This window comes from Macaca thibetana, chromosome 1 (genome assembly GCF_024542745.1).
Source record: "Macaca thibetana thibetana isolate TM-01 chromosome 1, ASM2454274v1, whole genome shotgun sequence".
NCBI classification, from domain to species: domain Eukaryota; kingdom Metazoa; phylum Chordata; class Mammalia; order Primates; family Cercopithecidae; genus Macaca; species Macaca thibetana.
In genome coordinates this window covers 50421365-50543260 of record NC_065578.1, presented here as the reverse complement: position 1 = coordinate 50543260, position 121896 = coordinate 50421365, and the positions used below count along the sequence as shown (strand labels likewise).

Sequence of the window (121896 nt, the reverse complement as noted above, 5' to 3'; positions counted from 1 at the left end):
AGAAGCCTGGGTGTAAGACCTGATTTCACAAATTGGTTTCAGGAAAGGTTGTTCACCCCTCTGAACCTGTTTCATCAACTGTAAAATGGGGATAAATGAGTATGTAATAAGATGTAGATAAATAAGAATTGGTGTAAACTGCCTGGCTCAGGGCTTGACACATGAGAGAACACCTGGCATGTGAGAACCAGTCACCACTTACTGGACACAAGATTTGTGTTGCACAAGCACCTAGGATACAGACCCAGCTCAGAAGGAAACAAAAATGGGCCTTAACCACCCTGCCCCTGCCCTGTGTTCCGCCCCCCACCTTCTCTGATGAGCTAAGTCTCCAGGGGTCCCTGAATCCATTCTTCACACCAGAGCTGGAGCAGGCCTTCTCAAATGCCTCCTCACATGCCTCCTCACGGTGCTCCCCTACTCTGTGTCCTTAGTTGGGCCTCCCATAAAAGCCCCTGGACTGCATGCCGGGGATCCCCTTGCTCCAGAGCTGATTCTGCTTGGTGGTGGTAATTTTTTTTTTTTTTTTTTTTTTTTTTTTGAGACGGAGTCTTGCTCTGCCGCCCAGGCTGGAGTGCAGTGGCCCGATCTCAGCTCACTGCAAGCTCCGCCTCCCGGGTTCACGCCATTCTCCTGCCTCAGCCTCCCGAGTAGCTGGGACTACAGGCGCCCACCACCTCGCCCGGCTAGTTTTTTGTATATTTTAGTAGAGACGGGGTTTCACCATGTTAGCCAGGATGGTCTCGATCTCCTGACCTCGTGATCCGCCCGTCTCGGCCTCCCAAAGTGCTGGGATTACAGGCTTGAGCCACCGCGCCCGGCCTGTGGTGGTAATTTAAAATAAAAACCAAAAATGTACACGGCCTAAGAGAAAATATGGAGATGGAGCTGTGGCTCATTCTCCTCTGTCCCCCATCCTGTCACGGGGGACTGGACTCAGAAGTCGGTGAAGTGGGTCACTCCAGGGCCTGGCCTGGCCTGCAGCCTCCACCCTCAGGCCCAGACAGCTGCTCTCCACTTCCCTGCCTATCAGTCCCCTGCGGCTGGTGCTCTGTGCCCAGCATTTGACTCAGTCCCGAGCCTCTGACCCCATTCAGGCGAGGCCCTAGAAAAACTGGCTCTGCATGTAGGGGAGGAGGGAACAGGGTCGGTGGTGCTGCTATGTCCCGCAGGGACCCTGGTAAGGCCATCGTGCGGCCCCTTCAGTTTGGAGGCTGGGATCTGGACAGAGTGGGAGACCGGCGGCTGGCCCCCCTGTGACCTTGGACAAAGCCTGGAGCTCCGTTTCTCCCGGTGCCCAGTGAGGGGTTTCGGAGTGTTCGGAGTCCTTTCTAGTCCTGGGTGGGAGTGGGCTTGCCTAGGGACCTCAGGCCCGCTCCAGGGACACCTACGCCCTTCCACTTTGGGGCAGGGAGGCGCCGGTCCAGGGCGGGGAGGAGCCACGGGTCCTGCCCTGCCCGCCCCGTCCAGGTGCTGCCACCGTAGCCGCCACTGCCGCCGCCGCAGCCGCGGGGGGCCGCCCGCACCCGCGTCCGAGCCCATGGCCTTTCTGACCACCTGGAAGGAGGCGGCCTCCCGGAAAAGCGACCGCAGGTACCGGGCAGGGGCGGGGACTCGGCGGAAGGCGCGGACGGGACCAAGGGACCGCCGGAGGACCCAACCGAGGTCGGGGAAACAGCTGAGGGGCACAGCTGGGGAAAGGGTTTGCGGCTGCTGGGCGTGGGGGTCGGCCGGAGGCCCGGGAGGGGCAGCGCCGTGCGCCCCCTGCTCTCTGTCCTCGCCCCCAGCAGGGCGGGGACTGGGGAGGGTAGACGCCGTCCCACCTGAGCGCCGCTCAGTGTCGCAAAACGCGGGCCACCTGCGAAGGCCACTCGGTGAGCGGTACCTCAGGCGGGGCTGGCGGTCAGGTTTGGGCAGCGGTGTCTGCGCTCAGGCCTCCATCCTCTCACCTGGTTCTCCCCAGGTCTGCATGAGCCAAGTGTGGGCACGCTGTGTGCCCGGACAGATGAAGCCAGGGCGCTGTGTCCCTGAGGGGTTGTCCACATCCGAGGAGCAGGTGGGGCAACTCCTGGGTTCCAGTCCCAGTCCAGGGTGAGTTATGTGCACCCCAGCTCCTCCAAGACGAGCCCTGCAGGGTGTGTCAGCCACCTCCCTAGCTGGCCCTGCCGCCGGGATAAGTTAGTGGGCCCCAGTTGTGTTCCTGTGAGAGGAGACGACAGGCCTGACCTCTCTTCTGAGGTTCAGCCCTCCCCTTCATACTTACATCTTTAAAGTTCACCCTGCTGTGCCAGGGAGAGGGGAATGCAACTGTCCTCCCAACACCTCCATCTGACTGTCCTGTGAACACCTCAAACTTGGCAAGCCCCAAACGTGTTCCTCCTCCGGTGTCCCCGTGTCAGTGAATGGTTGCCCAAGCCCAAAACCAGGGCGTCATCCCTGACACCTCCCTACCTTACTCCCACCCCCGTCTACAAGTCCTGTTGATTTTACCTCCCAGTGTCTCTCAAAGCTGTTTATTCTCCTTGGACTATTGCATCAGGCCCCCTTCCCCAGCTCCTCCAGGCTCTCCCTTTCTACACATCCTTTCTAAAGCACAAACCAGACCAAGCCATTTTCTACTTTAAAACCCTTCCATGGGCCAGGCATAGTGGCTCATGCCTGTAATCCAACACTTTGGGAGGCCAAGCGGGAGGATCGCTTGAGCCCAGGAATTTGAGAGCAGCCTAGGACACATAGCAAGACCCTATCTCTATATAAATAAAGGAAAAAACATTAAAGAAAATAAAACCCTTCCATGGCTCTCCACCACCCTTTGGCGGCTGTCATTCAGCCTTTCAGCCACATTGTTGAGCACTGGTGTGCTGGGCCAGCACTGCACTAGGCACTGCAGGTGTGGTGTTACTTCAGACATACAGGTCCTGCTCTGAGCGACCAGGTTCTAGTGGGAGAGAGACATAAACAAGTAGACAAACAAGTAAACATCAGAAATGGATGCTGGGCGAGGAGTACAATAAGATAATGTGATGCACAGTAAAATTGGCGGTGCTGAAGCATTGCAGGCAGGTTAGCTCACATCAAAGCCTGAGCTGTGTCTGAGAAGAAAGGAGGGCGAGTGATGGAAGATCACTGAGACCCAGGAAGCAGGCTAGCCAGAACAAACAGAACCAGGAATTTAGGTTTCACTGTGTGGTGGGAAAACACTAGAGAGCTTTAGCAGGGCATTTACTTATTTAAAGATGACCATGCTGTCCTATGGAGAAAAGATTTTTGTGGACAGACCATTTTAATGCTGGATCACTGTCACCTCTTCCTTTTCTGTTTCTTCACTACTTATGGAAAGGGGACAGGGCTCATTTGTCCCCATGTTCCCAGAGCACAGCACATAATAGGGCTCAGAGTGCATTTCGGTTTTGATGAGGACATGAGGGGATGATTTCTGAGGAGCACGAGATCCCTGGGCCACATGGCTTTCTTGCCTTCCAAGACCTGCCCTGCCTGGGAGAATCCAGCTGTGCATCGTCCTGTGGGCACCTGGGAGCTTTCGGGGTCTCCCGTGTGTGTATGTTACTCACCTCTCAGTGTGCAGGGAGAGCAGAGGGGAGGCTGGCGTGATGGTCCAGGAGAGAGATGCTGAGGTGTGGGTTAGGAGAATGGAGGGAATGGGAGACAGAATTTAAGAAGGAAGAATTGAGAAGCAGTGAATGGACAGGCTGAGGAGAAGGTGTGGGGGTGGTCTCTGGTCAAGCAGAGGCCTCCACATCCCCCAGTGGGCCTGTGTGAGGAAGTGCACTGTGAGCCTGCGCACATGCGCCTTTGTACTTCAGCTGGAACTTGCTGGGCACAAATACCCAGAGAATTTGTGTGGGCAACTCCCGGTGGCCCACACAAGGTCTCACACCCGAGGCTCAAACCTGGGACTCCATTCTCCCAGCTCAGGACCTGTGACCTCTCCACCCTCACCCCTCACCCACCACACCACCCTGTGTCCCACAGCATAGCCAAGGGCAAAGAACTTGGCAGGGGGATGGGGATGTGGAGGGGTGCTCAACCACTGCTCTGCTACTTACTGGCTCTTTGACATTGATTCATTGTCTGATCTGTGTGAGCCTCAATTTCCTCAGCTGTAAAATAATAGCCACTCTCTGAGCTGTGGAAAGATCTATTGAAGTCATTTGTAAAGGACCTAATAGTCACCGGGGCATATTCGGTGTTCACTTCCTTCTCAGTACTGGTATGAGGTAATCTTCCTTCCAGGGTATTTCCATTGAGCAGAGAGGATTCTGAAAGGTTTGGGAGTCAATTGTGGGATTCCAGGCACCAAAATTGGGTAGCTGGGAACTGCTGGGAAAAGGAAAGGGGACCATTCCTAACGCCAATGCATGTTACAGTGGGGACCACCCCCTACTCAGCCTACAAACCAGGCCCTTCTTAGCCATACCATAGCTAAGTCGTGGTAGAAGCGCCCACTCGTGGTAGGAGACAGCATCAAAAATAAAAGGGAGTGTACAGACAGGCAGATTGCTTTGGAGAGAGTAATTGAGTGGCAGATCTGCTGTGGGAGGGAGGGGCCTCCTCAAGAATGGAGGGGCCCGGCCTAGGAGGCTGGAGGCCTGCTAGGACTGCTTTAGTCAGAATTCCTGCTCTTGAGCCTGAGTTCTCCTGAGCTTGAGCTGGAGGAGCTCTCAGATGCTTCTAGGTTGGGAGTTTCTAATTTGGTGGCTGGAATCCTTGGGTGGCTTTGGGGTCTCTTCCTTGGGAATTAATTTGGACTTGAGGCCAGTGCTGAGTTTTGACCTCTATGATTCTCAGATCCTGCAAGTTGAAGCATTTGTGATTCCCAGACTTGTGATTTAAAATTCCAAGTTTTACAGTGTTGAAGCTTTTAATCCCAGGACTCTGCTCTGCCCCCTGTTACTGAGGATGACTGTAAGGGGTAGGAGAGGGCTCTAGTGTGAGAGGCACATTGTGGTCCCTCAGATCCTCAATCCCTGATGACAAGACCTTGAAAGACATTCAAGCAACCTTTGTCCCACTATCAGTTATGGAGGGGTTTAAACTTGGAACATTTAGGTCCTTTTGGGTGTCATTGAGAAACAGATTTGGGTTGCAACTTCAGTTCTGCCAGCATGCCACATTTCCTGTAACCTCTTCAAATCTGTGATCTGAGGTGCTTGATTTGCTTTGTCCTTTCCTGAAGATTTCTGCCTCTCAACGCAGTTTCTCTCTGTGGCCAGCTCCATTCTCTCCTAACACTCACCTGCTTCTCCACTCAGTAGGAGGCATGGCTGCCAGCAACTTCCAAGCTCAAGTCGTGGGATGGTAAATCAAAGCAGTGAGTACTCTGGAGCCACATAAGCTGGTTTTGTTTTTTCAGTGTGTGTGTATTGGGGGGTGGGGGGGTGTTATTTTTTGTGAGACAGAGTTTCACTCTTGTCGCCCAGGCTGGACTGCAATGGTGCGATCTCGGCTCACTGCAACCTCCACCTTCCGGGTTCTCCTGCCTCGGCCTCCGGAGTAGCTGGGATTACAGTCATGCGCCACCTCGCCCACCTAATTTTGTATTTTTAGTAGAGACAGGGTTTCACCATGTTGGCCAGGCTGGTCTCAAACTCCTGACCTCAAGTGATCTGCCCGCCTCAGCCTCCCAAAGTGTTGGGATTACAGGCGTGAGCCACTGTGCCTGGCCTTAGGCTGGTTTTGAAGCCTGACTCTGAGACTTTCTAGCAGTATGACTTTTGACAGGCTGTTTAGCTTCTCGTGCCTCAGTTTCCTCATCTGTAAAATGTGGGTAATGTTAGGACTCGCCTCCCAGGATTGTTTTGAGGATCGGATGAGTTAGTTTATGTAAAGCACTGCCTGGCACACTGCTATATCAGCGCACGTGACGATTATAAGAGGAAGGGCTAGGCCGGGCGCGGTGGCTCACGCCTGTAATCCCAGCACTTTGGGAGGCCGAGGTGGGCAGATGACGAGGTCAGCAGATTGAGACCATCCTGGCTAACACGGTGAAACCCTGTCTGTACAAAAAATACAAAAAATTAGCCGGGCGTGGTGGCGGGCGCCTGTAGTCCCAGCTACTCGGGAGGCTGAGGCAGGAGAATGGCGTGAACCCGGGAGGCGGAGCTTGCAGTGATCCTCGAGCCACTGCACTCCAGCCTGGGAGACAGCAAGACTCCGTTTCAAAAAAAAAAAAAGAAGAAGGGCTTCACCAGTTTTAGTCTGAAAAAGCTCAGGAGACTACTCTGACTGGTGCTTCCTTCAACCAATCACTGTTCCCTGAGAGGTGGGGTCAAGTAGGAGGCGGCTCCTCACTCAGCCAATGGGCTGTAGGAGAGGGGAGGAGAAAGGGGGCGTGATGCGGGAGGAGGGCAGCATTTAGCAAATGTGACCACAGAGCAGACCTTAAAGCTGTAGTTTCATGACATACCCAAATTATGATATATTTGGAGCACCCTGCCCATTCCTCTGAGTCCCTCTGCTGTTTTTGATGCTCTGAGATCTGAAAACCGAAAGGTCCCTCGTGGCCCCTCTGGGGGCCTGTGCCACCCACCACTCTTCTGTGTTGTAGCCTTGCCAAACACAGCCATTCTCTCCCTGACTGCCACCACCACCCTGTCCTAGTGGGGGAATGGTCGCTGAGGCACTTTGCTAGATCACCTTTCTTAATTCGTTCCCATTCAGGCTGCTATAATGAAACAACATAAACTGGGTAGCTCATAAACAGCAGAAATGTATTTCTCACAGTTCTGGAGGATGGGAAGTCCAAGATCAAGGCAGATTCAGTATCTGATGAGGGCCTGCTTTCTGGCTCGTAGATGGTGCTTTCTTGCTGCGTCTTCACATGGAAGAAGGAGCGAGGAGTCTCTCTTGAACTTCTTTTATAAGGGCACCAATCCTGTTCATGAGGGCTAATCACCTCCCAAAGGGCCCACCTCCTAATACCATCATCTTAGGCGTTAGGATTTCCACATATGAATGTTGAGGGGATGCAAACTGTCACTCTACAGCAATCACCCCATGCCACTGGTGGGACAGACCCTTCCCTTAATTCCCCAGCAGCTCGACTGTGGCCAGGCTATACCTTATCTATTTATTTATTAATTTATTTTGGTAGAGATGGGGTTTCACCATGTTGCCCAGTCTGGTCGTGAACTCCCGGCCTCAAGTGATCCTCCCATCTCAGCCTCCCAAAGTGCTGGGATTATAGGCATGAGCCACCATGCCTGTTCAGGCTTTAATTTTTAAAAACACCTTAGGAAGCAAGGAGTGAGGGACAGATGATTTTACGATGTTATGGCCCTCTCCCCTCAGCCATCCTGGAAGGAGCCTTCCTGTAGAACATCCACATCTGGGAGGGCCCAATGTGTCTTCCAACATCTTCTTTCCCAGGAGAAAAGAGGAATTTTTCTCTTAGCCCAAGATCCCCGAGCCTTCCTTTCTTATGCTAAGATTGGCTATAAAATAATAGATCAGTCTTTCCCAGGTGAACAGCAGTGCAGAAATCTACCACTTTCAAGTAAAATCCTTTCCTGCCCTATAAATGGCTGGTCCTTTGCACCATGACCCCCCTGCGAAAAGGACAATTATATTAGGACTAGGTAGGACATCAGAGACCCCATCCACGTGGAACTGGGCTAAGACACTCCATTCCTTTTGGCTCCTTTTCCTCCCATGGGAGTGAAATTTGTTTTGCCTCCTGCAGCCTCAGGTGTTACTCCTTAGCTTCCCTCTTACAGGGTCTGCTCTGACCAGCACCCACACCCTGCAAGAAGCAGCACTGCTGCCACTCAATTAATTTCAAGCTAAGAAACATCCTTCCTCAGATACGTACAGTAGCTAAATCTCAGATTGAAAGAAACTGCTAAGTAAATGAGTATGTGAGCAATTGCTTTACATCTGGGTGGTTGAAAGGCATACCAAAGGGCTGTCCCTGAGCACAGGACAGGCCACTCAAAGGAGGATAAATCAGGTCGGGCATGGTGGCTCACACCTGTAATCCCAGCAGTTTGAGAGGCCAAGGTGGGTGGATCACTTGAGGTCAGCAGTTCAAGACCAGCCTGGCCAACATGGTGAAACCTTGTCTCTACTAAAAATGCAAAAATTAGCCAGGCGTGGTGGTGCATGCCCATAATCTCAGCTACTTGGGAGGCTGAGGTGGGAGGATCACTTGAAACCAGGAGTTGGAGGTTGCAGTGAGCCAAGATCGCACCACTACACTACAGCTTGGACAACAGAGTAAGACTCTGTCTCAAAAAAAAAAAAAAAAAAAAAAAGGAAGATAAATCTCCACTTGACAGTGCTGCACTCGGGTGGGCACCCTTCTCCCCTTCTCTCCTCCTTTGCTTGCCACTGCTCCCTCCAAACCCCAGCTCCTCTCCCCTGGACACCTTCTGAACTTGCCTGCTGCCTCCAGAATGTTCTCTTCCCCTTTCTCTGTGATCTGTAAAGAAAGAGACCTGCCTTTGACTGTGCCCCAACAGCCAGCATGTGACATGCAGCATCATCTGTAATCCACACAACTCTGACCAGGGAAGCCTTGTTTTCTCCACTTTAATAGATGAGGAAAGTTAGGCACAAGGAGGTGAAGAGTGTTGCCCTGGATTATAGTGAAGAAGCCAAAACTCAGATTCAAATATCCTATTCCCTGCACTATATTGTACTACCTCCCCCAGAAATGGCTTCAATACCTCTTCATGCTTCCTAAAATGCATAGATGTCAGGATTTTCCTTTTAATATTAGGTGGATAATTTTGTGTTCTGCTTTCTTCATATTTTTCCATATTCTAGCAAATGTCTTTATGCAGCAAGCCTTTTTATTGAGTCAGGCACTGTTCTAGGCACTGGAAATATATTACAGAACAAAATAGTAATGCAAAAACAAAAAAATTCCTGAAGCTGGGCACAACCACATGTCCCTAGAGTCTCAGCTACTCAGGAGGCTGAGGTGGGAGGATCACTTGAACCCAGGAGTTCAAGACCAGCCTGGGCGATAAAGTGAGACCCCACTCAAAACAAACAAACAAAAACCCTACCTGTGGAACTTAGTTTCATGGGGAGAGGGAGAATAAATGAACAAGCAAAATAAAAAGCTGTCACATGACAACAAGCACTGTGGAAAAATAATGCAGGGCAGAAGAACTGGGAGGATGGGGGCAGGGGTTCAACTTTAAATAGAATGGGGCCGGGCGCCATGGCTCACACCTGTAATCTCAGCACTTTGGGAGGCTGAGGCGGGCAGATCATTTGAGGTCAGGAGTTTGGGACCAGCCTGGCCGACATGGTGAAATCCAGTCTCTATTAAAAATACAAAAATTAGCCAGGCATGGTGGGGGGCACCTATAGTCTCAGCTACTCGGGAGGCTGAGGCAGGAGAATCACTTGAACTCGGGAGGCGGAGGTTACAATGAGCTATGACTGCGCCACTGCACTCCAGCCTGGGCGACAGAGTGAGACTCGGTCTCAAAACAAAAATGTATTAAACAGAATGGTCAGGGAAGGCCTCACAGAGACGGTGATATCTGAGCTGAGACCTGAAGAAGGTGAAGTAGTGAATCGTGTGAGAAGAGCATTCCAGGCAGAGGGAATAGCGAGTCCAAAGGGCCTGAAGTAGGAATGTGCCTGGCATATTTGCAGGTGAGCAAGGAGGCCAGTGTGGCTGAAATAAGAGAGGGAATAAAGGGAAATGATGTCGGGAGATGATGGCAGCATACAGATTGTGCAGGGCCTCATGAGCCATAGACAGACTAGTTTTTGCACTGAGGAACATGGGGAGCCTTTACAGGGCTTTGAGCAGAGTTGTGATGTGATCTGGCCTAAGTGTCAAATGGGCCTGGTGCTGTGTGGATAATAGACAGTAGCAGACTACAGTTGTGTGCCACCATGCCCAGCTAAGTTTTTATTTTTTGTAGAGACAGGGGTTTCACTATGTTGCCAAGGCTGGTCTCCAACTTCTGGCCTCAAGCAATCCTCCTGCTTTGGCCTCTCAAAGTCCTGGGATTACAGGCAGATGGAGCCAATTTCTATTCCCACCTGCAGTGTGTCAGGTAGCTCATCTGCCCTAAAGATATGTAGCTCATTTAATCCTTGCAACAACCTCATCATCCCCATCATCATCATCCCCATTTCAGAAACGAGGTTGTTGGCCCAGGGTGCCAGGTGCAAGCCCTGGCTTTCAAACCTGCTCTCTGAACTACTGTCTAACTGGATGAGTTCCTTGGGACTGCTCAGCTAGGACATAGGGGGCCAGGAGTCCATCCAGATCTTCTTGGCTCTGCATCCCAAGTTCTGACCCCTGAAAGGATGCCACTCAATGCTGGAAACCCCTCATTAGAGCTCTGACCTTTTTTCAGTTAGAGCTGTTCTTGGTCCCTTGTGCTAACCCAGGCTCCTTCCTTAGACCTACCCTCAGCAGCTCCTCGAGACCAGACTTGGGTAGAAGAGCCCAGATCCTAGAACACAGACCCTCAGAGCAGGGAAAGCCCTTGAATTCTTGGCCCAAATTTCTCTCCCCTTTATATCTGGTGGGAAGAGGAACTGCCCCAGAATGAGGCAGTGACTTGCAAAAGGTCACATAGCTAGTCGGGGGCAGAGCCCATGCCTGCCCAAGGAGCAGGAATAAATCCTTCCTTAAAGGCCCTTGCCAGAAAATATTTAAGATCTGTCCCTGTCACAGCCCTCCGAAGGCCCTTTGTTGATGGGCCTGTTCACTTGAGAATTGCTAACGAGCCCAAGCCTGTAACCTGCGAGGGTGGGGCTCACTAGCTTTAAGAAAATCTACTTTATAGTCACTAGTTCAGTGGGAGAGGAAGGGTTCTAGAGTCTGAAGAGGGGGGATCTGGGCTGGCAGAGGCTGCAGGTGTTGGGGAGGGGCACTTCATGCCAGGGAAAGGCCTGGAGGAAGGGGCTGGGATGGATGCTGAGAAGGGGGAAGGAGTCACCCAAATAATGCCCAGTAATCCGCACAGCATCCCTGAGAGTTTGGGATTATTATCCCAGATTTACAGATGGGAAAACTGAGGTTCTGAGAGGTACAGGCAGAGCTGACTTCATGGCTTAAGCTCTTTCTGCAACAATGGCATCATGTGTCACCACTTGCATCCCTCATTTCGATGACCTCTCTCACTTAAAACACCCCTCTTTTCTTCTCTTCTTCCCCTTTTCCCTAGAGAATAAGAAATCAAGACCTGGGTTCAAGCTATGGCTAGATGTTTGTCCAAGCCTCTATTTTCTCATCTGTAGGATGGGAGGTGATGCTATTACAAACTTTCTAGGGCATTCTGAGGTCTCATTTAATAGGTATTTATTAAGGGCCTTCTTCTTTGTTTTTTTTAGACAAGAGTTTCTCTCTGTCACCCAGGCTGGAGTGCAATGGTGTGATCTTGGCTCACTGCAAGCTCCACCTCCTGGGTTCAAGCCTCAGCCTCCCGAGTAGCTGGGATTACAGGTGTCCACCACCACCACTGGCTAATTTTTTTTGTATTTTTAGTAGAGACGGGGTTTCACTATGTTGGCCAGGCTGTTCTTGAACTCTTGACCTCAAGTGATCTGCCCGCCTCAGCCTCCCAAAGTGCTGGGATTACAGGCATGAGCCACTGCGCCTGGCCATATTAAGGGCCTTCTTAAGTTGACAATGGCACAGGTGAAAGCAGTCTGTGAAGGTTCTCAGGGCCATTGAGAGGTGTGGTGACGCTGGTGATTTGTTCTTGCATGTTGGGGAGGAAAGGAGGGAGAAAAGCAGGCCTGGTATCTCCCAGGTGTAACACACCAGGAAACAGGTCTCCTGACAGGAGGAAGGCACCCAGGACTCAGGATGCTCTCCCATCGCCTCAAGGTGGGGACACACAGGTGATCCAAGTAAGGTCACCTGAGTTGGGGAGGCAGAAATGATGATGGTGACTCACAGACCCCACCCTGCGCTGGGGCTGAGCCAGAGCTCCTGGGGGCCGGGAATGGCCTGGGTGGGGCCCTCCTGAGGGGTGGGCCACTCTGATATGCTGACTCACCAGGTGAGTGGCTCCAGCATCACTGTCCCTGTGGTGGTGCAGGGAGAGTTCCAGCTCTAAAGGCAGCTCTTCTGCTTCCCTTACTGAGCTCATTTTTCATCTGTGAAATGGGGAGGAAAGTAGTGTCTAGTGGTACACCACAACCATCACCAGGGCATTTATATAGCACTCTGCTATTTTCTTTTTTTTTTTGAGACAGAGTCTTGCTCTGTTACGCAGGCTGGAGTGCGGTGGCACCATCACGGCTCACTGCAGCCTCAACCTCCTGTGCTCAATTGATCCTCCTGCCTCAGACTCTGGAGTAGCCGGGACTACGTACCCCATGCTGGGCTTTTTTTTTTTTTTTTTTTCTGAGACGGAATTTCACTCTTGTTGCCCAGGCTGGAGTGCAATAGTACGATCTTGACTCACTGCAACCTCCACCTCCCGGGTTCAAGCGATTCTTCTACCTCAGCCTCCCAAGTAGCTGGGATCACAGGCATGCACCACCACACCTGGCTAATTTTGTATTTTTATTAGAGACAGGGTTTCTCCATGTTGGTCAGGCTGGTCTCGAACTCCTGACCTCAGGTGATCCACCCACCTCAGCCTCCCAAACTGCTGGGATTACAGGCATGAGCCACCACACCTGGCCTGGCTTTTTTTTTTTTTTTTTGTAGAGACACGGTCTCACCATGTTGCCCAAGCTGTTCTCAAACTCCTGGGCTCATGCAGTCCGCCTGCTTTGGCCTCCTAAAGTGCTGGGATTACAGGTGTGAGCCACCGTGCTCAGCTTATATATGAATTCTTAATACTCAGAGCAACCTTGGAAGTCGGCAATATTATTTCCATTTTACTGATGAGGAAACTGAGGCTCAGAGAGGTGGTAAAGTGAAAATTAAATAAGATGATCCATGTTAACCCTGAACACCATATGTAGCATGTAAAAAGCCTTTGATGTGTGTCAGTCATTGTTATAATAACCTCAGAGGAAAACTGTAAAGTGCTAGGCCCCGCATTAGTGTCTGGTGACTAGTCAGGTACCTGATGTCAGGCCCTGAGACACAGAGATGAATCAGACCAGGCCCTACCCTCCAGAAGCAGACAGTCACATACAAACCTCACTCCTTGCTCCCCACCACCCCAAACACACATACCACACACAGACAGTGACAGCCCAGGGTGATTAAGGTAGGTCAGAGGGGGTTAGGGCGGTGGGTGCACAGGCAGTCCCTGACCCGTCTATGGAGGGAGGGCTTCCTGGAAGAGGTGACATCTGAACTGAAACCTGCAGGATAAGGAGGAGTTTTGGCATATGGCAAAATGTCAACAAGTGTTGGTCAAATACAGTAAAGGTTTACCTTAGAGCTAATACAGCTTATAGCTTCAGGATTCCTCATTTACCTGGCCCCTTCCAAGGCTCTGGGGGAACCCTCGCAATTTTATACAGGCTGACTATCCCTAACCCAAAATGCTCTGGACCAGAAGTGTTTCAATTTTTGGATTTTTATGGATTTTGGAATTTTTTTTTTTTTTTTTTGAGACGGAGTCCGCTCTGTCGCCCAGGCTGGAGTGCAGTGGCCGGATCTCAGCTCACTGCAAGCTCTGCCTCCCGGGTTTACGCCATTCTCCTGCCTCAGCCTCCCAAGTAGCTGGGACTACAGGCGCCCGCCACCTCGCTCGGCTACTTTTTTGTATTTTTTTAGTAGAGACGGGGTTTCACCATGTTAGGCAGGAGGGTCTCGATCTCCTGACCTCGTGATCCGCCCGTCTCGGCCTCCCAAAGTGCTAGGATTACAGGCTTGAGCCACCGTGCCCGGCCTGAAGATTTTGGAATATTTGCACATGCATAATGAATTATCTTGGGGATGAGATCCAAGCCTAAACATGAAATTCATTTGTTTCATATACACCTTACACACATAACCTAATGGTAATTTTTTTTTTGGCGGGGCGGAGGGGACAGAGTTTTGCTCTTGTTGCCCAGGCAGGAGTACAATGGCGTGATCTCGGCTCACTGTAACCTTCGCATTCTGGGTTCAAGCGATTCTCCTGCCTCAGCTTCCCGAGTAGCTGGGATCAGAGGCATGTGCCACCACACCTGGCTAATTTTGTATTTTTAGTAGAGATGGGTTTCTCCATGTTGGTCAGGCTGGTCTCAAACTCCTGACCTCAGGCGATCCGCCCGTCTCAGCCTCCCAAAGTGCTGGGATTACAGGCGTGAGCCACCGTGTCCGGCCGCCTAAAGGTAATTTTATACAATATTTTTAGTAATTTTGTGCATGAAACAAAGTTTGTGTACACTGAACCATCAGAAAGCAGAAGTGTCACTCTCTCAGCCACCCATGTGGACAACCTGTGATTATTTGGCATCACCATCATTTTTGACTCTGAATTCATGTGCTCCCAATAAGCATTTTTTTTTACCCTTATTCAGACATAAGTACTTAACAATAAAAATATAACATGCCATTAATGCAGTGAAAAAATAAAGTGTTCAGGGTAACTCAGCAGCACATGAGCATCAGTAGAATGGCTGTGGCCGCTGTAACAACAGCACAGCAAACATGGCAGGCCTGCAGTCTCCAACTACAGTGCTGAAAAAGCTTCAAGTTTCAGCCTGGGCGCGGTGGTTTACGCCTGTAATTCCACTGTGGGAGGCCAAGGTAGGCGGATCACTTGAGGTCCAGAGTTTGAGACCAGCCTGGCCAACATGGCAAAACCCTGTCTGTCTCTACTAAAAATACAAAAATCAGCTGGGCATGGTGGCACATCCCTGTAATCTCAGCTACTCGGGAGGCTGTGGGATGAGAATCCCTTGAACCCTGGAGATGGAGGTTGTGGTGAGCCAAGATCAAGAGATCGTGCCACTGCATTCCAGCCTGGGCAACAGAGTGAGACACTGTCTCAAAAAAAAGAGAAAAAAAAAAAAAAGCTTCAAATTTTGGAGCATTCTGGATTTCAGTTTTTCAAATTAGGAATGCTCAACCTGTATTGGTAAATTTGTATTTTTTTTTTTTTGAACAGTGGCCTCCCCATTGTAAGCTTCTGGATCCACTCCTGGTTACACAAACGACTAACAAGTGACAAGGGAGGAAGGTGTGTTCCACACAGAGGGAACAGCATATTTGAATGCCTAGAGATTTGAAAGCACATGGCATGCGATAGGGGCCCCAGCCTCATCACCCTCTTTACACATACTGCTGGTGGCCTCACCATCCTTACCCTTTCCCACCTCCATGCCTTCATCCATGCTGCTCCCGGATCTGGTACACCCTCTCCACGACTTCAGTTTGTTTAAATAATATAAACTTCAAGGCTCAGTTCTGTCACCACCTCTTCCAGGAAGCTCCCCAGGCTCTCCCCTTGTCTGAATTCTTTATAGTTGCTGGTGGATGTCATCATAGCTTGTTTCTAGTAGTTAATTATCTTTTTCGTGCCTGTCTATGAGACTCCCAGAGATGGGATGATTCTGGCAAATGAGCACCTGGCCGCTGCTCACAAATGGGCAGGATGGGACTTCACTGCCTTTCCAGGCAGTCTGCTTAGATTTAAGCAGCTACCACCAAGCCCAAACTGCCTGGCTCCCCTGGGATCTGGTGCAAGTCCTGTCCCCACCATGGTTGCTGCTGCAGGCTGTCCCCTTCTGCTGCTTCTGGCGTCCTGGAGGTCATGGTTGCTCCAGGGGAGCTACAGTCCTTCCTTACTTCTGTCTCTTCCTTTGTGAAGGGACAGCTCTAATGGCAGCCACATGCTCTGATGAGTCATGGTTAAGAGCAGCATCTGGGGCCAGGAGGTGGTGGCTGGTTAACTCTTCATGGGCCAGTGGCTCTCTCTGCCAGAAGATCAGGTCAGGTGGAGACACTCGCCTCAGGGCTCGGTGCACAGTGGACATTTGGGGAGTGTTGTGGGTGACCCCCACACAAGCGCTGGGAATGCTGGGGAGAGGGGGCCAAGAGGGGAAGTGGCCAGAGTGTTGGCTTTGGATTCAGGAGGGATGGATTCCAGTCCTAGCTTGCCATTTACTAGGTGAGTGACCATGTGTGAATCAAATGAACCGCATGCCTCAGTTTTCCCATCTATAAAATAGCAATTATGGGGATCATTTGAGAAGGCAGTGTGAACTGCCAGCTAGCAGTGACTGCTAAACCGCGTTTTTCCCGCCTTCTGGTCTCCTGCAGTCACTCAGTGGGCAAGATGGTGGGATTAAAATCCAGGCCTGGCTCTGGGGGCTGTCTTTGTCTGCACGAATGCCCTAATTAATGCGGGACCATGGTGACAGCTCAGGTGGGGGCCGCTTCGGAGCGGGAGCCGTGGGGAGGGGAAGTGACAGTAAAGTGGACCTCAGGTCCCGGAGAACTTCTAGCACCAAATAGGTGGGGACGTGTGAGGAGGGCGCCAGCTCCCGGCCCGGGCGGTGTCTGCGCAGAGGGCGCCGGGCTCTCACCTGTCGGAGCGGGGGTGGGGGCCGCCCGAACCCCCTGGCGGTGCAGGAGCGCGGGTCGCCGCGGGCGGCCATGGCCCCACGGTGCGGGTGGGGAGACCGAGGCCCGGCCCGGCCCCGCCGCCTTCCCCGCCCCCGCCGCGCCCCTCCCCGGCCGCCGCGTCCGCGACCGCACAGCGCCCGGCTCGGGGTTCCGGCGGCAGCACCTGGGCCGCTGCTGGCGTCCGGCTGGGGCAGCGCAGCCCGCGCCCCTCGGCGATGACCTCGGCTGGCGCCCCGGGAGCCCTGCCCGCGGGGTAAGTGCGCGGCTGGGAGGCCCGGGGGCGCGGGCGGCGCCGGCTGGGGCCGGGGCGGGTGGCGGGCGCCACGCCAGGCCTCCCCCGCGCACCAGCCTGGGGCCGCACTGCGGCTTCCAGCCCCCACCCCGCCAGGCCCCTGGGAGCCGCCGCCGCCGCCAGGAGTGGGGGCGGGGGGCTGCGAGGAGGCGGAGGCGCGGAGACCCCGGGTCGGTCACTCCCCTTCTGGGTCCCAACTTTCTCACGGAGCTATAGTCACAGACACATTCAGAGCAGCCTTCCCCACCTGCCTCGTGGCGTTCACTCCTGTGGGGTGGGCCCTGTTACTCTCATCCCCGTTACAGATGAGGAAACTGAGGCACAGCACTTAAGTGACTTGTCATCGGTCACCCAGGAGGTAAGAGTTGGGGGTGGGATTTGAACTCAGTTCCGTCTGTTGTCAGATCCCCCTACCCCATCATCTTCAGGGACATTAGGGGAATTTAAACGGCTAAGGTATGGGCCAGCCAGGCCCATTGGGTGCAGCAGGAACCTGGATAGTAAAAAGTGAGTGTTGTCACCTTCAGCGTGGCTCTCCTGCCCAACCCTACCCACATCCCACTGAGAAACCCCTGTGGGACCCCTACGTAGATCACCCCCGCCAGTGGCAGACACTACGGTTGGGAGACCTTCAGCAACTCTCTGCTTTTCCTGGGCCCCAGTGGGCAGGGAAGGGGGCAGCTGCTAGGAGCCCTGACTGCTGGGAGGTTGCTGGGCAGAGAGCCGGCCCAGGTGAGCTGGGAGGAGGGCTCACCCTGCCTGGAGCCTCACCACCAGTGACAATATTTGCTAAGGGCCGGAGGCGTGACACGTGAACAGGGAGGTGACGAGGCTGGTGCCAGCTGGCAGCTAGAAGCCTCCACAGGGCTTGCGTGTGTGTGGCTGTATCAGGGCTTGGAAGCTGGGTTGCTGGGGGACACCCTGGCCTGGGAGAGGGTTGCGTGGCGAGTTTCAGCTTGATCATCTTTGTTGTATGACTTTGGCCAGTCCTTTACACTTCCTAGACTTCTGGTCCCTCCTTTGGAAAACACAGAGAAGTGGGACTGGCTGCTCCTTTCCTGCTCTGGGCCCAAGTCTTTGTAAAGCTGGAGGTTGGGTAGGTTCCTTCTGCGCAGCCCTGACTGAGCACCACCACCCTGCTGGGTCCAGAAGAGTGGTTTCCAGGAGAGAAGGAGGGCATGGAGCAAGGTATCTATCAAAGAAGTCTAGACTCCAGGGCTGAAAACCACATTCATCCCACTTCCTTATATGCTTACATCCCTGCCTAAGTGCCCTCTACAACCCCGGGCTCCTCTGGCCCTGCTGCAGGCCTCAGGACAGCAAGCTTGCTCTTCTCACGGGGGTGGGTCTTCCTTATGCGCAACCGTACCTGCCTCTCTGCATGCCTGCCCACTCTTCTTTGAAGCCACCTGTCCATCTGTCACCACCCCTGGTTAGGGTCATCCTAGTGGGGTCTGAGCAGAGGAGGGCCGCACGCAGCAGGACCATTCTCACCTTCACTACAGAGACGCTCACTCAACAGACACTCAGCAAGGCCTGCTCTGGGGCCAGATGGTCATTGGTGAACAAATCAAGCCTTAAATCCCTACCTCTTTAAAAATTATGAAATATTTTAAGTCTTCAGAAAAATATAGCAAATAGTAAGATGAACTCACATACCCTTGCCACCCAACTTTGTCAGATATTAACATTGTGCCCCATTTATTTTATATTCTTTTTAAGAATATAAACCATAGTAGAGACCCTTGAAAGTCTTGTGGAAACCTCTTCCCTCCTTCCCTCTCCAGAATTGATTGCCATCCTGAATTTAGGTTTTATCATTTCCCTGTTTTTATTCTTTTGCTCAATGTGTGTAAATCTTAAAAATATGTAGTTTGTTCTTACTTCAAAGTTTTCTGTGAATGGAGTCCTATAGCATGTGTCATGCTGCAGCTTGTGTTTTCATACTCAACTTCAGGTCTCAGATTTAGCCTTGATCCTGCAGCTGTTGTCCCACTTGCCCTAACGTGTGATACAGCACCCTATGTAGACACCTCCGTTTGTTTATTTATCCTTCTTGATGGATGTCGAGATGTTCCTAGTGTCTTGACAGTGAATATTCTTGTACGATTGTCCTTTGCACATGTGTTTCACGAGGGTGGCCCCTAGTAGTGGAATTACTAGGTTGTTGGATATGTGCACTCGATCTGAAATGAAAGGAAATGAAATGAAATGAAATGAAATAGAGACAGAATCTCACTTTGTTGCCCAGGCTGGTCTCAAACTACTGGGTTAAAGCGATCCTCCTGCCTTGGCCTCCTGAAGTGCTGGGATTACAGGTGTGAGCCACCGTGCCTGGCCCACTCAATCTTTTAAAGTTATTTAGTTTCTTTATAAAGTCAGTGCTACTTGATCAAGAAATGATGGTAAGGCTGCGTGCAGTGGCTCACGCCTATAATCCCAGCACTGTGGGAGGCCCAGGCAGGCGGATCACCTGAGGTCAGGAGTTTGAGACAGCCTGGCCAACATGGTGAAACCCCGTCTCTACTAAAAATACAAAAATTAGCTGGGCATGGTGGCACACACCTGTAATCCCAGCTACTCGGGAGGCTGAGGCAAGAAAATCTCTTGAACCCGGGAGGCAGAGGTTGCAGTGAGCCTCTCTCAAAAAAAAAAAAAAAAAAAAAAAAAAGATGGTAATACATAATTTTAGAAAAAATAATAATTACTCACATTTTCTGAGTACTCTTGTGCTTTCCATAGTTTTAGTTGTTCTTCACAAAAACCGTGGGAAGTAAGTACTGTCATTCCCATTTCCTTGATGAGGAAACAGAGGCTCATAGAGGGCATGGAACATTCCCAAGGTTATCCAGCAAGTAATAGCTGCAGCTTGGGTCTAGGGTTGTCTGCTTTCAGAACTCTTGCAGGCCACACTGCATTAGGTCATGCTACATCACTCCGTGACACATTTATGTGCAGCTAAGGGAGACTTTTTGGAAGGAGAGTCACAATCATTTTTGCCATTTAGAAAGATCACTTCGGAAGCAACAGATCCCCATGGACAGATTATTTTACTCATTGAGCCAAAGTTCCCCTCGGTGCTGGAGCAGGGATTAAAATCCAGCTCTGACTGCAGTTGGTTCCTGAGCGACTGCTGCGCCGCCTCACCCACCCCACACCTACCTCACCCTGACTGGGATGGAGGTAGGAGGATTTTCTGTTCTCAGTGGGAACTGAGGGTCTCCCAGCTCTACCCAGATCTGCCCATTGGCACAGAAGAAGTAGTACAAGCCAACTATAGTAGAGAAGTGGGAGGGGAGGGGAGAGTGGGGGTGGCTCTGGGCTACCTGACACCCCCTCCCACCCCCTAGCTCCCTTCTCATTCGGGCCTCAAGTGTGGGTGGGATCTGAATGAGAGAGCTGCCACCACTGTGCCAGAGCTCTTGGCATTGGTCACCAGTTCTGCTCCATCCAGCCCAGCACCTCTTCTCCCCATCCCTCTCCTCGGTTCCCCAACACACAGTGGAGAGGCCACCATCAGCGCAGGAATAGATAGATGTTACCTGGGCCAGGCAAGGTGTCCTGGGGAAAGAAAGGTCTTGGAGACGAAGGGGCAGCCTGTGGAGAAATGGGGGCCTCAGTCTCAGTCAGGTGAGGGGAAAGGTTTGGCGCTGTTGCTTCCACAGAATGCATTTTTGTCTTCTCCCAGGCTCCTGAGAGGAGCCTGACTGCGTACCTGTCTTCACTGCCTGTCCCTGCCTTATCTGTCAGAGGCAGATAAGGGTGCCTGCTGACAGGACTGAGTGAAATAATGCAGTCATCAATTTAGATAACTTGAAGTGGTAATCTCTTTGTGGCAATGGTGGTTGTTAATGCTATTATTAAGTCAAATGGGGCGTGTGTCTCCAGCCTTCCTGAGCTCTCTAGCCTCCTCAGCCTCACCCCTCCATTTAGCTGGCCTTCCAGAGCCTCTGTCTTCTAAGTCCTTCCAGAACGCTTGTACCTCCTAACTGATGTCATGCCTCCAACCCTGTGTGTGTGCTGTTTCCCCTTCTTAGACTTCTTTCTCCGTCTTGTTCTCAGTTTGATGGCATTTTCCTTGATGCCATCCTCCTTCCATGATGCCATCCTCCTTCCATGATGCCATCCTCCTTCCATGATGCCATCCTCCTTCCATGATGCCATCCTCCTTCCACTCAGCCTCCTCAGTGCCCCAGGCTGAGTTAGAGGTGTCTTCTGGGCCCCTTTGGCCCCCAGTGATTCCCATTATCACAGCCCTGAGCACTGTGGCGGTCGCTGCCCTGTCTGCATCTGTCTCCTGTAGGCTGTGAGCTCCTGAAGAGGCAGCCCTAGATCTGTGTCCACTCTGTGTCCCCAGAGCCCAGTCCTATGCATAGCCTAGAGCATGAGATTCATGGGTGCTTGTGATAGGGAAGGAGGGAGGAAATCAGCCCAGGGCTCAGCTTACCCCTAGTCTGGGGGAGGTCACCGCAGACAGCCTCATCCCAGTTAAGCAGAAGAGGTGCCGGGGCTGCCGAGGGAAGGACTGTGCCCCTCTGCACTGACTGTCCATCCGGCCTGGATCTTTCTCTCCAGGTAGACCAAGCAGATGGGACCTCTCCCTCGGTGGGGGATGGAGGTGATAAGGGGTGCGTGTGCAGAAATGGGAGGCAGGCTCTTGGCTCTGAAATTGTTTAGCGGTTGCCATAAACCACAACAATGGGCTTGACTCCCTGGGGCTGAGCTGATGGGCACTGGCTCAGGCAGAAACTTGGGTTAGAACGCATGCTTGGATGTGTGACCTTAGCGAAGTTACCGGTCCTCTGTGCCTCAGTTTCCCCATCTGCAATGGTATGTAGGTGTGGGGGGTAATAATCCCATTTCACAGGTCATTTTGAGAGCAATTAGAGAGAATGCCAGTTAAACACCCGGGCAGTAGATGCTCACTGCTGCTTCGTCGATTCATCCAACAGAGATGAATGGCTATGCCCTGGGCACACAGACCCCGTCCCAGCCTCTGAAGAGAGGGGCAGGGGCAGCATCAGGTGGGGCCTTTTAGGCCATGGAAAGGAACTTGGCCTTTACCCTAAGAGCAATGTGAAGCCAGGGAAGGATTTTAAGTCCAGAAGTGACATGGTTAGATTTGTTTTTTGTTTTTTTTTTAGATGGAATTTTGCTCTTGCTGGGGCTAGAGTGCAATGGCGCGATCTCTGCTCACCGCAACCTCCACCTCCCAGGCTCAAGCGATTCTCCTGCCTCAGCCTCCTGAGTAGCTGGGATTACAGGCATGTGCCACTACGCCCGGCTAATATTGTATTTTTGGTAGAGACGGGGTTTCTCCGTGTTGGTCAGGCTGGTCTCGAACTCCCGACCTCAGGTGATCCACCTGCCTCGACCTCCAAAAGTGCTGGGATTACAGGTGTGAACCACCGCACCCAGCCAGATTTTGGTTTTAAAGACGTATCTTTGGTGATTATGGGAGAGACAGGTTAGGGGAAATAATGCTCCCAATGTTCTCTCTCAAAGAAACTACCTAGAGGCTGGGATGAGTTACAACAAACATCCTTTAAAGTACATTCCTGGCCAGGTGCAGTGGCTCACGCCTGTGATCCCAGCTCTTTGGGAGGCCAAGGCAGGTGAATTACCCGAGGTCAGGAGTTTGATACCAGCCTGGCCAACATGGTGAAACCTTGTCTCTACTGAAAATACAAAAAATTAGTTGGGCGTGGTCGTGGGTGCCTGTCATCCCAGCTACTTGGGAGGCTGAGGCAGGAGAATAGCTTGAACCTAGGAGGAGGAGATTGCTGTGAGCTGAGATCACACCACTGCTCTCCAGTCTGGGCAACAGAGCGACACCCTGTCCTCAAAAAATAAATAAGTAAAAATAATAATTAAGTACATTCTTGAGCTCTCACAGAAGTAACAGAAACACCCTCCAGCCAAGAGTGAAGAGAGAACTGAAGTCAGGCTGGCAAACAAGATGAAGCCACGGCAACCTTAGGCCGTTTACACATTTCAGAAATCTAAAGCCAGGAGTTTCAATGGCCACTCAACAGATGGGAAAGAAGGTCTTGGGCCTACACAGTTACAGTTTGAGGAGTTGGAACTTGGCATCCCCCGACTCAACACATAAATCTGGGACCCTCCGAGGGCTGCAGCCTCAGTGAATAGGAAGATTGGCTAGAAGAAAGGTCCGGCCCCACCAGCAAAGGGAGACAGCATTTCCGATGGGAAAAAAAGACTCCCTAAAAAATTATAAATACTGGTCTGCCATCACACAAACTTTGGGTTTGATGGCACACCACTACCTTTGTGGTCCTGGAAACCATAAACTTAAAAAAGTAACTTAAATGGTCTCAGGGTGGTAGTTCCCCCGGGAACCTGGCCAAAGTAAATGAAAAATCCTTCCTGGAGCAATCCCACAGTCCCTTTGGATCTCTCAAACGTGAATTTGTAATATGATTGCAAAACACACAGGGAAATAAGCCAGTGTGAGCAGCAGGCTCCAGAAACAAAAAAGAGCAGAATTAGTTTCCCTGGTAGTCTAAAATGCTGGAATTATGAGATATAGAATAAATAATTATGTTTAAAATGTATAAACGAATTAAAGATGGACTTGAGGCAGGGAACATAATACTACCCCAAATAACTAAGATTTGAAAAAGAACCAACTGGAATTTCACAAAATGAAAAATACAATCATTGAAATGAAAAATTCAGTAGACAGGATAAGTAGCAGGGCAGACACACCTAATGATTGAGAGAGCTGGTGAAATGAAAGAAATTACTCAGGATCTAACAGAGGGTCCAAGAGATAGTATGGAAGTTAGTTAAGAGAGGTGAAATATGGAATATAAAGGTCTAACAGAGAAGAGAGAAGAAGGTGGAAAGAATGGAATGGAGAGTGTTCCGACAGACTTGGGTAAAGATGGTGCTGGCCTGGACCAGAAGGTATTGGGCATAGAAGGGGTTGATTGAGAGATGTTAGGAAGTAGTCTGTGGCTTATACCTGTAATCCCAGCACTTTGGGAGGATGAGGTGGGAGGATCACTTGAACCCAGGAGTTCGAGACCAGCCTGGGCAACATATGAGACCCCATCTCTGTAAAAATTCTTAAAAGAAAAAAAAAAAAGTTAAGAAGTAGAATTGATGGGTTTAGTGATGGAGGGGATGCAGAGGCCAGAGAAGGGATGTGGCAAAGATGATTATCAGATTTTTGGCTTGAGGAATTGGGTAGAGGAGTGTTGCTTATTAAAATGGCAGACAGGCATGGTGTCTCACGCATGTAATCCTAACACTTTGGGAGGCTGAGGCAAGAGGATCACTTGAACCCAGGAGTTCATTGAGACTAGCCTGGGCAACATGGTGAGATCCCATATCTACCAAAAAAAAAAAAAAAAAAAAAAGAAAGGCAAAGACTGGGGGAGAACAGATTTGGGAGAATGAACAGGAGTTCAGTTTTGAAAAAGGCATGTTTCAGTTTGCCTGGGAAGATCTGCTGATGCATCTCAGAGCAGGAGACTTTAGAGCTAGGCCTTAAGGTATATGTAGGAGTTACCTGGTGGAAAGGGAATTTCTTTTAACTAACTTTTGGGAAATAGGACTTCCCTTCAGGGAGAGCATCAGGCCCCTTTCTGGAACATTCTTTCACTCAAAGGAGGCCCCTTGAGAAAAGGCATTATCAAAACATCAAATAGACAGGGTTCTGGGATCTCTTAGTTCCATCTCTCATTTTTGTATGGGAAAGCTGAGACCCAGAAAAGTCAGGGATTTGCTTTCCTAGCCTTAGACTCTTCATTCATTCATTCATTCATTCATTCATTCATTCACTTAACAGATATTTATTAAAGGCCATTTTGTCCCGGATACTAGGTGCTGGGGATACAGCAGTTAAAGATTCTTGCTTCCTGGAAGCTTATAGTTTAGTGGAGGGAGACAGACAATAAACACAAAAATAAGAAAAACATATCATGTCAGAGGGCGGTAAAAGCTACAGAGAAACGTAAGGACTGGAAAGGGTTCAGGTATTCTGGAGGAGCCACTGGCAAAGTGAATTTGAAAGTCCCTGGGCCTCTCGTATGGGGCTGCTGACCCTCGAAGCCCATTGTGACAACGTCTGGGATTCTAGAGTCCAGGCCTGGGGGAGGGAGGAGGCCTGGAGAAGGAGGGAAAAAGGGGCTGTGGGATTTAGTGGGTGGGCTGCACCCCCCCGGGGGGCAGCAGAGCCCAATGGGTCAGAAGGGCCACAAAGACTCCCTGTACCCTTGTGGAGGGTAAGATCATTTATTCCTGAGGCGTCTTGGCTCCTTGCCCTTGGCCCCTCCCCCACCTCCATCAGATCTCAGATGACATTCCCTTCTGCTCCCCCTCCCACCCTTGGGAACACCAAGAGGTGGGTCCGAATTGTTCCTGCGTCTCACTACAGAGTGGCAGCCTGGAGGAGCTCGTGACAGGCACCCAAGGCTGGCCAGGGAGACCGAGTAGGCCCTGTGAGGCTCTGTCCCAGTCAGGAGAGGCTGGAGGGCTGGCGGGCCCCTGTGTCATGCCCTGCATCTCTTCCCCCAGGACTCCTGAGAGCAGCCTCCACGAGGCCCTGGACCAGTGCATGACCGCCCTGGACCTTTTCCTCACCAACCAGTTCTCAGAAGCACTCAGCTACCTCAAACCCAGGTGAGGCTCAAGCCCCGGTTGGGGTAGGGGGTGTGCTTGACGGTCAGGGAGAACCAGAGGTCTTGTATGAGAGGAACTCTGTGTAACTAAATGCCTTCGGCTTTCTGGGTCACCAGGACCTCTGACAAGTCCCATAAAAATGGCTCAGGCTCCATTCCACAGCCTGCGTGTATCCAGGCCCTCTCCAAGGTCACTGTGACTTGCTTGTCCTTAGGCTCTTGAGGGTTCTTCACACTTCCTTATGTGTTCCCGCATAAGGATAAGGAGTTTCTTCCTCGCCAGCTCTCACATGACCCTTTGTTTATTTTTCCCCAAAGCACTAAAGACTAGGTTGCCTGCTTTCCTGGGTGTTTTAGGGCAATAAAGAGGGCTGCTCCCTTGACCATTTCCTTGAATGCTCACGGCCATGTTTCTGTAAATACAAATCAATAATGTGTATATACTCCTTTTTCTTTACTTATCACTTTTTCTCAGTTTTAAAAATTGAGATATTATTCAGATACCATAAAACTCACCCTTTCTTACCACTTTAAAACATTTATTGGGCTGGGCGTGGTGGCTCACGCCTATAATCCCAGCAGTTTGGGAGGCCAAGGCGGGCAAATCACTTGAGGTCAGGAGTTGAAGACCAGCCTGGCTAACATGGTGAAACCCCATCTCTACCAAAAATATAAAAAATTAGCTGGGTGTGGTGGTGTGTGTCTGTAGTCCCAGCTACTCAGGAGGCTGAGGCAGGAGAATGGCATGAACCCAGGAGGCGGAGCTTGCAGTGAGCCGAGATCGCGCCACTGCACTCCAGCCTGGACGACAGAGCCAGACTCTGTCTCAAAAAAAAAAAAAAAAAAAAAAGAAAAAAGAAAAGAAAGAAATAAGCAATGTTTACCTTACTATACCTTTTTGATTAATGCTCCTTGCAAAGAAAATCATGTGTGAGACTGTTTCCTTCTAGAGTTAATAATTTTCTTGCTTTTCCCATTTTCCTAATTTGCTAAACATTTATCCTTAAGTCTTTGTAACCACTCCCATCAGATCATCCTATGGTGAGTTTTTCCCAAAATGCTGAAATCTATCAAGTAAGCACTCAGTACCCCCCTCATTTTCCTGGAAACCTATCCTTGGGAGGACAGACATGTCTTCTGGCTCCTCCTGGCTGTTTCCTAGAGCTCCTTTGCGTTTCTCCTGCTTCTTTGATTCCAGGTCTTTTCTCTTGTGTCCCCCTCGTTTGCCAGGGAATGTCCCATAGAAATTTCCTAAGAAAGGCTGGGCGCAGTGGCTCATGCCTGTAATCCCAGCACTTTGGGAGGCTGAAGTGGGTGGATCATTTGAAGTCAGAAGTTCAAGACCAGCCTGGCCAACGTGGTGAAACCTCGTTGCTACTAAAAATACAAAGATTAGCTGGGCATGGCGGTGAGTGCCTGTAATGCCAGCTACTTGGGAGGCTGAGGCAGGAGGATCGCTTGAATTCAGGAGGTGGAGGTTGCAGTGAGCAGAGATTGCTCCATTGCGCTCCAGCCTAGGTGACAGAGTGAGACTCTGTCTGGGGAAAAAAAAAAAAAGAAATTTCCTAAGAAAGGCTGGGTGCAGTGGCTCATGCCTGTAATCCCAGCACTTTGGGAGGCTGAGATGGGTGGATCATTTGAAGTCAGAAGTTCAAGACCAGCCTGGCCAACGTGGTGAAACCTCGTCGCTACTAAAAATACAAAGATTAGCTGGGCATGGCGGTGAGTGCCTGTAATACCAGCTAGTTGGGAGGCTGAGGCAGGAGGATTGCTTGAATTCAGGAGGTGGAGGTTGCAGTGAGCAGAGATTGCTCCATTGTACTCCAGCCTAGGTGACAGAGTGAGACTCTGTCTGGGGGGGGGGGGGGAAAAAAAAAAAAGAAATTTCCTAAGAAAGACTTGTATAAATATATTTTTTTCCCTAAGAATTTTGAATACCTTGCTTCAGTGTTCTAGCATTTACTGTAGCTGTGAGAACCCTAATTCTTCTCACTTACTCTTTCTCCAGAAAGGTTTAGGATTGGCTCTTGTATTTCTGAAAATCTGGAATTTTACTGCGATGTGTGGCAATGAAGTCTTTTTTATTCTGGATTGTTATGCGGGCTCTCAGTTCTGGGCAATGCTCTTGTACGATAGTTCCATCTTATTTCCCTTTCCTGGGCTTTCTTTAACGTGCCTCCTAGGTCAGTCCTCTTCTGAGCCTCTTCTCTCTCCCTCTTGTTTTTCCCATTGCTTTATCTTTTTTTTCCATCTGATTTTTGGAAGATTTCCTCACCCTTCTCATTAATTCCTGCTGTTGACTTCTTTATCTCTGTAATCATATGATTAATTTCCTGGCATTCTTTATTCTCTGAATGTTCTTTTTTCCCTAAAACATCTTCTTCTTGGTTTATGGTGTACTAACTTCTTTATATCTATATTTGGAATATGAGGCCCTTAGGACAGTGCCTGGCATGTATTAAGTATCTAATAAAGTATTTATTGTTATTGTCACAGAATATTATTTCTGTTTAAAATATTTCATTCTTTTCCTGCATAACTTGGCGCTCTCCGTGTTCCTGGAGTCTGTTTAATGGGGGAATTCTCTTCTCATGGGGTGCTTTCTTCAAAAACCCAGCCATCCCCGGCTGTCTGTCTAGTCCTGTTTAAGAATGAGCCCATGCGAAGGCCAGCCGGGAGGTCTGTGCCAAGCTGCCTTGTAGTTGGTGGAGTTGGCTTTGGATGACCTGGCCACCAGATGTCAGCAGCCGGGATGGCTTGGCTTCTCCAGTGAGGAATCCTCCATTTCTCAGCCTGGACAGAGAGCCTTAGCCGCCTAAATTGGGAGACTAGGGGCTGAGGTCTAATCATCTCTGCCACCTACTCCCCCTAGTCCGCCTCTTTTCAGCTCCAACTTGTCCCCTGCACCCAAGCCCCAAGGAAAAGTGAATGCTGAGGCCAGGGGACTGGTTTCCACAAGTCCCCAGGCCTGACCTGTTCAGTTTCTGTAGACATGATGGACCCATCTTTCTCCCTCTAGGGTCAGTGGCCCAGCTTTTGGGGTGGGGTGAGTGTTCCAGGGCATGGGGCAGTGTCCACACCTCACTCCCACCCTCTGAGGGAACCTGGCTTGAGGGGGTCAGGCTGGGTGGGTCAGGGCCTGCAGCAAGAGTGTGGCCATGGCCTGAGGCAGGCCCAGCTGCAGCTTGCTCTGTCTTAGAATGTCCAGGTTCCCCTCTCAGTTTTCTTGGAAGGCTCCCCAGCTCCTGCTTCTCCCCTAGTCATTTCCTGTTGCTCACTCAAGCCTGGACCCCAGACCATAGCCACCCTCCTGCACTGGAAACCAGCTGCCCAGGACACAGCTGCTCAGCCTGTCCCATACCCCAAGCACGGACACTGGCCCTTCTCCTCACCCACTGAACCCCCGATAAGGTCATGCCTCAGCCTACTCTAAACTGTCCTGTAGACTTGGGGCCAACAGAAGGGAGTCAAAACACTGGAGAAAATATTAAAACCAAAGGCTGTGGCTGCGCCTAGGTCCTCGAGCTGTCTCTGCCACAAGGTCCCTGAAAGGGCTTTTCCCTCTATGGCCCCCTCACCTCAGGAGGGCATTTTAACAGGAGTCCTGTAGCTCTCAGGACCCCCAGAGGAAACCCTCGTCCTAACAGAGACACTCCAGGAATCCAGTCTTCCCATGGAGCCACCTGTTACCTCACGTGGGAAGCAGTGCAGCATCTGTTTCTTAGCCCCTGCCTTATTCCAGAAAAGGATCCTTTCTTTCTTTTTTCTTTCTTTTCTTTCCTTCTTTCCTTCTCTCTCTTTCCTTCTTTCCTTCTCTCTTTCTTTCTTTCTTTCTCTTTCTTTCTTTCTTTCTTTCTTTCTTTCTTTCTTTCTTTCTTTCTTTCTTTCTTTCTTTCTTTCTTTCTTTCTTTCTTTCTTTCTTGTTTGTTTTTGAGACAGAGTGTCGCTGTGTCGCTCAGGCTGGAGTGCAGTGGTATGATCTCAGCTCACTGCAACCTCCACCTCCTGGGTTCAAGCGATTCTCCTGCTTCAGCCTCCCTAGTAGCTGGGATTGCAGGTGCATGCCACCATGCCCGGCTAATTTTTTATATTTTTAGTAGAGATGGGGTTTCACAATTTTGGCCAGGCTGGCCTTGAACTCCCGACCTCAGGTGATCCCCCCACCTTGGCCTCCCACAGTGCTGGGATTACAGGCATCAGCCACCACACCAGGCCCTTTCTTTCTTTTTGAGTTTAACAGTTTTCCTCCAGATAGTAGTGTCAGTAGCACACTACCCCCATACCACCTGTGACAACCCAAAATATCTCCAGAAATTGCCACATGTCCTCACGTTGGGAGTGGGGATACCCTGGCACTTCCAGTGAGAACCACGGGTCTAGAAAAAATAATTCTTGCTGGAAAACAGCCTCCCTTCCTCACTGATGGCCACTGAAGCTTCAGAAGATGTTGGGCCCAGTGTCATTTGCTGTTCTTCACTGAACACACATTGTCTCGTTTAATTGTCCTGGTCCCGTGCAGTGGGGGACGGTGCTCCTCTTTCGCTCCGAGTGGGGCATCTGGGCTTTCCTAGCTCCCTTCCCCGCCTCGCCTCTGCTTTCCATAAGTCATGCCTTTGAGTAGCGTTGTCCCTGCTTCTAGCATATTTCACTTAGCACTGAGTGTGACCTGACGCACTGTCTCTGGGACGTGGAGGCTACTGCTCTTGGCTTTCTTGAATTATATGATCGTGGTTAATAAACGGCAGAGTGGGATTCGGATCCAGGTCCTCCAGCTGCACAAACCACACACCGACTGCTGTGTGTGTGGTTTGCCCTCCCCCTTGGGTTGGCGGCATTTACCTTGGGCAGGACCTCACATCTGCCTCCCCCAAACCACGAGGAGTGAAGGAGGTGGAAAGGGTGCATCGGGGGCATGTGTGGGGGTGCAACAAGTTCAGGGTATGCCCTTGAGCGTTCTGGAGTTTCTCTGAGGGAAGAGGTAAGGTTACCTGCCAAAAGCCAGGGGCCAGATGGTGGTGCAGGGATAACGAGGAGAGGGGAAAAGGTGTTTCTGGACAGGATGCCGGGCCTGGCTGAGGCTGTCTGTGTAGGGGGCAGCTTTCTCCAGCATTGCTCAGTGGCAGTGTGGAGAAAGTGGGCCGTTGCGTGGCTCCTGAGCTGGGCTCCTAGCTGGGTTCAGCAGGTTGGCAGACTTGGCATTGAGTATGTTGACAAGAGAGAGAGACTGGTATGAGGACACTAGGCTAAGCAGTCAGGAAGAGGGGACAGACTGGAGGAGGGAGGATGGGCAGTGGGAGTGATGGGCCAGTACAGGCAGGTCAGGAGGCTTAGAGCTGGGAGGGTGGCGGCATCCTTTAAGACTCCAGAAGCAGAGCCATTCTATGTGATGAAGACAAGGTCACACTGCAACTCAGAGGATGGAGATGGTTGGGCAACTGTCACTGGTTCATTCAGCAACAGCCTTTGAGCACCCTCCTGGGCCCCGCAGTGAGCTGGGTGCTGGTGCTCCATTACTGAGCAAGATGTGGGCTGTTCTCAGGGTCCAGCAGGGAAATGGCGAAACAAGCAATAAGGGGTGCCGAGAACTACCCAGGGACCCCACTTCATGTGGGAAAGGAGCTGGTCGGGAGGACTGCATCATTCCCTGGGGCTCATTGCCAAATAGAAATTCAGGGTCATTTGTTCAAATATTATTAAAATTTAAAGACAGTGACAGCAGAGAATTAAACCAAACATGGGCCCTTTTTAGGCACCGGCCCTGTGCAACGGCATAGACCACACACCCATGAAGCTGCCCTGGAAGGCTTCCTGGAAAAAGTGACATTTACGCTGAGATGGACTGGATGAGAAGGAGTCAGCCAGATAGAGGGGGCATTTCTAGGTGTAAGGAACTGCCTTTGCAAAGACTGGGCGGTGAATGAGGGTCTGGTGTATCTGAGAGATGGAGACACTCACCCTGGAGTGGGAGGAACTGAGGCAGATCCCAGAAGGAAGAGGGCAGGGTGATGGGCAGCGGACTGGGGATGGGGAGTCCATAGAAGCAACTTGGGCTGGAGAGGAAGTAGAGTCTGAAAGGACCAGAAAGTGGAGTAGGGGGAGCTTCAGTGAGCATGAAGGGGCAGAGACTTGGAGAGGTCAAGGGGCTGCCTCTGCCTCCCAGTGCCCTCCCTATCCTGACAGCTGGTCTGGGACCAAGAAGGTGGGACCCCAGTAGACATGTCCCAGAGTGAGGGGACGGCTCAGGAATGAGCCGACTAATGGCCTGGATGATATATATGCAAATAAGAACTTGGGTACAAGCTAAACTTGGAGTGCCTGAGGTTCGAGGGTTGTCATACCTCTGTACCCCATTTCCCAGTTCAGACTAGAGTTGGGGACTTCCAGGAGGCAGGCTGGGGAGGGGCTAGTATTCTTAGCCACAGACGCCTGTTGGGGCCTTGGGCCTCAGACTAGAAATTCCACTTTGTCTGCCAGCTGCCCGGGGGGAGCTGTCCCTCCTTCTGGGCCCAGCACCAGACAAGGTTGCACAGGTGGGGCTGGGCAGGTGGTGCTGAGTCCCAGGCCTCTGACTGGCAGTGGGAGAGGAAGAGAGAGACAAGGGCTTGAGAGATGGAGAGGCCTGGGGGCTGGGGTGTTATCTGGGGGATGGGTCTGTGTGCTGCCAGGGAAGCCCCTCCTCAAGGAGAAGGTTTTTATGCAGGGAAGTGGCACAGGACACGGAGGGACTCATATTTACTGAGCTTTGGTGCAGTGGCCCCTGGCCTGGGTATTATTCTATTTAAGCCATGCAAAAGCCCGTGGGGGAGAAGAGTTACGGTTTTCCTTCTGCAGGGAAAAACCTGAGGCTGAGGGAGGCTGTGAGACATGAGACATGCCAGGTCACACAGCTGGTAGCTGGCAAAGCTGAGACTCCAACCTGTGTCTGAGGGGCTCTGAAGCCTGGTTCTGGCCCCAGCTCTGGGCAGCCTGCTCCTCTCCACAAGCCACTGCCTGCAGATGAAGCAGTCCTGGCAAAGGCCTGGGAGCATCCAGTGAGTGCCCCTGGCTGGCAAGCGGTGGAGCAGCCTTGGTTTCCTGCCTTTGACCCTCAGGGATCACAGGAGTGTCACCCAGAAGTAGCTTAATTTACGAGTGTTTTATGAACAGGAAAAGGGGTGAAGTCACATGATTTCACAACCAAACAGCCTGTAAACCTTAGTCATCTCTCTTTCCTCTGAAGTTCCCAGCATAAACCTGGCACTGAGGAGCTTTATAAATAATTTACAAGGAGACCTGGGGAAGGGAGTAAAGGCGCTCCCAGTCAGTCCCACAGGCTTACAGGGACCCAGGCAGGCTAGCATTATCGTCCCCATTTTGCAGAAGCAGAAATCTAGGCCCAGACATGTTAAGTGGCTCCCTCCACATACAGAGGGGACCTGGCGTTGTTCGCATCCCTCCTTGCCTGTTGCCCTCTCCATGTGATGGACTAAATGCTACCCCCTGCCCCCAACGCACCCTTCAGCTGAGGAGCCTGGGGCGGTGGAGGAGCAGGGAGCCCAGAGACTCCTGAGGCCACCTTGGCTCAGCCCTGACATCAGTACTGAGGACAGAGATGAGTCACACACAAACTCTGTCCTCGAGGTGCCCACAGTCTGCAGAGAGCTGAGCCTATGCTGGTCAGTTCAGCATGACCCGTACCTCAGTTACAGATGGAGTCCCTGAGGAGGAGGCCTGGATTCCCAGGGCTCTGGGAGGCATTTGAGGGCCTTGACAGATATGTCAGGAGATGTAGAGGAAGGGTATTTCTTTCTTTTAAAAAAAATTATTATTACTTTTTAGAGACAGGGTCTCACTATGTTACTCAGCCTGGTCTCAAACTCCTGGGCTCAAACAATCCTCCCGCCTTGCCCTCCTAGAGTCCTGGGATTACAGGCATGTGCCACCACACCTGGCCGAGGAAGGGCATTGCAATCTGAGGGAACAGCCTGGGCAAAGGCCTGGAGGAGGGAAATGTGGGATTTTCTAACGGAAGGTCTTTGTGGTTCAGTGTGGCTGGGGGTGCAGTCTTGAATGTGACCAGATAGGGGTGGGTGGGGAACAGAAGCATCAAGAGGGCTGGAGAGGTGGGCAGGGCTGACATCTTGTGGAGCTTCAGCCCCGGCAGGATCTCCTAGGATGTGGGAGCCATGGGAAGGTGTAACTATTGGGCACCATGATCAGATGAGGGGAGGGAGTGGGAAGAGGCAGCAGGTGACTAGCGAGGAGGTCCAGGGAAGTGGGGTTGAGGGCGGCCCAGGGGTGGGGTTTGGGCTAAACAGGATCTCACAGACAGGACTTGGGCTCAGCCTACAGGAGGTGGGGGCAGAAGGCAAGAGGGTGGCACTGGGGGCAGGGAAGGGCAGCCTCGGGCCGACATGCACTAAAGCCTTTCTCAGTGCTCATGGCAGCTATGCTGCTGCCACCCCTACTGAGCCGATGAGGAACTGAGGCTCAAATCTGGTAGATCACTTAGGGCCACTCAGCAGGAAGAGGGCAAGCTGGAAACCGAATCTGAGGTCTTTTGAGTAGCAGTGAGCAGATCAGACCTGGCCAAGGACCTCCCCGTGCCTGGACCCCCGGTCCCCTTGCCTCACTGCAGAATGGAGGAGGACGGAGATGAGCTGCCCAGGGCCAGCTGCCTCTGGGGCTCTGTGAGGTGGTGCTCTCAATGTCCCTTCTCTTCGGCAGAACCAAGGAAAGCATGTACCACTCACTGACGTATGCCACCATCCTGGAGATGCAGGCCATGATGACCTTTGACCCTCAGGACATCCTGCTCGCCGGCAACATGATGAAGGAGGCACAGATGCTGTGTCAGAGGTTGGGGGTGTTGGGGGCAGGGATCAGAGGTTGGGAGGCCCACCCTTCTCTCACCTTGGCCCAACCCAGTGCCTAACATGCCACTATTCGCACTGCTGCTTTTGGCTAAGACGTTGTGTCTGCAGGTGCTAAGAGCCGTCCCTGTTGTTCCTGCCTCAGGAGCTATGTTGTCTGAGCCAGTCACTGGGCAGCTTTCAGGGACCAGGGTGACAGAGTAGAGGAGGAGGCACCACGACTTGAGTGGGCAGGAGGGTAGGCCAGGCTGGGCACGAAGAGAAACCCAAATGTGGCACAGGTTGGGAGCTGCCAGGAGCAGCGTCACCTGGCCTGGACGCGGGTTGACCAGGGGCTGCTGTTTAGCCTCAGCCCCAGGACTGATCAGGTGGTAACTGTCCCATTTTATCAGTGAAGACACTGAGCCTCAGAGAAGTTAAGTGACTGTTTTTGCCAGAATATCAAACCTCTTCTGCCTGACCCCAAAGTCTGTGTTCTTTCTGTTAGCTCTGTCTCTCTAGGAATGTTCTAGAGTGTAGCAGAGAGGGACAGAGACAAGTGTGGCCTCTCTCTAATCCTCACCTGAGGCCCCTCTTTTTCCTTCTCAGGCACCGGAGGAAGTCTTCTGTAACAGATTCCTTCAGCAGCCTGGTGAACCGCCCCACGCTGGGCCAATTCACTGAAGGTGTGGCATCCAGGACGTCCTCTCAACCATGCTAAGCCCAGGCGGCCAGCTCCAGGCCCAGGAAGGGGCAGTTATCCTCCCTGTCATCGCCTAGGGGGCCAGGCCCTAGGGTCCATGCCAGGACACACATGGGTCAGACCTGGGGCCTTTTGAGGCCTGGCTCTCTAGTGAGGGTGTGGGGGGCAGGTGAGACCCACTTATGTGATAGCACTACTGGCTGAGAACCTGCAAGTCAAGAAAAGGGAAAGCTGTCCAAGGCCAGGGCTCTGCTCCTCAGGCCCACAGTTGTATGTGCAGTTGAGTTTACTGATTTAATTATCCTGGTGATCACATGGGCCCCAGAGGAGAATGTGGTGTCAGCAGCTGAGTCACTGGGACAACATGAGAAGAGATGGTGTGGGCTGTCATGGTCCATCCAGGTCTTTGTGCCATGACCACATGCAGCTGTCCTGGAGGCAGCAGTGGCTGACCACAAGCAGTGAGGGGCTCTGCAGCATAGGAGAAAGTGGCCTTACCCTCCTCAAGAGCCCTGGAAGGTTCTAGCGCCCCACAATGCATCTGATGTTGCTGGGTGCACAGCACCTACAGTGGTGCTTGGAGAACAAGACTAGGCGACCTTCTTGGGGAGGGTGTGAGCTAGCTTCTAGGGACAGTGACGAACACTCTGAAGCACTGGGTGACGAGGTAGGGGACAGGAGAGGTGCTGACACAGGTTCCCTTTGCTTTTGGGAAAGTGGGGGTGTGAGGATTCATCCCAGGCCTCCTGATTAGAGTCCCAGGAGGCCACAGGGCTTTGGTTTTTTCCCCACAGAGGAAATCCACGCTGAGGTCTGCTATGCAGAGTGCCTGCTGCAGCGAGCAGCCCTGACCTTCCTGCAGGTAGGGACCCCCACTTGTACAAGGAGGCTGGGATTTCAGAAGATCAATTTCCACATCCAACCACAACCCTTCCCCTAGAGCAACTGTGACCCATCCCCCATAGCAACCACGACCCATCCCCTGTAGCAATCGTGACCCATCCCCTGTAGCAATCGTGACCCATCCTTCACACTCCTGCCCCTGGCAGGGCTCAAAGGGAAGTGATGGGCATCACGCCCTCACACCCCTAGCACATGCGCTCCCACCGTTACCTGGATGCTGTTTCCACTGTGTGGCTGCTGCATTTCCTGTTAAGGGTCCTGTGGGGGTGATAGGCATTGTCTCAAAGCCTGCTTTCCATGTGATTCATTCAACAAGCTCTGTAGCACCTGTGATGTACCAGACTTTTTGCACACGGTACAGGTATGTAGTTTCTACATACCTTACACACATTACAGTTTGTTTTTGCTAATATTTACATTTATTATTTAATCTTCACCACAGAGGCCTGTGAAGGGGAGACTTAGAGGAGAGGGGTCACTTTCCCAAGGTCACATGATTAGCAAATGATGAGCAGGGATTTGAACCTAGGTCTGATGAAGTTGGAGCCCAGGTCTCCTCACCACACAGTGGGAATGATGAGAATGATCACTACATGCTTTTGCCTGAAAGCCTGGGTTATAATGAGAACATATCAGCATCATTATATATGTGTGTTTAGCAGAAGAGGGACATTTTAGTGTTGGGGTGCTGGTTAATTTCATGGCTTTTTTTTTCTATCTTTTTGACCTGGGGAGATTAGAATTGGATTAATCCTAATCCTTGCTTTAGGATTCACTGTAATGATTGCACCATAAACGACATTTTGTTTTGTTTGTTTATTACATTTTTACAAATAATGAACACCCATCAACACCACAGCCAACTGGAGGACAGAACACGGGCAATAACTCTCCCCACCCTGGGACTCCTCCTCGCCCTGTCCATGCACCCAGCAGGGGAATCACTACTAGAGTGTTATGTTTATTGTCCCCTACCCTTTCCTTTTTTTTTTTTTTTTTTTTTGAGACGGAGTCTCGCTCTGTCGCCCAGGCTGGAGTGCAGTGCTGTGATCTCAGCTCACTGTAACCTCCGCCTCCTGGGTTCAAGCGATTCTCCCGCCTCAGCCTCTGGCTAATTTTTGTATTTTTGTATTTTTAGTAGAGATGGAGTTTCACCACGTTGGCCAGGCTGGTCTCGAACTCCTGACCTCAAGTGATGCGCCCACCTCGGCCCTACCCTATTTTTTAAAAAAAAAATCGCTTTCTCAGCTTTGTACTCATGCCTGAACAGCATATGGTGATGTTTCATTTGCTTTTGAGCTTCCTAAGTGGTGTGGGTCTTGCTTTCTTCCCTCGGCCTCATGTGACTGTGTGTTATTCTCTTGCCTGAACACACCGCAGTTTGTTTATCTGTCCTTCTGCTGGTGGCCATTTGGGCTGTTTCTGTTTCTTGGCTATCATGAACTTGCACAACCCTTGTCCATCCGTTTTCCATTGGGTGTAAACAGTGAATAGAGCTGCTGGCGGCTATAGGCAAAGGAAGTTTTACATTTAAAAATGTGATAAATACCTGCTTGTTGTAAAAACCACAAACAATCCAAAAACAAGCATCCCCTCTCCTTTCTTGCAGTCCCTCCACCTAGAGGGAGATACTGTTAATCATTGGGCGTGGCCCCTCCAGGCCTCTCTCCAAGCACAGAGTAGTGTACCTGTGAGGCTGGTCCAACCCTGGGCATTTTAGAGGTTTTGTTGAGCCAAAGAGCAGGGAGGCCTGGTTTGGCTGATCTCTGACCTCATCCCCCAAGGGTTCCTCACAGGGAGGGGCAGTCAGGCCCAGAGCCTTGCATGATCCCTCTCAGCCTACGGCTGCCCACCTGGGCCAGGCGGTCAGCATCTTTTCCTCCTGCAGGACGAGAACATGGTGAGCTTCATCAAAGGTGGCATCAAAGTTCGAAACAGCTACCAGACTTACAAGTGAGTGGGGCTGGCCATCCGCTTGTGGAGACTCTGGGTCACAGCCTCTGCTGTGCTGTTCCCCTCTGGCGGCTTTGTGGGAGGAGAAGAGTACTAACCAGGGCCAGAACCTAGGCTGTTGATGCAAGCCAATTTCCATGCCCTCAGGACCTCAGTCTCCTGGAATCATATTCCCCTGGCTTTCTGGCTGTGTCTCTTCCCTTTGGTCCCTTGAGTGCTTACTCCCTGCCTGACCCTCTGCTGGGGAAAATAAGACACAGATTCTGCACAGGCTGGTCTGGCGGGGGCAGGGAGATAGCCACACGAACAGCCATTTTGGGAACAGCAGCAGAACTCCCACAGATCTGTTAAGGCCCAGTCCAAATGCCACCTTCCCCATGAAGGCTTCTTTAACTCTAGTACACAGGAAAGGTATACACACACACACATGCATACACACACACACACACACACACACATGTGGACACACTCTCTGCAGGCCAAAATCACTTTCATGCTATCTCTGGATCCCTGACATTCAAACTAGCCCAGGCCCAGGCCATGTTTATGAATGAAGATTCAGTCCGGAGCGTTTTTACCCAACATGGCTCCATAATCCCTTATCTATGGTTCCCACAGCAACAAAAGCTCTGAAAATCCAGTCCCCCACTCACCAAGTGTTGCATTAAAACTTATTTCCATTAAAAGTTGATTTGAGGCCGGACGCGGTGGCTCAGGCCTGTAATCCCAGCACTTTGGGAGGCTGAGGCAGGCGGATCACCGGAGGTCAGGAGTTCGAGACCAGCCTGTCCAACCTGGTGAAACCCTGTCTCTACTAAAAATACAAAAATTAGGTGGGCATGGTGGCAGGTGCCTGTAATCCCAGCTACTCGGGAGGCTGAGGCAGGAGAATCACTTGAACCCGGGACGCGGAGGTTGCAGTGAACTGATATCATGCCACTGCACTCCAGCCTGGGTGACAGAGCGAGATATCGCCTCAAAAACAAAAACAAGGGGGGTGGGGGCAAGAGTTTTAAAGAGAGTAGATAAGGTTTGAAATATGCAGAGGATTATGCAGAAATCACTATGGAAACAGCACAAGAGTGACTGGCAGTACGGAGAAGCCCAGCTGAAGCTGGTGATGATAAATTTATGGTGACACCAATCTTACTACACCTGCTCAGTAGTCCACATGCACCACAGAGAAGGCAGATAATTTACTTCATGCTTTTTCCATCAGGCAAGAGAGACAGAAAAATAATATTGCAAAGGGGGCTAAGGATAGACATGAAGCTATAGACCAAAAGACAGGGGAATAAAGTTTTACTTTTACAGGAGGAAAATAATTCATGGTGGTGGATATTGGGGATAGTTGCATAATAATGGAAATGTAGTTAATACCACTGAATTGTACACTTAAAATTGGTTAAGATATTAAATTTCATGATATGTATATTTATTTTTTATTTATTTATTTTTTTTGAGACGGAGTCTCGCTCTGTCACCCAGGCTGGAGTGCAGTGGCCGGATCTCAGCTCACTGCAAGCTCCGCCTCCCGGGTTTACGCCATTCTCCTGCCTCAGCCTCCCGAGTAGCTGGGACTACAGGCGCCTGCCACCTCGCCCGGCTAAGTTTTTGTATTTTTAGTAGAGACGGGGTTTCACTGTGTTAGCCAGGGTGGTCTCGATCTCCTGACCTCATGATCCGCCCGTCTCGGCCTCCCAAAGTGCTGGGATTACAGGCTTGAGCCACCGCGCCCGGCCGATATGTATATTTATCACAGTAAAAAAAAAATTGAAAAAAAGAGGAAAAGTAAAAAAGTCTTTTTTTTTTTTTTTTTTTGGAGATGGAGTCTTGCTCTGTTGCCCAGACTGGAGTGCAGTGGCACAGTCTCAGCTCACGGCAACCTCTGCCTCCCGGGTTCAAGCGATTCTTCTGCCTCAGCCTCTCGAATAGCTGGGACTACAGATGTGCGCCACCCCGCCTGGCTAATTTTTTGTATTTTTAGTAGAGATGAACTTTCACCACATTGGCCAGGCTGGTCTCGAACTCCTGACCTCAGGTGATCCGCCTGCCTCGGCCTCCCAAAGTGCTGGGATTACAGGTGTGAGCCACCGCGCCTGGCCTATTTATCATCTTTATCTCCCCCATTTAATGTAGGTGCTTCCCTGCAGGGATATTGTGAACTTGTTACAAGGTATTGCTAGGGTATAATGTACCATATAGCATGTGGACATCACGTTACCTTGGGGGCCTATGCTAGAAGTTTTCTAGGAAAACCAGACAAGTGCTCTGGCCCCAGCCTCCCTACCAGCTGCCAGAATGATGTCGCCAAAGCACACACCTTGTCAGGCCACCCCTTGCCAACTCCCAAGGCTCCTCTTGCTCTTAAAAGAAGTCCTGGGTTATTGCTGAGTCCTTCCTGGGAGTTCGCCCCTGCCCTGCTTGCCACATCTCCCACTTCACTCTGCCTTAGGTCCTTGAGCCTTCCCCCAGTTCTTCAAATATGCCAAGGTGGTTCCTACCTTAGGGCCTTTGGACGTGCTGTTCTCTCTCTCAGAAACACTTTCTGCACTGAGCTTTCTGTACCAGATTTCAGCTCAAATGTCACCTCCTCAGAGAAGCCTTTCCTATCCCCAGACTAGGTCAGGTCCAAGGATTCTTCTCCTTGGAGCCTGCCATCACCCTCATAGTGATTTAATGGGGGGAGGGAGGGTCTGTCCCTTAAAGTGAGAATGCTGTGGGGGCAATGGCTTGGTGACTTTGGTCCCTGCTGTCTTCCAGTGCCTGGCACAGAGAAGCCTCAAGCTTGCTAATTGAAAGCCTTCAAAATGCTGTCAGCCCAGGAAGGAGGCAGACACATCGTTAAAGCCTCTGTCCTGCCTCAGGTGGCTGGGCTAGGGGCTCTGTGCAGTTGGTAACCAGGAGAAATAGAGTTGAATTCCAACCAGGAGACTCCAGGAAGACTTCCTGAAGGAGGAGGTGTTTGGGCTAGCCCAGTGGTTTTCAGCTAGGGGTGACGTCCCCCTCTGAGACATTTGGCGGTGTCTGGAGACATTCTGGGTGTCCAGCTGGGGAGAGGATGCTACTGGCATCTGGTGCTCAGGGGCCATGGATGCTGCTAAACATCCTAAGATGCCCAGAACAGCTCCCCTGCCACCCCCAACAACAAAGAATTATCCATCCCCAAATGTCAGCAGTGCGGAGGCTGAGAAAACCTCTTTTAGACAGGATGTGGAGTACCAACAAATGTCCAGAAGCTGCCCATGGCAGAGTGTGCCAGGGCCCATACGGCTGGAATTCCGGGGTGAGGAGTGTGTTATCATGGTGGGAGATGGGATTCGAAATTCCTCAAATATCAGTTCTCAGGATCACCAGAACTGTATGAATCCACCACCAGGGAGTTTACCTGAGGCCCAGCTGGAAGGGGTCCCCGCCCCTAACCCCCACCCCCAGCAGTGGCTGAAACAGGACATGGCATCTCTCTGCAGGGAGCTGGACAGCCTTGTCCAGTCCTCACAGTACTGCAAGGGTGAGAACCACCCGCACTTTGAAGGAGGAGTGAAGCTCGGTGTGGGGGCCTTCAACCTGGTGAGTGCTCCTCCCCCATTTCCACAGCGCCTGGCTCGAGCTCAGTCTCCCCTTCTGTCCCTGACTCGTGTGGTCACTGCCAAGTGCCCCTGCACCTGACTGTGTGCTGGGCACCGGGATCCAGAGATGACCAGATGTGTGGCCAGCCTTCAGGGACTCACAGCTGGGGTGGGGGTGGAGTGGGCGCTGGAGCCAGCTCCAGAGTCCATCAGTGCATTTCTTCCCAAGTCCGGCCAGTAGCTTGAAATCCACTGTGGTAGAGCCTTCACAGCACCTGACCATGGCACACATAATAAATCAGGGCATTCTCTGCCCTAGAGAGCTGCTGGCTACACATTTACCAGTGGCAGGGAAGGAGACAGTCCTGAAACCAGCTGATGACTTAGAGGGGACAGAGAACTAAGTCTTCCTCCTGCATGGAGTGGGGGAAGGTTTCCTGCGGGAGGGAGTGAGCATCTGTGCTGGCTCCTGAAGGATTCCTAGGAGTTTCCCAGCTGAGGAGGGGCTTTCAGGCAGAGGGATCAGGAAGTCTGGGAAAACTGCCTGATCAAGGGAGGAGGAGCTTCCCAGGGAAGATTTTAGCCTCGGGAACCTAGGTGGCCAGGGGCCTTTCCAAAGTTAGAGGGGTGGCCCTCTCCTCTCCAGGTAAAGCCTGTTAAAGAGCAGGCCTTGGGACAGTGGGGGTGGCCCCTGCCCCCTCTGGGTACCTTCACATGCTTGATTACCTCCTTTCTTGCAGACATTGTCCATGCTTCCTACTAGGATCCTGAGGCTGCTGGAGTTCGTGGGCTTTTCAGGAAACAAGGTAACCACCTGCTTCCTAGCACCCCTGACCTGCTCAGCCCCAAAACTGGGGCTGGGCTGGACAGGGTGGGGCTGACAGGCCGCAGGGCCTAGGTGCCCGTCCTGGCTCAGCCCCTCTCATTGTATGACCCCGGACAATGCCCAGACCTCCCTGGGCCTCAGTCTTCTCTCCAGGCGAATGGGGCTAGTGATCCCTGCCTGGCCCTCCCAGGGTGCAGAGGCTCTGGGTGGGTGGGGGTGGCTATGAAGGGCAGCTCCATCAGTGGCCCAGGATCACACATTCTCTGAGCCTGACAGGTGTCAGGAGCTGGTCCCTCTTTCTATAGATACTGCCTCACTTCAAGACTTTGAGCAAGTCCTTCCCCAAAGGACCATTTTCTGGTGCTACCACTTCATCCAGCAGATGCCCGAGGGAGGCCCTACTGGGCATCAGACCTTGAGAAGGAACCAGAGAACTCAAGCACCCAGAGACTTTACTGAGGGCAAGAACCTGAGTACCAACCCCAGGTTGAAGGCAGCAGATCAGGGAGGGCTTCCTGGTGGAGGAGGCTTCGTGTGGTAGAAGGAGCATTGGCCTGGAAGTTAGGATCTCTGGGTCAGTCCAGCCTCATCCCCTTTTCTCTGTGACTCTGAGCAAGTCCCTACCTTCTCTGAGCCTCTTTTTAGTAAAATAAGGACCTTGTTATGGACCACATAAGTGTTTCTCAAATGTGCACTGACCCTTACTGATATTTGCCACAAGCACGGACCTCTCTTTTATAATGTATATATTACTTTTCTCAAAAGTGACTCATGACTTTTACTGAAATTGATTCAAAGGAAACATGTCTACACAAACCTCCATATTATTTGGCATGATAAGAACATAATCATAAAAATAAATACCACAAGGGCCCAGCCACCTTTTGGAAAGCCCAGCTAGACTATGTGGTGGGCCCGGGTTCAGCCAGGGCTGCCTCTTTCTGAGAAAGGGGGCTCAGGGTGAGAGAGTTCAAACCCCACGAGCAAAGGACTGGGGATTTCTCCTGGGCACCACCAAAGGATAGAAAGATAACTGAGAAGGGAAAACGCTCACGGTGACTCAGTGTTTCCTGGCGCCTGCCCACGGACCCCTGAAATCTTGGCTGCCCTCTGCTGTCTGAGCTTTGGAAAACATTGGCTAGAGGCTGTGAAGGTCTCTTTCAGTTTTGTTTCCTTAAGAAAGCACATGGGTCATGAGTAGGACTTCAGGATGATGAAGGGAGGGCCCAGAGGTGAGGCAGTGTGGCCGGGCCAGGCGGGTTGCGGGACCTACTATGCCAGCCTGGGCTTCCTCTTTATCTCGAAGGCAGGGGAGCCATGGAGGGTTTGAGGCAGGAGTGAGGCAGGTCAGATTTGTGTTTTAGAAAGAACGAGGCCGGGCGCGGTGGCTCAAGCCTGTAATCCCAGCACTTTGGGAGGCCGAGACGGGCGGATCACGAGGTCGGGAGATCGAGACCATCCTGGCGAACACGGTGACACCCCGTCTCTACTAAAAATACAAAAAACTAGCCGGGCGAGGTGGCGGCGCCTGTAGTCCCAGCTACTCGGGAGGCTGAGGCAGGAGAATGGCGGGAACCCGGGGGGCGGAGCTTGCAGTGAGCTGAGATCCGGCCACTGTACTCCAGCCTGGGCGACAGAGCGAGACTCCGTCTCAAAAAAAAAAAAAAAAAAGAAAGAACGAGAATGCTCTAGAGGACAGACCAGGGCAGAGACTGCAGGCAGGGAAACAAGGGGGTCTGCCCCCAGCCCCTCCCCAGCCAGGCTCTGGAGGCTTCTCCCCCAGGAAGCCTTCCCAGGCCCCACCTGTGCCCTGAGCCCGTGGCTGGGATCATCCACCTCCGTGTCTCTCGTGCTCCCAGCCAGACCTGGGTTGCTAGAGCCCTCAATACCCATTGCAGGGCAGCTGAGCCGGTGACTATAGGGAGGGTGGGGAAGGGGCTGTGGAGAAGGTGGGGGACACCTGAGACCCGCCAGGCCTTTGTCCTGGCCTTGGCAGCCATGTCCCCTTCCCCCAGGAATGTGCTGGGGCACTGAGGGGCAGCCCCTTGCTCAGGGCCACGCAGCTGACCCGGCCTCCAGGGTTCCAGTGCTCTTCCGCCCCTTTGCTGGCAGCACTGCCCACACAGCTGTCCAGCTGCCTCCCAGGCCCCTGCCCTCTCTGGGAGCCTCACCCACCCTCCCGTCCCCTCAGGACTATGGGCTGCTGCAGCTGGAGGAGGGCGCGTCAGGACACAGCTTCCGCGCTGTGCTGTGTGTCATGCTCCTGCTGTGCTACCACACCTTCCTCACCTTCGTGCTCGGTAGGTGCCCCTGTACAGGGGGACCTGGGGCCCTGGGGTTTGGTCGTCTCCAAGGGGGCAGGAGAATGAGGGACTACAGACCCTGCTCATGCCCCTGCGGCTAGGGATAGGGGTACTGAAACCAGAAACAGAGCCACATCCACTGTCCTGGGGACTGGCCTGCTGACGCCCACTGCCTCACAGTGTGACTAGGTTCCAGCCTCAGTTTTCTCATCTGTGAAATGGGGGGGGGTGGTGCCTACCCTGTGGAGGGTGTGAAGACACTGTGTACAGCACCTTATGGTTCTGGGCACAGCCTTGGTGGACACAGGCTCCTGGTTATCGAGCCCTGTGAAGTGCTTGGGGCGATATCTGCACTGCCTTATATAATCCTCATGTCACCCTAGGGACAGGGAGAATTATCATCCCCATTTCACAGAGGGGGAAGGGGAGACCCCGGGAAGCCCCTACTGGGTTGCTGGCAGGATCACAGGAGCCAGGAGTGCTGACATGTTCTGTGTCTCCCCCACCACCTCCTCCAGGTACTGGGAACGTCAACATCGAGGAGGCCGAGAAGCTCTTGAAGCCCTACCTGAACCGGTACCCTAAGGTGAGCCCCATGCGCTGCCCGGTACCTCCAGCCCACAGACACCCACAGACCCCCACGGACCCACACGGACTTGCATATGTGTCATTGCAGGGTGCCATCTTCCTGTTCTTCGCAGGGCGGATTGAAGTCATTAAAGGCAACATTGATGCAGTGAGTGATGGGGGTCTGGGCCGGGGCTGGGGATCCCTCGGGCTCTCCCAGGCCAGCAGTAAGTCAGGCACATGTGACATACTCAGGGACAGGACAGACTGGGAGGGGGTCCCCAAGAGAGAACCAACCAGAGAGCAGGAGAGGGAGAGGCCCTTTGGACAGAGCAGCCTGGGAAGATGGAGGAGGAGGCATTTGTGGTGCCTGGGATTTTGACTGGGAGATATAGGACTGCAGCATTGCAGTGGAAGGAGGTGCGGGGAGGTGCTTGAGGGAGGCAGAGGTTAGGAAAGCCCATCTGTTTAGGGCATGGCCATTAGGCTGGAGTCTGGTACCTCCCCTCCATTATAGCTCTGTCCTGTTCTTTCAATTTGTTACAAAAAACCAGAGTCCCAGGCGGGGACTGTATTTGGGCCCAAGGTCATGTAAGACTTAGGAGGTAAAACCAGAACTGGAGGCCAGATCTCCTGGCTCCTGGGGCCCCACCTGAGCCTAGCACAGGGTTGGACCACCATGACCTGGAGAGGCCCGGTCTGCTGTGGTGTTGGGAGGTGCAGAGGATGCAGAGGGGTTGGGGCTGGGTGGGCACCCATCAGGCTGACCAGAAGGTGCCTGCAGGCCATCCGGCGTTTCGAGGAGTGCTGTGAGGCCCAGCAGCACTGGAAGCAGTTCCACCACATGTGCTACTGGGAGCTGATGTGGTGCTTCACCTACAAGGGCCAGTGGAAGATGTCCTACTTCTACGCCGACCTGCTCAGCAAGGAGAACTGCTGGTCCAAGGTGGGCTGATGCCACGTGTTAGGAGCATTGGGTGAACAGGGCTGACTGTGTGCCTCCAGACCAGGGGCCAAATCCCTAACTAAACACAGATGTCTCAGCTGAAATCTAACATAACCGTAAATTCTAATAGGACTCAGGCTTGGAAGGAACTAAAGACCACAAGAGAAACTTCTGAACCACAGTGTGTAACAAAGAGACTTCTAGTCACAAAGGACAGAAACATGGCTCCCTCTGTCCAACAGAACTGTCTCTATGGTAGAAATGTTCTACTTATGCACTGCCCACATATGGTAGTCACCAGTCACATGTACACAGTGAGCACATGAAATGTGCCTAGTGCAGCTGGGAAACTGATTGCTTTCAGTTTTACTTAATTAAATTAACTAAATGTTAAATTTAAATAGCCTGTAGGGCTAGTGGCCACTATATTGGACTTATGCAATTCCAAAACACAAAAGGCTCATATAACTGAACATTCTTGGCACTTCCGACTTCAGGTAGGGCTGGATCCAGGAATTCAAATGAAATGTCTGGCTTGGTCTTTCCATCTGTGACTGTGCTCTATCCTGTGACATCTTTGTTTCTGCGACATCTTTGCAGGAAGCTTCTCTCCATGTGACAGGCAAGGTGGCCATGGGCTGCTTCTACTCACATCCTCCCCTTGGTTTCAACCAGAGTCCCACAATTCAGCCTCATTGGTCTGACTTGTCACATGCCAATGCCTGGAACAGAGGGGTGGGAAGATTCTTCATGGGCTGAGAGTAGGAGAGGAGTGGTTCCACAGAAGAAAATGATGCACCCAGAAATAGTGGAGGGATTACAAGATGCCATATAGGCAAAACAAAGCCAAACAGATGCTTGCCTACCAAAGATGAAATTTATCATGGTAAGTATTGAAATAAGTGTTAGCTTGTACCATCATAGTAATGATAGTGCAGAAATTGGAACCAAGAGTCTTAGAACCACCTAGCTCAGCAAACGTCTAATCTGTTATTTGTAAATACACAGGACATGTGTCTTCATGGCTTCATCCCCTGCCCATAGCAGACATTGCTAATCAATCCTCTGCCATGAGCCTGGCTGTGACCTTAGATGCTTTCCCTGCAAAGCTCCAGGCAGCTGTTAGAACTGACCCGCATTGGCACCTGTTAGGAGACCTGTCATCTGCATCTGGTCCCTCCCCCTCCTCCACATGGAGGTCTCTTTTCAGTAGCCCTGCCTGGGGACCAAGCTGAAGGGGAATTCTCTGGGTCTGGGGCAGGTGGGGCTAGGGAAGGGAACAGGCTTCTACTGAGCTCTCAACGTGTCTGGCACCTGTCCTGTCCTCCACACCACACCCAGTGAGGAGAAGTTATTATCTCCATTGGGCACATGAGGGCCACTGACACTAAGCGAGGACTGTGACTTTCCCACCCACATGGCTGTTGGTGACAGACACTGGATTTGAGGACAGTCCTGTGTGACTCAGAGGCCTCTGCTTCTCTCTTGCTCCTAGAGTCCTCCCGAGGAGTCGGGGCTTGCCCTGAGCCCACCCTGCTACTGAAGGTGCTTCCTCAGGCCCAGCTCCCATGGCCCCCACACCCCCTCCTACTCCCAACAAGGACAAAGCCTCAGGGAACCTTTTTTCTTTTTTGAGAGATAGGGTCTTGCTATGTTGGTCAGGCTGGTCTTGAACTCCTGGGCCCAAGCAATCTTCCCATCCCTGCCTCCTAAAGTGCTGGGACTCCAGGCCTTAGGGAACCTTTTTGAACTGAAAGTGACTCTTGAAGCCTTCCTGTAGAGTGAGGTGGGTGGCTGGGGCTAACCACATGGGGAAAGGGAGACCTGGTGGGGGCACACAGCTGCTATATAGAGGAACAGAAGGTGGGCCAGGCCTCCCAGCTGTCAGCAAGTCTGGCTCAGTTCCCAGCCCGCTGGGGTGGCCAGTCCCGCTCTCTCTGCAACACTCTCCTCCTGAGGACTTCCTGTGAAAAACAGGGGTTGTAACACTCTTGAGTTCTGGGGCCCCACCCATTTCTAATCTCCAGAACTTGGCCATCGCAGACTCCACCAACTTATAGTCCTGGGGCCTGGGCCTCTGGCCATTGCCATAGGCACCACCCGCTCTGTGCAGGCAGTGCCCCTCTCTGCCAGGATCCTCCGAGGTCAGCTGCTGGGTCTGACCCGCAGACCCTGACTGAGTGATGGATGAACAGAGTACGCAGACACAGGCTTGCCTGTCAGCAGATAGGGGACCCTTGCCAGAGTTAGCAGCAGCCCCCATAAGCCGGCCATGCTTGCATTTATTTAGTACAGATGTAATGACAAAGGCCTAAAGCAAACTCCATTTCTGGGTAATTAACATTGTGCCCCCCGCCCCACCCCCGGAGAGAGCAGTCCTCTGCTCCGATGATTAAAGGCCAGGTTCTGAGGCCTAAGTAAACTAACTTATCTAGATCAATTCCCTTCTTGTTATCTACTCTGAGAGAACTCAGCTGTCTTCAGCCACAACCTTTCCCAAAGCTTTTGCAAAACCTCCCAGCCTTCCAAGAAGGTTTGCTGCTTTATATAATTTTTCCCACCCTGACCTATCTCCTACAGTCAGCCCTGTGGAGGCCTTTGTGTTTCCCCCAGTGCTGGCAGCCTGGAGGCTTAGATGGCCAGAAACAAGGCGGTGACAGTGGCCTGCTCAGGGCTTGGGAAACCCAAGGAGCTAAAGGCATCCTCGGGCAACCCAAGAGGACAGGAAGGCTTCTGAGGAGAGACCTCTGAGGTGGGTCTTGGAGAGGAAGGATTTAGGGAGGCAGAGTGGAGGAAGTGAGAGGACACCCCAAGCCGAGAGGGCGGCAGGACCAAAGGCTCAGAAGCCAGAGCGTTGCGGAGGGGCTCTGTGCCATGGGGTGAAGAGTCTGCACAGCAGAAGAGCAGGGGGCCTGTATCAGGGGAGACAGCTGCTCTTTTCCCCCAGTGTGGCCGCCATACTTCTCTGGAGAGCTGGGGCATCCACAACTCTCAGTCACAGCCTCCATCCTAACCCTGCTGGTGCTGTGAGGGTGAGCTGTCTGTGGGCAGGAGGGAAGGCTCTTGGAGGTGAGCCTGGTGGAGAAGGGATAATGGCATCCCAGGCCGAGGAACAGCACAGGCAGAGGCCCGAGGAGAGTTTAAGGAGTGTAGGGGAGGAAATGGCAGAAGATGAGCCAGAAAAAGAAAGGTTAGGGCAGGCCATGGAGGACGTGAGTGGCTGTTTGGGCTTTATCTAGCAGTAGGGGATCCCTGGCAGGCTTGTGGCTTAGATAGGTGCTTTAGGAAGCCCACCAGCAGTTGCTGGGCCATCCCCACTTGCCAGGTCCTGTTCTAGGCCAGGAAATACAAGAGTGAGCAGGAAAAGACCCCCTCTGAAGGCTCACATCCTAGTGGGGAGAGAGACAAGAAACACAGATGTGCAATATAACATGATGTCTGGTTCCAGTAAGAGAAGTGAAGAACAAGCGAGGCCGGGTGCAGGGAGTGACGGGAGGGGCTCCTTTGTAAGGGGAGGTCAGGGGAGGCCTGTCTCAGAGGACACCAGCATGGAGCGCAGGAGCAGCGCATGGCAGTCACAAAGCAGGCCATTTGGGCAGAGGGAGCTGTGTAGGGCAGGGCAGGAGTGTGTTCGATGTGTCCTGGGAGCAGCCCGGAGGCCGTCGTATGGCTAGAGTGTGGCAGGTGTCGGGGAAACAGTAGATGTCTCCTGAGTGTGATGGGATACAACCAGATTTCCAGAAGGGACTGACGTGAGCTGACTTAAAAAGGTCAGCGTGCGAAATGGCTTGCAGGGGACAGGAGTGGGAGCAGGGAGACAGGAGACAATGTGTACCAGGACAGCAGAAAGACATCCCGGGTAGCCTGGAACAGGGAGACGGTGTGGAGATGGTGGCAGTGCGATAATGAGAGCCGTAGGGCAAGGCCAGCAGGATCCTAGAGTGAGACGGGAGGTAAAGTCACTGGGACTTGGTGCAGGGGCAGGGGAAAGGGAGAGGACAAGGGCAACCCGGGAGGTTAAAGATGGGACCGGGGCCAGGCGCAGTGGCTCATGCCTGTAATCCCAGCACTTTGGGAGGCTGAGGCGGGCGGATAGCTTGAGGTCAGGAGTTTGAAACCAGCCTGGCCAACATGGTGAAACCCCGTCTCTACTAAAAAATACAAAAATTGCCAGGCGTGGTGGTGCATGCTTGTAGTCCCAGCTACAAGCCGGGAGGCGGAGGTTGCAGTGAGCCGAGATCGCGCCATTGCACTCCAGCCTCAGTCTGGGCGACAGAGCAAGACCATCTCAAAAAAAAAAAAAGGTGGGACCGGGAACAGGTTTCAGGGAGGGAGACTCTTCCCACAAAGACCAGCTTTTCCTCATGCTGTAAAGGGCGGGTTGAGGCCCGGGGATGGGTGGGGCTGCCAGGTGGAGGCCGCTTTCCGCCTGCTCTAGGCAGGACTCCCGGATGTCCGGCGTCCTTTCCTCTCCACCCTTTCTTAGCCAAGAGGCAAGAGCTATGGTTCGGAACTTGGCCACCTGAGGGCAGCACAGAGCCAGGCTCCTGTCTCAGGACTTCTGAGGAAGGGGCGTGGCGTGCAGGGAGAACTGGGTGGGGTAGGGGGTTCTCCCGCAGGGCCACGGTTTCACTGTCAGGGCTGGCTGTGCATCTAGTGGGCAAGGCCGTGGGGTCGACTCCCGGCTCTGCCCCAGTAGCTCTGGGGTCCCAGGAAGCAGAGGTAGGGTACGGACTCCTTTCTGGCATTGGCTTTGGGATCAAGCGAGGTGCCGGATTTGATGTGCCTGGCACACAGCAAGGCAGATAGTTCTACCAGAGTGGCCCGAGCTGAGCCGACCCAGGCCCTGCTCACGTTTCTGGCTCAAGCCTCTTTTTTTTACAGCCCGTGCTTCATCGTCTATTGATAATCCACACACATCCTGTCGCCTCCTGGCTTTGCTCAGCCCCTTCCCCTTGGCTGTAAGGCCCTGTCTGGGGCCTCAGGGAATTTCCCCATTGCCCTTCAGGGGCCCACTCTGAAGGTGTTGCTTCCCGGAAACCCCGATTGAGCCCCTGTCCTTGTGTGTCTGCCGCAGCCTCAGCCTGTCCTACCCATTACTAGTTGCATGGGTTCTTCTTGCCACTGCTTCAAGTGGAGAAGAAGGTGGCTGCTTTGACATGGGTTGTCCTGGATTCCGGTCTTCAAGTTGCTTCAACTTCTTACCTTCGTTTTTCCCCTGGGGCTTGGAGACAATGCGAGCTCCTATGCTGGGCCACGTGAGGTCCGTCAGCAGATTCCAGCCGGGCTGGGGCTGGAGGAGGGCTGCTCACACCTGGGTGTTGCTCTGTCTCACACAGGCCACCTACATTTACATGAAGGCCGCCTACCTCAGCATGTTTGGTAAGGAGGAGTACAAGCCATTCGGGGACGACGAAGTGGAATTATTTAGGTGGGTCTCACCATCGTGCTCCCACTGTGTAGGCCGCTATGGACAGACCAGCCAGGCTATCCTGAGCTGTGGGCACTGCGGAGGGAGGAGTGGGGTGACTCCCTGCCCCCACCCCAGGACTGACCCACCTGCGTGTCCTCCCCTCCCATTGCCACCCCATGCTGCTGCTACTGGTGGTTGGAGCCCTTTGAATTTCTTCAGAAGCTTTCTTTCACAGAAATGGTTTTGTCAATATCATCTCCCTCCAAGTCTCTTTCATGTGGGCAGTAGGACAGATATGGCCACCAAGGTCCGGGGAGGGAAGGTCTTTCACTCTGCTGAGTTAACCTGAGACACTCAGAGAAGCACAGTGGAGAGCTGAGAGTCGAAATCAAACAAACAGGAGTAAACCCAGCCTCTGCTTGTTCTTAGCTGTGTCACCTGGGACAACTTCGGCATCTGTAAAATGGGAATAACAACCTCCACCTCGCAGCACTGTTTTGCAAATCAACTAGATAATAAATGTAAAGAGCCTGGCATAGAACTAGGAGCCTAGAAGCTGCCCGCTAAGTGGTGGCTGTTTTCATTCTTCCTGTACCACCGTATTTGCTTCCTGTGAAGCATCTTTAGAGCAGAGCTCAGCCGTGGCAGGTGGAGGATGGAGCTTGGAGCCTTCCTCCAGTCTTGGTGAGGTTGACCCCAATTTGCAGACCTGGAAGTGGGTATAATATGGGCCTCCTAGGCTACTGCTGTCACAATAATAGGGCATTCATCACTTCCAGAGTGTCTGCTGCTACAGCAGGTTCCATGTCCCCTCTCAGATGACTCTTCCAGAAAGCCTAGGCGGCCAGGTGTCATTACCTTCATTTTAGAGATGAGAAAATTAAGGCCAAGAGAGGTTCTACAGTGAATAAGCAAACGAAGAGTTTGGGGGGACCTCACACCCACATCCAGCTGTTTCCTGTGCCTAAATGGCTCAGGCCTGAGGTCACAACCACACCCAGTGACTGTGGCAGAAATAGGAGGAGGGTGGGATGGAGCTGGGTGGGTGAGGCCCCAGATGTGGAGGCGTGCCTGGTGGCATACCGCATTTTGCTCTGTCCCTGGAAACAGCTGAGAAGGTGAAAACTCTAGAGTCAAGAGTTAATTAAGGGTTTGAGCTGTTTGGTGTTGGGTAGGTCGCACCCTTTCTCTGAGTGTTGGTCTCTCCTGTGAAATTGGGATTAAACTTCTCTTGAGTCCTCCCCGGAAATGGGGCCTGGGAGTGGAGGCGATAACTAGGAGGCAGGACTGGCCCAGGGGTGTTTGGCACACTGGCACCTCTGCCAGCTGGCAGGGAGGAACCCCTTGCCCAGCCATAGGAAGTGGCCAGGTCTTGGGGCAGGGTCTCTAAAATAAGACCATAGCCTCAGGCTATTTCAGACCTAAAAGGCTCTTTAGAGTCCAACACTGTCATTGTACGGATGGGGAAACTGAGGCCCAGAGAGGGGCCAAGCATGGCTAGGTAGGCTGGGGACCCTCCGCCCTCTCCTACTCTTTTTCATCCTCTCCCACCCTCCCCATCTCTTTTGCAGAGCTGTGCCAGGCCTGAAGCTCAAGATTGCTGGGAAATCTCTACCCACAGAGAAGTTTGCCATCCGGAAGTCCCGGCGCTACCTCTCCTCCAAACCTATCTCGCTGCCAGTGCCTGCTCTGGTGGGTAGGAGGTCTGGACTGGCACTGCCCTCCGGGTATAGGATTGTGAGGATTCACTGAGAGCCACAGCCAGGGGGAAGTGGATGAGGAGAAAGACCTTCATGCCTCAGGGACCTGGGGAGGGTTTCGCAATTCACCTGCGAGTCTGACCCAGCCTCTACCCCTTAGAAAGAGATGGTCCACTGGGGCTGGGAGTGGAGAGACAGGCAGGCTGCAGATAAGAGGCAGAGAGGGTCGCCCTCCTGGACAGATAGCCCCATGTCGCTGTGCCGAGGCAGAGGCATCACCCGGCTGCTCCAGTCTTGTCACAATGATTTTCATTGTTTTCACGGTCCCCCTCACTGGGCCAGCGTCTTCACGTTATATTCAACTCTGAACTCACATAATAGCCAACATTGTTATTGAGCACTTGCTCTGTTCAAGGCTGCCCACACCCATTGCCTGTTGCCTCATTTGAGCCTCACATCAACCCTGTGAGTAGGCGCTGCTGGTATCTCCATTGTACAGATGGGGGTAACAAGACCTAACAGATCAGTAGAAAGATCAAATAACTTGCCCAGGTCACACAGCTGGTGAGTTGGAGTCAGAATTTGAACTCAGCAGTCTTGGCCCACAGCCCATATTCTGAGCCATGGTTGTGATGCTAATTCTATGCACGATTTGAGTAGGCATCCGATAAAGTTCCAGCTTGCTAAGAGTCCTTGTTATTCAAGTAGTAAGGGAGCCGGAAAAGTAGAAGGAAGCCTGCTTGAGAGACCTTTTTTTGCTGCTGGCTGTACTGTTCATTAACTGAATAGCCTTAGGTCGGTTCCCTCTTCCCCTTATGTAAAATGGCTATAATAATAGATTCCTTTCCCATTTCACAGAGCAGTTATGAGCATGAACAAGAAAAATGTGTTAAATACTTTATCAGTTGAAAAGGTCAATATTTGGCAGGGCGCGGTGGCTCATGCCTGTAATCCAAGCACTTTGGGAGGCCGAGGCGGGTGGATCATGAGGTCAGGAGATCGAGATCATCCTGGCTAACTTGGTGAAACCCTGTCTCTACTAAAAACACAAAAAATTAGCCAGGTGTGGTGGCAGGCGCCTGTAGTCCCAGCTTCTTGGGAGGCTGAGGCAGGAGAATGGTGTGAACCCAGGATGCGGAGCTTGCAGCGAGCCGAGATCACGCCACTGCACTCCAGCCTGGGCGACAGAGTAAGACTCTGTCTCAAAAAAAAGGTCAATATTTCTATAGTTTGATTCAGCATTTACAACCTGAGTATTTCTAAAGTTTTAAAATATTTTATGGTTTAAAATATACAATAGGCCAGTCATGGTGGCTCACGCCTGTAATCCCAGCACTTTGGGAGGCAGAGGCGGGCGGATCACCTGAGATCGGGTGTTTGAGACCAGCCTGACCAACATGGAGAAACCCCGTCTCTACTACAAATACAAAATTAGCCAGGTGTGGTGGTGCATGCCTGTAATCCCAGCTACTCGGGAGGCTGAGGCAGGAGACTCTCTTGAACCCAAGAAGTGGAGGTTGCCGAGATTGTGCCATTGCACTCCAGCCTGGGCAACAAGAGTGAAACTCCGTCTCAAAAAAAAAAAAAAAAAAAAATCCAGTAAAGCTATTGTTATCAAGTGGAACAGGAGGATATTGTAGGAAGGGCAAGGGAAGCAACTATACCAAAAACTTAGGGGAGAATTTCCCAAACTGTAATCTGCAAAATACTATTTATGCATTAAATGATTTCATTTGGGAAAGACTGGCCTAAACACAGTTTATATACTATAGACTTTCTTGGAGTTTTATATATTAATCTAAGAAGAAGCTTAAAGATATGTTTTTTCTCTAACTTATTTGGCCACAGAATCATTTTTAATTTTTATTTTTATTTATTTGTGGGGAAGGGAAGAATCCTTTTTTAAAAAATGAAACATTTGCTGGCCGGGTGTGGTGGTTCATGCCTGTAATCCCAGAACTTTGGGAGGCCAAGGTAGATGGATCATTTGAGAGCAGGAGTTCAAGACCAGCCTGGCCAACATGGTGAAGTCCCATCTTTACAAAAAATTCAAAAATTAGTGGGGCATGGTGTCATGCATCTGTAGTCCCTGTTCCTCAGGAGGCTGAGGTGGGAGGATAGCTTGAGCCCAGGAGGTCAAGGCTGCTGTGAGCTCTGATAGTGCCACTGCACTCCAGCCTGGGTGACAGAGTGAGACCCTGTCTCTAAAATAAAATAAAATTAAACATTTGCTAACTTGGAACCAGAGAACAATTTGAGAAATACTGGTCTAAACTGAAATTCCCTTCCTAGAACATAATAACAAGAACCACAACAATAATGTCTTTCTAGAACTTTATGGCTACAAAGCGTTTTCACATCCATTACCTGGTTTGACAGTTTAGGAAATGCGCATTTAAGCAAACACAGTTACTATGAATGAAAGTTTAATTTAGTATTATTATTTTATTTTATTTATTTTTAAATATTTATTTTAGAGGTGGGGGTCTCACTGTGTCATACAGGCTGGAGTGTAGTGGTGATATCATAGCTCACTGCAGCCTCAAACTCCTGGGCTCAAAGGATCTTCTCATGTCAGCCTCCTAACTACAGGCGAGCACCCATGCTTAGCTACTATTTTTATTTTTTTGTAGAGACAGTATCTTACTGTGTTGCCCAAGGTGGTGGTGAACTCCAGGGCTCAAGAGATCCTCTCACCTCAGCCTCCCAAAGTGCTGGGATTACAGGCATGAGCCACCATGTTCAGCCTAATTTAGTATTCTGAGCTTCCTGGCAGTCAAGGCAAAAACAAACAAAGAAAAGGAACCAGTAACCTAACAAAGATAAGGTGGAAATAAATTTTTTTTTTTTTTTTTTTTTTTGAGACAGAGTCTCACTCTGTCACCCAGGCTAGAATGCGGTGGGGTGATCATAGCTCACTGCAGCTTAGATTTCTTGGGCTCCAGCAATCCTCCCACCTAAGCCTCCCAAGTAGCTGGGACCCCAGGCTTGCACCACCATGCCTGGCTAATTTTTTTTTTTTTTTGGTGGAGATGGGGTTTTGCCATGTTGTCCAGGCTGGTCTCGAACTCCTGAGCTCAAGTGATCGTGATCCACCTGCCTAAGCTTCCCAAAGTGCTGGGATTACAGGTGTGAGCCACCATATCTGGCCCCAAGATTTTTTTTTTTTTGACGGTGTCTCTGTCACCCAGGCTGGACTGTAATGGTGCCATCTTGGCTCACTGCAACCTCCGCCTCCTGGATTCAAGCAATTCTCCTGTCTCAGCCTCCTGAGTAGCTGGGATTACAGGCACGTGCCACCACACCCGGCTAGTTTTTGTATTTTTAGTAGAGATGGGATTTCACCATGTTGGCCAGGCTGGTCTCGAACTCCTGACCTCAGGTGATCCACTCACCTTGGCCTCCCAAAGTGCTGGGATTACAGGCGTGAGCCACTGTGCCTGGACCCCCAAAATTTTTTTAATTAAAAAAAAAAATCTAAGAAAAAGAAAAAAAGGAATCAGATGTGTTTTAAGAGTCTCAATGATGGTAACTTCATTCTAAAGGAAATGGAATATGAGTGTCATTATTTAGCCTGTTGCTTTGGGAGAATAGGAGTAGGAGAGAAGGTGACATAGCCTTAAATTCTGTTGTCCTGAAATGTGTGTATGGAGCATGGCCTGGTCCTCAAAGGGCAGAAAGTGGCCCCAGAGAGGTTGGGAGAAAGGACATAATAGCACTCAGGGAGGGCATGAGCAGAAAAATAGCTGGAACACTTCGGCAGCTATGAGCAGCACAGTACGGACACTGGTCCATCTTACATCTGCACTGGGGTAAGGTGAGAGCTCAGTACGAAATCAACGATAAGGCTCCCATGATCCCCTCAGGCCCACAGCTTCACAGGCTGACTGAGACCTGTTATGGATGATTAGAGCTAGAAGGGCCTTTAGGGAACCTCTGATCTGAACTGCCCATTTTGTAGATGGGAAAACTGAGGCCCCATTAGGAAAGAAGCCTGGGACTGACTTGCCCTCCTGCCTTCAGGAAATGATGTACATCTGGAATGGCTACGCTGTGATTGGGAAGCAGCCGACACTCACAGATGGGATGCTTGAGATCATCACCAAGGCGGAAGAGATGCTGGAGAAAGGCCCAGGTGACTTCCCTCAGGCCCTTGAGCCTGCCAGGCTAGGTCAGGTCTTTTTTTTTTTTTTTTTTTTTTTGAGACGGAGTCTGGCTCTGTCGCCCGGGCTAGAGTGCAGTGGCCGGATCTCAGCTCACTGCAAGCTCCGCCCCCCGGGTTTACGCCATTCTCCTGCCTCAGCCTCCCGAGTAGCTGGGACTACAGGCGCCCGCCGCCTCGCCTGGCTAGTTTTTTGTATTTTTTAGTAGAGACGGGGTTTCACCGTGTTCGCCAGGATGGTCTCGATCTCCTGACCTCGTGATCCGCCCGTCTCAGCCTCCCAAAGTGCTGGGATTACAGGCTTGAGCCACCGCGCCCTGCCTAGGTCAGGTCTTTACAGCTGAAGGTTCCCTTTGCCAAAAATGTCCTTCCCCCGTTCCCTACCCTGGCAATTCTCCTTTCCCTCTCTAGACTGAGCTCCTCCAAGCAGCTGTTCCTTGTCCCCTTGGTAGGGTCAAAGCCTCTGGGCTCCCACAGCCATGGGGCTTCCTTCAGTCCTGACCTCACTGTATCGTCATTGTCTCAGTATTTGCCTTTCCTTCTCAGATGTGACCCCCGCTGAGGACAGGGACCATGTCTGATTTACCTGTGTCCCTTTGACCTAGCACAGAGTAGGGGGCTCTATAAGTAACTGCTGCAGAAATGAACAAGTCTGTCTTTTTCCCTCACATCCCTATTTTCAGAGAACGAGTACTCAGTGGATGATGAGTGCTTGGTGAAATTGTTGAAAGGCCTGTGTCTGAAATACCTGGGCCGTGCCCGGGAGGCCGAGGAGAATTTTAGGAGCATCTCTGCCAAGTAAGTGCCTCTGCAGCTGCTCCTGCTGGGTCTGAGTCTCCTGGGTAGAATATTCAGGGCTTCTCCATCCTCATGCCCACTGCAGTGGCTGACCCTAGCCAACCCCCGCTCACCACACAGGTACTAAACTAGTGTCCACTCTTGCCAGGACTTGTGCCGGGACCTGTACAGATAATTCAGACCTAGCCTCCCAGTGCCACCAAATTGCGTGACTACAGGAGCACATACACGTTGTTTCGAGTGAACAGTGTGCCCTGGAGTTTGTAATTCAGCAACTCTGTCCTTGCCCTCGGGGAGGGCAATATGACAGATGGCAAGCTGTAGGCAGCCCAGCCAAGGCTCATCAGGACCATGCTAGAGGAAAGCAGAGAGGACAGCAGGTGCCCGAGGAGGGACCTGAACTTCATGGGAGGTACTAGGAAAGGCTTTCCAAGGCTGACGTTGAAAGTGGGAAGTTCATCAGGCGGAGAAAGCAAGGGAGGACAGGTTTGAGGTGGAGTCGGGACAGCATGCACCAGTGCATGGACACAGGAAAGACACCTGAGGCGGGGTGATGGCGATGGGGTCTTTGCCTGCCTGGGTGAAGTCATAGAGAGAAAAGATTGAAGATGAAATAAGGAGGGATAGAATGAGAAGGGCCTGGATGTTTTGTTCACAAGGCTAAATTGTATTCCAAAGAAGAGAGCCAGAAAGGGCACCGGGCAAGGAAGATATCTCCAGGGCAGCATGGAGGTTGGGTCAGAGGGGACAGGTCAGAGACAGGAGACTTTACAGTTCAATAAATCATTCAACCTGGAGAAAGGGAGGTTGGGACTTAAGTGGCGGTGGATTAAGGACATGACAGGAGCCATAAGTTGTCAGGGAGCTGGAGCCCAAGGTTACACACAGGATGGGAAGGCTTTGCTGTGGATCCCAGCCTTTCTATAGCTTGGTAGTGGGAACCTCCCAAAATTGCAGTTCAGGTTAGGAAATCCTCACGTGCAGTTTGGGAAAGGCTCAGGAGGAGGAACCTGAGCCATGTCTTCTGTTCTGCAGTGAAAAGAAGATTAAATATGACCACTACTTGATCCCAAACGCCCTGCTGGAGCTGGCCCTGCTGTTTATGGAGCAAGGCAGAAATGAAGAGGCCATCAAACTCTTGGAATCTGCCAAGTAAGCCTTGGGTAACCTCAATCTGTCCTTTGCTCCCTCTGAACTCAGCTCAGGAACTGGCTGGGGACAGAGTTGCCCAGACAGCAGTGAGTGGAGTTGCTAGCAAGGCCAGTCTGGCAGTCTAGAGGGCGGACCTGTGTCCCTCGGAATCCAGCTGTCACCTGTCATAGGAAGACTTCCTTCTTAATGTATGAATGGGCAGTTAGACCCCCAGAGGCAGGAAGTAAGTTCCCAAGGTCACATCAGAAGCCAGCTGCACGGCTGTGTGAGGACCCATGACTCCTGCCTTCCAGGCTAGAGGTCTATTCCCTACAACCACCCCTTCAAGCTTAGGAACCCAGGAGGACCAGGAGTGGTTCCAGTGGGCATGATACCAGGGGTGAGGGGCCACAAGCCCTCCTGGTTAACTCTCCCACTGGGCAGGGCTCAACGCTCTCGGGACCCAGGAATTTCTCTACAGTCCTTCCTTGGCTGGCGGGGCTCACACAGCTCCAACAGGAGGAAAAGCATCTCTGGGAGCAAGCAGGCTCATGTGTCTGATTCTCTGCTCAATTCCAGGCAAAACTACAAGAATTACTCCATGGAGTCAAGGACACACTTTCGAATCCAGGCAGCCACACTCCAAGCCAAGTCTTCCCTAGAGAACAGCAGCAGATCCATGGTCTCATCAGTGTCCTTGTAGCTTTGTGCAGCAGTTCTGGGCTGGAAGACAGACAGACAGCTGGACAGAGCTCCTGGAAACATTTCAAAAGATCCCCTCCACCTGCCCTGCCCTGCCTTGCCTTTGGGGTCCACTGGCGTTCCAGTTGGATGGCACGACATGGGTATCTGTGCAGAAGCCAAGCTTTTCACCAGTGTGGCCAAGGGCCTTTGCCAAGGGCAGAGCAGGTGGAGCCCTCTGCCTGCCTATCACACATACGGGTACTTGCTTTTCACTGTGATGTTTAAGAGAATGTATGAACAGTTTACATTTTCCTTAGAAATACATTGATGGGATCACAGTTGGCTTTAAAAACCAACAACCACCAACCACCTGTAAGTCTTTGTCTTCACCTATTATCATCTGGAGGTAAATCTCTTTATATGATGATGCCAAAGGGCAAATTGCTTTTCAAATTCAGCAAGTTCTCAGCTTGTGTGACTGAAGGGCCTTCAGAGGACCTGAGGAGTGCCTGGGAGAGGCTGAGCCTCAGGCTTCAATGCTTCTGGGGTTGGGCACGAGGATGCACACAGACATCCACTACCTTACTACTCACACTTCATTTCACTCCTTTTGTCAATTTCCAATTTAAAAATCAAGCACGTCTTTTTAGTGAGAGAAAATCTGAGCTCTTGTGTAGAAAAATCCATCTCCACCAGTAGGAAATGCCAAGGCTTGATGGAAGAGCCGTGTGGCCCTTTCTGTGCCAAAGCCAGGAATTTTGGGGGGCAGGAGGAGGTTCTCAGAATCCAGTCTGTATCTTTGCTGTATGCCAAACTGAAACCACTGGGAATAATTTATGAAAGATAAAAATCTTCTGTACTTCACTCCAAGGTACATTTACTTACTGACAGCATTTTTCTTAGAACTGTTATTCTTGACCTGTTGTGTATGTGTTAGATTCTTCAATTAAGAGACAAGAGACATTTAAGTGATAAAATTTATGCCCTTAAGGGATCGTGCATCATATATTTCAATAAAATATGTGTTGCAGGCATCCTTAGGCCGGGCAGAAAGTCTTAATCAGAAGCCACACGGCCTATGTATGTTTTATTTAGACCACACAATGTTTTAAACTTTTTGAATAAGTTACCAGCATTCACAAATGGGGAGATTTCACAAATGAATCTGGTTCCTGGCCTGTAATTTAAAAAAATAAAAAATAAAAAAAGATCTGGCAACATTGAGCCGCATTCCCATGAGGCAACAATCAGCTAGAGCTAAGTCGCGGCTACTTTAAACACTTCTGTTACCTTTCTGGCCCCTCAAAGCATCTGAATTTGCAACCTCTGGGATTGTTAAAGTGAGAACTCAGGTTCAATGACCAACACCAGGTTTTACCCTTCACTTTCTAATGTCAGCACACTTCAACCTAACCATTTCCCTTTAGGGAAAATCATGTACCCAGTAAAAATATTCATCTGTGAAACGTTACTCCCCAAATGCATGAATGCAATTTCTATAAGAGAAAAACCAGTTAAACTCTCCAATCTTCCAGCATTGCTGTATTTAGCAAACACAGTATCTGCCAAGGGGCTGGGTTAATATATAAAGATTCAGTTGGTCGGTCATGATGGCTCACTCCTGTAATCCCAGCACTTTGGGAGGCTGAGGTGGGTAGATCACGATGTCAGGAGATCGAAACCATCCTGGCCAATATGGTGAAACCCTGTCTCTACTAAAAATTACAAAAAAAATCAGCTGGGCGTGGTGGCGCATGCCTGTAGTCACAGCTACTTGGGAGGCTGAGGCAGGAGAATCGCTTGAACCCGGTAGGCAGAGGTTGCAGTGAGCCAAGATCACGTCACTGCACTCCAGCCTGGCAACAGAGGGAGAATAGAGTTTTGTTAGAATGAAACAAAAGAATATCCTCCATAGAGGGTGATCCCTTTGCAAGCTATCTCTTCTCCAAAGCCTGGATGCTGGGAGACCAACCTGTTTCTAGGCGCCCGGACAGGACAGGGTAGGGTGGTAGAGACAGGCTGCAGGAGGACAGGCCTCCATGGCTTCCCCACATGTTGGAATGCTGCCTGGTGCTGTATCAAAGCAGCACTACTCACAGGACACCAAACATATACTTTGGAAAATTGCAGTTTACAAAAAAAAACTTTATCTCAACGTTAATTTCAGGTGCGTTTTTTTTTTTGTTTTGTTTTGTTTTTTTTTGAGACAGAGTCTCACTATGTCACCAGGCTGGAGTGCAGTGGCACGATCTCGGCTCACTGCAACCTCTGCCTCCCAGGTTCAAGCAATTCTCCTGCCTCAGCCTCCTGCGTAGCTGGGAGCACAGGCACATGCCACCATGCCCAGCTAATTTTTGTATTTTTAGTAGAGATGGGGTTTCACCATGTTGGCCAGGATGGTCTCGATCTCCTGACCTCGTGATCCACCTGCCTCGGCCTCCCAAAGTGCTGGGATTATACAGGCGTGAGCCGCCGCGCCCTGCCCACGGGTACTTTCATTTCAAAATTTTGTCACGATGATTTCCTTGTCAACATTTGCTGTTGATTTCCTGCTGGGCTTCATTAATTAACCCTATTTCACTTTTACCCTGCTGCCCTGATAAGATAAATCAGTGGATTTTGCCTCCTATATCCCACCTGCAAATTCTGAGATAATCTATCAAAAAAAAAAAAAAAAAAAAAATATATATATATATATATATATATATATATATATATATGAAGGACAATGAAAACACTGGGTTTCTAACATCACCATATCCTTCTTATGCAAGGGCCTTAGGAAGTGAAAATTCTGTCATAGGCTCTCAGTGAGTCATCTGTGGTCACTGCTTCTTTAATAGTGCAGACCTTCTCAGCACATCTGCCGTGGAAAGGCCACAGATCAGGTGGAAGGTTTGAGCCTGGAAATAAGGAGATCTGAATTCCGGTCCTGACTTTGCTACTGATTTTCAGCGTAACCTTGGGAAAGTCACAGATACTCTAAAAATGAGCAATTTGGACAAGATTAAGGCTCTTTCCTGCCTTCTACAGTTTATGTTGCAAAATGAGGCAACAGATACACTTCCCTACCTTTCTGCTAAAGCCTTGCGTCCCTAAGCAATTCAACCTGAAATAATAGACTTCCTGAGGGGCTGTACAGTAGCTAGAACACCCAGAGAGCAAGTAATCCTCATTTAGAGAAAGTCTAAATCCTGTGCCCCACAGATGAATTCAGTTGTTAGGGAAGTAGCAACCATGTAACATGATCTGCACAGGTCTTGGCAACAGAAAGTCTACCTCAGCCTCTCTCTGGTCACAGGCAGAGTGGCTTCTAGCAGTGTGCTGGGCCCTCAGCTCTCCTATGGGTGGGCAGGTTGCCCTATTATCTCTTGAGCCAGAATGGGAGTGTTTCCAAGACAGTTATCATTCACAGCAGAGAGCCACAACCTGACATCAAAGCCAGGATCCTAAAAGGCCAACACCAACTCAAGATTTGGCTGAGGTCCAGGTGGGAGAGTCCCAAGTGAAGAACGGCATCAAGAGGTTTTAAGAAAGCTCCAGTGCACTGAGTACTAGAACCATTCAAGGGAATCATCCAGACCCTTTCCTCTGGAGTTACTCCCAAGTTCATTTCTTCTAAGATGATGGGAGTCGATAGTCTTTTCCTTGTTTACTTCAAATTTAAAGCCTAACAGTGCCTTCTCAACATCCTTAGCATCATCACATTAATTCAGTCATACATGAGAGGTGTCTGGATTCTGAAATCCAAGTAGCAAATGGGAACTTCTCACGCCCACCCTCAGATGCAGCTTTCCAAGGTCAGAAAGTGCCTTCTGCTCGGGTTAGCATGGCTTGTTTGAATTCCAGTGCAAAGTTCATTACTGATCAATAGGCTAGGTCCACAAACAACCTCATTTGGGGGCTCGAAAAATCCATTTCTAAATGAGTAATCTATGACTGCTTCCACTGTATAAAGTAAACTGTTAAGTGACAAAATAAGAATAGAGCTCTTTGGGAAGACAGAATTAACTATTGAAGGTCTCTATGGACTGTTAAAAGTTGATGTTTGGCTGGGCACAGTGGCTCACATCTGTAATCCCAGCACTTTGAGAGGCTGAGGCAGGTGGATCAAAAGGTCAGGAGATTGAGACCATCCTGGCCAACATGGTGAAACTCCATCTCTACTAAAAATACAAAAATTAGCCGGGCCTGGTGGCGGGCGCCTGTAGTCCCTGCTACTCAGGAGGCTGAGGCAGGAGAATTGCTTGAACCCAGGAGGTGGAGGTTGCAGTGAGTCGAGATCGTGCCTCTGCACTCCAGCCTGGTGACAGAGCAAGACTCTGTCTCAAAAAAAAAAAAAAAAAAAAAAAAAGTGGATATTTAAGTTTAATCAGAGACATCACAGCTAATGTCTCACAAATGACTAGATCAGGTTTGTTTTTCTTCCTCCACATTAACAAACACTTCAGAACATCAGACACCATATGCTCTGGGGAAAAGAATAAAAGCTAATATTTATTAAATACTCATTATGTGCCAGTTGCTATTCTAAGTACTTTACATTTATATAATCCTCATAATATTTATGTAATCCTTTGGAGTGGGGCCATTGTCATTTTGCAGATGGCAAAACTGAGGCACGGGTAAATAAGTTGCCTCAGATCACACGATTATGCAGCAGAAAGATTTGAAGACAGGCTGCTGAACTCTAAAGCCCGTACTTTGCTACACTGTTGGTCAAGCTGTAAAATCCTGTGTAAAGTTAGACCCAGCTTACACTGACTCATGGGCCACTGTGAAAATGGAAGAACTACTGGCTAATAGCTCAGCCGTTGGCGATGCTCGGCTGCAAACACATGGAGCATGTCTGTGTGGCATGGTTCCCTTTGGCACTTGGCATCATGAAGTAGGGAGAGGGCCTAACTTGGAAAAAGCCAAAAGAAAAGCAATCCTTAAACAACAGTATCTGCTCAGAAAATCATCGAGGGATGATGGAGGAAAAGGCATGATCCAGTCCCCACTTGGATAGGTAGAGTTCCAGTCAACTACTCCACAGATGGGAAGTGAAGCCTGCACTGAGGCTTGATGCATAGCAAGTCACGTGCTAGGAGGAGCTTGGTATAAGACATTAAGAAAGAGGACCACTGGCAAACTGGGAAGCATATGATGCCAAAGGCACTAAAAACTATTTTATAGTTTAAGCACTTAGGAGTGCTTGGCTAAGCACATCACATTTGTGGGTCAAAGTGACCCATGGGCCACAGCTTTGTCCTCCTGGTACTGAGATGACTTCCTACAGTTCTCTGGAAAAGAGGTTGTGAGCAAATTCACAGTATGAGAAAGCCCGGTTTACTAAAAATATCCAGCTTTTTTTTTTTTGAGACGGAGTTTCGCTCTTGTTGCCCAGGCTGGAGTGCAATGGAATGATCTCGGCTCACCGCAACCTCTGCCTCCAGGGTTCAGGTGATGTTCCTGTCTCAGCCTCCCGAGTAGATGGGATTACAGGCATGTGCCACCATCCCTGGCTACTTTTGTATTTTTAGCAGAGATGGGGTTTCTCCATGTTGGTCAGGCTGATCTCAAACTCCCGACCTCAGGTGATCTTCCCATCTTGGCCTCTCAAAGTGCTGGGATTACAGGTGTGAGCCACTGTGCCCGGCCTACCCAACTTTTAAGTTCAATTAATTACATGGGGTAGTGGATAAAAGCACAACTTAGTCAAACTACTTCACTCCATTTAGAGAATCAGTTTACTCTTAGGCAAAGTGGGGTTTAATGCCAACTGCTTCCCAAGGGTTGTTGAGGATAAAGAGCAAGCATGTAAATGAATAGGCTAGCATGGCCCCAAGTATACAACATTACAGTAAATTTATTGGCTTACTTCTACTGTGCGAAGGCAATGGTGGATTTGGCCTGACGGATGACTGAATCCGGGGCACTAGTGCCACAATTAAGCTTTCTTTACCTCTTGGCTTTTGCTCCTGTGTTAGATTCTTTTGATCTGACTTCTCTGCATGGCAGGAGTACATGGCACTTTAGGTCTCATGTCCTTAGAGCATATGGCCAGTGAATCGAAGGGCTGCTTTCCCTAATTCCAGTATAAACAATACCAGATAAGGACAATTAGTCTGGCTTGGCTCAAATGTTCATCCCTTAGCAAGTGCTTCTCAAAGTATGGTCCCCTATCAGCATTAGCATCCCCTGAGAACTTTTTAGACATACAAATTCTCAGATCCCACCTTGACCTAAAAACTGTAGGTTTGAGGCCCTGCAATCTGAGGTGTTTTTTGTTTTTTTGTATTTTTGTTTTTTGAGATAGTCTCCCTTTGTTGTCCAGGCTGGAGTGCAGTGGTGTGATCTCGGCTCACTTCAACCTCTGCCTCCCGGGTTCAAGCAATTCTCCTGGCACAGCCTCCCGAGTAGTTGGGATTACAGGCATGCGCCACCACGCCTGGCTAATTAGTAGAGATGGGGTTTCACCATGTTGGTCAGGGTGGTCTCGATCTCCTGACCTCAGGTGATCCTGAGGTGACATGAGTCACCGTGCCTGGCCACAGTCTGAGTTTTAAAAGACCTGTAGATGGCCGGGTGCAGTGGCTCATGCCTGTAATCCCAGCACTTTGGGAGGCCGAGGCAGCCAGATCACTTGCGGTCGGAAGTTTGAGACTAGCCTAGCCAACATGGTGAAACCCATTTCTAATAAAAATACAAAAATTAGCTGAATGTGGTGGTGCATGCCTGTAATCCCAGCTACTTGGGAGGCTGAGGCAGGAGAATTGCTTGAGCCTGAGAGGGCGGAGGTTGCAGTGAGCCCAGATCGCACCACTGCACTCCAGCCTGGACAACAGAGGGAGATTGTGTCTCAGAAAAAAAAAAAAAAAAAAGACCTGCTGATGAATTTGATGCATACTAAAGTTTGAGACCCATTGCCCTAGAATGGCAGTGAGGTACCACAATTGGCATACCTTCAGACATATGCTCAGTGGGTGTATTACCAAAAAGGAAGACAGTGTATTGGACAAACAAAAACATCATAAATCCACTATTATGTCCTTTCTTTCAAAAGTTGATATACAGGAAGTATGATTTACCCTATTCCCAAGAACAGGGGAGGATGAGGACAGTGGGTGTACTGGTTAGAGACAAGGCTTATCAGAAAGCTGCATGTTCAGGCCAGGTGCAGTGGCTCACACCTGCAATCCCAGCATTTTGGGAGGCTGAGACTGGTGGATAGCTTGAGCCCAGTTTGAGACCAGCCTGGGCAATACGGCAAAACTCCATCCCTACCAAAAAACAAACACATACAAAATCAACCAGTACATGCGCCTGTGGTCCCAGCTACTTGGCAGGCTGAGGTAGGATTGCATGAGCTTGGGAAGTGGAGGTTGCAGTGAGCCAAGATTGCACCACTGCACTCCAACCTGGGTGACAGAGTGAGTCTGTCTCAAAAATGAGAGAGAGAGAATTAAACAAAGAGAAAGAAGAAAATAAGAGAAAGAAAGAAAAAGGAAGAAGAAAGAGAAAGAAGAAAGAAAAGAAAGAAGAAAGAGAAGAAAGGAAGGAAGGGAAGGAAGGGAAGGGAAGGAAGGGAAGGAAGGGAAGGAAAAGAAGGAAGGAAGAAAGAAAAAGAAAAAGCAAGCTGCACCTTCAAGGAGAGCTTTGCCTTTGTTGCCCTTCTCCTGGCCACCCTCCAAACTCTTCTTCATAAGATCCCTATTTGCAATGGGAAACTCCTTGAGATGTTAGTTAACTCAGATTTCTAAGGACCTCTTTTTCCCCATTTTCTCCTTCCCTTCATTTATTACATATCTTTTGAACACCTACTGTCCTGCTCTCATGGAGCTTGTTCTGAAAGTGAAGTCATAGGAGTTAACAAAGAATTTGAACCATGGAGTAAATACAGTCATCTGCCACATAACGATGTTTCAATCAGTCACAGACCGTATATATGATGGTGGGTTCATAAGATTATGATGGAGTTGAAAAAGTCCTGCCAGGTGCGGTGGCTCACGCCTGTAATCCCAGCATTTTGGGAGGCCGAGGTGGGCGGATCACCTGAGGTCGGAAGTTCGAGACCAGCCTGACCAACATGCAGAAAACCCGTCTCTACTAAAAATACAATATTAGCCGGATGCGTGGCACATGCCTGTAATCCCAGCTACTCGGAAGGCTGAGGCAGGAGAATTGCTTGAACCCAGGAGGCAGGGGTTGCCGTGAGCCGAGATCGCGCCATTGCACTCCAGCTTGGACAAGAGCGAAAGTCCGTCTCAAAAAAAAAAAGAAAGAAAAGGAAAGAAAAATTCCTATGCCCTACTGATATAGCCATGGTAAATTTGTAGGGCAACACATTACTCATGTTTGTGATGATGTTGGTGTAAACACACCTACTGCACTGCCAATCGTCAAAATTTTTTTTTTTTTTTTTTTGAGACGGACTTCCGCTCGTTGTCCAGGCTGGAGCGCAGTGGCATGATCTTGGCACTCCAGATCATTGCAACCTCCGCCTCTTGTGTTCAAGTGATTCTCCTGCCTCTGCTTCCTGAGTAGCTAATATTACAGGCGTGCGCCACCATGCCCAGCTAATTTTTGTATTTTTAGTAGAGACGGGGTTTCACCATGTTGGCCATGCTGGTCTTGAACTCCCAACCTCAGGTGATCCACCTGCCTTGGCCTCCTAAAGTGCTGGGATTACAGGCATGAGCCACCACGCCCGGCCCAGTCATATAAAATTATAGCACATACAATTATATATGGTGCATATTACAAAGGTTTAAAAGTTAAAAAAATTAGAAAGTTTATAAAAGTACAGTAAGCTGTTAATTATTGAAAAAAGAATATTTTAAATAATAAACAATGTAGCCCAAGTGTGGTGTTTATAAAGTCTGCAGTAGTGTACATTCATGCACCACTCACTCACTGATTCACCCAGAGCAACCTCCAGTCCTGCAAGCTCCCTTCATGGTAACTACAGGTATACTGTTTTTATCTTTTACACTGTTTTCTGTGTTTAGATGCACAAATACAAGCACTGTGTTACAATTGCCCAGGATATTCAACACAGTAACATGCTGTCCAGGTCTGTAGCCTAGAAGCAACAATACCATCTAGGTTTGTGCAATTACATTCTGTGATATTCCATGAGGATGAAATTCCCAATTCATGCTTGTAAGTGGGATGTATCTGGTCTAGAGGATAAGAAGTCAGCTATCTGAACTAAGTGGAGAAGAGAGCTGCAGGGCAGAAATAATAGCACAGAAAGACTTGAGACAGGAAATAACTTGGCATTTTAGAAGGCACGAAGACGGCCCATGAGGCTAAACGGTTGATTCAAATGAAAAGGCAGAAAGCCAACTCATCCCTGTTAAGGAGTCTGGGTTTTATGCTCTGCATTATAGGAAGCTATTAAAGTTTTAAGTAGGGAAATGACATCAATTTATTTATTCACCTAATTTAACTGCTGTGTGAAGAATGGATTATATAGGGTTAAACATGGAAGTTAGTCTCCAGCACCAATTGCTTTTGGTTTGTCTAAATCATAAAAATGCTGCATCTTGGCCGGGCGCTGTGGCTCACGCCTGTAATCTTAGCACTTTGGGAGGCTGAGACAGGCGATTGCCTGAGTTCAGGAGTTTGAAACCAGCCTGGGCAGCATGGTGAAACTCTGTCTCTACTAAAAATACAAAATTTAAATGAGCATGGGGATGTGCCCCTGTCGTCCCAGCTACTCAGGAGGCTGAGGCAGGAGAATCACTAGAACCCGGGAGGCGGAGGTTACAGTGAGCCAAGATTGCACCACTGCACTCCAGCCTGGGCAACAGAGCAAGACTGTGTCCAAAAAAAAAAAAAAAAAAAAAAAAAAAAAAAAGCTGTCAATATGCTAAGTTGTAATTAGGTGCTAAGACTCAATGAGTAGGTATTTCATGTTCTTTGCTCTTCACAAAAAATCAGAAATCCAATTCATTAAAATCTATGCCCAGGACCAGGATTTCTTACTTCAAGTATATCTTCAAAGCCATTAACTCAAAGTTTAAGAAAGAGTCCTGAGAGCAGGACTTGCAAAAAACAGCCCATCTGAAAATGCCTTACTAGAATAGCACCTGTCTCACAACCAGAAATAAGAATGCCGGCTGGGCGCGGTGGCTCACGCCTGTAATCCCAGCACTTTGGGAGGCCGAGGCAGGCGGATCACCTGGAGGTCAGGAGTTCGAGACCAGCTTCAACATGGCGAAATCCCATCTCTACTAAAAATACAAAATTAGCCGGGCATGGTGGTGCATGCCTGCAATCCCAGCTACTTGGGAGGCTGAGGCAGGAGAACTGCTTGAACCTGGGAGTCGGAGGTTGCTGTGAACTGAGATCGTGCCATTGTACTCCAGCCTGGGCAACAAGAGTGAAACTCCGTCTCAAAAAAAAAAAAAAAAAAAAAAAAAAATGCCTATGAATTATTCTTCCTTGTGTCAAGATAACACTACAGATAGTGATGAGTGCAAGCAAGACCAAACCTCTTCCCTTCCCTACACCTTGCACACTGTAAAGTTGTAGCTGTTAATTTATAATGTGTTTACCAAGTTCAATTAAGCTTTGCATAGGGGATCATCATTCTGCATTGTTTCAAAGCTGAAGGCCTGGCTCTAATTCTGGGGTTGGCAGAATGCAGCCTATTCCTGCACCTCATTTGGGTAATGCTGGAAGCCAATCTCAATGTCTTTCTGATAGCACAGTCCAGGCTTCTCAATTCACACACAACGCTTAAAACTTGCTTTTGGGTCCTAGCTGACCAGATCAGCTACTGTGGTGGCTGCCAGTGAGAAGTTGAACTTTTTTTGCATAGCCAACAAATCTTCTCACAGGCATTCAGAGTACACAGTGCCATGACAAGACTCTTAGGGAGGCCCCTTAGTTATGTTCCTCAACTTCTTTTTCTCAGTGCTAACAGATGTGGAGCCCACAAGCACAAATTAAATTAGAGAAGGGGTTCAAAGCAAATAGGTGCTGCTCCTTCATCGCCATCAGTTTTAGATGCCTAAAACATGTGCCTATTGCGAACACTCCTTCATTCAAAGAGAAAACAAACTTTCTATGGGAAGCACCTGAAGATGACTAAATGTGCCAGTGAACAGTAATTTTTCTCAAGAAACAGAAATGTAACGTAAAGGTAATCTCGACCATACTTTTATTAAAAAACTGTATGTGAAGAAACGATAAATGGCTTTAGTCAGTTAGTAACATTAATCAGATGCACCCAGCTATTGTCCTAAGGCAGTGCCAGACTGGGAGCAGCAACTCAGGCCTATAATCCCAGCACTTTGGAAGGCTGAGGCAGGAGACTCTCGAGGCCAGGAGTTTCAGGCCAACCTGGGCAACATAGTGAGACTCCGTTTCTACAAAAAAACAAAACATTAGCTGGACGTGGTTGAGCGCACCTGCAGTCAATCCCAGCTACTCCGGAGGCTGAGGTGGGAAAAATCACTTGAGCACAGGAGCCAGCCCGGGTGACACAGCCAGACCCTGTCTCTAAAACAAAAGCTTGTGCCTAACTGCTCAGTGTGACAAAGCAAACAAAAACAATGTGGACAATTAAAATGTGCAACCTCAAACCCTTTTTGTAATTCACTGGTGCCTCTGATGGAAGAAGGTTGTAAAATCAGGAAATAGGTTGTAAAGGGACTTATCTGGATGCTCTGTATCTATACTAAAGAGCAAGGAAATAGCAAAAGGACAAATGAGCAGAAAGTCTAGAAAATTGTGCCTGGACAATCCATCTCTGAATAACCAGCAAGTGCCCAATACGGCTTCTAATTTCTCAGGAAACAAAAATGTACCAAACTTGTATTTCACAAGTTTGGGAAGGGATCATCTACCAATGCTTCCAAAACCTGCTAGTGCATCAGAATCACTTGGAGAACCTGTCACAAATTATAGATGGCCAGGTATGGTGACCCACACCTGTAACCCCAGCACTTTGGGAGGCCGAGGTGGGAGGATCATTTGAACCCAATTTGAGACCAGCCTGGGCAACATGCCAAAAACCCATGTCTCCAAAAAAAAAAAATTAGCCAGATATGGTGGCGTGTGCCTGTAGTCTCAGCTCCTTGGGAGGACTGCTTGAGCCTGGGAGGTGGAGGTTGCAGTGAGCCGTCATTGCACCACCGCCCTCCAGTCTGGCAGATAGAGTGAGACCCTGTCTCAAAAATGTGTTTCTCCTCTCCCACTCTGATACGATAAGGGTCTCCATTACTAATAAACATCCAGAGCCCTAGGTAATTGTGCTCTGGTTGTCCTGGCCTCTGAGAACTACTGATCCACCAACACTCCCATGGTGGGGAAAATGGGGATTAGAAGAGAGAAAATGAGTGAGCAGAGTGAGCCATGATCACACCACTGCACTACAGCCTGGGAGACAGAGAAAGACCGTCTCAAAAAAAAAAAGAGTACAGAAGGATGGGTCAAATTGTCCTCTGTCTCTTCCCGCCCAGTAAAACAGCTGTTGATATTTAAAAGGAAAAAAATTAAAAAAATAAAAATATAATAAAAATTTAAAAACCGAAGAGTGGTTACATTCACCGGTAAATTTAACATTACTTGAAGGATATTAACCTAAAATCCAACTTTTCTTGTGTCCACAAATTTTAAAATTAAGGCTTAAAAAATTAGTTGAGATTACACCAAGATGCATTTACACACGTTTCATCAGTTGACTCCATGACTGCTACCCACTGCTTTTGTAAGCAGAGATAGCCACCACCTATTTTTGTGACTTATGCTGAAGAAACGTACTCTCTCTCGTTTACCACTTCCAGTCTCAAGACCTTAGGCAGCTCTCCTTTTCACTACAGTATCACCCACTTGATCTGTGGGATACACTCTCCAAGAAGCCCACTGCATATCTCAAACTGTGGATAGTACCACATGTACCTACACATATGATAAAGTTTAATTTATGGATCAGGCACAGTAAGAAATTAGGAACAATATTGGTAACAGTTTTTGTCTTTTTTTTTGAGACACAGTCTCACTCTGTTGCCCAGGCTGGAGTGCGGTGGTACGATCTCAGCTCACTGCAACCTCTGCCTTCCGGGTTCAAGCGATTCTCCAGCCTCACACTCCCAAGTAGTTGGGATTACAAGTGTGCATCACCATGCCTGGCTAATCTTTGTCTTTTTAGTAGAGACGGGGTTCACCATGTTGGCCAGACTGGTCTCAAACTCCTGACCTCCAGTGATCCACCTGCCTTGGCCTCCTGAACTGCTGGGATTACAGGTGTGAGCCACCATTCCCGTTGTAACAATAGATTCTAATAAAAGTTATGCGAGGCCGGGCACAGTGGCTCACGCCTGTAATCCCAGCACTTGGGGAGGCCAGGACAGGCAGATCACCTGAGGTTGGGAGTTCAAGACCAGCCTGACCAACATGGAGAAACCCCGTCTCTACTAAAAATACAAAATTAGCCAGGCATGGTGGCACATGCCTGTAATCCCAGCTACTCAGGAGGCTAAGGCGGGATAATTGCTTGAACCCAGGAGGCAGAGGTTGCAGTGAGCCGAGAATGCACCATTGCACTCTAGCCTGGGTAACAAGAGCGAAACTCCATCTCAAAAAAAAAAAAAAAAAAAAAAAAAAGAAAGAAAAAAATTATGTTAATGTGGTATCTCTCTCTCAAAATACCTTCTTGTACCATAGTGTGTGGGTATGTGACATGGCAGAAACGGTGGATAAGGGGGATTACTGTACTTTAGTTAAGTGTTGCTCCTTTTTAAAAATCAATGCTTCTTTATGAAGATTTGTATGCAAGGGATCTGTGACCTCAATGCTTACTATTCTGTGAAATCATACAGTTTTATATCACATGATAAACACCAATAGTAGGGAGCGAGTCTTCTAGTACTGAAGAGATTCCCCTATAAAGAACACTCACAGAAAGTTTGTGTTAGCTAAACTACAAATATCTGAAAGTATTTCAACTTGTTGGGTTTTGCATTCAAAAGGATAAGATTCTTTTGTTTCTTCCTGGTTAAGCTTTTCAGAAATTTCAAATCCCACAGCCAAGCTTGAACATATCTAGCCCATATCTAAATCAAGAGATTACAGCTATTGTTTGGTTTTAGAAACTTTGGTGCTATCAAGCCTAAGTACATGATTAAATGATATTAAATGCCAAACAATAAAAAATACTTCCCACAGGTGTGTATATATATATATATATAGAGAGAGAGAGAGGTATTTTAAAATAATTATACACAACTCTTTTAAAAGATATGGGGAATACTTACGTAATCAACTCTAACTTTAGCCCTTCACAGCTGTATTATAACTTTATTTAACAACTTAGTAAAAGTCAAAATTGATGGTTCTTAACATTGCATGTTGAGAATACAAAGTGCCTAAAAATGACACATTCTGCCCAATGCTAGTTCCTTCAGTATTACCACCAAACTTCTGTTAAAGACTTGTATTGAAAAGAAAGACTAACTGCAACATGGAAGATGATTTTAAAAAAAGTTCATTTACCAATTTTAACAATCTAGAAAAAAAGAAAGTCTGACTATAATACTTGATGACAGACATCATGTTTAAGTAGAAAACACAAGAATAAAAAAGCAATTATCACAGAAAATATTGCACAACCTCAGTTGTTTCCTCCAAATCTGCTTTATGTAATTGGGTGGATATAAATTAATAAACAGAAATTTAAGCAAGATACATGTAACAATTTAACAGAACCTGATAATCTAATTTCTTCAATTTTTCTCAAATTCGTCTTTAAGTCTTTCCATCATGGGGCTCATAAAGAAATTTAAGCAACATATGGATACTACAGTTGAATGTCAAATCTTTACAAAGTACTTATGACATACTACATTCCTCTATAATGCAATTATGCATAACCTTCATGACAGTGTTTTGTATGTAGAAAAGTGTTAGAGTTCAATATTCAACCCAATATAAAATAATAATAAGAAACAATTCTGATGTTAGGTTGAGACCACTTTTCCTTTTGCTAATGAATGATTTTTTTTAGCTGTATGTAATATCACTGAGGTGAACCAATAAGTCACCTTTGAGTAAATATGAAAAAATAAACACATGCTAAATGGATAAAACATTACTACTACATCTTTACTAGACCATCTCTACCTCTAACACTTCAGAAGCTTAGAGATTTAAAGTATTCTTACATTAACTGCAAGAAACAAAGGAGAAATTCCTTCTTTTTTGAGATCACAACTATGAAGTCATATGGTTATACAAATTCTGTGTTTGTGTGCAAAACATAAAATACAATTATCTTTATTCTCCCTGCTTAGTTTTGTCAGTCAGCTAGCAGGATGTAATAGATACCTTTCCAAGAAACAGAGACTGAGATGTGTTTTATATAACTTCAATAACCTCAGCACTACAGTAATGAGAGATGCAGTATCCTTTTGCTATGGTTCAAGACAAGAGGGAAGGAGGTCAGAAGAAAGAAAATAAATCAAAATTGTTACAACTGAGTAATTATTTCTCATTAGGTCTCACCAAGGTGCCACCTTCATTTTTACATAAACGTGGTGGCATAATTCAATCTCAATAAATCAGAATTCTTAATATTTAAAATTTAACTTGACTTTCCATTATCACCATATTAACAACCAAAATAATTAGATAAAACACATAGGAAAGGGCAATATTAAACCCCACTTTAATAGAGTTGGTTTCTTGACACATTAACTTATTTTTTATAGAAAAGGGATAGTGCATCTCAGTTTGCTTACAAGCTAGGAGATCACTTTGAATTCTGCATTTCCTAACTGCAAACAGAATATAGCACTTATAACAGGTTATAAATAAACTGGTTTTCAAGCATAGAGCCAGCCCCAACGATAATAATACACTATTTAAAAAGACCTAAGGCAATGAATTCCATTTCCAATGGAAAAAAAGAACTGTGCAAACAAGCTTAAAACTACTTTTTTGTGTGTGCCAGTGTTATAAAATGTAGCTTTTAATAAAACCTTGACCCAAATGTCAGCAACTTCAGAAAAGAATTTGGGTGGGGAAGGGGAAGAGAAGAAAGTTATTTCATTTAGGAAAAATAACTACTATCTTTTTCCTAATCTTCAATACACACAATTTAAACAAATACAGCTGCTGTAACACTTTACACAATTCCTATGTACTGGAGCAATAACAAGATCTAAATACAATTATATTTTTAAACATTGGGTCAAGGCTTTACATAAAAATACCATCCTACTTTTCCCACTAAGTTTCTAAAATATCACGTACTTTTCCCCCAACATCTGCAGCCATCCAGGAATTTTAAGGAAACTTTTGTGCATGATCTTAATTCCTAATCCCTGGCTCTTTGGGCTCAGTGACAAAAGATCAAAACCACCAAAATGGTGGTTCACTTGAAGTCAGATGAGAGACCCTGGCTCAATTAGTCTCATAGGATGAAAGCAGTGCTGCATCAACTGGCTCCATGCAGGAGGGGCACGTGAAGGATCTCATCAACCAGTCATCTATACAGTCCAGGTGATAGATGTGCATGCACGGCAGAAATCGAATTGGGTCCCCATAAACAAAGTCCATCATACAGATCACACACCTGTTGGGAGCAATGGAGAGAAATCAGAAGGCATTTTCGGAAGTGTCCTATTCAGAAAACTGTTTAAATCCCATTAAAGACAGTGTTAATCTGAGTAACACATCAGAATGCTTTGCCTGTCATCTTATCACCAAAGCATGCAAACTGAATTTTTTCCTAATGTTGATTTATACACAATTTCTTATTTAAATCCCCCGAGAATTTGCAGGACTTAGGAGCAATCAACAGAGCAAAGAGAAATGGATTACATATGGATCAAGTTTACTGCTGTGCTTGTAAACAGCTACATACTATAGCAGATACCTTAAGGAGAATAGGATTATTTTAGGTAGAAAAGCATCAGTTAGATCAACTTTGTTTTTTTGCACTATTTAGTGTAATCCTGGACTAAGACAATTTTCATTTTAATAACTGTAAAACAGAAACACTAACTTCAGCCTACTTACTGGGTTGCTGAAAGTTAAAGCTCTCTTCACTAACTTTCTCTTTATTTATTAATTTAATTTTATTTTATTTTTTGAGACAGAGTTTCAAGTGATTCTCCCACCTCAGCCTCCCGAGTAGCTGGGATTACAGGCACGTGCCACCATGCCTGGCAAATTTTCGTATTTTTACTAGAGATGAGGTTTCACCATGTTGGCCAGGTTGGTCTTGAACTCCTGGTCTCAAGTGATCTGCCCACCTCAGCCTCCAAACATGCTGGGATTACAGGTGTGAGGCACTGTGCCCAGCCTGTGAAAATTTGTAATTACTATATAACATTCTCTTGCTAGTAGCCAGTAATAGAGCTATGAAAAAAAATTAAACATTCTCTTGCATTAAGCAAAGTGTTTCAACATATTAAATGTCTGACTTTCTAAAGTGCAGGAGAAAAGGCAAAATTTTCAAAAGCAACCTGAAAATAAAACTTTGAAATGTACAAATTAATTAAAACTTACTCCCGGATCTTTTTTTCTGATCCATCTCTTCCAGGGTCATAAACTCCTTTAGGCAGATGTTGTATAAGGCCTATTCTTTGAGCTATCCTAATTTGTTCCTCTTCAGTCAGCTGAGTTGCTAGCCGAGTCTGGCTAGGTGTTGGGTGGTAGACTGGAACTGGAACTTGTTCCTAAAATATTAAAATATGGAGGAAAAAGATTATTTTTTCAAAACCTTTTGAGGGCTTATTTTTTAGTCAGAGATAGAAGGGAAAGGGAGCCCTGGGAGGGCAGGAAGCTGGGCTAGTGTGTGGCTGTATTGACTGTGTTTCACCCTGCCTTAACTTCAGCTATTGGAACAAAACATACAACAAAACATTCTCATTCTGCCTAAAGGATATAAACACAAACATCACTGAAGAGCTGGCATGCAATGTTAAATGAACTATTTCCATGTGATAAGAGACTAGCCTGGACAACATAGCAAGACCCTATCTCTAAAAATAATTTGAAAAAAATTTTTTAATGGATTGGACTATGGCAAAAATAAATCTGAAAGTCATCTAAGACTCACTTTCCCATTTCATAGGACCAAGCTTGCCTACAGTCACATAATTGACAATACTGAAATTAGAATTCTACTGCTCCTAATCCAATGGATTTTTTACACAATTCATTCAAAGGAGTCATATGTATAACCCCCACCTTTTATTTGAGACAGGGTCTCCCTCTGTTGCCCAGGCTTAAATGCAGTGGCACAAACACAACTTACTATAAACTCAACCTCTCGGGCTCAAGCAATCCTCCAACCTCAGCCTCCTGAGTAGTGGGACCACAGGGGTAAGCCATGGTGCCTGGCCTATAATAATAATATTTAAAACTGAGCAACTCTGATGGAATGAAGCTGGGATGGAGTGTGGCCTAGGAGGGATGAGGCTCCCCATCCGCAAGCCCTCACCTTGGTTACCTTTGCAGAATCCTCAGAATCAACAGTCTGAAAAACACTACTATCTCAGAAGATGAGATTTTCAGTCTGAAGAATTAAATTATGAGATTTCAGTCTCCGCTCAGCTACTTACTGTGATTGCTTGGACCAAGTCCCTTAATGTATTTGAATAATGTATTTGAATAAAGCAGATAACAGCACCCACTTCAGAGAGCTGATACAGTCATGAGGTAACTAAGAGCTTTGTAAATGCCAATATTTGTAAATTATTCTATCTAACATCTCCCCATCGTCATGATTCTACTCATCATGATTCTCCGCTTTGCAGACTTTAAGCTAAGTGCTACTGTCCTTGGCTTTGGTCCTAACTTTCTGGCTTCTCTTTGAATACTACAAACTCTTAGCCTCTGTTGTGATCTCTGCCAGCTCTGAGTTCTTCGACCCTTGAATTACTATTTCCAGTCTAGACTACCTTCCTGAATCTTAGTCTCAGTCCTAGTTGACCAGTTTTGATGAACTGTCATCCACATGCAAACTGGGAACAAACTGGTTTAAGACTTTGGATGATATAAAGGGTCTCTTAAATCCTTGAATCTAACAAACAAAAATAACTAAATTGTTTTAGAGCAAATAAACGCCAACTATGGGTTTTTCAGAGGCTAGATTTCTTCAGTCTTGTGTCTCAGTCTCTTCACATATGTGTAGAGAATACAGAAAGCAGAACAGAAAAGGAAAGTTCTACTTTATGATGAAACATTAATAAACATTAAAGAAGAAAATAAAAACTATATTTTAATTCATGTTATGAGTGTATTTTCTCCTTTGGTATTTTTTTGTTAAAACAAAGGAACCCTCTATGTATCTTTTAGATATTTAAAATGATTCAACAATCTAATTTCAGTTTACATGCAAATTTTCAGAAAACCATAGAAGAAAGGAAATGACTAAGACCTCCTGATATTTTAAAGATGAATGTGGCCTCACCCTTCTTACCACACATGCCTAATTTTAAATTTTAATTCCCATGATACTTGTTTAAAAATGGCTTGATATCTGAGTTATCAATTGTTTTTGTAACTAGAGAGCCTCTGATTTTCTAGGTAGCAAGATGGAATCTTGATTCAATTGTTGGCTAACAGACACTGAGTGAGTAGAAGATTAGACAGGGGTATAAAAACAATTTTAAAAGATGTGATGGCCAGGTGCAGTGGCTCACGCTTGTAATCGCAGAACTTTGGAAGGCCGAGGCAGGCGATCACCTGAGGTCAGGAGTTCGAGACCAGCCTGGCCAACAAGGTGAAACCCCATCTCTACTAAAAATACTAAAATTAGCTGGGTGTGGTGGTGCATGCCCGTAATCCCAGCTACTTAGGAGGCTGAGGCAAGAAAATTGCTTGAACCCAGGAGGCAGAGGTTGCAGTGAGCCGAGATCTTGCCACTGCACTGCAGCCTGGGTGACAGAGTGAGACTCCATCTCAACAACAACAAAAAGATGTGGATTTGGGGGTGGTTCCCACCATTCCCTGCTGATTCTCTATATAAACAAATACTATATGGTTTATGTTCAACACCCGCTTTCCCTCTGAGAATCTGGAATTTTGTTGTATGTCAGGCAGTGGGTGCCTAATCAGTACCTGGGGCACTGAGTCCGCAAATGAGCTTCTCTGGCAGAAAACCTTTCATATATGTTGAAGGAATTAAGCACGTCCTGTGTGATTCCACTAGGAGATAACTCTGGGAAGCTTGCGCTTAGTTCCCTTTGGACCAAAGCACCTTTCCCCTTAGCTGATTTTGCTTTGATTCTTTGCCGTAACAAATCATAGCTGTGAATAAGATTATATACTAAGTCCTATGAGTCCTCCTGTTGAATCACCAAACCTGGGGATTGTTTTGAGGACCTCCAATGCCAGTGCTAGGTTGTGCTTCCACTTTATATTTGCAAAGCTACTGTGTTTCGTTCCCAGCTGAAAACAAATGAAAAAAACAAAAAACAAACAAAAAAAACCCCTAAATATTTTGATTAGCCTGTTTCAGGGCCTAAATATGGATCTAATGATAAAAGGTATACAAACACAACTCACTGCAACCTCCAACTTCTAGGCTGAAGTAATCCTCCCACTGCAGCCTCCCCAGTAGGTGGGATTACAGGTGGGCATCACCATGCCCAGCAATTTTTTTGTTTTGGTAGAAACAGTGTCTCGCTGACCAGGCTGGTCTCAAACTCCTGGCCTCAAGCGATCTTCCAGCCTTGGCCTCCCAAAGTGCTGAGATTACAGGTGAGAGCCACTGTGCCTGGGCTATCTGGGCAGTTTGATAAGGGCAGGGGCTATGTCTGTTTTGCTTACCAATGTTTACTACCTACTCAGCACGGTATCTGGCACACAGTTGGGACTCAACATAATTACATAACTGAAAAACATAAATCAAAGCACGTATGTTCTTGCAATATACATTATATACATATTATAACTTTGTAGATATGCTATGAAAAATTGCTAATGGGCCTGGCACAGTGGCTCACGCCTGTAATCCTTGCAGTTTGGAAGGCCAAGACAGGCGGATAGCTTGAGCTCAGGAGTTTGAGACCAGCCTGGGCAACATGGTGAAACCCAGTCTCTATAAAAGATACAAAAATTAGCCAGAAGTGGTGATGTACACCTGTAGTTCCAGCTACCTGGGGGACTGAGGGAGCAGGATCACTTGAGCCCAGGAGGATGAGCTACAGTGGGATGAGATCGCGCCACTACACTCCAGGCTGGGTGACAAAGTGAAAGAAAAAGAAAAGAGAAAAACTGTTAATGATTTGGATTAAATAACAATAACAAAAAGAAAAAAAAATTGCTATCTCAAAAAGAAAAAAGAAAAATTGCTAATGATTTGGATTAAATAACAATAAAACAGAAAAGGAAAACTTGATCTAAATTACACCCAACATTTTCCCAAGTGAAAATACCTGGGTTGTTGCCTCTTCCAAAGTTCCACCTACCCATCCCACAGGAACTTCAATAGGTCCAAAACTAAACCAGATATACTTGTATAGGCATTTCCTGGAATTTCTGCTCTGGCATTTAATTATGTATGTGGCCTTACACAAGCTTCTTAATATCTCTGAGTATTAAGGTTCCTCATCAGCATAACAGACAAAATACCTATCTTAATAAAGCGTTGGAGGTCAGGTGCAGTCATTCACCCCTGTAATCCCAGCTACTCAGGAGGCTGCAACATGAGAATTGCTTGAACCTGGGAGGCGGAGGTTGCAGTGAGCTGAGATCACGCCCCTGCACTCCAGCCTGGAGCTAGACTCCGTTTAAAAAAAAAAAAAGTGTTGTAAGGAATAAGCAGATAAGTAAGGCACTTACCAAGATAAGGGCTTAATATATGAACTGTTCTCTAATGACACCAGTCACTTGAGATAGACATCTCATCCTTCCTGATTCCTCTGACTTCCTCTCTTCCTTTTTCCACTATCATCTACTTAAATGTCTTATACAGTCTTATCTAACAACCATCTCCACATTGTTGATTAGGAGACACACATGGGCTTGCCCTATGAGTTTAAATTTTAAGATGGAATTCACAGAGAAGCAAATTTCAAATAAATTTAAACAACCTTTTCCTTAATACTTTTAGTTCTCCATATGTCTGCACGCAAAAGAGAGAAAGAGCAAGAATCCAAAAGAAATCATCTGCCTTTAAGGAGAAAAGGAATAATTTAAAATTAAAATATGCACTGTGGAAAAATGCAGCAGCATGGAAGGGGATAGAATAGAAATGGAAGACAGGGTTATAAAATATGCTGAAGCAGGACAGAAGATAGGGTCTTTTTTTTTTTTTGGAGACAGGGTCTCACTCTGTCCACCCAGGCTGGAATGCAGTGGCGCAATCTTGGCTCACTACAACCTCCACCTCCCAGGTTCAAGCAATTCTCCTACATCAACCTCGAGTAGCTGGGAGTACAGGCACACGCCACCATGCCCGGCTAATTTTTTTATTTTTAGTAGAGACAGGGTTTCACCACGTTGGCCAGGCTGGTCTCGAATTCCTGGCCTTAAGTGATCCACCCACCTTGGCCTCCCAAAGTGTTGGGATTACAGGCGCGACACAGGTGTGAGCCACCGCACCTGGCCAGAAGATAGGGTCAAACACCAAAAACAGCAAGGTCTGATTTGATGAGAAAAATCTCCGAAGCATTCCGGTTGTCTGTTTATATATAAATGAAGCATCTGTAAAATGATGGATGTTGTCAAGAATGTATTGGGCCCTAATCTTAGATAGTTTAAGCCAAGAAAGACACAAAACAGGTGAATGTAAAACGACGTGTTTTTCTGAAGGGCACTACATTAAAAGTTGGATTCAATTGAGGGAATGTGATACAATTTCAGAAACTAAAACAATGCAGTGGGGAAGTGCCTAAATAATGTGCTGAGGCTGGAAATAGTACAAGTCTGGTTTGTGGTGAAGGAAAAATAAAGTCACTGCTAAAGAATGCAGCTTGTCACCAAAAGCTGTATCTTTTCCTCCAGTAGGAAATAAGAGCCAGCTCTTCTGATCTTTCTCTTTATATCCTTACAAGCTGCTGCTGGCACCACCTTCTTCCCAGCTGCAGTCTCCTACTGGGAAATGTTTTCTCTGAATTTTGCCAGACTGACACTTAAGATTATAAAATGGAGGATTTAGAATAGTTGGTCTCAACATATATTCTAGTTCTGATGTTCAATGAAATCTTGACCAAAACAAAAACCCCAGATTAGCATTGATGCAGTTCCTGAACAATTACACACAGATTTAAAAGCTAGCATCACATCTATCTTCCTGATAAATATTTTTTTTTTTTTTTTTTTTTTTTGAGAGAGGGTCTCATTCTGTTACCTGGGCTGGAGTGCAGTGGCACAATCTTGGCTCACTGCAGCCTCGACTACCGCCCAGGCTCAGGTGATCTTCCCACTTCAGCCTCCTGAGTAGCTGGGACTACAGTCCCATGCCACTATGCCCCGCTAATTAAAAAAATAAATTTTGGGCCGGGCGCGGTGGCTCAAGCCTGTAATCCCAGCACTTTGGGAGGCCGAGACGGGCGGATCACGAGGTCAGGAGATCGAGACCATCCTGGCTGACACGGTGAAACCCCGTCTCTACTAAAAAATACAAAAAACTAGCTGGGCGAGGTGGTGGGCGCCTGTAGTCCCAGCTACTCGGGAGGCTGAGGCAGGAGAATGGCGTGAACCCGGGAGGCGGAGCTTGCAGTGAGCTGAGATCCGGCCACTGCACTCCAGCCTGGGCGGCAGAGCGAGACTCCGTCTCAAAAAAAAAATAAAAATAAAAATAAAAATAAATAAATAAATAAATAAATTTTGTGGAGACAGTGAAAACTTGTTGCCCAGGCTGGTCTCCAACTCCTGGGCTCAAGCAATCCCCCTGCCTTGGCCTCCCAAAGTGCTGGGATCCCAGGAGTGAGCAGTCAAGTCCAGCCTTAAAAAGTACATCTCGGCATTGAGGAAATACAGTATTACGATAAGGCGAAGGCCTCTATTAACTTTAACACCTTAGAGATAAATTCACATTCTATTTCCCTATTTAAAATACACAGTTCAATGGTTTCCAGTGTGTTCAGAGCTATGCAACCATCATTTATCAATTTTAGAGCATTTTCATTACCCCCAAAAGAAAGTGTACTCATTAACAGTCACTCCCCCAAACTCCCCGGCCCTAGGCTACTACTAACTAATTTGGTTTTTGTCTCTATAGATGTGCCCTATTCTGGGCATTTCATAGATAAGCATTACTCAGATGTGTGGGTTTCATTCCAGACCACCCTAATAAAACTGATCACAGATCACCATAAAAGATATAATAACGGAAGGGTTTGAAAGCACAAGAATTACCAAATGTGGCAGAGAAATGAAGTGAGCTGCTGGAAAAATGGTGCCAAAAGAATTGTTTATTGCAGAGCTGCCACAAACCTTCAAGTTGTATAAACACACACACACACACACCCCTGTCAAGTGCAATAAAACAAGGTATTCCTGTGTATGGCATCATACTAATATGTGGTCTTCTGTGGCTAGCCTTTCACTTAGCATGTTTTCAAAGTTCACCCATGATGCAGCATTTATCAGAATTGTAATCCTTTTTATCGCTGAATATTCCACCACCATTTTCTTTAGTCAGTGATGGACATGGGTTGTTTCTACTTGTTGGCTGCTGTGAGTAACAGTGTTATGAAAATTAATGTATAAGGTTTTGTACATGTTTTCATTTTATGGGCTATATATACCAATGACTGGAACTCTGCAAAACCTTTTGTAGAACTGCCAAACTTTTCCAAAGCACCTGCACCATCTTACAATCCCATCAAAAGCTGTATTGGTAAGTGATGGTTGCATAACTCTGAACACACTGGAAACCAATGAAGTGTGTATTTTAAAAAGGGAAACAGAATATTCCAGTTTCTCTACATCATTGCTTAAACTTATCTTTTTTTATTATAACCATTCAAGTGGATAAGATGTATCTCATTGTGACTTTGATGTGCCCTCTCTGACAGCAAGTTACCTTTTTGTTATCTCCTGGACATGAGTCCCTTATCAGACCAATGATTTACAAATATTTTCTTTGAGAGGCTGAGGCAGGCAGATCACCTGAGGTCAGGAGTTCAAGACCAGCCTGGCCAACATGGTGAAATCCTGTCTCTACTAAAAAAATTAGCAGGGGGTGGTAGCGCATACCTGTAATCCCAACTACTTGGGAGGCTGAGGCACAAGAATTGCTTGAACCTGGGAGGTAGGGTTGCACTGAGCCAAGATTGTGCTGCTGCACTCCAGTCTGGAAGACAGAGGGAGACTCTGTCTCAAAACAAAAACAAAACAAAACAAAAAAATCCCAAATATTTTCTTGCATCCTATGGGTTATCTTTTCACCTTCTTGATGTTCGCTTTGAAGAACAAATTTTAAATTTTAATGAAATTCGACTCTGGTTACTTTTACTTTCAGTATCCTAAGAAGTCTGTCAAACCCAAGGTCATGAGCACTTGCTCCTATATTTTCTGAGAGGTTTATAAAGTTTTAGCTCTTACATTTAGGTGTATGAACCATTCTGAGTTAATTTTTGCATATAGTAAGAAAGGGGTCCAACTTCACTTAACTATGTGGTTATATGTAGGTGTCCCAGCATCATCCGTTAAAAATTGTTCTGGGGCCAAGTGCATTGGCTCACACCCGTAATCCCAGCCTGGGCAACATGGCGAAACCCCGGACCTACAGAAATTAGCCAGGAGTGGTGATACATGCCTGTAGCCTCAGCTACTCGGGAGGCCAAGGCAGGTGGATCACCTGAGGCCGGAAGTTCGAGACCAGCCTGGCCAACATAGTGAAACTCCCTATCTACTAAAAATAGAAAAACTTAGCTGGGGGTGGTGATACGTGCCTGAAATCCCAGCTACTCAGGAGTCTGAGGCAGGAGAATTGCTTGAATCGGAGAGACGGAGGCTTCAGTGGGCCGAGACTGCAGGGATTACAGGCGTGAGCCACAGCGACAAGCCGTGAAATTTTTATTTAAAAATCTTATCACAGGCTGGGCGTGGTGGCTCATGCCTGGAATCCCAGCACTTTGGGAGGCCAAGGCAGGCGGATCATGAGCTCAGGGGTTCGAGACCATCCTGGCGAAAATGGTGAAACCCCGTCTCTACTAAAAATACAAAAAATTAGCTGGGCGTGGTGGTAGGCACCTGTAGTCCCAGCTACTCGGGAAGCTGAGGCAGGAGAATGGCGTGAACCCAGGAAGCAGAGCTTGCAGTAAGCCGAAATCATGCCACTGCACTCCAGCCTGGGCAACAGAGCAAGACTCTATCTCAAAAAAAAAAAAAAAAAAAAAAAATCTTATCACAGACAGGGCATGGTGGGAGGCTGAGGGAGGAGAATCGCTTGAACCCAGGAGGTGGAGTTTGCAGTGAGCTGAGATCCTGCCACTGCACTCCATCCCGGGCAACAGAGTAACACTCCCATATATATATGGGTCCATTTCATGCTGCAAATCTTAATGATGTCTGACAAATTTACCTAAATGTTGCAACAGCAAAATTCAACTGAATTACAATACCACATACCTATCAGAACTCTGTGACTCAGAGTTCAGAACTCTCAAAACGCTTTGTGGTTTCTGGCAGCAATGATAGGAGCTCACTCTGGGATTGCCTCTCATGATTCTTAAAACTTTTTTTTTTTTTTCCCCCCCATGGAAACCTTATGCAGTCCAATGAGAGCTATTTGAGATAACATTTTTGGATAAAACACATAAGATTACTAAGGAAATCAATCACACTGAAAGCGGTTCTATCCCTGACCTTAAAGGGTCTGTGGACCTCAATTTTAGTACTCCTCAATCTCAAGATTACTTTGAGATTAAGAACTTAGATCTTACAAAGAGTTCATTAAATCATGTTTTAAGGGAGAAGCATTTTTGAGAAACAAAATCTAGGGATGAGAAAAAAGTCCAGATAATTAAACACAGAGGAGGTGGTGAGGTGTATGTGAAAAAGGAAACACTGATAAGCTTACATCAACATTAAAGGTTCCTTCTTTCAATTCTCATGTGCATGTTAAGCAAATTTGTTCCAAACTTTAAAAAAATTTTTAACATAAAAAAAAATAAGGTACCTATGTATCTAAACCCCAGAATAGTTTATTCACAAGTGAAAATGCGACTTTACTCAACTGCCACTGCCTCTGGGATCTCTCTATTGGGAGTTGCTAGAAAATACTGTGATGAGCTTGGGCATCTGGTTTTCCAACATGCCAAATTATTAGAAGTAGGAAGAGGTACTTCAAGGGCAGGCACACTAACAGCAGATGAAGAACTGACGATGAGAAAAAAAAAAAAATCAATAAAAAGTAGGTGCAGGAATGCAAAAGCATAACAGATTTCACCCACTAACACAAATTGTCCTACATAATTCAAGATTCTGGATGCACTATTCTGTTACCTCCAGGGTATAATAAACTTACCTAATAATAATTTTGAATCAGTAAGATAAAATGACAATGTGCTCAGAAGTCATTTCAGTGATTTCTGGGGAAGGGAGTGAAGATGAAAAGGGAGAAGCTGTGAAAGTTTACAAGAGGGCCAGGTTGAGAATCAGCCTCAGAATGAAAACACCCAAAATTGAATATTAACACTTTACAAAAACACACTCTAAAAATTTTTAAAGAGAGACAACCAGATATAAGCCTATTTAGAAAATACCAAGAACTCTAACCAAAATCTCCTAAAATGAATTCAGCAAGGTTGCAGATTAAAATAACACACATAAATCAATTGTATTTGTAAATACCAGCAATGAACTAGAAGCCAAAATAAAAAGTTAAAACACCATTTACAATACCAAAAAATTAAAATGTTTAAAGGTATAAATTTATATTGTGCAGGATCTATATGCTAAAAACTAATTCACAAAAAAATTAACACATCAACAACGGGCCTCAGCCAATTAACTAAACTTACAAACTCCTAATTCATAGCACCTAACACCACCTTGCAAACAGGGGTACATCATAAAATCTAAACAAACCACAAATCTTTCAAGTATGGTTTACTAGTTCTTGACAGTAATATCATTTCTGCTTTTAGGGGCTTTTAAGACTACAACTATTGATGGCCTTGAATTGCTACATAAAATTAAAAGCACAAAGAGAATGGGATAAGCTTAGTGTTTCTGAAATCCTTCTAACGTCTTCTCCTACATATGCTATTTGATCATGAACTTATTAAGTCTTTGACAACAGAAAATATTTAATTACTGATTGACTTAAACTTTGACCTACACTCCTCACCAATCTTTAATTCACTGAAGTGCTTCAGAAAAGAACAGGAAAAGGTATTTCTTACTTAGAGATATCTTTTTGATATCTTTGCAACCATTTGAAAAAGTAAAATAACCTCCACCTTTCAGTTGAAGACATAAACTCAATTAAGGACCTAACTGAGGTTAGAGAGGAAAAGGGGTTTGCTTAGTGAAGGGTTTCTCAACCTGGGCAATACTGACATTTTAGTAAGACAATTCTTGGTTGTAGGGGGCTGTACTGTACATCACAGGGTGTTTGGCAGTTCTCTCCATCCACTAGATGCCAGCAGCACCCTCTTCCCTGCCACGTAGTGACAACCAAAAATGTCTCTAGACTTTGCCAAATGTTTCCTGGAGAGCAAATTCATCCTGGTTGAGAACCACTGGCTTAGGATCTTAGAGTACACAGGACAAAACAAGACTGGATAGTTTCTGGTGTTATAAGAAAGCCATAAAGGATGGGATACACGTCCTTTTTCTAGTAGTTTTTTAAACAAGGCCTCCAGTTGTCACACGAAAATGGGGTGGGGAGTGGTGCAAACGGTAAATATACAAAGGCCTAGTGGACATAATACTAAATAAAACACATCCACATTACACTGAAATGAGCCTTAATTGATAGGAATTGGTGCCTTAGTAATAACTACACTATAAATTCAAGAGAGAAAGGTTAGACAGAAAGCACAGATTGTCTATCAGGGAGAATGGCAAAAGAAAGGAAATCACCAACTAAGAATAGAAAAGAAGACATGGGGACACTTTGCTGAGGCAGGGCTGTTTACTTCCAAATGAAAAAACAGATGTTGTACATATGGGTATTTCTGATAATTTATGTGCCATATGTTGTGCCTACCGTTAGGATTTATGAAACATTTTTAGAAGACCCATTTCATTTTAAAGAAGTCTCATTACTTCAAGTATCACTGTACAACCTACTTAATTCCAATATCCCATTCCTCTCCTGGACTCTACTGGAAATGAACTCCTAGAGGCTCCTGTGACTGCCTTTGAAAAAATCTAGTGTATTATTTTCTGCCTCACTGTGCAGTTATCCGTATTGTCTAAATGCATTTCTCCTAGTTGCCCTGCTGTACTGCCCAACCTATTTCTTCATCTTTAAAATGAAGAGGATCTCCAGTAGTCCCCACTTACTGCAAGGTTTCAGTTAACTGTCAACCATGGTCTGAAAATTATGGAAAATTCCAGAAACAACTGATGTTGTAAATTGCGTGCCATTCTGATTATCACTGATCACTAAAGAAATGCAAATCGCCTGGGTGCAGTGGCTCGCACCCGTAATCCCAGTAATCCCAGCATTCTGGGAGGCCGAGGCAGGAGAACTGCTTGACTCCGGGAGGCGGAGGTTGCAGTGAGCCAAGATTGCACCACTATACTCCAGCCTGAGCAACAGAGACTTTGTTTCAAAAAAAAAAAAAAGAAAAGAAAAGAAATGCAAATCAAAACCACAATGAGATACCATCTCACCAGTCAGAATGACTATTATTAAAAAGTCAAGGCTGGGCACAGTAGCTCACACCTGTAATCCCAGCACTTTAGGAGGCTAAGACAGGCGGATCACTTGAGGCTAGGATCTTGAGACCAGCCTGGGCAATATGGCAAAACCCCATCCTACAAAAAACACAAAAATTAGTTGGGCATGGTGGTGTACACCTGTAATCCCAACTGCTCGAGAGAGGCTGACGCCCAAGAATGGCTTGAATCGGAGGGGGGAGAGGTTGCAGTGAGCTGAGATCGTGCCACTGTATTCCATCCTGGGCCGCAGAGCGAGACTATCTCCAAAACAAAAAAGGTAAATAAAAAATAAAGAAAATTAAAATAAAAACTCCAAGTGGACCCAATCATATGGGGCCCCCACACTTTTGTGAATTTTACCTCCAAAACCTCTACCAGGTCCTCACATGAGTGCTTCCAGGAGGCGGAGGGGAAAATAAGCCATTTTAAATATGCCAGAGCATTCTGCTCCTAATAAGCCTTATCCTCAAGCGAAACTTTTAATTCAATATAAAGTTCTGGGAGAAACTTTTACCAGAGCTTAACCTACCTGGGGAAAGGGAACTACCCAACTCCAGCCCCTCCAGCCATCCTGTCCCAGTTAAGGTGTGTGGGAGGTACTGAGAAGCACTGAGAACTGCAAATTAAAACAAAAAAATACAACTATATACCTATCAGAATGGTGAAAATCCAAAACACTGACGTTAAGTCCTGGCAAGGATGTGTGGTAACAGATTACTGCTGGTGGGAATGCAAAATGGTATGCTTTGCGACCATGTGCGGTGGCTCACGTCAGTAACCCCAGCTTTGGAAAGCCAAGGCGGGAGGATTACCTGAGGTCAGGAGTTTGAAACCAGCCTGTCCAAAATGGTAAAACCCCGTCTCTACCAAAAATGCAAAAATTAGCTGGGCATGGTGGCACATGCCTGTAATCCAAGCTACTCCGGAGGCTAAGGCACGAGAATCGCTTGAACAAGGGAGGTGGAGGTGGTGGTGAGCTGAGAGCATGCCACACTGCACTCCAACCTGGGTGACAGCTAGACTCCGTCTCAAAAAACAGTAACAACAACAATACAACAAAAAAAATGGTAGGCTTTGGATGACAGTTTGATAATTCTCACACAACTAAACATACTATTACCATTTGATCCAGCAATTGCACCCTTTGGTATTTACCCAAAGGAGTTGAAAAATTACATCCAACCAAAACCCAGAAACAAATGTTTACAGGAGCTTTATTCATGACTATCAAAATGCGGAAGCAACTATGGTGTCCTTCGGAAGGTAAAAACTACAGTATATCAATGCAAATGGAGTATTATTCAGCACTAAAAAATAAATGAGCTACCAAGCCATGAAAAACATGGAGGAACTTTAAATACATATTACTACATGAAAGAAGCCAATCTGAAAAGGCTACATACTGTATGATTCCAAATATACAACATTCTGCAAATGGCAAAACTATGGAGACAATAAAACCATCAGTGGTTGTCAGAAGTTGAGGGGAGGGATGAACAGATGGAACACAGAGAATTTTTAGAGCAGTAAAATTATATGTATGATACTATAATGGTGGATGCATGTCACTATACATGGCAAATCCATGTACAACACGAAGAATGAACTCTAAGGTAAACAATGGGTTTCGGGTGATAACGTTTGGGCAATCGTTGAATATTTCAATGTAGGTTCATTAAAAAAAAATGTAGCTCTATCAAAATTCTAGCTGGCTCATTTGCAGAAATTGACAGTTGATTCTAAATTTCACATGGAAATACAAGGGATTAAGAATAGCCATAACCATCTTGAAAAGGGAAAACAAAACAAAAGACTCACACTTTCTGATTTCAAACCTTACTTACAAAGCTACAATACAGTACTAGCCTAAGGACAGACATATAGACCAACGGAACAGAAGAGTCCAGAAATGTACTCTCACATTTATAGACAATGGATCTTTGGCAAGAATACCAAGATAATTCAATGAGAAAAGAAAACTATGTTCAACAAATGGTGCTGGAACATCAGGCTAGTCACATGCAAAAGAATGAAGTTTGACCTCCTCCTTGAAAATACCAAAAGCTCCCCAAAGAAAAAAAATAGACGATTGGCTTTTATCAGGATTAATCACTTTTGTGCTTCAAAGAACACCAGCAAGAAAGTGAAACACAGCTGGGTGCAGTCGCCCACGCCTGTAATCCCAACACTTTGGGAAGCCAAGGTAGAATTGCTTAAGCCCAGGAATTCAAAGTCAGCCTGGGAAACAGAGCGAGACCTAGTCTCTACCAAAAAGACAAAAATTAGCCAGGTGTAGTGGTGTGCACCTCTAGTCCCAGCTACTCAGGAGGCTGAGGCAGGTGGATTGCTGAGCCCAGGGTTTGAGGCTGCAATGAGCTATGATTGTGCCACTGCACTCAAGCATGGGTAACAGTGTGAGACCCTGTCATTAAAAAGAAAAATTAAAAATTAAATGTAACAAATTTATCCAGAGTACAAACTGCTTGGTCTCTATGTCAGCTATAATGTACATATTATACATGATATATAAATAGTAAAAACATGTATCATATATACATATTACATAGCATATAAATAGTATTAAAAATAATATAGTTCCTCTTTACAGATACTATGTGATAATTAAATAATGTATGTTATGCATTAAACAGTATGTTGGAGGCAATGTAAACACTCCCCTCACCAATGTATAAGCTATTGTTATTCTATGCAAGTATTCTATTCAAGAAAGAGCCTACACAATGAAAAGAAAATTGGAGCTATGTTTTTTTCTCCCAGAGTAAAGTTAGTAAGAGCCAACATATACTTACGTACTATTCATTTGAAAAAGGAACTAGGCTGGGTGTGATGGCTCATGCCTGTAATCCCAGCACTTTGAGGGGCCAGGGAAACCTGAAGTCAGGAGTTTCAGACCAGCCTGGCCAACGTGGTGAAACCCTGCCTTTACAAAAATACAGAAAAATGGCCAGGTGCAGTGGCTCATACCTGTAATCCCAGCACTTTGGGAGGACGAAGTGGGCGGATTACTTGAGTTTGGGAGTTTGAGACCTGCCTGGCCAACATAATGAAATCCCCTCTCTACTAAAAATACAAAAATTAGCCGGGAGTGGTAGCATGCACCTGTAATCCTAGCTACTTGGGAGGCGGCTAAGACAGGAGAATCGCTTGAACCCAGGGGATGGAGCTTGCCGTGAGCCGAGATCCTGCCACTGCACTCCAACCTGGGTGACAAAGCAAGACTCCATCTCAAAAAAAAATAAATAAATAAAAATTACAATTAAAAATACAAAAAAATTAGCTGAGTGTGGTGGCATGCACCTGCAGTTCCAGCTACTCAGGAGGCTGAGGCAGGAGAACTGCTTGAACCCAGGAGGCAGAGGCTGCAGTAAGCAGAGATTGTGCCAACGTACTACAGGCCTGGGCAACAGAGCAAGACTCCATCTCAAAAACAGAAAAAGAAAAAGGAATTCATCCAAGGAGCTAGCAAGAGATATCTAACTCTAATCAAGGAGACCATGTTTTATTCTTTGATTAAAAAAACCAACAACAACCATAACTTAGTCAACAGAATTATCTCATGAATGTGTCAACACAAAGGGGGGGTTAAAGTTTTAGGCAGAACCCCCAATATCCATCAATGCCACATTTTGGTCACCAAAGAGGTATGCTTTGTTGTGGAACATACTTTTCATGGTTTCAATAAATTATTTAGGATGATCTGATTGTTTTATTGTGTAGAGCTTTCAAATCCTCACATCCTTTGATTTAGCAATTCCTTCCCTTTTTTTTTTTCAGAAATGGGACCTCACTATGTTGTCCAGGCTAGTCTCCAATTCCTAGGCTCAAGCAATCCTCCCGCCTCCACATCCCAAAGTGCTAGGAATACAGGCATGAGTCATGGTGCCTGGCCAGATCCAGCAAGCTCTAAAAAAATTTATACTAATAAAATATTCTAAAACAAGAAGTATTTTATTGATTAAACATTCATAGTATTATTTAAAATATCAAGAAAGCAAAAAATGAAGTGTTGAGCAAATTATAGCACCCTAAACATTCTTCATAAAATTTATGGCAGTGTATTTTATATCCATTTATCTACATCCCCCTCTAGAATGCGGGTACAGAGAACATGGAGATCATTGTATTTACCTTTGCATTCTAGGATCTAACACAATCTCTACTTTCCTTCTATTCTTTATTTCCTTTTTTTTTTTTAAGAGACAAGATCTTGCTGTTGCCTAGGCTGCAGTGTAATGGTGTGATCATATCTCACTGTAACCTTGAGCTCCTGGGCTCAAGTGATCCTCCTGCCTCAACATTCCAAGTAGCTGGGACTACAGGTGCATGCCGCCACACTTGACTTTTTAATATTATTTGTAGAGATGGGGTCTCGGTATGCTGCCCAGGCTGGTCTCAACCTCCTTGCCTTAAGGGATCCTCTCACCTTGGCATCCCAAAGCACTGAGATTACAGGCTTGAACCACTGTGCCCGGCCTTATTTTCTAAATATTATGCAGAGAACAACTACCATTCTTTTTTATTAGTAATATATAATATACTTTAAACTCCTACAAATCAAGTTTTTAACAGACAGGCAACCCAATTAAAAACTGGACAAGGTCGGGCACGGTGGTTTGCATCTGTAAACCCAGAACATTGGGAGGCAGAGGCGGGCGGATCACGAGGTCAGGAGTTTGAGACCAGCCTGGCCGGCATGCTGAAACCCCATCTCTACTAAAAATACAAAAATATTAGTTTTTTTGAAACCCTGTCTCAAACACACACACACACAAAAACTGGACAAAAAACTTCACAAAAGACAATACCCAAAAGGCCAACAAGCACTTGAAAACATTCTTAACTCTAGTACTCATTGGGAAAATGCAAATTAAAACCACAATGAAATACAGTTGACCCTTAAAGATGGGGGTTAGGGGTCCCGACCCCCAGTGCAATCGCAAACCTTCATATAATTTTTTTTTTTTTTTTTTTGAGACAGGATTTCACTCCCGTTACCCAGACTGGAGTGCAATGACGCAATCTTGGCTTACTGCAACCTCCGCCTCCCAGGTTCAAGCAATTTTCCTGCTTCAGCCTCTCAAGTAGCTGGGACTACAGGCGACTGCCACCACATACGGCTAACTTTTGTATTTTTTGTAGAAACGGGGTTTTGCTGTGTTGCCCAGGCTGGTCTTGAATTCCTGAGCTCAAATGATCTGCTGTCTTGGCTTCCCAAGACATATACCTGGGATTACAGGTATATGCCCCACACCTGGCCTAAATGTTGACTTCCCAAAAACTTAACTACTAATAAGCTACTTTTGACCAAAGAAGCCTTACAGATAACACAAACTTGATTAACCCATATTTCCTATGTTACATGTATAACATATTGCATTCTTATGAATTAAGCCAGAGAAAAGAATATTAGGAAAATCATAAGAGGAAATACATTTACAGAGCTATACTGTATTTTCTTTTTCTGTTTCTTTTTTTTGCTTTGAGATGGAGTCTTGCTCTGTCACCCTGGCTGGAGTGCAGTGGAACAATCTTGGCTCACTGCAACCTCTGTCTCCTGGATTCAAGCAATTCTCTTGCCTCAGCCTCCTGAGTAGCTGGGATTACAGGCACGTGCTACCACACCCAGCTAATTTTTGTATTTTTAGTAGAGTCAGGGTTTCGCCATATTGGCCAGGCTCATCTCGAACTCCTGATCTCAAGTGATCCCCCCACCTAGACCTCCCAAAGTGCTGAGATTACAGGCATGAGCCACCTCACCTGGCTCCAGCTAATTCTTTTGATTTTTTGTAAAGATGAGGTCTTGCTATGCTGCCCAGGCTGCCTCAGTGAGTTCAAGTGATCCTCCTGCCTCGGCCTCCCAAAGGTGTGGAATGACAGGTATTAGCCACCATGCCCAGCCCAAATTTTAATTTTTAATAATAGATGTGAATGTTTTATGGTGGTAAATGATAAAACGGACTAATATCTACATATTTTATGCATCCATCGTGACACACCTTAATTTTTTGATATTTCAAAAAATGAGAATCACCTAAGTTGATTCAAATTGTCACAAATCTCAAACAAAAATTCCAACATACTTGTCTAAACAAATTAGCACTGTAAGTGGACCCCTGCTGTTCAACTCTATGTTGTTCAAGGGTCAATTGCATTTCTATACTTCTACACACCTATTAAAATGTCTAAAATAAAACAGATCTACAATTCTGGAGATCTGTTGTATAACATAGTGACTACAGCTTAGCACAATGTATTGTGTATACTTGAAAACTGTTATGAAAATACATCTTAAATATCCTCACAATAACAAATCATAACTGTGAGGTGAAGGATCTGTAAATTAGCTTGTCTGTGGTAATCATTTCACGATGTATACATATATTAAAACACCATGTTGTACATCATAAGTATATATAATTATATCAATTATACTTCAAAGCTGAAAAAAGTTTCAAAGATAAAGATTGACAACATCAGGTTCTGGTGAAGATGTGGCACAAATGAAACTCTTATACTGTCAGTACAAGCAGAAAATTAGGGCAACCACTTGGAAAACTATTTGGAAACTTTTTTTGAAACACATCAACCTGATAGATTGACAGGAAAATGATAAATAGGTACGTATGAAAGCAAATACAGCAAAATGTTTACTGCAGAATCTAGGTGGTAGGAATGAATATGGGTATTCAAACAATTCTGTAAACTCTTATTAAAATTTCTGTAATAAAATGCTGCAGGAAAAACTATACACATGGCTCCATTATCCAGTAACTCTATCCCTGGATATATACTCAAAATAGGTGCTCAGGTATAACATTCACAGCATCTTTCTTTATATGGCCAAAAATTGATACTACCCGAATACACACAATAGAATGAATAAATAAAATGTGGTATATTTACACAATTTTGAATATTGCATAGCAATGAAAAAGAATGTGAACTACTGCCATTATGTAATAACACAAATTTCACAAACAATGCTAGAATGTTATTCAGTTTGAAATTCAGGACCACACAAAACAAATATGGGTGATAGGAGGTTATAACAACCAACAATTACCTTTGGAAAAAAACTGTTGGAGGGGGCAGGAGGGAGCCTTTTGGGGGCTTGGAAATAGACTATATTATAGTTGTGGCTGTATTTTGCAAGTGCACCAGGCTATGTAATTAAGAAACCTGCTGTGTGCAGTGGCTCACACCTGTAATCCCAGAGCTTTGGGAGGCTGAGACAGGAAGATCACTTGAGCCCATTTTCATTCTGGGCAACACAGCGAGAGCCCTATCTCAACCAATCGAGCAATCAATCAGTCAATCAAAAGAAACAAGATATTCTGTTAAAGATACACTAGTTTCTGTATATTATTTTAATTAAAATTTACACACACATACTTTTACTGTACAAAATTACACAATTCAATGACCTCCAAATTCATGTCTACCATCTAATGATTAGTTCCACCCAATTGACTCCAAAATCCTTGAACACGAAAATCCTAAGGTGCCAAAGTCCCTTATAAAATGGCATATTTGCATATAACCTGTATACCCTCCCATATACTTTAATCATCACTAGATTACTTATAATACCTAATACAATGCTACATAATAGTGACACTATATTTTTTATTTGTATTATCTCTTGTATTATTTTTTATTGTTTTCTTTCCCAAATATTTTCTGTGATTGGATGGATCAGAGGACGTGGAACCTGTGAATACAGAAGGCTATCTTTTTGGCTCCAAGCTCCACCACTCAATTTAATCAGGGCAGTTCTGTTGTTTTTATTCATTTTTTATACTCAAGTTCCAAGTAAGATTATCCCAAGGATTCAGAAGCTAAAAAGTACATTTGTGATTCACTGCCCTATCACAAACTGATCACACGACTTCAAAACTATATACCAAACAACCTAATACTTGATTACATGCTATTTCATGCTGACCTCATAACTGCTTCATGTCTTGTCCCTTAACTGTAGGCTCCTAGGGGTAAGAGACTCATCATTTCTCCTTTCCCTGTGGAGCTTATAACATACTTGCTAACTGATAGAAGAAACTAGAGGCCGGGCGCGGTGGCTCAAGCCAGTAATCCCAACACTTTGGGAGGCTGAGGTGAGCGGATCACCTGAGGTCGGGAGTTCGAGACCAGCCTGACATGGAGAAACCCTGTCTCTACTAAAAATACAAAATTAGCCAGGCATGGTGGCACATGCCTCTAATCCCAGCTACCCGGGAGGCTGAGGCAGGAGAATCACTTGAACCCAGGAGGCGGAGGTTGCAGTGAGCCAAGATGGTGCCACTGCACTCCAGCCAGGGTGACAGAGCAAGATTCCATCTCAAAGCAAAAAAAAAGAGAAAAGAAACAGAAAAAGAAAACACAGTATAGCACTGTAAATGTATTTTCTCCAGACACTGCACTCCAACCTGGGCAACAAGAGCGAAACTTCGTCTCAAAAAAAAAAAAAAAAAGGAAACTAGGTATCAAGCATACTATTTCTTACCCTTAAGGCCTCGCTACTCAGTTATGGTAAACTGCTTATTTTTCTTCCACAAAAGGAAGGTTTAAACTGTTATACAAAATTACATGTAACTTTAACTAACTGGGTCAGTTATAAAGTCTCCCTCTTCTTAAAGTCATTCAACTTTATGAGTGTTCAGAAAATTTTAAGAATTTTAGAAGCAAATATATTTGGAGGATTGCTTTCTTTATTCCTACACTTTCATATCCTTTAGTTACCTTGCAGTATGTTTTCTAGATTAAGTAACAAGATAATTACTCGTTTGGCCCCTGGGAGTACACTCTACGCTGGCAATTTAATTAAAAGACAGGGACACACGCATTCATATGAAATTTTAAGTATCCATTGTCAAAACAAGGAACTCAACTAAGAGTTCAAAAGGCCAATTTGAATATAAAAAGCAATAGGTCAATTTAAATATAAAAATCAATAGGTCAAGCAAATTCTCCCAAAGGATAAAATATATTTACTTCTCCCTTATCACTTTACTTTTCAACTTTGGCCAGGCCTAGTGGCTCATGCCTGTTATTCCAGCACTCTGGGAGGGTGAGGCGGGAGGACCGCTTGGGGCCAGGAGTTCAAGACCAGCCTGGCCAACACAATGAGCCACTGTCTCTACAAAACAAAACAAACACATACTTCCATTTAACCTGAGGAACCTAACTGAAAACAAAAAAACCCACACACTTTGACTGGATGTGGTGGCATGAGTCTGTGGTCCCAGCTACTTGGGAGGCTGAACCAGGAGGATGGCTTGAGTTCAAGAGTTTGAGGCTGTAGTGTGCTATGATCACACCTGTGAAGAGCCACTGCACTCCAGCCTGGGCAACAAGGTGAAATCCCGTCTCTAAAAAAAACAACTAAACACTGCGGCTATCTAAGCCAGCTTTTCCTCAGCCTTTCACTCACATTCCCACCCAGACTTCTCTCACCACCTCACTCTCACTTTCATTTAGATCACAGGTGAAAAAAGCCTGAACTCTGAGCATGTTAAAAATACCACACGGCCGGGCGCGGTGGCTCACGCCTGTAATCCCAGCACTTTGGGAGGCCGAGGCGGGCGGATCACAAGGTCAGGAGATCGAGACCACGGTGAAACCCCGTCTCTACTAAAAATACAAAAAATTAGCCGGGCGCGGTGGCGGGCGCCTGTAGTCCCAGCTACTCAGGAGGCTGAGGCAGGAGAATGGCGTGAACCCGGGAGGCGGAGCTTGCAGTGAGCCGAGATCGCGCCACTGCACTCCAGCCTGGGCAACAGAGCGAGACTCCGTCTCAAAAAACAAAAAACAAAAAACAAAAAAAAACCACACAGTATTTGTTAATTCAGTATTGAAAGTTACTGGTAAGGAATCAACTTTTCACAGCCTATTATTTATTTATTTATTTTTAAGAGATAAAGTCTCATTCTGCTGCCTAGGCTGGAATGCAGTGGCTCAATCATATCTCACTGCAGCCTCGAACTCCTGGACTCAGGTAACCCTCCTGCCTCAGCTTCCTGGTTAGCTGGGACCACAGGCACAAGCCACCATGCCCGGCTCCAATTTTTTACTGTATAGTTCAGTGGTATTACATATATTCATAAAGTTATGTAGCCATTACCACCATCCATCTCCAGAACTTTTCATCTTATATAACAGAAAACTTTACCCACTAAACAATAACTCTCCACTTACAGACTAAATTTTTTCTTGTAGAAATGGGAGTCTCACTGTGTTGCCTAGGCTGGCTTCAAATTCCTGGACACAAGCAATCCTCCTGCCTCAGCCTCCCAAAGCGCTGAGATTACAGATGTGAGCCACCACACCTGGCCTTCCCCACGCCCCCATTCACTCAGTTGCCCAGGCTGGAGTACAACGGTGCCATCACAGCTCATCACAGCTCAACGTACCTTCCAACTCCTGAGCTCAAGCATTCCTTCTGCCTCAGCCTCCTGAGTTGCTGGGACTACAGGCATGTGCCAACACACCTGACTAATTTTTTTTTTTTGTAGAGACAAGATCTCGCTATGTTGCCCAGGCTGGTTTCGAACTCCTGGGCTCAAGCAATCCTCCCCACTTGGCCTTCCAAAGTGCTGGTAGCACAGGTATGAGCCACGCACGCAGCCTGTCTTCTTTTTTTTTTTTGAGATGGAGTTTCACTCTTGTTGCCCAGGCTGGAGTGCAATAGCGCAACCTAGCCTCAACGCAACCTCCACCTCTAGGTTCAAGAGATTCTCCTGCCTCAGCCTCCCAAGTAACTGGGATTACAGGCATGTGCCACCACACCCAGTTAATTTTGTATTTTTAGTAGAGACGGGGTTTCTCTACGTTGGTCAGGCTGGTCTCAAACTCCAAACCTCCACCCACCTTGGCCTCCCAAAGTACTAAGATTACAGGCATGAGCCACTGTGCCTGGCCGCCTGTCTTCTTTCTTGACTGTGTCTCAGCCAAGGCAAATTCTGCAAATGAAGAGGGAAGTGATAAGAGGTTGACTGTAGATACAATCAGAATTAGAGATGTGTTTTATTTCTTTTCTTGCATTTGCGAATATGTCTTTTATGTATTACCTTACTTCAGGTACAGAGTTAGGGATATATTTCTGTCTGCATTCATATAGGTTATTGAAAATAGGCTGTTGGTGGCTGGCCCAGTGACTCACGCCTGTAATCTGAGCACTCTAGGAGGCCTAGGTGGGTGGATCACGAGGTCAGGAGTTCAAGACCAGCCTGGCCAACATGGTGAAACCCCATCTCTACTAAAAATAAAAAAATTAGCCAGGCATGATGGCAGGCGCCTGTAATTCCAGCTACTCAGGAGGCCGAGACAGAAGAATCACTTGAACCCAGGTGGCAGAAGTTGCAGTGGGCTGAGACTGCACCACTGTACTCCAGCCTGGGCAACAGAGCAAGACTCCAACTCCAAAAAAAAAAAAAAAAAAAAAAAGGCTATTGGCTGGGCATGGTGGCTCATACTTATAATCCTAGCACTTTCGGAGGCCAAGGTGGGTGGACTGCTCGAGCTCAGGAGTTTGTGACCAGCCTGGGCAATATAGTGAGACCCTGTCTCTACTAAAACTACAAAAAATAGCTGGGTATGGTGGTATGCACCTGTAGCCCCAGCTACTTAGGAGACTAAGGTGGGAGGATTGCTTGATCCCTGTCTCTACAAAAATTAAAATTAGCCAGGCAAGGTGGTGCACGCCTGTAGTCCCAGCTACTCAGGAGGCTGATGTGGGAGGATGGCTTGAGCCCGTGAGGTTGAGACTGCAGTCAGCCATGATCATGCCACTACACTCAGCCTAGGCAACAGAGTAAGATTTTGTCTCAAAGAAAGAAAAAGAATCCCAATCCACCTAAGTATTTATATTAAAACTTTTGAAGATCAAAATTCTGCAACAAAGGTTTCTACTAAGTATTACCTAAAAAATATTTTAAGAAAATCAAGTGCTCAGATCTTATGTACCAAGTAACTCACCATCCCATCTTCTCAAGTTACCCTATAATTAGCTCTAGAATTAAACTCTGAACACAGACTGTCTTACTCCTAATGATGCATACAATCTTAAAGCCAAAAAAATCAGCCTTTATTAAAGTGCATTCAGATTGAGAGATCAGGCAGAAACAAAGAAAAAACCCACAACAATGCGGTCACACAAATAACAAATAACTGGTTACTTATTTATAAGTCACCTAGGCAAGCTGAACTTCATAGAACACAAAACCAAATTCAAAAAATATATAATGAAATTAACTTTCCCAAAGCTCAACATACTTTATAAATTAGAAGTGATAGGCCAAACACTAAAGCACAGGATTCTAGGAATGTTTAATAGACACTAACAACCATACAATCACACACTCTTACAGCAAAATGCTGATCATGACATTCACTAAAGTGTAAGTGCCTGCTATGTGAAAACTGTAGTTCTAGCAATGCAAAAATGAACCAGACTTGAATTTTTTTTTTTTTTTTTTTTTGAGACAGAGTCTGGCTCTGTCGCCTAGGCTGGAGTGCAGTGGCCGGATCTCAGCTCACTGCAAGCTCCGCCTCCTGGGTTTACACCATTCTCCTACCTCAGCCTCCAGAGTAGGTAGGACTACAGGCGCCCACCACGTCGCCCGGCTAGTTTTTGTATTTTTTTTTTTTTAGTAGAGACGGGGTTTCAACGTGTTAGCCAGGATGGTCTCGATCTCCTGACCTCATGATCCGCCCATCTCGGCCTCCCAAAGTGCTGGGATTACAGGCTTGAGCCACCGCGCCCGGCCCAGACTTGAATTTTAAGAGTAGATGTGACACTATCACAAATAATTAAAATTAAAAAGGGTAAAATGTCCTAAGAATGGTGCACAAAGTAATAAAGGAGTTCAGATTAAGAAAAGTATATGTAGGAGAAATCAGAATTCGTGGATTCTTGGCATTTGAACTGGGCCCTGAATATTAGAAATGAGACTGGGAAGGATTAAGGAAGAACATTCTGGGCAATGGGTATAGAATGGGCAAAAACAGGAAATAAGAAGACATATATGGAATACAGCAAACTTCTGCATGACTGGAGCATACAGGTTGTATAAAAGAAAGCACAAGGCTATGAAGAGCTGAAAAAGTATACATAGAGCCAAATCCTGACTTTGAATGCTAAGTCAGATATCTTCAGTGGTTAGTTATAGTAAAGAATCATTAAGGGCCAGGCATGGTGGCTCACGCCTGTAATCCCAGCACTTTGGGAGGCCAAGGAGGGTGGATTACCTGAGGTTAGGAGTTGCACAGAAGCCTGACCAATACGGTGAAACCCCATCTCTATTAAAAATACAAAAATTAGCTGGGTGTGGTGGCGCATGCCTGTAATCCCAGCTACTCGGGAGGCTGAGACAGGAGAATTGCTTGGACCTGGGAGGCGGAGGTTGCAGTGAGCTGAGGTGACACCACTGTACTCCAACCTGGGCAACAGAGTGAGACTGTGTTTCAAAAAAAAAAGAACCATTAAGGATTACGAGGCAAGCAATCTGATCAGGGATGAAATTTATCTGGCAACATGGAATGAAATGAATGAGGAGGGGACATCAATTATGTTGCTGTAAGAACTGATGAGGACCTCAATTATGATGGTGACCTTACAAGGTGAAGAAGGCATAGTTCTAAGTTAGTCTATCATCAAATATTCATTGGGTGTCTACAACATGGAAGGTAACATTCTACTCCACTAAGATATCTTACAAGTTTAATGTATCATTCTCATTCTTGAGGAAATCCTGATGTGGAAAAACAACTGTTAAAGCAACAAAAGCTAATAAGGCAATATTTGATTTCCAGATAAATGTTACAAACACAAAAAAAACCGTACATGGCCGGGCGCGGTGGCTCACGCCTGTAATCCCAGCACTTTGGGAGGCCGAGGCGGGCGGATCACAAGGTCAGGAGATCGAGACCACGGTGAAACCCCGTCTCTACTAAAAATACAAAAAATTAGCCGGGCGCGGTGGCGGGCGCCTGTAGTCCCAGCTACTCAGGAGGCTGAGGCAGGAGAATGGCGTAAACCCAGGAGGCGGAGCTTGCAGTGAGCCGAGATCGCGCCACTGCACTCCAGCCTGGGCGACAGAGCGAGACTCCGTCTCAAAAAAAAAACAAACAAACAAACAAACAAAAAAACCGTACATGACAAATCAGCAGTGGGAGGAAAAAAATGGTCAGTGAAGGCTTTATTAACAAAGGTGGAGTTAGTTGATCTGCCCCTCAATAAGAAGGCTGAACTTCTTGAACATAAAGGGGATGGATAAAACTTCACAAAAGTAAATTGTTAAAAGCTGAATAATTTGTATAACAAGGCCAAGATATGTGAAATAAATTTGGGGATTTTTCCACCAAAATGGTAAACAAAATGCTAATAAGAAAAAAACAACCCTTTATCTAAATTTAATTTTGTAAGTTCAGGAAAATGAGGCATTGATATACCATTACAGGCAGGGCACAGTGACTCACATACGTAATCCCAACACTGGGAGGCACGGTGGGAGGATCAGTTGAGCCCAGGGGTTCGAAACTAGCCTGGGCAAAGTGAGGCTCCATCTCTAAAAACAAGCCCATTCCCCACAAAACATTATAGCTTTGCATGTAAAAATAAGCATTACATTCTAGATTTTTTATAAGGAAGGGGGTTATTTTTAGTGCATTCTACAGGATAAACCAATCCTTTTAACAAAAAAAGAGGGTTTTTGTTTTTGTTTGGTATTTTAATAGAGATGGGGTCTCACTTTGTTGCCCAGACTGTTCTCGAATTCCTGGGATCAAATGATCCTCCTGCTTTGGCCACCTAAGTGTTGGGATGACAGGCATGAGCCACTGTCCCCGGCCAAAAAAAAAAAAAAAGGTATCTTGAAGAAAGCTTTATGCAGGTTCAATTTGAAATATCCAAAATGTTACATTTTCTTATTTGTCAAAAAAGCTCCCCAAAACAATCTGATAAATCTTTTCCTTTTTCATATTTTACATGTAAGCGGCAGAGTCAGAATTTGAACACAGGACCATCTGACGCTAAAAGCAGAGCTACACTTGCATTCAATGCTATACAAACTTAGGATTTTAAAATTTCAAATGTATTAATCAAAAAGTATAGGTCGGGGAAAAAGACTGGCGAATCTCAAACTATATAATTACTGCAAAATTGAGAGATATCTACCCTTCTTTTTACATATTCAGATTAGAAAGTGTAACATGGTTTGTTGTTCAATGAATATTATGCTCTTTTAACAGTGCCTCCCTCAAATGAGCACATAACAAAGCTCACAGTGACAGAGGGGAACCTCAAGCTGTTTTACATATGTCTTTCAGGACTGGGCTGCCTACCTGGCCTCCCCCTCTCATGGACCTCCCTTCTTCAGCCTTTCCTGACTTATCCTCCCACTCACTGTCATTCCAAGACTGCCTTGGCTGGGCAGATTTCCTCTGTATTCTTTTTAAACATTTACGAATACAGGAGTTGGGTGGAGGGTGCGACAAATTTGTTTCTACTTTCTAATTCGACAAACACCCTAAATCTCTTCCCATCCAATACTTCAAGGATAGAGATTCAAGTACTTCCTTTTTCTCCCTCAAGTACTTTACCATTACATAAATATCTTGTGGTGATATATATACAGGGCAAAACCCCCTAAATCACTAAATACATTAGTTTAAACCAATTACTGTATTTAATATTACTGGAATTTGACTTTTTGGATTCCTTAAAACTGATCTACCCCTATAGTCCCAGCTACTCAGGAGACTGAAGCCACAGGATCCTTTCGAGACCTGGAGGTGGAGGCTGCAATGCACTATAATTGCACCTGCACTCCAGCCTGGGCAACACAGCAAGACTTCATCTCTAAAGGAAATAATTTTTTTAAAAAACCTAAGCCAGGCAGAGTAGAAGCGCACCTGTAACCCTAGTTACTCAAGAGGCTGAGGCATGAGTATCCCTTGAGCCCAGGAGTTTGAGACTAGCAACATAATGAGACCCTGTCTCTATCTAAATTTAAAAAACATAAAGGGCAGGTGCAGGGGCTCATGCCTGTAATCCCAGTACTTTGGGAGGCCAAGGCAGGCAGATCACCTGAAGTCAGGAGTTTGAGACCAGCCTGGTCAACATGGCAAACCTCCATTTCTACTAAAAGTACAAAAATTAGCTGGCCTTGGTGGCGCATGCCTGTAGTCCCAACTACTTGAGAGACTGAGGCAGGAGAATCACTTGAACCCAGGAGGTGGAGCCAAGATTGCACCACTGCACTCTAGCTGGGCAACAGGGCGAGACTTGGTCTCAAAAAAGAGAAAACAAAAAAAACCCAAACATATATATACAGAGAGAGACCAGCCTGGGTAACACAGGGAGGCCCAGTCACAAAACAAAAAAACAAAACAAAAAACAATAACAAAAAACTGATCGACAATATAGAAGCAAAAATGGCACTAGGAAAACGCAGAGTTCTTACAAGCAGTTCAAGTATACCTGCCTCAAATACATTAGTTCATTTAAAAGAAATCTATTCATTCATTACCAAATTACTGAATGCCTAATATGTGCCAGGCGCTGTTATAAGTACTTAGGAAACACCAATTAAAAAAAAAAATCGGCCGGGCACGGTGGCTCACGCCTGAAATCCCAGCACTTTGGGAGGCAAAGGCAGATGGATCACGAGGTCAGGAGATCAACACCATCCTGGCTAACACGGTGATACCCCCGTCTCTATAAAAATACAAAAAATTAGCTGGGCGTGGTGGCGGGCGCCTGTAGTCCCAGCTACTCAGGAAGCTGACGTAGGAGAATGGCGTGAACCTGGGAGGCAGAGCTTGCAGTAAGCTGAGATCACACCACTGCACTCCAGCCTGGGCAACAGAGCCAGACTCCTCAAAATAAATAAATAAATAAATAAATCCCCTTTTCTCTTTTCTATCTAGTGGGAGAAGACAGATGATAGACAATGTAACTTTCTAACTTGTGTTAGAAAGTAACAAATGGTATTGGGAGGGAAAAACAGAATAGGGTGAGAGGGACTTCCAGGGTATTAGGGCAGGTTGCACTTTCAAATAGGGTGGTCAGAGAAGGTTTAAGGTGGCATTTGAGAAAAGACTTGAAGGAGGTGAGGGAGTCAGTCAGCCATGAAATCTGGGAAAGAGTACTCCAGACATAATAAGGAGAACAAAGGTCCTAGAATAGCAATGAGGCCAGGGAAGCTGGAGGGAAGCCAACAAAGGGGTTAGCTGTAGGTGTCAAGGGACATGTGTGGAAACAAGGGGTACAGATTATGTACGGTTTATGGGATACTATAAGGAATCTGATTTTTACTTTGAATGAGACAAGGATCCACAGAGGGTTGGGCAGACTGTAGAGTTCAGTTTTTAAAAAATATGGCTGTTGTGTTGAGGACAGGCCTTAGCAAGTACAAGAGTGAAAGCAGGGAGACCAGTTAGGAGGCTACAAAAGAAACCATGGAAAGAAATATGCACTTCCTACAAACTTGGATCATAATGGTGCAAGGGGTTTACTTTTAGGCAAAAATAAATAAAAACAAATTTGTCAGATGTTAATAGGAAATAAATGGAACTGGCTCTTGTCATTATATGTACATTGGACATATAAAGCAGCAAACAATGACATCTTTTAACTTCTCACCTCAAGAGAACATGTTCCTTTACAATCAGCTATTCACTGTTAATTACATACAATTTGTTGAAAAGGTTACTTTTATCAACTGAAAGTACTATAAATCTGCTGTGTGAGGTAGCTCATGCCTGTAATTCCAGTCTTTGGGAGGCTAAGGGAGGAGGATCACCTGAAGCCAGGAGTTTGAGGCTGCCAAGTGACCAATCCACTCTAACCTGGATGACAGAGCGAGATTCCCAACTCAAATAAATGAATAAATAACTTTGGATTGCTGTTTCTCAGATCATCTAAAATAACCATTCCTAAAACAGATCTTATTTCTTTGGGGGTGGGGGACAATACTTTTCCTCCAAAAGTTTCTTTTTATGCTTCCATCTTTTAAAGTAATTTTCTTCCAATTGATACTGAATTTGTGTATTAGTCTGCGTCATTCACTTCAGGAAAGCGCAACCATAAAAAACTCCCACTGTCAAAAATATAACATTTCCAAAAAAAGTTCCTTCATGACACCAAAAACCCCTCATCCCTCATCATCACCTAGTTCTTCTGGAAAAGGCAAACACACTTTCCATAAACTCTAGTACCTTTAATAGTACAATTATCGTAAGGATAGGAGAAAGAGAACAAGTCAAAGATACTCAATTTGCCTGGAAAGAAAGGGGATAGGAGGCAGGAGAATTGCTTGAGGCCAGGAGTTCAAGACCAGCCTAGGCAACATAGGAGCCCCTGTCTCTATTTTTTTAAAAAAGAAGGGGGTGAGGGTAGGGAGCATAAGAGATTTTAAAATAAAAACTTCAGGCCAGATGCGGTGGCTCACATCTATAATCCCAGCACTTTGGGAGACCAAGGTGGGTGAATTGCTTGAGGTCAGGAGTTCAAGACCAGCCTGATCAACATGGTGAAACCCTGTCTCTACTAAAAGTACAAAAATTAGCTAGGCGTGGTGGCACGTGCCTGTAATCACAGCTACTCAGGAGGCTGAAGCAGCAGAATCACTAGAATCCGGCAGGCAGAGGTTGCAGTGAGCAGTGAGATCATGCCACTGCACTCCAGCAAGGGCGACAGAGCGAGACTCCGTCTCATTTAAAAAAAAAAAAAAAAAAGTGAAATAAGCACTCTTGTTGTATAGTAAATATAGAGGGGAAAGAGAGTGAAGGATAAACATAGCTTGCTTGCTTCACTCAAAGGTACTTATAAAGACACCCAGATTCAGCTTTGATTTTTAAGAGACTACCCTTGTGACAAACTTACTTTGGAAAAAATAGTCGTGTAAATACAGAAAATACTAAATTCAACTTCATTAATTAATTCAACATTTAGGTGCTTATGTGCCAGAAACTGAGCGAGGGCAGAGTCCTTGTTCTCAAGGGCTTTTACATGTAATCTATCTCCCAGTTACTGAGTACCTACTGAGGCAGATGCGAGGGATACAACAGCAAACCGGAAACACAGATTCTCTACCTTCATGCAGCTTGTACTGAAGGAGGCGAATGCAAGGATGAGACACACATCTAACAAAGATACAACACTAAAGTGTTATAGATATCACTTATGGAAGTGTAGAGGTTTCAGTGGGGACGCAAGGGATTCGGGCTGGGAGGAAAGGGAATGCTGGGACTTCAAATACGAAAGCTGAGTTCTCAAAGAGGATTAGATGTCCACCTGGCTGACCTGGGGGAAGGGCTCCAAGCAGACAGGAACTGGAGCAAAACAAAGGTGTGAACAGCGTGTTGTATTTGGTAGGCCTGGAATACAGAATGTAAGAGAGAGAAGTTACGGAGGCTTCTGTATACCACAATCAAGACTGGACCTTACTGGTACATACGAAATGCCCCAGAAAAATTTTATTCAGAAAACCAGCATATATGATCAGGTTTTTCTGGTGTGATGAGACATTGGTTTACACAGGAATGAGAAAAGAAAATACTAGATAATGATGTCATCACATGAAACAACAAAGGAGCCTGCCCAGTCAGAAAACTAAACTCTTTAGGAAAAAATTAAGTACTACTACTATTGAAGCCCTCTGGAAAAGGTTGTATTCAGTATCATCTAAAATGGAAAAAGTATAGGAAAGGTTTTCAAACATATATTGTGGATTATGACATCCACATACCTATTTAGAGTTTAAGAGGTCTTCACTCGAATTCTGCAACACATCTGGGACTACTGATTGTTGTACAAAAAGCAGTAAAACATATTCAGGAGAGTCTTTGATACAAAGGGAGAACACGCGTAACCGAAGGAATTTCCCAAGCTAGGTTTAAAGGTTTCCAAAGTTGAAGCTAATCAAGTTTTCTTAAGTCAGCACGTTTAAAAGGTGTGTCATAAGGGTGGAGCAAAAGGAGGAGGGATTAAAATTAATATATATATATATAAACAAGTAACTCGATGTCGCTAGGGTTAAAATCACCACTTGGAGATCCGTCTCCCAAGCAGAGGCAGAAATGAAGACCTGCCAGATCCAATTAACAAAAAGACGAGGGAGGGGGTAAGAGGATGACCACACATGAAAACATAAATGGGGCGGGGGGGGGGTGCTTGGCAACCACCTATCCAGAACCCATAATCCAGTTGGCGGTGCGATGAGGAAATCATACGATTCAGACATAAAGGCAGGAAAATGTCACTCCCAAACTCCACAAGCGAACCACCAGACACTGGCCAAGGGGATGTGATCACATACTCTGATCCCAGAACTCAAGGGCAGAGAGTATCATCCCCACACGGTGCCTGAGGGGAGGCGAAGAATCAACCCTATTCTGAGATCAGAGAGCAAATGCCCTCAGATCCAGCCCTAAGGGGGTCAATGCCGCCCAGGCCAGGCCTTGCCGAAGCCAGGGGCAGAGATGGCCCCGAAGCCCCCTCAACCTCCACCAGAGCTGCCTCTACTTGCTCCCCCCAACACACACCCTCCCCTACCTGATATGGCGGCGGCGGCTCCTGATCCGGCTCCGTCCCCTCGCCAAAGCTAGCCCGGTCAGACTGAGACTCGTGAAGCAGGGAGATGTCATCCGAGGTGGGGGATTTGAGGCAGTTCCCCATCTTCCGGAGCTGGGGTGCGTGATCTGGGGGAGGAGAAAGCAGCGATGGGGTCGTTCGCACGCTCAGCGGTCCGCCTCGGTTGGCAAGGTGGGGTCGGGCGGCAGGCCGGGGATCAGGCGGAGGCGACTCCACCGCCCCACGGTGCCGCCAAGGGGCCGCTCATGCCAGCCCCCGGGGGTGGGGGCTCAAGGCTGGGCCGCGGGCTCCGCTGGGGTCGCGGCGTTTGCCTCCTGCGAGGCAGCGATGGGGGGGGGGGCGGGGAGACGAAGCACTTCCCCACCCCGCCCCCCCGCGGGGCGGCGGCGGCCACGGAGCTGCTGGGCCTAATCCAGGTCAGCAGGGGGGGGCGCGGCCGTCGCGGCTGCCTCAGCTGCTGCCTCAGCTGCTGCTGCCCCCGCCGACGCCGGAGCCACGGCCGCGGGCCTCATCCTACTCCGCCTCAGCGCGGCAGTGGCGGACAGAACGAGGCCGGCTCGGGCCCTGCGTCATCGCGCCGTGCGTGCTCTGGTTCCGCCCCCGGCGGCAGGAGGCGAGGGCGGCTCCGGCGGCTCGGGCGGCTACCATCCCCCTCTCCACCAGCAGCTGTTCCCCGTCCTGCGTCAATTTTTGCTGGTCTCTGACTGCTTGGCTCCGTACCTGACTCCGAAACCAATCTCCCGTCTCCCGCGCCAACCCACATTCGTTGCTCCCGCCCCGTCTAAGGCTCAGTTCTTACCTGTGCACTGCCTGACAATCTTCTCACCACCCTCCACGAGGCAGTCTATTTATATAAACCCATATCGGAATGGATTAGGCCCATGATTAAAATGTTAAAAGGCTTCCCCTTTATCGCATCAGAATAAGGTCCTAGCTCGTTAGTGAACCCTCCCTACCTCTCCAGTCATGTCCTTATCCTCCCACATCACAGCCGGAGAGATTCTTCTTCCAGTTGTGTATCAGATTGTTCATTTCTTTCCAGTCCCAGTACCAAAGTCCAAGCCACCATCATCTCTCACCTTGACTTCTGCAATAGACTCTCAGCTGTTCCTGAGTTCATCATTGCCCACATCCAATTCACTGTTGGCACAGTTGGCAGAATTATCTTTTTAAAATTTGAATCGGATCGTGTCATTCTCCTGTTAAAACCTTCAATGTCTCCTCCAGGCTGTCCTTAAAACAATCCCTAAATGGTTTACAAATCTGACTTCCTTTCAATCTCATTATCAGCATTGTCACCTCTTTCTCAAATTCTAAACTAGGCTCTCAAATGCTTTTGGTTATCTGGAATACTATTGCCTCTGCCTGGGGCCTATGTCCATATTGTTTCTCTCACAGAAACCCGCTTCTCTCCACTCCCAACCTTTCTGCTTCTTATCAGGCTAATCATTATTCTCAGGAATCCTTCTGGATGCAACTTCATTTCCCCTGGGGAGACTCTCCTGACCCTCCAGTCTGGGTTAGTCGCTTCCTCTGTGCTCTCACACAGCCCGATCAAGCTGAATCATCTGTCCCTCTGTGCAAGGCTGGCACACTGCCCAAGGTAGAGTATGCTCTCTCCTTGGTTCAATGAACAGCTCAAACAACATATGCAAAAGAAGGAAGCAAGGATGACAGTGCTCCTGATAGACGTTCATTCAACAGGTGGTCTTGACTGCCTTTCGTTTTATTCATCATTTACTGAATTTGTGTGTGCGTGTATATACCAGAATCCACGCTAAGGACTGGGGAAAAGGATGATCACACCTGGCTTGTTGCTGATAGAGCCCAGAGACCACCTGGGAAGACAAGTAATCAGATGAGTCCTAAGCCCACACCCTGCCACGGACCCCAAGGTTTTTAGAGGAACCAGAAGACAGCAATTAGTTCATTTGAGGAACAGAAAGGATTCTTAGAAGTAGGGCTATATTAAACTTGAATGGGTCTGAACACTCTTACTCTGCAGTCCCTATTCTACGAAGTCACTATCTTATTTAAATGCACTCAAATTTTTGATATAAAATTTTTGAAAAGACTCATAATTTTGGGCCGGGTGTGGTGGCTTAAGTCTGTAATCCCAGCACTTTGGGAGGTTGAGGCGGGTGGATCACTTGAGGTCAGGGATTCGAGACCAGCCTGGCCAACACGGTGAAACCCCATCTCTACTAAAAATACAAAAACTAGCCAGATGTGGTGGTGCACACCTGTAGTCCCAGCTACTCTGGAGGCTGAGGCAGGAAAACTGCTTGAACCTGGGAGGTGGAGGTTGCAGTGCAGTGAGCGGAGATTGTACCACTGCACTCTAGCCTGGGTGAGGGAGTGAGTAAGACTCAGTCACCCCCCAAAAAAAGGAAGGAGAAAGAGAAACACAGAGAGAGAGAAGGGAGGAGGGAGGGAGGAAGGAAGGAAAGAAGGAAGGGAGAGAAAGAGGAAAGAAAGAAAAGAAGAAGGAAGGAAGGAGGGAAAGGAAGGAAGGAAGGAAGGAAGAGAAAGAAGGAAGAAAAGGAAAGAAAGAATGAGTTGACTCATGATTTTGGTTTTGGAATTGTTGAGCTTCTGGGAACTCATTTAATTTATGACTGGCTAAATTTACCAGAAATCAGAGGTACTCTGGAATTTTTACAAAGTCAGAAAATTTATCCCACAAATTATTATCACACCTAAAGAAATTTTTATTAATAATAATTTATAAAATTATTTGACATAATATTTACACAGTGCTAGAATTTGTAGACATTGTTTGTTTGTTTTTGGAGACAGGGTCTCACTCTGTCACCCAGGCTGACTTGATCGATGCTCACTGCAGCTTCAACCTCCTGGGCTCAGGTGATCCTCCAGGCCTCTTCAGTAACTAGAACTACAGGTGCATGCCACCATGCTTTGCATTTGTTTTTGTTTTTGTTCTTGGTAGAGATGAGGTCTTGCCATGTTGCCCAGGCTGGTCTCGAACTCCTGGGGTGAAGCAGTCCTCCTGCCTCAGCCTCCCAAAGTACTGGAATTACAGGTGTGAGCCACTGTATGCCTGGCCAGACATAGATTTGTTTATTTAGTTTTAATTTTTTTTTTTTTTAACTTTTGAGACAGAGTTTCACTCATGTTACCCAGGCTAGAGTGCAATGGTGCAATCTTGGCTCACCGCAACATCTACCTCCCTGGTTCAAGCGATTCTCCTGCCTCAGCCTCCGAATAGCTGGGATTACAGGCATGCACCACCACACTCGACTAATTTTTTCTATTTTTAGTAGAGATGGGGTTTCACTATGTTGGCCAGGCTGGTCTCGAATTCCTGACCTCAGGTGATCCACCCACCTTGGCCTCCCAAAGTGCTGGGATTATAGGCGTGAGCCACCTCGCCAGGCCAGATTTATTTTAAGTTTTGTTTTTCATACTTTTTTTCCACAGGTGGATAACACTGACACAAGCTCTTGAAAAGTTCTATAGTGCCTTGTGAAAAGAAGTGATATTGCTAAGTCTAAAACTAGCTTGGGCTGGGCGCGGTGGCTCACACCTGTAATCCCAGCACAGGCAGGTGGATCACAAGGTCAGGAGTTCTAAACCAGCCTGGCCAATATGGTGAAACCCCATCTCTACTAAAAATACAAAAGTTAGCTGGGCATGGTGGCATGCACCTGTAATCCCAGCTCCTCGGGAGGCTAAGGCAGGAGAATCGCTTGAACCCGAGAGGCGGAGGTTGCAGTGAGCTGAGATGGCGCCATCGCACTCCAGACAGAGTGAGACTCCGTCTCAATAAATAAACGAACAAACAAACAAGTTTGGTTGTTTGCCAGAAGATGGGAGGAGCATTTGAAGCCCATTAATGGCTTGGACATGGTCCCTGCCTTCAAATAGCTCAAACTCAAGTAGATGAGACAAGTAGGTGAACAGTTAGCAGGGCTACATTCAGATCTTTATTCTACTTTTATTTTTAACTTTTGCTTCCATGAGCATGTATATATCACTAACTCACAAAGGTACAGCTTTAGACCTCTGCGTCTGGTGAGAGAATAACTGTTGTATATTCCCTTGAGTTCAGGGGAAATGACATTTTAGAAAAGGTGAATGGTTATTGACCATTATTTTCTTGTGGATGAGTAAAATACTAGCTACAATTTTAACATAGCTTAACAAAATGATAGAAATGGTCTTTTTTTTTTTGAGATGAAGTCTCACTTTGTCACACAGGCTGGAGTGCGGTGAAACAATCTCGGCTCACTGCAACCTCCGCCTCCTGGGTTCAAGTGATTCTCATGTCTCAGCCTCCTGAGTAGCTGGAATTATAGGCGGGGGCCATCATGCCCAGCTAATTTTTTGTATTTTTAGTCAAGATGGTGTTTCACCATGTTGGTCAGGCTGATCTCGAGCTCCTGACCTCAAATGATCCACCTGCCTTGGCCTCCCAAAGTTCAGGGATTTCAGGCATGAGCCACCATGCCCAGCCATGTGGTTTTGATAATAATGAATAAAACTACCAGAATAAAATTGTGTCTATCACTTATGTAGTGCTTCCTATGTGTAAGGCATTGTCCTAACTGTTTTACTTCTGTTCAATTAATGCTAATTAAGTGATCTGCAGAGTGACTAGGACCTAACACAGTCATGGCTCTTTTGGATACTCACAAGCTAATCAGATGTGAAAATAATAGGTCCAAGTTGAATAATAGCCATCATAGCAAACACTTATAAAACACTCTCTGTATGACAGCATGTGTTTTATTTGCCCTTTCTGGTAATTCATTCAACCCTCAAAACTCTATGAAATGGACACTACTGATATCCCCATATTACAAATGATGTAAGATATAAACATGTGCTAGAGTTGGTTCATACTAGCTCATACGAGCCAATTGTTAGAATTTCGGGAATTGTGTGACCTAGTTGTTAAACATAGTCATTATTAAAAATTAAATTATATAAACTTACAGTTAAATAGGTATATTAAAAACAAACAATAAATACCCAAAACTAATGGCTAACTACTTTACTGTATTTCACTATTGTCTGTGTTATTGAGGTTATTTCCTTCTAGTGTATCTCTGTGGTAGAAATACTTTATAATGACAAGCCGCTGAACATCTCTCCCTAATTCTGTGTTTAGTGATGCCAGATTGGTAGCTTGAAATTGCCCATGGTGAGAGTATTTATACCTTGGAAATCAGCAAATGTAACAGGACTTGATTGTTTTGTTGATTGTCTACACTTAACCAAGTGACTCCAAGTCCAACCTGGCATCCTACATTCTAGCCGCATCACAGTGCTTTCCATAGCCTTGACTTTCAGTATGCCTTTCCACCTCTATCCTCTAACTTTTGCCATGCTGTTACCTTCTGTTGAAATCAAGCATCTTTTAAGATTTTGAGATTCTTTTGTAATTCATAAGCGTGATGACTGGGTATTCACGTGCATGTGTGAGATGTGCCACCCTGGAACCTTGTTACGACGTCAGCACATTATGGGTCTGACATGAAAAAAAAATTATCCTGAAATACCACCTTCTTCATGAGGCTGTCTCTGATTTCATTCAGTTGGAATATATGCAATGATTAAAAAAAATGGGATCTATTATTATATTATGTATGTCTACTGCTAATCGTACATGAATATTTTAACACAATTATTTATTTATTTATTTATTTATTTTTAGAGACAGGGTCTCCCTCCATCACCCAGGCTGGAGTGCAGTGGAAAGATCATAGCTCACTGCAACATTGAACTCCTGGGCTCAAGCTATCCTCCCACATCTGCCTCCCAGGTGGCTGGGACCACAGGTGTGCACCACCACACCTGGCTAATTTTTAAAATTTGTGTAGAGCCAGGTGTGGTGGCTCACACCTGCAATCCCAGCCTCCCAAAGTGCTGGGATTATAGGTGTGAGCTACCTCACCCAGCCACAGTTGTTAGTGTGTATAATCATAACTGACCTTTATTAGACAGAACTGGACAAATAAAGAGACCTGGAAGGTACAGTGATAGTCATCTTTTACCGAAATACAAATATGGCTTCAAAGAGATTAAGTAACTTGCCTGATGTCACAAGGCTATTCACAGGTAAAGGGAATGGGAGATGGCTTATCTTGAATGCCTTTGGCATAAATGTGTATTCACATATAAGGAAGTAGCTATGCAGTGATCTTCTTCCTAACCTGGTTTTGGAAAGGAGCCTTTCGGAAGTGTCCTTAGACCAAAAAGTGTGACTTAATTATAAAATATAATTTGTTTATTATTATTATTTTTGCAGTTGCAAGATTTAACAGAGTGAAAACAGCTCCCATACAATGGGAAGGGACCCAAAGGGGGTTACCACTCCCTGCTCGAAAGACTGGGTTTATATCCCAATCATTGTCCCTCCCCCGTGCTCTCAGGCGATATATGATTTGACTATTTCTTTACTTCCTGCTTTAGCCTAATTTGTATTCTAGTGAGCCCTCTTTACTACCTGATTGGTTGAGTGTGAGCTGAGTTACAAGCCCCGTGTTTAAAGGTAGGTGCAATCACCTTTCCCAGCTAGGCTTAGGAATTCCTAGTCGGCCTAGGAAATTCAGCTAGTCCTGTCTCTCAGTCCCCCCTCTCAACAGGAAAACCCAAGTGCTGTTGGGGAGGTTGGCCGACGACTGCTCTAACTGCTTCCTGCTGAACTGGGTGTAGTATGGGTCATGCAGTTGAGATTTCCTTGGTAGGGGTGCCTTCGATGTCATTAACACTGGAGTACCGGCTAGCAGGCTGGTCCAGGGGTCCGCAGTAGAATCTTAGTCATGGACTGCATTTGGGGCTCCATTTGAAGAACCAGTTGTAGTTTTACAGCTTTGATTCTAGAAGAGACAAACTTAACAAGGAGGTTAAAGATATAGGAATTGAAATGTATGGCCTGAAGTGCAGGGGATTATTTCTTTGGCACATTCACAGGCCCTGACTATCTGCTTGATAGTTTTGAAAAGGCTTGGTCCAGTAAATAATAATTTGGACATCTGATGGGTGCTATCAATGCAAAAGTGAACGGTTTGGTGAAGGATTTTAAGTAATTTCCATTGGTTAGCTGCAGGCAAAAGTATTTTTCCTTCTTCGGTGGCTAGCCATCCTGAGGGGAGGAAACTATGTCCTCGTGAGGTTCCCCATTCTATTTCTCCTGCTGAGTACTGGGGCTTGTTGCCTGGAGGGGATTACCCCATACTAGGGGTTCTTCTATAAGCATTTCTAATGGAGGGTCCCGCCTTGCGGCTCTTTCGGCTTCAATATCCATTTGGCGGTTCCCTTCTATTTCCCTTTCCTTTCCTTTCTGATGACCCGGCAGTGTAAGACTGCCACCCCTTTAGGTTTCTGTACTGCCAATAATAATCTCCTAATGGCTTCCTGATGTTTGATAGGTGTTCCCTCGGAAGTTAGGAATTCCCTTTCTCTCCATATTGCTGCGTGGGCATGGAGAACTAGGTAAGCAGACTTAGAGTCTGTATATATATTTATCCTTTTTCCTTCTCCTAATTCTAGTGTATAACGGCCCCTGCTTTTGCTAGGCTGTCTCTCCCTAACAAAGGAATGGGGCTTTCAGGCATAACTAGAAAGGCATGTGAAAAGAGTAAAGTTCCCCAGTCACAACTTAGTGGCTGGGAGAAGTATCTAGTGACTGGCTGTCCTAGGACCCCTCAGATAGTGACAGATCTGGAGGACAGTTGTCCGGGACAGGAGAGTAAGACTGAGAAGGCTGCATCAGTGTCCAGGAGACAGTTAACCTCCTGGCCCTCAATAGTCAAGCATACCTGGGGCTCTGTGAGGGTGATGGCATGGGCTGGTGCTTGCCCCGGGCACCCTCAGTCCTGCTGCTGGATCATCTGGTTAGTGGCTTCTGACTCAGAGGACCTTCATCCCCTGGGGCGGTGGGCCTTCCAGTGATTCCCTTGACATAAGGGGCATGGATGGGGGGGAGCTTATTTCTATTCAGACAGTCTTTTTTAAAGTGTCCTTGTAGACTGCATTGGAAGCAAGCACTATTAGGCATTCGATTTGCCCAGACTTTCCCTGTTCCAGAGCCTCCAAAGTCCACTTTCCTGAGCACCATGACTAAAGCGGTAGCCTTTTTTTAATCCCGTTTGTCCCGTTCCACCTGCTCCTCCTGATCTCTATTATAAAACACCGAGGTTGCCAAGTTCAACAGGGTTTCTAAGTTTTGCTCCGGGCCTAAGGCGGACTTTTGACTTTTTTTTCCCTAATATCTGTAGCTGACTGAGTGATAAACTTATTGTTTAAAATTAGTTGGCCATCAGTAGAGTCAGGTGACAGGGAGGTGTGCTTCCTCAATGCCTCCCTTAGTCTCTCCAGAAAGGCAGTAGGATTTTCTTCCTTTCCCTGTGTTATAGTGGACATCATTGAATAATTTAGAGGCTTCTTCCTAGTTTTCCTTAGTCCTTCTAGCATACAAGTTAGCAAATGTCTGCGGCACCAATCTCCATGTTCTGATTCTGTGTCTCAATGAGGGTCTACACTGGGAACTGCCTGCTGGCCTGTGGGGAATTGTTCTTTTTCCTCTGTTGTCATCCTATCATTGACCTGACTGAGATACCAGAAATCGCCAAACTCTCAGGCTGCAGTTATGGTGGCACTTCTCTCATTTGGGGTTAGTGTCTGATCTAGCAGTAACATTGTATCTCTCCATGTCAGATCAACTTCCCTTGGAAGTTAGGAATTCCTTTTCTCTCCATATTGCTGCATGGGCATGGAGGACTAGGTAAGCATACTTAAGAGTCTGTATATATATTTACATATTTATATACATACAGTTCTGAACAGTTGAGGTGTGCTCACAATGAGGTTTCCTCTAAAGGTTATTTTTCTACTTTCAGCAAAGCAGTTGCCGCTACTAGTTGAATGCATTTGGCCCATCCGAGGGTACCTGGGTTAAGGATTTTTGATAGGAAGGCTACTGGTTGTCAGCGGCTTCAGTGTTTTCGGGCTACGCCCTTGTTTACACTGTCAACAAGGTAGTATTGGCGTGTCATAGGGTCACGGAGAAGACCTTCAATTATCAATTATAGGTTTTAAATTTACCCTGGCTTTTAAAGGAATAGGGCACACTGTTTTTTTCTTTACTACTTCTATCTTTCTATCTCTCTCTGCCTCTCTTTCTTTGTAGATGGATTTTGGGAACAGAGGGGAAGGATGTTCGCTTATTGCTCCCATTTGCCACTATAGGAATATGCGCCTCCCTTTAATTTACTCAATTTGCTTTCATCCTGATCTATTATGTTGTTGTAGACCCAGTTCCAGTGGTTAAAGTACTGGGTTATCAGTTCTAAGGCCCTCGCAAGGGTATTGGGGAATGGGTCCGACATAGCCCGTGTAGAGAGCTGTATACCTAAATTGGCAGGGACACCACTGACAAGACTCCCTGGGTTCATAGCCTAGAGGCCTAAGGACATAGCGTAAAGCTTCCTTAGATCCCTTTGGAGCCAGAACCTGCTCTAATACTTGGGAGAGGAAGTGAAAGTCTGAAGCATTAGTGCCTAGGAGGCAGGGATCGGAGGAAGTAGATTCAGAGGTAAGGAGAATTTTGGGGCTACACTTTCCAGAAAGTCATGGTTGGGACCCAGGAGGTATGGGTCAGAAGGAAAGGTAGGGGTGCATGCATGGGCGACTATTGAGTAGCGACTTCTGGCTGCACCATGATCTCAACCGGCTAATGCCAGGAATTCAGGATGACAGCTTTCTGCCTCTAGTCAACCCTTGGCTTCCCCAGGAAAATTGAGAAAGTGGAGGCTGGTTCCAGGCAGACCAATGCTCCCAACCCAGAAGGATTGGGGGTTGTTAGAAAGCCTTTTCCCAGGAAGCCTCACACCTGAGTCTTAAGTCCGGCAGCCACGCTAATCATTTTTAACTGACTGACAGGTGCCCGGTATTTTCCTCCATTCTAAGGAAGGATAGGACAGAATAGCAAGTGAAAGTGGTCCCACATTACTCACTGCTTTGGAGAATCCCCATTCGGGCCACCAGATGTTATCGGCAGGTCTTTGTTCTTAGAGCTCCCAAGATGTGGCAGGCCGCTCCCAAGATGGGGGCAGGCCTTTTGTTCTCTGACCTGGGGTTCTTGGCCTCACGGATCCAAGGAATGGAACCTTGGGCCATGCAGTGAGTGTTATAGTTCTGTTGGAAGCCGGGGGTCATGGAAGAGAACCTTGGAACCCAGCAACTAGTGTTCAGCTCAATTAGGATGAAGCCGGGACTTAGCCGTGCAGGAACAATGGCGAGCCTTTAGCCGGATTGGGAGTGGCAGTGGGTGCCCTGCTGGATCAGAAATGCAGCGGACACCCTGCCAGATTCAGAGGGGTGGAAGTCAACGGTGGGTCTGGGATGGTGGGGAATAGCAGTGGTGAACGGCGAGTGAAAGCTCAGCTCGAGCAGTAACAAACATGGACCAGAAAAGTGTGCAGTTGCAAGATTTAACAGAGTGAAAACAGAGGTACCATACAATGGGAGGGGACCCAAAGGGGGTTGCCTAATTATAAAATATAATTTAAAATGGAATATTGGGGCCGGGCGTGGTGGCTCACACCTGTAATCCCAGCACTTTGGGAGGCCGAGGCAGGTAGATTGCCTGAGCTCAGGAGTTCGACACCAGCCTGGGCAACATGATGAAATCCCGTCTCTACTAAAATACAATAAATTAGCAGGGTGTAGTGGTGGGCGCCTGTAATCCCAGATACTCGGGAGGCTGAGGCAGCAGAATTGCTTGAATCTGGGAGGCAGAGGTTGCAGTGAGCCAAGATTGTGCCATTGCACTCCAGCCTGGGTGACAGAGCGAAACTCGTCTCAAATAATAATAATAATAATAATAATAAAATGGAATATTCTACCCAAGACTATTGCAGGAGATTATAATGCAGAAACAGATTATGAGAATCTAGTATCTTCTTTTGAGCCAGATATTGTATAAACATGTATATTTTCTTTTCTTTTCTTTTGCTTTCTTTTTTTTTTTTTTTCTGAGACAGGGTCTTGCTCTGTTGCCCAGGCTGGAGTGCAGGGTGCAATCTTGGCTCACTGCAACCTCTGCCTCCAGGGTTCAAGCAATTCTTCTGCCTCACCCCGCTAAATAGCTGGGATTACAGGCGTGCGCCACCACGCCTGGCTAATTCTAATTTTTGTATTTTTAGTAGAGACGGGGTTTCATCATGTTGGCCAGGCTGGTCTCGAACTCCTGACCTCAAGTGATCTGCCCACCTCGGTCTCCCAAAGTGCTGGGATTACCGGTGGGAGCTACCACACCTGGACTATTATTATTTATTTTTTACTGGCTTATTTCTCCAGGAAAATGAACCAGATATTAAAGTGATATTGCAGAAATGTAGAATTTTTTTTGTTTGTTTTGGAAAATACAGTTATTTTTCACAAACATGTTATTTATCTTAACATTTAATGGGCTTAATTTATTACTTTTAAACAAATTAAATTTTTTTTATATTTCTCAATTTTGATTTCTAATATGATAAATATTGATATATTTTATTTATTTGTTTTACAGGTAGGGGCTTGAGCTGGCTCTGTCACCCAGGCTGGGGTACAGTG

At 47.0% G+C, this 121896-nt stretch overlaps 2 protein-coding genes and 1 non-coding gene across 9 annotated transcripts; 2 read left to right on the top strand and 1 right to left on the bottom strand.

The window, feature by feature from the left end:
- Positions 1 to 1478: 1478 nt before the first annotated feature.
- TTC39A (tetratricopeptide repeat domain 39A) lies at positions 1479 to 60815 on the top strand. Of its 7 annotated transcripts, none has more exons than XM_050749958.1 (18): positions 1479 to 1593; positions 25305 to 25409; positions 34115 to 34246; positions 34849 to 34925; positions 35737 to 35804; positions 37734 to 37798; positions 41269 to 41368; positions 42108 to 42173; positions 44385 to 44493; positions 45015 to 45082; positions 45173 to 45232; positions 45848 to 46009; positions 51349 to 51440; positions 52994 to 53114; positions 57146 to 57257; positions 57968 to 58082; positions 59118 to 59234; positions 59793 to 60815. In XM_050749958.1, exons 1-18 carry the CDS (start codon positions 1541 to 1543, stop codon positions 59914 to 59916), a joined length of 1746 nt encoding a protein of 581 aa, XP_050605915.1. In that variant the 5' UTR covers positions 1479 to 1540; the 3' UTR covers positions 59917 to 60815. The 7 variants fall into 7 exon arrangements, with proteins under 7 accessions (XP_050605915.1, XP_050605830.1, XP_050605977.1 ...); XM_050749873.1 differs by lacking the exon at positions 1479 to 1593 and adding an exon at positions 15823 to 16010; XM_050750020.1 differs by lacking the exon at positions 1479 to 1593 and adding an exon at positions 16599 to 16721.
- Positions 60816 to 74371: 13556 nt separating this feature from the next.
- On the bottom strand, positions 74372 to 110877 carry RNF11 (ring finger protein 11). Its single transcript, XM_050750349.1, has 3 exons — positions 110272 to 110877; positions 77406 to 77575; positions 74372 to 76467 (listed from the first exon to the last, which is right to left on the bottom strand). Exons 1-3 carry the CDS (start codon positions 110392 to 110394, stop codon positions 76296 to 76298), a joined length of 465 nt encoding a protein of 154 aa, XP_050606306.1. The 5' UTR covers positions 110395 to 110877; the 3' UTR covers positions 74372 to 76295.
- A 4829-nt stretch (positions 110878 to 115706) lies between these two features.
- Positions 115707 to 115810, top strand: LOC126945543 (small nucleolar RNA U13). The gene has a single exon (XR_007722477.1). It is a non-coding gene; the product is annotated as a small nucleolar RNA U13 (small nucleolar RNA).
- Positions 115811 to 121896: the final 6086 nt, after the last annotated feature.

Coding starts and splice junctions, on each gene's coding strand:
- TTC39A (XM_050749958.1), top strand. CDS start 1,541: ATGGCCTTTCTGACCACCTGGAAGGAGGCGGCCTCCCGGAAAAGCGAC. Junction 41,369..42,107: donor GTGTGGGGGCCTTCAACCTG/GTGAGTGCTCCT, acceptor CCTTTCTTGCAG/ACATTGTCCATGCTTCCTAC. Junction 44,494..45,014: donor CTTCCTCACCTTCGTGCTCG/GTAGGTGCCCCT, acceptor CACCTCCTCCAG/GTACTGGGAACGTCAACATC.
- RNF11 (XM_050750349.1), bottom strand. CDS start 110,394: ATGGGGAACTGCCTCAAATCCCCCACCTCGGATGACATCTCCCTGCTT. Junction 77,576..110,271: donor AGCCGCCGCCGCCATATCAG/GTAGGGGAGGGT, acceptor TTAATATTTTAG/GAACAAGTTCCAGTTCCAGT. Junction 76,468..77,405: donor TCAGAAAAAAAGATCCGGGA/GTAAGTTTTAAT, acceptor TGCTCCCAACAG/GTGTGTGATCTGTATGATGG.